The 102491-nt window shown below is 38.4% G+C and overlaps 4 protein-coding genes across 4 annotated transcripts; 1 reads left to right on the top strand and 3 right to left on the bottom strand.

Moving 5' to 3' along the window:
* Window positions 1–16627: 16627 nt before the first annotated feature.
* LOC144516301 (synaptotagmin-2-like) lies at window positions 16628–24203 on the top strand. Its single transcript, XM_078247505.1, has 8 exons — window positions 16628–16829; window positions 16924–17081; window positions 19733–19867; window positions 21008–21175; window positions 22232–22399; window positions 23032–23149; window positions 23686–23819; window positions 23988–24203. Exons 1-8 carry the CDS (start codon window positions 16628–16630, stop codon window positions 24201–24203), a joined length of 1299 nt encoding a protein of 432 aa, XP_078103631.1.
* Window positions 24204–29040: 4837 nt separating this feature from the next.
* LOC144516302 (protein phosphatase 1 regulatory subunit 12B-like) lies at window positions 29041–39737 on the bottom strand. The gene is made up of 7 exons (XM_078247506.1): window positions 39398–39737; window positions 36374–36390; window positions 36098–36227; window positions 32651–32752; window positions 32197–32247; window positions 32042–32092; window positions 29041–30023 (listed from the first exon to the last, which is right to left on the bottom strand). The coding sequence occupies exons 1-7, from the start codon at window positions 39491–39493 to the stop codon at window positions 29937–29939; spliced, it is 534 nt and encodes a 177-aa protein (XP_078103632.1). The 5' UTR covers window positions 39494–39737; the 3' UTR covers window positions 29041–29936.
* Window positions 39738–49450: 9713 nt separating this feature from the next.
* igfn1.2 (immunoglobulin like and fibronectin type III domain containing 1, tandem duplicate 2) lies at window positions 49451–66954 on the bottom strand. Its single transcript, XM_078247307.1, has 23 exons — window positions 66918–66954; window positions 61112–61234; window positions 60159–60298; window positions 59771–59870; window positions 59624–59650; window positions 59182–59230; window positions 58875–59070; window positions 57313–57426; window positions 57056–57218; window positions 56641–56913; window positions 55147–55503; window positions 54764–54888; window positions 54450–54591; window positions 54051–54344; window positions 53648–53947; window positions 52825–53001; window positions 52569–52697; window positions 52098–52406; window positions 51200–51285; window positions 50912–51104; window positions 50318–50614; window positions 49609–49928; window positions 49451–49483 (listed from the first exon to the last, which is right to left on the bottom strand). Exons 1-23 carry the CDS (start codon window positions 66952–66954, stop codon window positions 49451–49453), a joined length of 3984 nt encoding a protein of 1327 aa, XP_078103433.1.
* Window positions 66955–72504: 5550 nt separating this feature from the next.
* LOC144516104 (immunoglobulin-like and fibronectin type III domain-containing protein 1) lies at window positions 72505–97929 on the bottom strand. Its single transcript, XM_078247308.1, has 23 exons — window positions 97884–97929; window positions 96216–96242; window positions 93304–93426; window positions 92716–92855; window positions 90858–90957; window positions 90531–90612; window positions 90250–90442; window positions 89966–90079; window positions 89093–89261; window positions 88635–88907; window positions 88204–88437; window positions 81433–81495; window positions 80326–80441; window positions 79939–80080; window positions 79550–79843; window positions 79111–79413; window positions 78586–78765; window positions 78365–78493; window positions 78183–78262; window positions 77784–77976; window positions 76909–77205; window positions 75676–76002; window positions 72505–72641 (listed from the first exon to the last, which is right to left on the bottom strand). Exons 1-23 carry the CDS (start codon window positions 97927–97929, stop codon window positions 72505–72507), a joined length of 3762 nt encoding a protein of 1253 aa, XP_078103434.1.
* Window positions 97930–102491: the final 4562 nt, after the last annotated feature.

Raw genomic sequence — 102491 nt, forward strand, 5'->3', positions numbered from 1 at the left:
GCTCCCCTTAACTTTACAGAGCTTTATACTGAGTTTCAACTCATTGTTTAGCTGTGTGGCGCACAAATTTGCTGTTTTGGTTCACTTTCACCGCTCCCATAGTGTCGTTTTCAGGCTGCAGCAGGCATCTGGTTTCAGAGAAAAGCTCTAAATACCTTCTGTACACCACTGGTTCAGCACCAAACTGCACACAGACAAAGTTAGAGATTAGCTGGTGAACATAGTGGAGCATTTTGCAGCTAAGAGCCAGATATTTCTCTCAGGAGTTGGTAGAGACCAAAGCAGAGCTGAAAGAGAGTGGCTATTGGAGACCAGAAACACAACTCAAAATAAATGGTGACATAAATCATGTGATTGAAGATTCACGTGGTATAAAAGAAGAAGAAAAAATAAAGTTCTGACACAAATTAATATTCATATTTTGTATTTTTACACTAATCTTCTGCCTTCTGCTATCTCTTTAGGCCTCAAAGTTTAGAGGGGAAATGTTTCAACAACTCATAGACATCTGTCACATGACAAGGGGCTCCAATTAAATACTGTCTTTTGTAAGTAATTGTGCTTCAGTTAAATGTAGTGGAGTAAAACTGAGTAAAAAGTATACTATTTCCATCTGAAATGTAGTGGTAAAGCATTAAAGAGTATTTTAATACTCAAGTATCACTAAATTGCACTCCGTTGTTAACAGTGATACAGCAAGTGACACTTTTGATACCCACTGGTAAGCCAGAGGTGTATAAACTGTAGGGACGACCTTCTGACGTACATGCTGAAATGTGCATGAAGTCTCCTTTAAACATGCAGAGCCATTTTACTGACAGTGGTAACCTCTGTCAGAGAGACTGTATATATAGTGCCCTCAACTGGTCACTCTGAGTGCTTGACTCTTAGCTCATTTCATCCTGAGGCATGATAAACAGTAAAGAAATATTATTTCTATTTCTGAACTGAAAAACATATTTAAAACATCACATTAAATAAAGTGATCTGTTGGTTATAATAACAGAACAAAGAGGATATTTCTGCCTTTTTATCTGGGTTGGTGCAGCATTTTGTTGATGAAGGGCTTTCTTAATGATACCAATTTGTCTTCTCCTCTCCCAGCACCAAACCCCTGACAGATTTAGAAATTTGCTGGAGCAGAAAATGGAAGATGCCACGATTGACACATCTGGTTCTTGTATTCATTGCTTTGCCTTTGGCCTGGAGAGTTTAGTAATACACCCTTACAATGTTTTGCTTCCAAATGCATCCACATCACTTCATGTGCGTTTTAACAAGGCATAGAAGGTGGTAGGGAAATGACTGCTCACTGTTAATTAGCAAGCGTCTCGAATAAAATCTGATGTGAAATGGTTTCGAGGCCAGAGGAAAAGAAGTCGGTGCAGGAGGATCAGATAATTACTCACTGTACTCGTGTCCCTTCTTGCTTCTTGTTACTCAGTACTTCTCCGCCATATTGCCCCAGATCTGTGCAGTTGGGCGACACATCCTTCACTGATGGATATATGTATTCCCTCCTTCTCTTATTTCTCCCTCTCTGTCTCTAAATGTCACTTTCTCCCTCCCTAAATGCACCAATATCCAGATCTAGTCGTTCTGGCTATTTTCAGCACCAAGAAGAAGAAGAAAAAAGTGTGTATGTGTACATAATGATGTGTACAATTAATCTGTATCTGGCTTATTTGTGTTTACTAGTGCAGTGCCCGTTGAAAAATGGCCTGTTCAGACTGATTGCTTGACCTCCGGTGTTGCTGCTTGCAGCTTTCTTGAGAGCCGCTCATTCAAACAACTTCACACAATGCGCTTCCTTGGGTCCTGAGCAATACACCTGCCATGACATACTGGTAGTTATATCTTCTAGCATTGCTAGAGGATACACGTCATTTGCTAACAGCTAGCTATTTGGAAACAGGCTATTACCGGGAACAAAAGTGTTGATTTAGAATTTTTTTTACATCGCTGATGCTTGAAATGTTTTAGTTTGCTACAATGTAACATCCCCAGTCTCTCTTTCTTCATCTGTTTTTTAATGTACTGTAGCAAGCAAAGGAGAGCAAGCTGTACGCAGCATGCCGTTCAGTGTTGTAACAGGTAATAGGGGTCCCCTCTCAATACACTACACAGTGTTTACATAACAGACTACTATTAAATATGTCCTGTTGATATCAAGAGCTCACACTCAACTTCCTTGGGTCCTCAGCAATATATCCACCAAGTAAGTCGATGGAGAGACAGACAGACAGACAGAGACTCCTTCCTTTTAGTTAGATGGTGTGGAAAGAGGTTAAGAGAAAAGAAAAATGAGTAAAGTGTTAGATTGGTCCAATCTGATAAACCTTGAGAGGAAAGAAAACCCTTGCACAAAAACTCCAGAGAGACAAATATCATGTCTGTGCGCTGAATGCCTGTTATAGGTTAAAATTCTTACTATTATTTCCATGCAGTGCTATATGTTAGCTAAGTTACAAGGAAGTTGTCCTTTTTTTATATGTCAAGCTTTCAATTCCACTTTTTGAAGATGTTCTGGTCTCATTTTTCATTACCACAGGGAAATGTTTGTGGCCGTTATGGTTTGCCTTTAAGTGAATGTATGTGCACCAACTCACAGGGGAAATTTAGTAGAAAGACATTATGCAGTTAATTACTTTTGTTTGTTTTACCATTGTGATTAGAATTGTTTTCCGCTTCTTTCATGACGTAAGGAGATGGTAATATACTGTGGCATTTATGACTAATTCTCAGAGGACAAGCATTCATTTGGTTTTGGTGATGGTTTGATTGTTTGAAAGCATTTTATAAATGAGTATCTTCAAGAGCTACATTTGTATTCATGTTTTTATTTTGTTATTTTAAAGGTATCTCCCTCCGGTAGTGGACAGTCCTGGTTGAGTTCAGAAGGCAGCTGTTCTGTATCTCACCTGGTCAGCCTTGGCATCCGGACTGTTAGCTCACTCTGCATCTTCTCTTCTCACTTTGATAATATTCAGCACCTTCACAACTCATATATTTCACACATGCATGGATTGCTTTAATTGCTGACACTGATCATTTCCACGCCCTATCGTTAGGGGTAAGTTTAGTTGAAGCAATTTAGAATAGAAAAGTTTGGATTGAGATTGTCTGTCCTGTAATGAGTGCAGGACTAGTATTCACTGGCAGATCATAGAAAGCCCATATACCTGAATGACACATCAGGAGACATTTTTAAATGTAGAAAAAGCACAGGTGTAAATAATAAAAGCAATCATGGCTGAATCCATTTTCAGGGTCCTGGTATTGTGCATACTGGCTCACTGTCATGGTTTACTGATTTACTGACATAGTAGAGCAGGAATTAATAATTACTATATCCCATTTCATTTAACCAACTCCAGGGCCTTGGATGAGTGCATGATGCCTCACTGGCAGGGCCTCCTGAAACATCTTAAGACCTAGTACACACCTACACAGGTATTTTTTCAAAACGTAGCTTTTTCTATGAGGGAGCCCGGGGGGGCTTAGTGGGGCTTGGGAGGGAGACTGGGTGGCCTGGAGCCTTTTAACCCAGGCCTGGAGCTTGTTAGTAGGGAGACAACGTTTATGGTAACTGTAAACCGAGCTTTTGGAAAACTCCGGCCAGGGTGAAGACTTTTTAGAAATGCCATTTGTGTGTTGTCGTGTAGACAGGGAAAACAAAATTTTGGCCATGTAACATCAGTGTGTGGAAGTTATCTCCTTACGCCTTGTCTCCGATATTTGTAGTGCTGGTACTGTAACAGGCTTGCTAACAGGACTTTTGACATGTTTACACATAAATGTACAGTTACTCGTCCATTGTATTGTAGAACGGAGGCGTCAGAATGCACTATGGAGGTCACTGCTACATAATCCAACACTAACAAGACACAGACGCCACCTTTTTTTAGACTTCTGATTGGCCAACATCTTCTTCTTCATCTTCTTTACACGACTGGGTATATCACGGCTTGTTGGCTTGGCATGCTCTTGACTCTTCAATTGTGTTTTCATGTGGATGGAGATTATTCTAAACAGTGCATTTGTGGATGGGCTTCTTTTTACAAATGAAGAAACAACCCAATTTTTTTAAATACCCGTGTACGTGTGGACTAGGCCAAAGACACCCATAGTCCACCCACATAGGTATTTTTACTTAGGCTTTGTTTCCTGATTGGATGTCTTCTCCGGAATTTGAGGTGTGTACAAACAGAGCTTCATTTAAAGTAAATCACTTTACTGTCAGTTTTGTTGCACCTGTTAAAGAAAGAAAGAAAGAAAGACAGACAGACAGACAGACAGACAGACAGAAAGCTGTATGGTAAATTTGTTTCCACATTCTGTATACACATAAGAACCAAGGAACATCAATCTCAATAACATAGCCGCAAGGAACACAATACAGTCACAAGAACATGAGTCCACTGAGTATTATTGCTACAGTTTGTTGAGGGCAGTGATGGCAGAGGGCCATCTGTAGCATGCTTTTTTACAGATCAGAGATCTGTGTCAGCGGCCAGATGGGAGTAGAGTGAAGCATGAGTTCAGGGGGTGGGTAGAGTTGTCTGCTGTGGTGAGTGCTTTGCGTGTGATGGCCACTGTCCATGAGGGTTGGAGAAATAATTGAATGTGATTTTAGGGCGTTTGTTGCTGTTGGTGAAAGTGAGCATGGTGAAGTAACATGTACAGGAGGTCTAATCATTCAGAATATGTTAGGCAAGGCAATTTTAAATAACACATTTCAGATCCAAATGCAATTTAAAGTGCTTTACATAAAACATCAACATACAAAACAAAGACAATTTATAAAAGAAAGAATAATAATAATAATAAAAAAAATGAGCCCTTGCTAATATTATTGGTTCCACCTTTCCTGTTATTATGACAAGTAAAAATGTTTGTTATAAACCTTCTATTCCAGTTTTAGGGAAGCCATGTATAAAGGAATATAATTATGAATATAATGTTGCTTTGAGGTTTAAGGTGCTTACCAAGAACAGCAACAGGCCTATAGTTCGAGTCCAGCTCTGTTCTCTTATTTCCTGTCCTCTCTTCACCATCATTACATTACATCATTACATTCACACAATTATCACTGGAGGCCTAGGATGCCCTTAAACATACAGCTTTAAATGTAATTTTATATCTGTACAGTCTGACTAATTGTTTAGTTTTAGTCATCCTACTCACTTCCCCCTCAAATGATTTTTCTACACACCTTCAACATGTTTGGGCTTTTGATAGTCCATGCAGCTGTATTGTCTTTGTTTGCTTTGTTAATAAACTATGTTTTGAGGGCAAATTGTTTAATTTAGATCAGTTGATATTGCTAATGTTGATATTGATCACAGCTCTCCTATACTTCACTTACAGTAGGTGACTGACATTGTATAGTATCATCATGCCAGTACCTCAGTTAGAGTGAAAAGCTGCTTCGACAGCCGTCCTCCCACTCGACACACTCCATAAAAAAAGTACCCTCAGTGTTTGCGGACATGTACACAGAAACATAGAGGCAAACACAGACACGCTGTCACCTTGTTGACTAACTGCTACTTCCAAGGAAGACACCCAAACACTGCAACTGATGTACAGAGCCAACTAAGACCATATGGTGCTTTCTGTTTACTGTTGTCTATGCTGCAGTAATGACTGGCCAGAGTAGTGCCTTGTGTGTGTGTGTTTGTGTGTGTGTGTGTGTGTGTGTGTGTGTGTGTGTGTGTGTGTGTGTGTGTGTGTGTGTGTGTGTGAGAGAGATGGTCGGGAGGCTAGAATGATAAGGGTAAAAGATAAAAGCAATGACGAGAGGAAGAAGCGAGGCATGGCAGGAAATGGAGGAAGAGTGTGAGCAGCTGACAGTTGAACAAACTGCCTTCAAGCTTTGTGTTTCTCTCGTACACCCCTGCATTGCAGCACTCCCTGCAGGAGCTGAGAGGGTGCAGTCTTTTCTACATCCTCTCTGCTGCCTCAGAGGAGACGAATAATCTCGACCAAAACGTCCCAGCACACGTTGGCAGCAGCAGCTGTCCTTGGCTTATGTTGGTTATCTGGGGCTTTGATAGTGGTTGTGTTACTTTTATTCGCTGTCCCAGCGCAGCACAGTCCTCAGGCCTGACTCATCCTTTGTGGAGAGGACGACTAGTAGAGAGAGAGAGAGAGAGAGAGAGAGAGAGAGAGAGAGAGAGAGAGAGAGAGAGAGAGAGAGAGAGAGAGAGAGAGAGAGAGAGAGAGAGAGAGAGAGAGAGAGAGAGAGTTTACTCATTCGCAGATGCTCTGAGAAAATGAGAGAGTCAGGGAAGAGCTGGAGTATCCCACAATGCACTGGGAGTTCGAGTGAACCAATCCTACTGTACTATCACTACTTCGGATGATAATGCAGCTGAATTGTGACCTTGCACTAAACTCTGCCAGACACCAAACCTGCTGAGTCAAGAAGCAAGAAGTGATTTATCAAATCTGGTCGAGAACATTAGCTGATTACATTTGCATCTGCATACAGAGGAATGGAAAATCTGTAACATTACTTTGTTATCATTAGCAAATGTGTCATCTGGCTGCTATTGATAATAAGCAAATGATGAATGTTACATTTTTGTTGATATTGTTCATGCCTATGGATGTTCAGGGCTGCTGATATTATTGTTATTTAATATACTGTATATATAAAGGGTATTTGAAAAGAATTGCTGGCAATTATTTCATTAGAACATTTTAAATCTGATAAACACTTCAGCATTGCAGGAGTTACAGAGAATTTTTAGCTGGTGGCAAAACTCTTTTACTGATTAAATGCTGCTTTTTATTTATTATATATACTGTGTGTGTATATATATATATATGTATTGTTGTTGTTAAAAGTACTGTACAAGAGGTTTTTATCTATCATCTTTTCTGCTTTCCATAAATCTAAAATGCTTTGAAAATACTGAAGGTAAATGCAATGGAATCTCAATATTTACTAAAAAATGTCATTCAAACATTTTTTTTCTAATCACCCATAATGCAGCCTTAAAGGATTTTCTACAAAGCAAGGTAAAATTTGACTTCACTTTGAATAATATGAACGCTGCTTAGTTTGGCTCTCTGCCCTTCTAACATTTCCTCCATTCTTCCTGTTTGCAATTTATTTCACAATGGAGTCTGGGTAAACTGTGTCCTAAATCTACTTTCGAGTGAATTAAGTTATTGTTGATGCCAAGTTTCCTCCTCTGCCAATGCAGATTTACAGTGAATGCTGCCATTCTTAGTATTAAATGTCATTACTGACTGTAGGAACTTTCCATTGAGACAGCACAATGGATCAGTGAGCTAGGAGTGAGTGAGTCCTTACAGAAAATGCTCACTCTGCTGTCCTGTATAGCCTACCCTAACCTTTAAAGGGGGTCACTAAAGCTGTGTGTAATGGTCTGAGTCTGAATCTGTCTGACCAGTTATAACAATCGTATTTTGTCTGCGATTCATATTTTGTTCACTAGAAGTGCATTAAGAAAGAAAATCTGAGACAACTTCTGAATGTGTCTAAAGGTAACAACATCCACCTACCAGCGCCTCCTAATTTCACTTACATTTAGCTCCAGGAAATAACTTTAAGCTTGACGCTGCAGCCACGAAATAGTCTGACACATAACCCTTTGTAAAAACCACAATCAGGGTTTTCCCTCCCATTTTAAGGCTTAGGTGCAGCACCCAAGCCATTTTGGGCAGGACCTAAGCTAAATAAATGTAACTAAATTACTTTTTTCAGATCTAATGATTGTAGTCCACATTGGATTTATTCAGCAAGTTTTATCTTTAATCTTTTTGAGTGTTATTTATTTATTATCTGCTTTAACATTTCCAATGTTTTAGACACAGATATAGTGGTAATAATGGTCCAAAATGATGTGAAATTGCATTTTTTTAATGTAATATTTTCTTGAGGGAGGACCCCTAAACTCGTCCGCCAAATATGTGCACCTAGCTCTTCTACAAACCTAGGGAAAACAATCTTTCATTTTTACTTCTGTAACAAGCAAGATATTACATTACGTGTTTATTAGTGAGTTTTAGGGGTGCTTGTAGGTGGATTTTGTTACCTTCAGACAGCTGTTTCCCCTCACTTTACCTTTGTTTTCAGTCTTTATGCTAAGCTAAGCTAACTGCCACTAGGCTCCATTCATATCTGTCCGTTCAACATGAGAATGTTATTGAGCTTCTCATCTCCATCTATCTTATCCATCTGATTGAACTTTGACACACAAAATCGTGAAGTTTGACAATGTCCAGCTGGTTTAGAGAGGAGGTTGGAGTGACTGCTTATTCAGGACTTATTGTTATGTATTCTTATTGATATAACTGCCAGGCAGAATATTGCAAGCAGCAGAGCAAGGAGGGATGCTGCTTTTCTGCACTGAGTGCAAAGACAATGACAAAGGGTACTGTCAATGAAGCGTTTTTTAAGAAGCTGTATAATGTAACACATTGAGGGCAACTTCTGTTAGCCAGTTAGCCACGCTAGCGCCACACCACAGTTAATGTTTACAACCCTGTCCTACTTTATTTTCCATCCCACCTGCTTTTTGCCACATCACGCAAGTAATGTGTTGCCAGGCAGAATCCGCTCTGACTGCATTAAACTCTTGGCAAGAAAGAGAAAAGAAAGCATATTTCCCAAAATGTAGATCCAAGGTTTCCTGTTTACTTTTACAGATGTGACAGTGACAATGTTTTACTCCATCTCTCAAGCTTGTTTACCCTTACCCTTTTGTCCTTAAACCACAAAACAGCAACATCACCCTCCTAACTTCTTCTTGCTGCTTCAATTCTTCCTTATCCAACATCCTTTCACTTCCATGACATCCCCTCAGACCCACCTCAGTCTACCAAATTCACTCATTTGAGTTTTGTAGGCTATTGTAGCTCGCAAGTTGATGGCATTGTCACTCAACTCACTTCTGGAATGAAAAGGTTTAAAGAACCGGATGAAAGGAAAAATCAAACTGTAAGAAATTTAGACTTAAAGGGAAGTGAGACATCCACCCTTAATAAAGCAAGAGACCTTGGCGATCTTGAACAGAGTTGCAGCTAAATGTTTCATTTAAAAAGAGTAGTCTGTGTCACTTTAATTTTTGCTAGCAGATGAAAACTGAGTGAGTTCCTAAACTTAAAAATAAATACATTTTAGACTTAAAGGTGCAGTAGGTAAGACTTATAAAACTAACTTTCTGTCATATTTGCTGAAACTGACTCTATGTTCGAGTAGAACTACATGAAGCAGGTCATTAAAAAAAAAAAAATTCCAGCTCCTTATGGCACCACCGACAACCTGTAGTGCGATTTGCAAAAATCCACAGCTCCCTGTTCAGATGCACCAATCAGGGCCAAGTGTGTATGTGTGTGTGTGTGTGTGTGTGGGGGGGGTGTCTAACTGCGTGTCAATCACTGCTCATGCACACGCATTCATTATCCCTTGTGGGGGGAGGGGCTTAGGAGACAGTTTTGGGCTTTAGCAGAAAGGGGGGAGGGACTGAGAAGTTGTTGATGTTCACATTTTTTGGCTAAGTCGTGGATCTTCCTAATCCTACCTACAGCACCTTTAAAAAAATAAAAGAGAGAGAATTCAACTCAAATACGTTTTTTCACATGTGGCCCTAATCCTCTAACAATAAAAAAGGAATCTCTGTGATGCAGCAGTTTTGTGTGAGATCCCTGCCCCCCTCTGGCAGGAGAAGCTCCCTGCAGTGTAACCTGAAGTGAGAGGAGGCTCCTGACAGCTGCTAGCTGAACATGAGCACACGGAGAGGTATTTCCCCAAGGAGCGTGAGCAGGGACAGAGGGTTTGAGGAGAGTACAAGGACTAAATGCTGAAATTGAAAAGGGCTCAAATATGTACAGAAGTAACAACATGAGTGACGTGTTCATGCATTTGTTAATCTGAATCCAGTTTATCATGCAGAATGAACATAATGGCTATGAGGACTTCCAGTTTTTACCCTGATTTTCATGTTCAAGAATACTGTAATACTTTCATCTCTATGTATGCATGCATAGATTTCTTGGTCACATATCATTTGTTTCTTGATGGAATGATTTTACGTCAACGCTGTGGGCTGCTGCATGTTTTGTATTGTAACTCGAGAAGATGCTTTGCAATCTGCTCAATTTCAGTCATCATTGACGAGTCTCCTGAGGGATCAGTGTAATGCAGACAAATTTACCTAATCATTGTTGGTTTCAGTTGTTCGTTCTGAATGGGTTTATCAAGGAAAGGTCTCTCCAGAGGGTTATATCGCAATTCTGAGATCAATTGTATAGGGATCCAATTAATTATATGAGCTCATTGTGATACTATTTGGAGCTGATGTGGTAAAGTCAGCACACCCTTAAGAGTTCGTCAGCTGTCCTGCTGCCTTCCTTGTTTGTTCTCCAGCTCTGATCTGTGCAAACTGTGGCTTTATTCACTCACACAAACACACGCACACACACACACATGCACACACACACACACACACGCACGCACGCACGCACGCACGCACACACACACACACACACACACACACACACACACACACACACACACCAAAGCGTGTGCATATTGATCTTTACAACTGCCCTCCAATGCCAGACCCCAAAGAGTGGCATGCTGCAATCAGCTGTGTGAGCAGCATCACAAATGAGGTTGAGAGAGAGAGAGAGCAAGAGAGAGAGAGAGAGAGAGAGAGAGAGAGAGAGAGAGAGAGAGATAAATGGGGAGAAAGAGGTAAAGAGGCTGCATGCATGAGCATGAGGGAGAGAGACAGGAGAGGGAGTAAGGAGGTGTGTGATGGGAGGGTGGAAAATGGGGGAGATGTGTGCATTGGAAGAGAAGGAGGAGGAGGAGGAGGAGGCGGAGGAGGGGTGTAGTGCTGCAGTGGAGAGAAGTGAGAGGAGACTGCAGTCTCTGCTTATGGGAGAGATCAGACTATGTTACCACAGCTCTGAGGGACTGTAGCTATAGCTGTAGTCATTGATATTGGATGGGCCACCTCACGAAGGGGAATACCACATCTGACAGGTGAGTTTTGTTTTGGAGATTTTTTTTTTTTAAATTAAGGGGTGGTTATGGGACGTGAGTACAATCAAAACGTACAACTAGAAGATGGCTAGAGGATCTCCTCTGCATTTTCAAACTAAGTGAGTCATGACAAACTATTAACGATTACTGCACACTGTGATTGTATTCTCTGTACATGAATATCCTTGTGAATCAGGATGTGTCAGAGCCTTTTTCTTGTGTCTGAGTGATGCTGGCCAGTGTCAGCTGCAGAAATCAAAGGCAGATAAGGACTGAGTGCTGATGGCACAGAGGTAAACACCAAGCTAAAACAAGAAGCGGACCTATGGATGTGTTTTGGTGTATTTTGCATTCAGCCGATAACCTCATCCCTGAAACAGAAAGCATATGCTAAGTTATGGAAGTAAGAGTCTTGAGTTATTCCTAATTTAGATCTGGAATGCAGAAATTATCTTATATATGTTGTGTTTATTACAGCTGTAGAAATGTTTTCTTAGAGGTGATTAAAGGCGATGGTTACTTGAGTGATGATTTCTTGTACAGACATAAAGTAACTGTTATATTTTTTGGAGGGACCCCTGTTGCAGCTAAAACTTTAATAATCGTTATTTAAAGCAATGCAGTCGGCACTCGTATCATGACCATGACCATGCCCACCACTCAGGCAGTGACTTGACGCTGGCCTTGTGCCAATTGGTCACCTGGGCTATAGGCAGGTTGTGGGCAATTCTGAATAGCTGATAGACACTATCAGGATTGCTTAGCAACAATAATCTGCCAGCCCACAGCACACGGGCCTCTACTGTACCGTATGTGAACGGAACAGATTTGACCACAAATCCTACCTCACGATGAGAGAAAGGCTATAAGTCCACACGAAAAATACACATGTTGGAATGCAATACTCTCTGAGTCAATGGAGATGAGGTTACATCATGATTGTGTTTGCCAGACATTGACAGAGAAGCCTGCTGGTTCACTTTCATGTTGCGAAACAGAAATCCTCACATGCACTGTGAGCTTCTTTAGATAAAAATGTCTCCACAGCACAAGACTCACTGTATATCAATCTAGTTTGATACATAAACTCAATGTTTGTCTGTGTGTGTGTGTGTGTGTGTGTGTGTGTGTGTGTTTACGTCTGTGAAACCCTGCACTCAGCTGTTGTCCTTGCTCATTTAAACAGCAGATAGAAATAGTCCATCTTTTAAACGGAGACAGATCATTTCTTTTAGTGTTTTTAGATGGAGATAAAACAAAATATCGTCTGGATAGCGCTGAACATTTGAGAACTGTGATAATACACACACACGCACACACACACACACACACACACACACACACACACAAGACACATGCACCCAATTTGTTTTATCTTTTCTTCATGCTGAGTGTTTTCTTCATTTATTTTGTTTCTATGCTATACACTGTTTACTTCCTCATACAGTGGTACATGCTTAAGTCGTAGCAGTGATAGTAAACTACTATGGATTTTTTTTTAAGGAGTGAATTACATTATGCTTTCTCTACTTGCCTGAAAATGTATTACTAATTTTGTGACCTTTCTGTGAAAACCCTTTTCTCCTTCGTATTCTTCGCCCTCAAGCAAAAACAAACAAACATGGAGACGTTATAGCTGCAGAAAAAGAAAATGGTTTGCCAATTATTCTTTAGCATTATATTGAGCTGGTGGGGGGGTCATGAAAGCATTAAGGCAGCGTCCAAATCACAGTGTTCAGTACTGAAAATAATACCAGTTGGTCTCTCACACTAGTAGCTCCCAGAAATGTATCATTCTGCAGTAAAATTATTCTTACTGATAGAATCTAATCCACTTAACAGTTTTTGCCTGGCTTGTCCATACTAATGTAATATTCCTCTCTGCTTTAAGTAATCTAATAAGTGACCATAAAAAGAAGGATTTATTTTTCCCTGCATCAAAATTATAATGCACTGATAATCCAAAGTGAGTTGATGCTACAGTTGTCAGATGCGTCCAGTTATCTGCAGCATATGTTTTTCTCGGTTTTGTAAAAAAAAAAGGGAGCCTAATTTAGACCAGAGCATCAACACCTTCATAAATGCTAATAGGGTTCTGGTGTCGCTCTCAGTTATGCAAAGAGAAAAGAGAAAATAAATAATATAATGCTCACTTGAGGCTGGGAGGTAAATTGATTTTGTCAGCTGTTTTGCGATGGATTAAATTTCCAGAGGATAAAAAGGTGAACCATTGTGAAAAGACAATTGCTATTCTCAGAATGTGGTGAAACTGCTTTTTAATTACAGCCTCATTACTTGTTTATTACTCCTTAGGGCTCCAACTAGTGATTAATCCGCGACTAATTAATTAAATATTTGGTTTTTCAAATGTCAGAGAATTGCGAATGACGCCCAAGAGGACGTTGTTTTGAAAGTTTGAAATTTCTGCTTGAAAAAAGACTTAAGATTAATCAATTATAAAATTATAGGCGATTCTTGTTCTATCAATCAATTTATCGATTAGTCAGCTCATTATTTTAGCTCTGTTTCTTTTATTGCATTATATTAAGTATTCAAAAACATATTCCTTTATTGAGACATTTACATGTCAGCAATTAAATATAAAATTCAAATTCGAGTCATTTTTTATTTGCATACTTGCCATCTAAGTTTCATTTACAGACTCCATACCAGCTTTTTTTCATGAAGACGTTGTCTATCCCAGCATGCATTTGGTTAAACGCAGGAAATGGAACTATAACATACAAAAATAAAAAAGATTAAAAAAAAACCTGTTTTAAATCCAATCCATGTACAGTGTAAAGGGCTCACGTCGGGAAGCGACACTTCGCCCGCGCGAGTAAACGGCAGGTGATCAACGTGTGGTAACCATGGGGATTTTGTGCACTACTGTATCCCTGCCGTACAACTGAATGAGATTAGCTGACTGTGGGATCATATATCCCTATATCACAGGTCAATTTATAACAAACAGTGGCAATCCTAGTCTTTCCAAACCAAAGACTGTTATTGTTGATACCTAAAGTTAGCTAATCTAGCATAATCATAATTACGGATGTTACCCGATAAATCCAGTCCTATGCCGATGCTCTGACAAACAAAAGCCCCGCTGTCTATGTCCTGATAACTGTTTGGAAAAAAGTTTGATATTTTAGTGTACTCAGAATCAGTCTGTTGTTCATTGATTTGCATGTGGCTATAGACTACTCTCATATAAAGACTACTGTGTAGACAGGGGGAAACAGTGAGCCTGGCTCTCTTGAACACCTTTAATGGTGTGTTCGGTGTGTTCAGACTGTAGCTAAGAACATTTTCACTGTATGCCTGAATTTGACTGCTGGACTGTTTGTGCAGTTTGTGTTGATTCGCCCCAAACAGACAATGTGTTAACTGTACAGACATTAGCTGTAAGCTCCTTTGTACATGTAGGAGTGTACCTGTGTGTTTGTGTTCAGCTCAGACACTGACTCCCGTTCTTTCTGTTACTTCCCTCCAGTCTCTCTACTTTTTTCCTTTAATCTCTGTGTGCGGATAAAGTAGATTCATAAAGCCCAGGGGTTACCTGTATTTTGTGCTCAAGTTGAAACACTTTCAACTCAAGCGGCTGCATCTTCGCCTCAGTTTCCCATGGCAAATCATACCCACTCATGTCTTTGTATGCTATTGTGACGCCTCTAAAATTCTGGCTTGCATTCTGTCTGAACACACCTTAAGGCTCACAAAGTCTTCCTGGAGTCTTGTTGTCACTGTGAGGTTGCCAGGCAGCCAAGGGGTGTATGCTATCATCGTATCGTATCATCATGTGTAATGATGAAACTAAAAGATGCATTTCGTTATTTAGTGAGCTTTAGAGATGCTGGTGGGCCTATGTTTCATCTAAAGCATAACTCTCGCCGTAATGCAACCGAGGGTCTTTTTGTGAATATACCTGAGTCAAACCTTAGTTTAAAAGCATAATTAGGAAATGCCACTTTTAAGATTCAGTGTATTGTCGTTTTCGGTCAAATGGCCTTTTGAATGGGAGTTCTAGGGACACTACTAGGATCGCATCAAAATCGCTATTTTTAAAACACTAAGAAGGCTCGACACAACATGAAACTTTGCTCATGGTATCACCAGGGGCTCTACACATGAACTCGAGCATTGAGAACATTGTTTGTGTACACAGAAGTTTACTAAAAAGAAAGGTTTTGAACAACTCACTTTAGTAGTTGTTGTTTCGCAGTCATCTTGCCAGTCAAAAATTGTCGATTTCCAAATGCAACGTAACAGGGAGGAGGGTAAAGATGGAATGCTTCTAAAGCTTAGTTCCATATAAATGCACGGATAATTCGTTGTTTTGTCATTAGTGAAAAACAATATTGACCTTGTAGTTGAAAATGGAGCCTCATATAAGAATGACATTTCCTCCTGTTGCATTTGGAGATCGACTCTTTTTGACTGGCAAAATGGCGGCGACCGGAAACCGGAAAAACAAACTGCTAAAGTGAGTTGTTCAAAACCTTTCTTTTTAGTAAACTCTGGGTAGACAAACAATGTTCTCATTGCTCGAGTTCATGTAGAGTGTAGAGCCCCTGGTGATACCATGAGAAAAGTTTCATGTTGTGTTGAGCCTTCTTAGTGTTTTAAGAATCAGTCCTTCCAGAAAAATGCGGTTTCATCGTGGCTTCATCGCGGGGTTTGCAGCTTTTTGATGATGTTCACGTCGCGTAATTACGTCACTTCATAACGTTCCCATGGCAACGGGAAAATGGCTGCTCTAAACGCAACATTTTTCAACTTTCTGCTAAGATAAATGTGACTTTTTTGCAACAAAAATGCGGGAATTATGAAATCGTGCAAGCCCCGCATATTTTGCGCGGAAATGGTTAATTTATGTATATATAAAAATGCAGACTTTGGCTGATTATGCATTGAATTATGCGATCGCATAATCATGTTTTTCTGGAGGGACTGAAGAATAGCGATTTTGATGCGATCATAGTAGTGCTCCTAGCACTCGCATTCAAAAGGCCAATTTACCGAAAACGAAAATACGGGCAATCTTAAAAGTGCCGCTTACGTAACGGAAGTTTGACTCGGGTATATTCACAAAAAGACCCTAGGTTGCATTTTGGCAAGAGTTATGCTTTAAAAGAGAACCAGCCTGCTAGCTGTTAAAGACATGAGAGTAGTATCACATTTTGCATCTCTTAAAAAGAAAGGAAATAAGCGCCCATTTTCCCAATAATGTTGAACTAATTTAATAAAATAGATTCAAAGATAAATAAATCATCCAAAATTGTTGTTGGTTTTTCAGCAACGTTTAAGTTTTTTTTTTTCTCAGTTTGGTGTTTACCACTCAGCCAGAAGAAACTGTTCAATGATACAATATATTGTGTTTTAAGTACAGTAAAATTCAATAAACACCTGTAACAATGAGCCTCAGGAGTAAGTATGTCATGAAAGTCTTTTAATACAAATGAAGATAAAATACTTGGTATCTTTCATGTTTGTTCCAAATGTCACCGCTGAGGTCATGGCACTACAGTTTTATCTTATCTTCCCTTTCTGTCTGATCTGTGTGTGCCTCAGGGACGCTGCGCCTAGTCTTTGACAATGAAGTTCAACTTGTTCAGGTCACAAGCCGTGGCGGCCGCTGAGCCCACCGGTGTCACCACCGTAACCATGGCTCCCACTCCGGCTGTCATCTCCACCTCGGTGCCGGACACCTCTGGCTCCAACAACACAGAGATCAGCAAGAACGACATGTTTGAGGAGATCAAGAGCAAATTCTTGAATGAAATTGATAAAATCCCGTGTAAGTAATGCTTTTGACAAAACGTTACAATTTCTTTGTGAGAAACACAAAAGTCACAAGTCAATCATTGCTCTGTTGTTTTTTAAACTGACAGTGCCGCCTTGGGCTTTGATCGCCATCGCTGTGGTGGCCGCGTTGCTCATCCTCACCTGCTGCTTCTGCATAATCAAAAAATGCTGCTGCAAGAAGAAGAAGAACAAGAAAGGGAAGAAGGGCAAGGATGGCTTCAACATGAAGAACATGCAGGGCGAGGTATGACGCCTTGTGCCTTCTACATGCTGAAAAAGTCAGGGTAACAGGATGTTTTGGGTGATGTTGTGCCTCTTCTTTTCTACAACAATTGATCATTCCAGTTTTAATTGTTATTTATGCAATTTGTGCTGAGTTTTTATCCATTAAAATATGTCTCTAGCTAACCAAATTTGATCTTTTACCAGCAGCTTTTGTATCCCAGGCTGTAGAGGACACAAGGAGAGCTCTCTTCCCCTCCATTTATTCGCTGTTATTGTTGTTGTGGTCATTTAAACGTGTGACGTATTCCATTGTGGGCCCCAATGGTGAAAAATGACACACTTTGTTAGGGCTGGCAAAAAAATAATTATGCACTATGAAGTGAGTTTGGTCTGACGACTTCAAAAAGCTGCATTTTTATAATCAAAGATGATGGATGAAGGCATGACTCCTGAGGAAATATTGTAAGATTTTGGAAGCAAAATACATCATCAATCAGAGGATAAATGTTAGAAAAGCCAGTGATTCATTTGAGAACTAATCAACTAACCACCCTAAATTGCCCTGAGCTCAACTGACAGTTAATTAAAGCACAATGTCAGCTCCCCCACCGAAAACAAGTGTCATTTCTCATCATAATTGTGGTGTTGGTGGTGGTGTTGACTGCCTCTCTTTTTGTAGTGTGTTTGGTGTCTTGTGAGTTGAATCTCTTCCTCTCTCTGCTCTCCTCTTCTTTCCCCCCTGCGTTGTGTCTGTCTTGTGTGTGCCTCCTGTTTCTTGACTGTGGTGGACTCCCGCTCTACGGTAGGTGGATAGCTCATGTTGACGCTCTCTGGCCACCCGGGGCTGAGGGGGTTTCATGGAATGAAAGTCGTAGCTTCCTTTGCAACTCTTTTTTGGCTTTTTATTTTGTTATGACAGCTTGAGAATGTAACAATGGAAAGCTATGATGTGCTCCATAAACCCCTAGAGAGGAGAGTCTAACCATCTAACGCATTGTTCTGGGGACAATGTTACTGTAACTCACACCAATATGGAAAGTATTGGACGAAGAGATGATATGCAAGACACTTTTAACACTATTAATCTATGCATGTGAGAAAGGGCATGGTTGGTTGTTTGGGAGACATGGAAACGGTGATGATAAAACTGCATGAAGAGCCAATTACTCGCAAATCTGTCCTTTTCATTGTAGCGCTCAAGGAGGAGGTAGGATGTGGAGACACTGGATGGCCTGAAAAAAAAGAGTCAAAACTGTTCAAAGTCAAGGTGAACTTGGCAATGAGGCTTTAATTGAACTACAATAATAAACTGCAGCAATAAGACTCTACATTATTGAAATAGCTGGCTGTGCCCTTTAATGATGAAACATGTATTGTAATAACGGTGAGCTGAAAAGAGAGGCCTTTTTTTTTGGTGACACATAAATTTAAAGGTGAAACGAGGCATGCAGCAGTGGTGGAAGACGTATTCAGATCCTTTACTTAACTTAAAATAGGCCTACTAATATCACACTGTAAAAATACTCTTTTACAAGTAAAAGTCCTGCATTGAAAATTATGCTTACGTATGTAAGTATCATAAGAAAAATGTACTTAAAGTATTAAAAGTACTCAATGCAGAAAAATCCTCACATTTTAGAAACTGGAAACGATCAAAACAGTTCTGTCAATCAACTAAGTTGTAATCGGCTAATCATTTCAGCTAGACTTGTAGGCTATTATATTGTTGGGTAGTTTAATTTATAATAAAACATCGTATTTTATAAACTACATGTGTTTTGCGTGCAAACATCTTAATTTGTAAAGTTACTGGTAACTGAAGCTGTCAGATTATGTAATGGAGTAAAAAGTGCAGTATTTCCCTCTGAAATGTAGCGGAGTAGAAGTAGAAAGTGGCATGGAAAGAAGAGACTCAAGTAAAGTACAAGTACCTCAAGTTTTATTTAAGTACAGTACTTTAGTAAATGCACAGTTACATTCCACCACTGGCATGCAGGTTAAAAAAAGTTTGGGATTTTATCTTGAAATATGAAAGTTGTGAATGAAAGGGTTTTAAAAAAAAAAGAGCCGTATATTTGAAAGCCAGCTCCCTGCACTGAATATTTGGCTATGTCTTATTTGCCTTTTATCATTTTAGTATGCATTGGCATTCGCTGTTGTGAGCTAGTTCCTTAGGGGTTTTTATATTAACACTTATCTCCTTGTTCACTCAGTAAAAAAACAAAGCCCTTTGACAAAAGAGTGAATACCTTATTTCATTGGAAAACTGTTGAATTTATCATCCCTCTTGATGCAACTAGCATGCAAAGCCTCCACTGACTCTGGCTGTCACTGTACTACGCAAGCATGTTGAAGGAATTGCTCAATGTTAAAAAAAGAAAACACTGAGAGGACAAGCTGTGCCCAATTATAAAATATATATATATATATATATAAACATGTATTTATGTGTTACTAATAAAGATTTGTGACCTTGTAAATGATAAATCACTGGTTATTATCATCAGGTGCTGTGCAGGTAAGCAGTAACCAAAACATGTATCTCCCACGTAAAAACACCTGGAGCTCCAGTGTCTGTGGCATGCTGGCTGTCATGGGGAGCCCTGTAGTCTGATCCCTAATGCCCTGGCCTTTAACACCCTGTTTTGTCTTGTTACCTTAACACCACAGATACACCAGGACGACGAGGATGATGACGAGGGAGAGACCGGACTGACGGAGGAGGAGAAAGAGGAAGAGGAGAAAGAAGAAGAGAAACTGGGGAAGCTGCAATATTCTATAGATTATGACTTTGAAAATGCAAAGGTCTGTGATTCTAAATTCACACATTGGCAGTTGTGTTTTTGAAGCATTGTGAACAATTTCAGATGGATTCTTAGGGAGTGTTTCACATTTTGATATTTTTTTGTTTCTTATTGAAATGATATTTTCCAGTATTTAAAGAAATAGTTCAACATTTTGGGAAGTACACTGATCAGATTTCTTGCTGAGTGAAAAACAATTGATCATGTCTGCAGGCTGAATATACAGGTACAGCTAGCAGCCGGTTAGCTTAGCACACAGACTGAAAGCAGGGAAACAACCTAGCTCTGTCCAAGAACAACAAAATCCATCTGCCAGCAACCACTTACTCTCAAAATATAATATGTTAATAAGTGAGCTCTACAGGAGTCGGTAGTCAGATGTTCTCACCCTCAGACAAAGCCAGGCTAGCTGTTTCTCCCTGTCTTTTTACTAAGCTAACTGGCTGGCATGTTGAACGGAGAGATATGAGACTGTTATCGATCTTCCCCTCTATCTCTCGGCAAGAAAGTGAAAAAAAAGCGTATTTCCCAAAATGTCAAACTATTCCTTTATGGTCCGAACCTTGAAACTTTCTAGAAAGCTTCTTTGTAAAACCTTTGCAGAGCAACATAATGATCAATTTTGAATAACAACATATGAAAGAAATAGTTTTGCAATAATTCTGGCTTAGAGAAAGGGAACACATTTGTCAAAGATTCTGTAGCTTTATCATCATTACTGTAATGCTCTCAGCGGCATATGGAGTGGTATGACAATATTTAATGAGGCTCTGAGTGCCGAATCAAAGAGGAAATCCCTTAAATCAAGTCAACATAAAACAGAGCAGCAAAGACTAAAATAAAATGTATACTTGAAATATGTCTGTTCTTCTTGTCCCTAATGTACTTGCTCAAACATATACACACCTCTATGGTACAGAAAATTCACAATGTGACAGTTGTGTGACACTGAAGAATCTGAAACGGCTCCAGTCGGGCAAAACGTTTGTGTGAGATTGATTACGTAGTTAAGTTGTCAGATTATGTTATATAACCAATCTCTGCAGCAGTGACCCTGACACAAATGAAAATTTTTTTTTTTTTTTGCCTGATCAAATTCTTGTTTTTGTCCCTTACACCCTGCCCACACCTCTGCACACAGCTCACAGTTGGCATCCTTCAAGCTGCGGATCTCATATCCATGGACTCCGGTGGAACCTCCGATCCTTACGTGAAAGTCCAGCTTCTGCCTGAGAAGAAGAAGAAGTATGACACCAAAGTCCACAAGAAAACACTGAACCCTGTCTTCAATGAGACATTTGTATTCAAGGTCAGTCTTGCCAATATGTCCGGTGATAAAATACTTCTACTGTTGGAGAATTTGGTGCAGAAGAGTTGTGCATCCTGATTTCCAGTCTGCACTGCTTCAATATGAATCGATGCAGCTGTAGAAAGAGAGGCATATATATCGAAGATGTATGGAAGATAGTGAGGAAGTTTGTGTTTTTATATAAAATGAGGTACACAAATAAACCTTCTTACCCACTGCCAGCGTGACCCTTTCTCACAATGTGTGTACTCACTGGGCTGTGCAGCCTACAGTACATGCTGCTCTGTCCTGGCTAATAAAGCCCGCAGAGACTTTACAAGTCTCGCTGGAACCTCTGCCTGCCTGCAAATTTGCAGCAACAACAGAAAACATTCTATTTTTCCAAACAGAGCTGAGATGTTCATTGCCACATTTAGTGTTTCACTGTGAAGGTTTATTTGAGTTGCTTCTTACTTTCTGAATTGAAAGGTTTTTATATAACTAGATGGTGTCTGCAAAGGATTGTAGCGTATAGAATTATCTTCATTTTCATTTAAGAAAAGTTTCAGTCAGCTGGAACATGTCATCTTTTCTTATATCTTTCTTAGATGTTTAAATCAGAGATAATATTCAATTTAATGGAATTTATTTAAATGCTATTTGTCCTTCCCCTGTATCATTCCAGACAATTTGTATTTAATTTTAACGTTGTTTAGTTTTGGCAGCTTTCAAGTCTTTAATAATTTTACTGATTTTCCATAGTAGTGAAAAATAAACCATAAACATGTATTAATAATGTAATTTCCAGTCAACCTGGATAACCTGTTGTTGCATTTTTAAGAAAACTGGACCAGCTAGAAAAAATCCATGTGAACATGTGGTGAATTTTCAAATTCCCCTTGAGCATATTAGAGAACCATTTAGAGTCATCTCTGAAACTTATTTCTTCTACTGTACCTTTTTTCATTGACTCATTATTTGAGGATTTAAGTTGCTTTTATAGTCATATAATCACTAATGGAAAAACATACAAGGTATCAAGGTATAAAACGACATACCGTTGTGTCTCTGGATCAGGTGCCCTACGAGGAGCTCGGTGGGAAGACTCTGTCGATGTCTGTTTATGACTACGATCGATTTTCCAAACATGACGTCATTGGAGAGGTGAAGATTCCCATGAACACTATCGACCTCGGAAGGCCGATTGAGGAGTGGAAGGATCTGGAAAGCGCAGATCAAGAAGAGGTGCTGTTAAGAACCAGAACTTTGGAAATTATGCATAGAAGACTGAGATAATTGATTGATATACAATACAGTCATTTTCAGGGATTGTGACTTGATAACCTTGTAATTCTAGGCTGAGATATCTGACATTTTTTTATACAGAATGCAATTTTCATGCGATTTTAGGGGTACCAAATATACCCCACTGCAGCTCCGCCTATTCAAATTTGTAAAGTTTAGAGTGTATAAGGGTTTAAAACATTAAGATAGTTGTTGCAGCAATTTTTGGGTGTGACATGGATGGTACCATGAGTTAAGTCGTATAGTTTCATATGATACCAATATCTTCCCAATAGTTTTAAAGCGGAGCCTGCTACAGCCTCTTAAAGACAGTCTAGTTAGGGAGGCCAGAGGGGGAGTCCCCCTTGCCCTCCTTAAGAACTGCAATTGAAATAAACCCCTGTAAGCAAAAACCACCACGACAAAAATACCTTAATTTAAGCCCAAGATTAAAAAAGTGCAAGGCATACAGCAGACAGCAGCTGAGCACATTCTGCTTTAGCCCATCATCATTTTCTAAAACGAGTCGTTTGCTGTTGTCGGCTGATGAGCATGTGTCATTTCTGTCTCTTCTCTCCGTGCTGACGGCTCAGCCTGAGAAACTCGGAGACATCTGCATCTCCCTCCGTTACGTCCCCACCGCCGGGAAACTCACCGTCTGCATCCTGGAGGCAAAGAACCTGAAGAAGATGGACGCCTGTGGATTATCTGGTAGAGAAACATTACAATGTTGTAAACTGAATCTACAGAAGTATTACTACAGTTTAGGCTTCAATTTGTGTTTGAATGATGTTTCAAAATGCATGATATAACAATAAAAAGAAGACCTGAAAGAAGGCCTGAAATATATGGAGATAATAACATGGAGAAAAAAAGCTTAGGCTCTGCATACTTCAGCTTAATGCAAGTATTTAATGATAAAGACTTTTGGTCCCTAGAACCTAAAACATTTTTTTGACAAAAGGGAATCTCAGAGTTTGACTGTGCTTTGTCATGCAAGTACACTTGAGAAATTCAGTTCACTATTAAAATTCAACATAATCAAAAACATAGGACATATATCACATAAACTGAGCATAAATCAATACAGGAAGTAATTTGAAGTAATCAGGAGATTAAATAATTGAAATGCATATTAGAAGTGACAAAAGGGAAGTAAATATTGCCGAAACATCAGGAACTACTACTGTATTGCAATAATCTGCCTTGAAGTTCTCTATTGCTGATCATAATGACACCCTTTGCAGATCCATATGTGAAGATCCAGCTGCTGCAGGGGGGTAAGCGTCTGAAGAAAAAGAAGACTACAGTGAAGAAGAACACCCTCAACCCATACTATAATGAATCCTTCAGCTTTGAAATCCCCCTGGAACAGATGCAGGTACAGTACAAGTCAAACTAAAATACGTATCCTTTATCAGTAAGGTAATTATATACAGCTGTGGGTAAAGCAAAGTGTTGTTTCTCCACGATGAAAGTAATCTGCATGCATATTTTGATGACTTATTAACTGTAAGAAATTACACATACTCTCTTGTTTTCTTCTTAGAAAATCTTGGTGGCAGTCACAGTGTTTGATTATGACAAGATCGGTAAGAATGACGCCATCGGAAAGATCTTCGTGGGCAGTAAGGCGAGTGGCCTAGGTCTGAAGCACTGGTCCGACATGCTGGCTAATCCCCGCCGCCCCATTGCCCAGTGGCATCCATTGCAGCCAGAGGAGGATATCGATGGTCAGCTAGCATCATTGAATGCAAAGAAGTAACGTGCTCCCCAACCAGCTAATGTACTAACTCAGAGTTCCAACCCCCACCCCTACTTTGCATGAAACCCATGACTTAACACGTGACGACTCGTCATGTAACCTGCTCAGCAAAAAAGACACATCTTAGAATATTCGCTCATTCATGATTAAGTCGAAAAAAACTCTTTTTAAGCATCACATTTCACACATTAGTGTATGCTGAGAAGAGTGGCGTTGAGTTATCGGGTGACTGGTTCATGAACGATCGACTGTTGGTCCTTCTTTCATTTGAAGAAACTTAGAAACTGATTCTTAGGGTGCTGACACTGAACGAAAGTCTTGGTGAAGACAATGCTGGAAATAAAGCTTTAGTTTAGTTAATAGAGCATGCTTGACTTACCTCCCCACTGCTCTGCATACACCACGCCCAGTATTGTATCTTGCTAATAAGTGTGCTTTAACTTCCAATAGAAAGTATTGTAGTATTGGGTTATTTCCTGCATAGTCTGTTTTAGTCTATTAATGCCAATATTTAATTGAGAATGAATGAGGTCAAGATCACTGAATGCAGAGATCCATGTTGCAATATATTTTTAAGATAAATCTGCATGAATGATTGTCTTCATTTTATCAGCTCACATTTGAGAGGGATATACAAACATAACACAGTATGGAGCAGCTGTCTGATCTGAGTTGCTTGATTTGTGTTGCCATGAAGGCGCGTCTATGCATTTAGGTCCAACACACATCTCTGTGTCTTCAGACAGATCTAATGTAGGACAGGAATACAAGGGTGCCTTTCCTGATATGACACTTTGAGAAATAAAGTAAGCTTCATTGTTTTATTTCAAAGGGAAACTTTTGAAAATCATTCAGAAGTAGTCTGGGACACTGTGAATGTGCCATCTGGAGTCTGTCTTGAGCTGGGTTGACCACTTGGATGTAAAACCTTACTTATCTGTGGACAAAGTAAGGATACGAAAAGGCTTATCAATGATGTTCAGACCAATTATGACTATGTTTCTTTTAAATTCTGCTCTTGCTTGCGATAAACAGTGCCATCTAACTCATTTTTCTGTTGATAGCCACTAAACGGATTATATGTCTTTCTTTGATGGATGTTGTAGCTTACCAAACATACTGCAGTACACTTCAATACACCAATAGTTTTTTGGTGGAGCAACATGAGGATTTCTGTCAAGGACAAGATGTTTTTATAAAGAACTGAAATTTGAAATGTAGAAGATGTAGCCGCACCTTTTAAGAGAGTGTGATTTCAAGTACAAAATGCAAGATTGTAGAATCTCAACAGGGCAAGTGTTTCATCAAAACATATAATACAATAAACATATGTTGGACCATTTTGCTGCAGAATCTAGCATGTATCATGCCTCGCAGTATTTCACGTTGTTTAGATTGCTCACTCAACGGCCAAAAGCTTTGTAAACCTTGGGCCAAAGTCCTACAACATAGTGGTGTTACAACATCATCCCAGACATACGGTGTGACTGATGTGCAGAGGTACGGAGGCAAAAAAGCCCATAAGGATTTGAATCTTATATGCAACTAATCGTAAAGTTTCATTACTACTAAATACCTAATGTTGACATTTTAATACGATATAATTTATAGCATTGAAATATTTAACTTGGAGAACTATTTATTTGAATTCATGTGGTTTGAATTCCCCTCCTTGAAATCTCAAAGAATTATTTTAAAGGAATTCACATTAGAAACTATTAACAAGTTGCTCACATTCAATTGGTCATTTTTGTATCTGAAAAGAGTTGAGTTCATTTAGACACCAAAATTCAGGATGAAAACTTAAATCTTGAAAATCTTGGCTATCAAAGCAAAACTGATTGAGAAATATTATGATTTGATGAAAAGAAAAAATCCCCATATTAGCTTCTAGGAGTAAAGTATAGACACAGATAGTTCTTTATGCCACAATAACCAATAGTTGGAAAACTATATTGTAACAGTATCTATATTTCTATAATTAATACTGTAAAATAACATGCTGTTTCATATAATCGACTAAAGAGAAGCTCAGATGAGAGATGGGACATTTAGTGCACTTACATTGTCAATCAGAATTTGCGAAAATGAAACGGTTTTCAAAATGAAGTCAAAGAGGGGAATTCAAACATTTTGAAATCAGAAAGTTGGTTTTCAAAATAAAAATTGAAATTCCGTAATTTCAGTGGTATTTGAATTTCAACATTAAGTATTCAGTGTCCAAAGGTTCAAATTATTACTGCCTTTCTTTGCTTTCAAAGGAGGCCATATTGTCACCAGAAGTAAAAAGAATTCTGCAGGAGGCTAAACAGCAGCACACTGATTGCTCCATGCACAGTACTACGTCCTCCTATTGTTAACATTATGCATCGCGCAAATTTGTTAATAAGCTTTAGCATGTATTCACAAGATGATGTAAATAGTAGCATGTTTTAAAGAGGAACCATAATTATATTGTGTATGTGTGTTTGTGTTCTGTGTCATTTTTGATAATAAAATGGAGTAAAAAAGAGTATGCACTGACTGCAAAGTCTATGTATTTTTGCTGAATGGGACCGAAGGTATGTCCGAATATTCCATGTGTATGATTAAAGCAGGGTTGCTTTGTGTATCATATGTAAAAAACAAAACAAAAATCCACAATTTCCATAATCTTGCATGGTTGTCTGGTTTTTCTGTCATCGTTTGTATGTGGCCTCTAAACCAAAACTAAACTCAATCCAGTGTTACGATATACCTGGGCTACAAGTCATGTAATTATTGTTCATTTCGGCTTGCACATGTTATACAGTATGTGTTGGTCTCTGACCGGTAAACTGTACATATTTAAAAAAAAGGAGAATATTTGCCGGCTCCGTGATTTTCTATCTCAGTGTACCGTAAGTGTTGCCTTCATTTACTCCTGCCAGATGTAGTCACAGTGGGCGACTTAATCATTTTCCTTCATTAAATTGTATCTTCTCATCTTATTGCTATTCAAATAAACCTGCTCCCATATGTCTGATTATACTTTTTAACATAAGAAATAATTCAGTAACTTGCATATAAACTAAACTAAACTAAACTTTTAGTGTCATTATACAGTATTTCTTTATTACTATTTCTTTGCCAGATTAGTTCTGTGAAATATTATTACTGCATATTATTGATGCAGTCCTCTTAAGGAGCTCCAGTCAAGTTAATTAAGCAATCAATAATTGTTTCATTCCAAATGTCTCTTCATGAATGAACACACAGTTTGACTAATGGACTGCAATGGGATGATCTGGTGTTTTGTCACTTGTGCATGCTCTGAGATATCGATGATGTGTCCACTATGACATTTCTAATGTGGGGATTTGTTAACCCTGTGTGCTTTTGTTTTGAGTCACTGTCATTTACTGTCAGATAAACCTTTATTTACAACCTACAGTGCATGAAGATGAGCAATCTTTATGACAGTCCATCTTTTAGATTATAATGCAGCTATCTCTCTATGTATGAGGGGCTGAGAGGAATACATACCAGACACATTTTTCATTTTCAATGTCAGGTCTATTCTGAAGATTAAATTCTACAATGTGGTGTTAAATTTAAGTTCAGATCATGGAGGACCGCCAATTTACATCCTTTTCTACAATGTGTGTCAGGTCATCCTTTCCTGGAGGTCATTTAATATACTCACTCTCATCTACGCATTTGTATATACATATATATGTATATATGTATATATGTATATATGTGTATATATATATATATGTATATATATATATATATATATGTTTTTTGTGTATTTGCAATAGGACCAATAGAGCCTGTATTTGTTTTATGGTGTTGTGTAAATGGGCTGTATGAGTCTTTCATGTTTCTGCAATGCAGGCAACAAAATCCCCGTCTTCCTGGGTCTTACAAGCTATCTTGAGCACAGAGTAGACCCAAACAGTGCAGAGCAACATTCGCAATGCAATACTGCCAAACTGCTGCTTCAATAATGGTTCCTCTTTAGTCCTCTTATGTGAACATAGCCATAATACAGAACATCCAAAGGCCTGATCCTCGTCCAACCTACTCCATCAGGCATTCACTTTCCGAGCAACATAGACGAGGGAAATGCTTGAACAGCTTTCTTGACTCTTGTTTTGGTCTTGTTGTAGAGGTGTGTCAATAGTTGTGCCTTTTTGTGAACTGCATGATTTATTTCCGTACAAAATCCATGTTTTCCAGGAAAAAATAAAAAGGGAACAAAAAGACCACACAACTTGTGCTCATATATCACTCTATGTAGAACTGAAATACTCAAGGGAACCAAAATATGGGATGTGGTCAGGACATATCTGTGTGTTGTCTAAATGTAATCTTAGGAAAATAAAGGCATTTTAAGTAGACTCGTCCTGTGTGGTGTGTAAATGGAATCAGACGGTGCTTTTCCACTTTTGGTCAGTGGGTGGCATCATATTATAGAGCATGAGAAAAATACTAGGAAGAGTGTTGTTGTTGTCACATGTTGTCAAACCAAACAAAATGCAACACATCAGCAGAATGATGAACAAGGATGCTGGACTGAAGTTTGTGTTAATCGGAGTTTATGCGTAATATGCGTGTAATTGTATGTGTTTCTAAAATACATGCAAACACACTGTGGAGACTAATTTGATTATATAATAATCCAAAGTAAATATGAACAGAATAGAAAATGAAATCTCAGTCTGGCAGGGATCCCGTGAATGTAAGATTATAAATGGGACTCATTAAATCTTGCAGTGCAGCGCTTCTAAAGCTAACATAATAACATAAACACAACAGGTCTTTGTGTTGAGTCGTGATGATCATGAAATGAAAGTGATATACAGTACATAAATAAAATAGAATTCCCTTTATTTCATTGGGATGTTTTTGTTGTTGTACTTTAGCTTCAAAGTTCCTTCTTGCATTTAAAACGGCAGTTGACAGAACAGTCTCACCTCAGGGTTCATTGAGTGGCTGTTCTGGAGCTTTGGGTCATGTAACACGATCTTCATCAGAACCGTAAATTCATGTTGAGTTTAAAGTTGGGGTTTTAAAGTTAAGTTTTAAACTTCAAAACAGCAGCTGCAAAACAACCTCACTTTTGCCACCCCACCATCTGCTGATAAATATTATGATCTTTGTATGATCTTTAAGCTCATTAAGAAGAAAAGCCTGTCATTTGTGACATCATACTTCAAGGTTAAAGCTCTTAAATCAGAGATGATGCTTCCACGTTCCTAAAAAAATGTAGCTCATCCATCATCCACTTTCCCTGATACATAAAAGCTGACTTTCAAGGTCTGCAAATGGAATGGACAAAAGAAATATTGCAGTTTCCATGGTAATACCTCCGTGGAAATACCTGCAATATTTTGTCCATATATGTATCTAGAGATATTCTTGATGTGATCACGCAGTTTTATAAATGCCTCACTCCTGGACAATTTGTTCATGTAAGAAAAACACATGAAGTGGTTGTGTTGGCATTTGCCTTTTTTTGTAGAAATATTTTATGAATATGTATAATATTTATTTTTTCTGTCAGGGAAGGGGCTACTACTTTGTATACAGTACAGTAACATGAAGCTTTCACATCTGATGTAAAATGTGTCTTTATCCCTGCAAATGTTAGTTACTCAACAGGTAAAGTTAAGACTTAGAATGACAGGATGAATGTAGGAGGAATGCAGGTATAGGTATGGCTTCAGGTATCCCTCACTCTTCTTCTCATCCTTCCTGCTTCTTATCTCACTTGGACAGTTTAGTGATGACCCGGATTAAAGCTCCATTCTCATCCTTCAGTCTCTGGTTCTCCATATTCAGCTCTGCTTTAACCTGAAGAAAAGAGCATGAGACAACTAAAGTGGGCACAGATGTAAAATGACATGTTGCTTATAACCTGGAGGGTTAGGATGTGGGGAGGACGTCAGGGTAGATGGATGGGTCAAACAAACACAGGAAACAAAAAGTCAATGTTGACTTATTTTACCTTGTTTTACCTTACCGTAACTTACTTGACTAACATCATGTAGGCTATGTTAGTTATGTAACAAACATACTTCCTAAACAAGCAGTGTTGTTGCCTATACAGGTCGTGCGCTGTAAGGGTTGCGCAGGCGCTCTGATCACTCGTGTTGCTGGACATTCTTAGGATAACACAAATAATATTTTGCATAACTTTTCATAAGATATCATTAGAACCGTTGTATGAGAATATGTTAAACTGGTCACTGAACTTATCTAGTCATTACCCGATGGAGCTGTATGTGAGAATGCAAATATCCAAATCAGTGAAGATAAAGGATGAATTACACAAAGACGCCAAGGAAAATGTCTAACTGGAGAGGCGATGGAGCTTCTGTCTGTAAGGATCAAAATTATCAGACAAAATCAAGGACTGGCAAAAGACTCAGTTGTTCATGACCTAATTACGAAGCGGTTTGTACTCAACTAAACCAAACAGAGTATTTCCAGTAAGTGTGAATGTAGTCTTGCTTTCCACAGCGCTGCGGAGGAAGGTCTGGCTAGTTCACACAACGTTCCTGGATAGGAGAAAAACGTGCTCTGGTTCATTAGCATTTCTATCAACGGTGCCTCTGCAAAATAGCCTCGGGAAGGAACTTGTTTTGGTGGAATGTGCACATTCAAAATTTGTTTTAGTAGTGCAACAGAAAACTCAGATTGGACAGATAGTCTAGCTAGCTGTCTGGATTTACCCTGCAGAGATCTGAGGAGCAGTTAACCATAGTCCTCATAAATGAGTTTAGAATGCCAACACAATAAAAGCGGAAGGTGACGGACATCCGGCAGAAAATGAGGGACATCCGGCGGAACTTCTGGTGGCACTGGAACAATCCCGTTAATGAAATGTTGTCAATATAGACTAGTGATAATGTGACTGAAACAGACAACCTCCTGTTGTACTTCATGTGTGATAGAGAAACACCGGACAATGTAAAAACAGCTCAACCTTTTATGGTCTTCTTTTTAATTTATTTATTATTTGAAGATTTTTGAAAGCTGGATAGCATAACAAAATACTTTTTATGGACAACTTTACTCCTTTAAACATCCTTTATTTATTTTGAGGCCTTGTCCAAAATCTCATCACTCTGTGAGTCACTGTAATAGCTATACGTAGGCTCTAGTCCAACTGTTTTACATTTCTCACTTTTGTTCCTGCTGCTGACTAATCCAGAAAGGAAATTAGCTTCACAATAAAAGAGTCATCTAATTTGGATAAATCCGGGCATTTCATTATGATAAAACAAATGCAATTACACAAACACACATACTCTTTTACACTTGACACACAGACACAAATGGACCAGACTTGCTAATTTAAATACACACAATAACAGTGCTTCTCTGTTGTGAATATCTATTTTCAAACCAGCATCCCATGTTTGTTTAGCTCTCATTCACAGATAACAAGAGGTTGTTGTTTGCATCCTCTTGGGCATAACACAGCAGACATTTGTGAACGTTAGGCCACAGATGAATACAGATGGCTCGGTTGCTGCAGTGTCAAAGTGCTCACACATTCCACAGCAAGGCAGAGCATAATGGTGACAAATGATGTCAGCTAAAACCACCATAGACAGAGCTGCTAACGCCACGGCTCCAAGTCCTACAGACCCTTTACACTGTTTGGATTTGATTGTTCATTGTTTTTCTCATGTCAAATTATCTTAACTTTCTCCTGGATAAGAGATCTTGCTATATTATTATCTATTGTACAACTACTACTACTACTACTACTACTACTACTTCTACTATATATTTTTAAAGAGACAGAATATGAAAATAATCAAGTGCATATTAAGGTGAATAACAATAGAACTACGAATTACCTTTAACTGTTCTTCCATATCTGATATCCTCTTTTTTAGACTCCAACTTTCCTATGAAAAAGAACATTCAATAAAAATAATAAAAATATGAACTCAAGATAAACACTTTGAATTAAAACATGGTTATAAGTATTTGTCTAATGCTGAGTTGTTACCTTTTTTTCTGTCTCAAGCATGTTGGAGCCACAATCTCCCACTCTTCCCCTCTGCAACAATGACAGGTTATTATCAAAAGATTATATTAGAAATCCTTGAAACTGTATGATTATGGGTGCTACATTTTCAGAACAGTGAGCCCAAGTGTTGATGTAAAAATATCCAATATGAACACAGCAACTCTAAAGCGGCTCACTGTTATTATTCCATAATTCAGACCTGCAATCTGACAGTAATGACATTGCAGCTTCCTTGTATAACTGCTATCTTTCATGTCACATTTCTCTTACATTACCTGATGAGAACATAGAATATATGGAATACATTTCTGTGTGACAAGAAAAACCTGAATTGCAGAAACTTTTGGGTACTTAAATGGCCTCTTCAGCAATCATTTTCCTAGTTCTTTCACACTTCAAATTAGGTACTGTACATTAACTGTGTGTATCGTACCTGTGCTCTCTGCAGCTGGTCCTGAATCATGGCCAGTTCCTGTTTACTTGTTTCCAGCCTGGACTTGAGTCTTTGATTGGTAGCCAGTGCCTTTTCATACATCTACATCATAAAATATGCACTTGTCAGCATTTAAAATGAGTGTTTGATTGTTTTCACAGCACACAGGCATTGACATCAACAGCCACAGTTTGTGTGGTAGTTTTAACCATTTAGTATGCAACTAATACTTTGTTTCATCATCCCATTGACGACTATGTAATCTGTATTTTAATGGTGCCCAGATCATGAATCCTAATGACTTTAGTTGTTTCACAACATTGTATCTATAGACCTTTTTCAGGGCAGACATGTTGACATGTCATAGTAGGAAAAGCACAGGTGTATTCAAAACCAGTAATGATGGCTGCATTCCACTTAGGAGAGGCCCTGGTATTGTGCATGCTGACTCACTGAAATAGCTTACTGGGACACTTGATGGAATTGAGCCATTGTTAAGGTTATCAATTTCAGCCGTGCTTTTCCTACTATGATAAGTCAAAATGTCTGCTGTGAAAAAGGTCCATTACAATGAACAGGTCAAAATTTACACTTATCCAGTGAAATATCTCAACATCTACTGACTGGATTGGCACAAATGTGTGTATCTTTGTTTGCAAAACTAATGACATTCTCATCGGTCTTAGCTATACTTTGTGTTTGGCTTTATTTGGTGCTAAATAGCCAATGTTAGCATGTTAACGGCTAAACTAAGATGTTGAGCAGGGTAAACATGGTACCTGCTAAATATCAGTATGTTAGCATTATCATGGAGAGCATGTCAACATGCTGATGTTAGCATTTAGCTCAAAGCACCGCTGTGCCCAAGTAGCTTCACATGTCTTTAGACTGCTTGTTTTGATTTATACACCAATCATTTAGACTATAAAGCATCAGAAAATAGAGAAAAATACCTATCATAATTTTCATATAGATTTATTTGGTTGACCGCCAGTCAGAAAACCCAAAGATATTGAATTTACAATGATATATCAGAAAAAAAACAGAAAAAAATGTATCCAGAACCTTGTGTTATCCACAGGTCAAATTTGACCCGCTTTCAAAGTTTTTTTATATCAGAAATATGGGTTTCTTTCAACCAAATTTCCCCAAAATAACATGGATGTATGTTGTATGGAACCCATGCAACATTCTTCGCAGGTAAAATTGATTACTTTCATTGAATTGTGGTGTTTTATTTAATTCATTTTTTAATGGTTTCAAAACAGTATCCTGACTTATATTTGACTTAAACCAGTCTGTGATCCCCTCAACATCCTCTGATCTTAACTATTTGTCAAAATAATTCATAATGTCTGCTTTTTTTTTTACTCAAAAATGATGTACAATGTCATATAAATTAGGTTCATTGACCATGATTTTTAAGAAGCATTAAAAAAAAAAAGAAACAAAACATTGGGGGGCACCCAACAGCACCCAAAGAAAGTTCATTTTCAATTTTGACCCGGAAGAAACAACAAGTTCAAGGTCAACGGAAGGACAACACAAGGGTTAATAAATGACATTAACAGATTATCACTTAGCAACATTTTTGCCTTTTTTTTTTCTTTTTTTTCTGTGCACCAGCTAATGGGACTAGTCTTTTCTGTTCTACTATTTATGTAACATTTTGTTGTGTACTTTTATTTTGAAATTTCTGTGTTGGTGGTGCAACATTCTTTGGCGGCTGGATATTTGTGTCTAATTTTCATTGGATAATTGTTAAAGGATCAGCCATCTTGTGGTGTGTGTGTGTGTATGTATGTATGTATGTATGTATGTATGTATGTCCACTCTGTAAAGCACCATGATGAAGTCCCTGTGCTGAAAATCATTGGTTGAATAAAATGCAGACTCTTTAAAGGCAGGGTTGGTAGTGTTAAAAAGCTAGCAACATTTGAAAGTAGCATCTCCTCGCGGCTCTGTCTAACCCCACCCCCTGCCCTCAGGGCTCTGACCCACACACAGAAGTGCATGAGCACCGCTGTGTCGCTGCTTCAGAGTGGAGAAAGGAACGCAATTTTACTTCATGTCTCATTCAACGATAAGCAAACATCATACCGAATGTTTAAAACAAACATGACTACTGTTAGCAGTGTTGGGAAGGATACTTTCAAAACGTATTCCGTTACAGAGTACAGAATACATGCCCAAAAATGTAATTTGTAACGTATTCTGTTACGTTACTCAATCTGAGTAACGTATTCTGAATACTTGGATTACTTCCACATTGAATTGCATTTTATAAGTAGGAATGCGGCTAAACACGACTATTCTGGTGTGTTCTTCTGTTCCAACTGGCTGAATGTGTACCAAAACAAGCAGATCGATTTTTGTATTTGTAGTCCCGAACTGCATACTACAAAAATCTAACCGCAGTCTAAGCTACCATGAGCTAATTTTAGCTAACGTTAGCTAACATGTCAAATGGGGCTAGTCTTTCAACAGCTCTGGGGCTAGTAAATCAGCATGTAGGAGAATGTAAAGTCGCACGTCAACTATAAAATAGCAAGGTGACCAGTAAAACTACAGCAGACGACTACCCTTAGCTAAAAATAACTTACTTTAAGATGCTTCTTCAGGTTGGAGGTGGAGTAATTTGGACACTGAAAGGAAGTTGGTTGCTGGCAAGCAGAAGTTGCACTGCAGTGCACAGTTATATTTTGTTCTCCCTTCTCTTTCTTTAATGTGAAATGCTGTTTGAATTTCCAAGATAGAAACGCATTCCTTCCCTGGCTCTGTTGTGCCGGTTCCAGCTCCATCTTTACCTCTATCAGTGATCACGCAAATAGCTAATTTTTTTGTTTTCATATTGGGGCTTCTGGGAAATGCATGGAGTTGCGAGAGTGAATAAATCCGTGAAACAGAGAAGTATCATCATGTAATCCATTGTTTTCAACAATGTAACTGTATTCTAAATACCAACTATTTAAATTGTAACTGTAATGGAATACAGTTACTCATAATTTGTATTCTGAATACGTAACGCCGGTACATGTATTCCGTTACTCCCCAACACTGACTGTTAGCAATGCAGCGATGACGCGCATTGAGCTCAGGCTCGTACAGGGGAGGGGTAGAGTACCTCAGCGGGGCAAGGAGGCTTTTCATTGGTTCTTTCCAAACTGACTGCTAGACAGTGATTGGGTGTTTTTAAAGGATTACAGCAGCTACAGATGACGGGTCTTTTTTGCTCCTTTTTCAGAGCCCATATGTTATTTATTGCTGTCGGGGTGTAAAGACCATTTCAAACAATATATAAAAAAGTGTATACTGGAAATAGTTACCAACCCTGCCTTTAAGTGAGTTTATTAATTGTCAAGTGATCACATTTAGTTCCTTTTGTTAGTTTGGCACCAAAACAACAGTCACTTGAAATATTATCAACACGCAAAGTGCATCACCTGCCTTTTTATAGTCATTGTTCGCTGTCTCTTCTTCTGCCTTTTTCCTTGCAGATAGCCTGTTCTCCCGCCGCAAGAAGTAGGACTCAGCGTGGTTTGTTGATGTGTCGTTGGAGATATCAGACGAGCTCAATCTGAAAACACAAGACAGGTATTAACCATTCAACACTCAGCTTCTCTGTTACTGTCAGAGTTTAATGTCACAGAGACACTGATTGATTCTCTCAGGCAATAGAATATTCTTTTGTATGTATTGATGGTGTGAATTAGATTTGCTTACCTCGACAGTCTCTCGTGCTAAAAGAGAGGAGAAATGTTTTAGAACTGGCTATCTGACCGAAATGAAAAATGCAACAAGCACTCTAACTTTTTTTAGGATAATCTTGATTATCTTACCCAAGGTACTTAGGCCTACCTAAAACCTTACTTGGCCTAAACAAGTCATTCAACCCCATCATGACCCATCCTCTACGTCAGTAGATGCTCATTAGTGCACAAATAATGACATCACACAGCTTGACTTCATCATTTGTTTGACAGGCTGTTTGGTCGTGATGTGAGATTTATAAGGTACCATGTGGAATCAAATCCACAAACGAGGTTGTAGTTTGTACCATGTTGACCATTTCCTCTGCATAATATTGTAAACATGCAGTCGCAATGCACACAGGACATATTTTAATATTTCACAATCAGCAAGTACATTCATTATCAATAGATCTAGAAAGCAAAGTGCAGTGATTGTTTGAAGTGACATAACCAGGAATTCCTCATGAAAGACTTACTTATTTTTAATTTATGTTTTGGTACAGTTTTCCAAGAAAGGTTTTTATGGTAGTCTGAAATATCAAGCCAAGTTAAAGAAGGAGAGAGGAAGTGATCGCTTAAGTAAACTGACAAGCAGAGATAACTAAACACATCCAAAAAAGGTAATAGCTCTGGCAGTGGCTTTCACAATGTGTTCATTATTGTCTGCTGAAGTTGGAAGGGTTATATGCTAGCATAGATTGAACACTATTCTTCCAAATAAATTCTCTTATTTAGTGTTTTTGATGATGATGACAGAGAGTGCTCTCTAACACATTGGTGCAAAATCTCCCATAGGTGTTCCATTTGGTTTTCATCTGGTGACTGCGAAGCTCATAGTGTATGATTACATACACTATTTTAAGGAGGGGGGCTTAAAGAGGCAGGCGCTAAAACAGAAAAGAATAATGTGTTTTTTGAACATTAAAGCATGTAAACATTTTCTAGTAGAACCGCAAAATACAAGTATAAACCTGAAATGAGCATGCTATGGGACCTTTAAGATATAAAACAGTACTCAGCGGGGATAAATCAGTATTGCCATATCCTCTCTGAACATGCTGAACCCATCCTCTTTATCTATAAGCTCTCTTTCATCATATTATTCATAGAAAAAGCTTATATGACGTGCTCTTTTAGTTTTTATTATATTCACTAATGGTATCCATCAATCAAAACAGTTTGTATTAACTAAGAAGAGGTAATTATCTTGCTGCACTGAATATTGCTGCAGACATAACTTTTTAAGACAGTACATGCAGTTCCATGTTGCATTGTACTCTGTTGTTTTAGACATAGACTTATTCTGACAGTCACATAAACTAAAGCAAAAATCAGACTGGTGAACACTGCTTAAACACTTACATGTCTAACTACATCATAGAGATGGCAAGTGGATATCAATAAAGAAGTAACAGGGCTTTAAGTTGCAGACACTATGTGTAAACACAGTGATATGCCTCTGCTCAGACATTTACAAGACCTCTGGATCGTCCCCAGAATCTGATGTCAGCTCCTTTTTAAGACTCTCTGGACACTTGGATATGCTCGGTAAACGGTATTAATGATATACAGTGTGCAGACTTGGAAAAAACTCTGTTTTAGATTAAGCAACAGCACATATAAACAGATGCTGATGGAAACATAGGCTTTTGTGTCCCATGCATGTGAAGGACTCTGTCACTAAGCTGTCCTCCAGCCTTTCTAGATCCTGTGAGGAACTTCTTGCCTGCTGACCAGCTATTCCCATGTGGAAAATGTGAGTTTCCCATAGGACTAGCAGAGAGATAAACATCCAGAAATACTGCCTCTGAGTTCCCACAAGCCAGTCCTAAGCACTCTACCCCTCCTCCTCTCTGTTCCCTGTCATCCTTTCTGTCTTTCACCCCCTGCTTGCTTTCTTTCTTTCTTTCTCTCTCTCGCTCTCTCTTCCTGTATCTCTCTCTCTGTGTCTCTCCATCAAGCTTTCCCAAGTGGATTCTTAGTTAACATAAACAAATAAGACTAACTGATCGTTACAACTTTTCCCTGGTTTCAACTTGCAAGTTTTGTTCCTCCATGCTCATTCACATCAACATGCAATTTTGTGTCCCACTTAATGGGAGTTATTATGAACCTTTAGAAGCATGTCAAAGTGTTATAAGAGATAAAAAAAATTAAAAAAAACTATTATCTGGGGTGACATAGGGGTCTAAGATGCGTACCATGTAACCACAATTTAACACTAATAGGGATAGAGGCAAATGCCCAAACAAAATCTAAAAAAAAACCCAAACAAACTTTTATAATCTAAACCATTAACATGTTTCTAAAGTTTAAAGTTGTACAAAGATTCAAAATCCATTCAAATCGGCATGCTTTGATAAATAATACACTGATAGAATTGGCAAATGGAAAAAACCACCATATGTAATCGTTTGCATATGATTAATTGTCAATTTAAAGTATAAAAATAAATGCCTACAATGATATCATAGCTTTAGGGAAACACTTTAAGAGTCACCGAGTAAATCATCTTTTGAGAAATTCCGCTTGTATACACTTTGTCTTTATTGCACCACAATATAAAGAACGTATTGCAATAGCGATAGTGCCATAGACAGTGTAAAGTGGATTAGAGGACATTAGATACAATCTTTAGTTGCATTCCAACAGCTGTCATGTGTAAACAGTGTTTTCCAAAAAAGGACTTTGTTTCAAATGAGGCAGTAAGAGGTCATTTATGGCTACACATAATTTTTTCCATTGATCATGTAGGCTAGTAAAATTATCTGCCAATGTATAGACACACACACACACACACACACACACACACACACACACACACACACACACACACACACACACACACACACACAGAGGAATACCTCTGTGGCTTGTTGCAGACAAATTTGTTTGACAATGTCTGAGCTTTGATGTTACTGTTTGCATTATTTCAACCATGGCATTTCCTCTAACTAAACAGACACTGAAAAGATTAAACACACTGTGGCCTTACCCTCAGGCTCTTGGTGGTAGATGAAGTTGGAGAGGAGTCAGAGAGCGACTTTCTGATGCGTGGCTGATCATTGTTGTGAGAAAGTAGAGATGACATTGCTCCCGAGCTGCTGGCCTCCGCATGCAGCTCTAATGTGGTCCAAAGTATTTCCAAAAAAGTTTTTTTTTTTTTAATAAAAGTTCTTAAACAAAAAAGCAGCAAAGATGGAGAAACCTACTTATAATCCACTGATTTGAATTTATGTGGCTGTTTCCTTGATCTTCCCTGATCTTCATGTGATGGTGAGACATTGAATATCTGATGAGCGTGAAAGAACTGCACAAATGTGAGAGCTGTGGAGGAAGTGGTGGGACTGGGGAGTAGGCGGGCTGTAGTGTGTATGTGTAGACACAAGGATCTGACAGCAGTATTGTTCACACGGGTTCTCCAGGGACTCTGGGTCATTCAGCCAAAAATGGAAAAAGAAAAGCATAATTAGTCTTTGTGTTTAGATGTAGCCTAAATGTGAAATTTGCTTACATAGTGTGTATTTCATTTTCATGAATTTCATTTTTGTACTGTATTTAGGAAAGTGTGCTTATCACTGTACTTCCCTTTGCATTAAAACTAAGTATGAAACAACCGGAGGAAGAAGTAGACATTTTACTTAAATACAAGTAGACCTAAAGTAAAATGGTATTTAAGTTAAAGTACAGAAGTATCAGCATCAAAGTGTACTTAAGGTAACACAAGTAAAAGTACTCATGTATATTATATTATTAATTATATGCATGATGCATTGTGCATATCACTTTGATGTTGCAGCTGGTAAAGTTTTAACTACTTTATATAATGCTGGATAGCTTATAGTAATCTATAATAATACATAATTATTTATTAGTTAGTTGATCATATTTTGTATTAATAATCTTAACTGTAAGTATAGTGTTGTCAAATAAATGTAGTGAAGTAAAAAGTAAAATATTTCCCTCTGAATAGTGGAGTAGACATATAAAGTAGCTTAACAGGGAAATACTTGATGTATACTAAATGTACAAGTACCTCAAAAATGTAGTTATGTACAGTACTAATGTAAGTGTACTTAGTTACATCCCACACCTGAAAACACATGTTAACATATGGTAACTCCTCAATTAAAACAACTGGTAGAAGGTACATCAGAAAGTAGAAGTAAAATGTAAATGCATGCAGTAGATGGCCAAGCGCACATGGGTTTGTGTTTAGAGTGAGATAAGAGTGTATAAAAAACAACAGGTTGGTCAGATGCACAAATATACTGTGCTTAGGGTTAGATCTGTTGTTTTAATTTAATCAAGCTGAGGCTGCATGTGTTGACAGTTAAGGCGCGTTTACATACCTTTGGAGTACATTCCGTGACATAGTTGCTTTCATTACGTTAGCACAGGTCATTTGTTTGCAATTTATTCTCCTAAAAAGAGAATCCTAAGGGACTCATGTTGTAAATGCTTATGCAATGTGACAAATACATTTCATATAGCAAGTACACCGAAAGGTTTCACACAAAATATTCTATAAGGGTTAAAAATACATCTTAAACGATCTGGTTGTTGTTTTATGTCTCTTTAATCAATTTCAACCTGAGTCAGAGTAGGCTGGCAGTGCAAGCCTTGCCCTGCGCCTGCTGTAATCTAATGACAGAATTAAATAAGACAAATCATTTCACACATTTCTATTCTTGCCCATATTTTGAGCTTTTTTTTTTTTTTACGTTTTTGACGCCTTTTTTTCACAGTTTGTTTTTGCTTTTTCCAACGTTTTAAATTGTAAAATTTTTCTTCTACACATATTCAGCGCTTATTTCTACGTCCCATATTTTCTGATATAAAACAAAAATTGAAAACGGGTCAATGTGACCTGAAGTCAACACAAGGGTCATCATTTTAAAGATATAAACATTATGCATTTAACATTCAACTGTTAAACCTCCCATTAGGTTTTGCCTTACAACACCTGATAACTGTTCTCCATTGAATATACCTGTCAGCTTGTTTCCACCTGGCTATCATGCCCCCCTTTTTGATGTTTGGTCCTGAGAAAGTAATGTAATTACTCCCATTAATACAAATTTAAAAAAGACCAACTGTCAAATGGTGTCTGGGCAGAGTTGCCACATTTACGTAAGTGTTTAAGTCTTTAAAATGCAACCTCATGGCAACCCAAGAGTCATTTCAAATGAAAGACATGTGGTTGCTGTTTCTTCACAATCAAGGGTAACTGTAGTCTACACAACATGAGAAGGCTAATGTATGAAGCCAGATGTACACTAGCTAGGTGTTGGATTTCCCCTTTTAGTAATCTTACAACAAAGATAAAAATCATGATCAGATCTCCTCTTTAGAAAAAACGGTTTTTGGTTCCTCTTTCACATTTGTTGATTATTCTTCATCATTATAGTAGTGATCAGGCACCACCTGCTGGAAGAACATAGAACTTTAACCTTTTCACAAAAGAGCTTCATGATAAGGGAACAGTATGTACCAATGGAATCATATGTACTCACATGTACACTTGTACCATAAATAACTTCAGGGAGAGAGGCTCTACATACAGTACGTACGTATGTATGTGTGTTAAATTACAAGCTGTAAGTATAGTCGCATTCATGTTCTCTTTCATATTGCAAAAAAGTATTAACATTTCATACTCTCATCTTGTCATGTGTAATTTAATAAAATACAGTTCATTTAATTTAAAAAAAAAAAGTCAAATGTTTTTGTGACATGCCAAATCTACAACAGAGTGATAGGAAGTTTGTTAAAATTACAACCCTTTACTTTCGGTAACCTGTTGCTCTTTATGTGACTTTTATTTTTTACTTTCAACCCTTCCCATGTTTCTGCTGACTAAAATATGTATTTCTTATTGAACTAACAACAGCAATCATACTGTATATCAATACCTATTGTCAAGACATTAATACAATTTAAGCAATTTTTATTGAGACCATATTTATGTTGAAGAGAAAGAAAAAATTATTATTCATTTATCAAAGTTATACACAATTCTTCGTGTTTTTCAGTAATCGACACCTGACACACAAAATGAATGCTGTCACAATCGCACTCAAGTAGAATAAAACAAATACTATAAGAGTGTGCGGCGTGTAAAAAATGTCCCTATTAATCTCAATAAGACACATTCTTGTGAACTAAATATTAACTGGAGCATTTCAAGTAACACTACCTGTTCCCCTCATTTTCGTCCCTGACATTACCCGTACTGATAATGATGTACAACATCATTAACATTATTAATATTTCATACAATAGCCGGGCTGTCAATGTCACTGAAACGTGACCATGCAGTTACTCGGTCAAGTCGTGCCAAAAATACAAACAGGTGTTATTTTGAAATGCCTTAGTAAGGCATTTTATTTTGAAAAGATAAGGTTGTAAGACAGTCTTCAAAATAAAACCACGACCAACATTTTCCATCATACTATCCTCTAAATAGCACACACTACAAGTGACTGAAAGAATTGTGTCATACCGTATGACAATTATTTCATAGGCATACTTATTTATTTGTTCATTGGATCATATAAACTCATTCGTTCAAAAATGGCTTTTGAACTTTGAAGGCAATTCACCAATGTCCGGTATCTTATGTTGTCTTCTTTAGCTAGCGAGCTAAACGTCTCGCATTGACCGTTCATATACTGTCTATGGCATTGACAGACCTCTCCACAGCGCTCCCAAGCGAACTTAAGGGGCTTTCCGACTGGAGGGATTTTTGCAGTTCTTAGAACTAAACGTTCCTAGAACACTTTCGCTCATCACTTTCGTCGTGTTCCGACAGGAAAAATTTGGGGATTTTTAAGTTCCTCTGGCCTCAGTAGCGTACTTTTTTTAGCTCCTACTTCAGAGCAGGGTCTTTTCCCTTTTCCTAGGTGTACTTGATTGGTCGAACTTATAAGTCACGCCCACTGCCAACTCGGAAACTTGCAGACAGAGCAACAACCATTGACATATATAGAATGGACCAACAGATCCCGTTGCTCTGGACGGAGACCAGTGATGGCCATTAGAAGCACTTTTCCGGTGATGGCTAGCGTTACTGCGCAGCCTCCAACTGAGAGAAACAACGTGAATGTGCCGTGAGCAACGTGTCTTAAAGTTGTAAGTCTTCTGGTAGCTGTGCCAAGAGAAATCTCAATCATTCCGAATATTGCAGAGACGGAGAGCGTAGGTATATTAGGGTGACCAGACGTCCCGGTTTGACTGGGACAGTCCCGATTTTGAATTGCGTGTCCTGAGTCTCGACAAAAGCCTGTCGGGACGCTAAAATGTCCCCGTTTACACCAGGAGCGGCGTGAGCCGATTTTGCTGGTGCTTCAGCCTCAAATGTTTTGAGTGTAGCCCCGAATGTAACTTTGTCCAGTTTATTTTCCGAGGCGAATAGAACGGGCAGCTACGTGCGGGGTCCGACCATGCTGTATTTGTTGCCATCACCTAGCAACCGGCTCTAAGTGAGGAAAGGTGAAGTTTTCGGAGGAATCATAGCCAAATCAGTCTAATACATTGATGCCATCAACACAAAGTTTAGGATTATTTTCTGAAATATAGTGACTTTATTCTTGTAATACCCTATTATCACTTTATTTTTCTCAAAATATCACGACTCCTCCAATTCTCAGAGAGCACAGATACTGTATTTTGAATGTGCACAAAGTTTTGAACATGAGCAGAAATCTTGCTCAAACATCTGAAATATTACAGTCCAGGGTCTTTATAAATAAATTAAAATGAATTAATGTATCATTGAGGTGAATAATTGTCATATGCACATTAAAGGAGGTTAATTCCCCAACAAAAGATGCCAAACAGCAGGGAAGAGTAAATGATGCTAGGCTACATGTGTGCTGACTCAGATATAATTAGAAAAGTCAATCTACAGGAGAATAAATAGTTGAAAGCAATACAGAATGCCTGAGAGCCTTACTGCAATATATTCCATTATGTTTTTTATATTTGGATTGTAATCTATGTTTCTATGTGTTATTGGAATAAATAACGCTCAAAAAATCTTTTTTAGAAAAAATCTCAACATAAATCTCACACTAAACTGAAAAAGGCTGTTGCTGCAATTTTGATAATTTTACAGTAAAAAGCACTGTTAGTATTAGATGAGGAGCCTACGATCAAAATAATGAAGTTACTGTCTGTGTCTATGTCTGACCTGCGCTGGCACATGTTCACGTTAAAAAGCGTGTGCGTGCATGAGCACTACGGTCACGCGCAAAGTCTCCCGGTTTTAGTTCCGGGAAATCTGGTCACCCTAAGGTATATGTAAGGAGATAACATAGACACAGGCTAATTATTGCTAACTAAAATGCTAGTTAACATTAGTAATTACCATTGACATATATATATATATATATATATATATATATATATATATATATAATGGACCAACAGATCCCGTTGCTCTGGACGGAGACCAGTGATGGCCATTAGAAGCACTTTTTCCGGTGATGGCTAGCGTTACTGCGCAGCCTCCAACTGAGAGAAACAACGTAAATGTGCTGTGAGCAACGTGTCTTAAAGTTGTAAGTCTTCTGGTAGCTGTGCCAAGAGAAATCTCAATCATTCCGAATATTGCAGAGACGGAGAGCGTAGGTATATTAGGGTGACCAGACGTCCCGGTTTGACTGGGACAGTCCCGATTTTGAATTGCGTGTCCCGAGTCCCGACAAAAGCCTGTCGGGACGCTAAAATGTCCCCCGTTTACACCAGGAGCGGCGTGAGCCGATTTTGCTGGTGCTTCAGCCTCAAATGTTTTGAGTGTAGCCCCGAATGTAACTTTGTCCAGTTTATTTTCCGAGGCGAATAGAACGGGCAGCTACGTGCGGGGGTCCGACCATGCTGTATTTGTTGCCATCACCTAGCAACCGGCTCTAAGTGAGGAAAGGTGAAGTTTTCGGAGGAATCATAGCCAAATCAGTCTAATACATTGATGCCATCAACACAAAGTTTAGGATTATTTTCTGAAATATAGTGACTTTATTCTTGTAATACCCTATTATCACTTTATTTTTCTCAAAATATCACGACTCCTCCAATTCTCAGAGAGCACAGATACTGTATTTTTGAATGTGCACAAAGTTTTGAACATGAGCAGAAATCTTGCTCAAACATCTGAAATATTACAGTCCAGGGTCTTTATAAATAAATTAAAATGAATTAATGTATCATTGAGGTGAATAATTGTCATATGCACATTAAAGGAGGTTAATTCCCCAACAAAAGATGCCAAACAGCAGGGAAGAGTAAATGATGCTAGGCTACATGTGTGCTGACTCAGATATAATTAGAAAAGTCAATCTACAGGAGAATAAATAGTTGAAAGCAATACAGAATGCCTGAGAGCCTTACTGCAATATATTCCATTATGTTTTTTATATTTGGATTGTAATCTATGTTTCTATGTGTTATTGGAATAAATAACGCTTCAAAAAATCTTTTTTAGAAAAAATCTCAACATAAATCTCACACTAAACTGAAAAAGGCTGTTGCTGCAATTTTGATAATTTTACAGTAAAAAGCACTGTTAGTATTAGATGAGGAGCCTACGATCAAAATAATGAAGTTACTGTCTGTGTCTATGTCTGACCTGCGCTGGCACATGTTCACGTTAAAAAGCGTGTGCGTGCATGAGCACTACGGTCACGCGCAAAGTCTCCCGGTTTTAGTTCCGGGAAATCTGGTCACCCTAAGGTATATGTAAGGAGATAACATAGACACAGGCTAATTATTGCTAACTAAAATGCTAGTTAACATTAGTAATTACCATTGACATATATATATATATATATATATATATATATATATATATATATAATGGACCAACAGATCCCGTTGCTCTGGACGGAGACCAGTGATGGCCATTAGAAGCACTTTTTCCGGTGATGGCTAGCATTACTGCGCAGCCTCCAACTGAGAGAGACGACGTAAATGTGCTGTGAGCAACGTGTCTGAAAGTTGTAAGTCTTCTGGTAGCTGTGCCAAGAGAAATCTCAATCATTCCGAATATTGCAGAGACGGAGAGCGTAGGTATATGTAAGGAGATAACATAGACACAGGCTAATTATTGCTAACTAAAATGCTAGTTAACATTAGTAATTACACTTAAACAGCTAATGTGAGACGAAACTGCCTGCGCGCTTCTCCTGTACTATACGGTAATTCCTCTACTATGCAACAGTAAATCCCGTGGTTATGACACAATCGTTAGCCTATTTTTACAAAAACGTCTGCTACGGAGCCATAACGTGAGGTACAAGGTAATGGAGCCTTTTATACATTGTCGTGTTTCTTTAGAAATAAACAATGGACAAATAGAGTCTTTAAACGCTTCAGATGTAAAGTTATTCGCTGTCAAAGTGGCGCCAAAATGAATGGCAGTCATTGGAATGCTAATGGGAGGTGATGGCTTATTAGCATCAAAATGGCGCCATAGGAGGAGGTTCGCCAAGGAGAAGCTTACCCCCTTGGCAACAACCAACAACAGGACATTTTTAACAATTTTCACTATCTTATTCATCATTAAATTCACTTCTGACAACGTTTTAGGCGAGAAATGAACTGTTTAGATTTCGAAAAAAAAACACGTGTGAAAGTTGGCTAACTTAATTGTGCGTCCGCCATCTTTATCACCTGCTGGAGGTTTGTGATTCTCTTTTGCGTTGTTGTAAAAGACTCTGACAGACGGTCGAGACTGTGCTGCTGATGTAAAAAAAAACACCCCATCAGTGAGTAAGTAATAAATGTAGTGGACTAACAATTACAGCATCATCTTTCCTGGAATGTTGTGGCGTAGATAATTAAGACACTCAAGCAAATTCCAAGTAATGTTACCTCAAAACTATGTATGTGAAGCATTTGAGTATATTTACTTATTTACTTTCCCACTCCTGGTGGCACTTATCATACCAGCCACCTTCATGGAGCTGAAATTGAAACTCACTTACAAATGTACTCAAGTTTAGTCATTTTTAATCAAGTTTGTGGCCACAGATAATTTTTTGGTGCCACCCAAAGAAGTTTAAGCCATCAGCAAAAAAAAATCACCAGCGCCAAAACGTCTTTACTTCCAGCAGTCAACTCCCCTCTCATCCACAGCAGCTGTATTTTTTTTTTTGGCTAGTGCTGATAAGGGTGGCTTGACTGGACCTGAACGCTCTGTGGATCGTGTTCACACACTTATCAAACAAACTAGACTTTGGGGTCAAGTGCACTCTGATCCGGGCCCAGTTTCCTGATGTTAAAGCCCCCTTACTGCATTATATTCCAATATATTTGTATATTTTGAATTGTAACCTGCCTCTTGAAATTTGTGTTTTCCTTCACATAAAGTGTCATGACACACACCTAAACCAAGGCCGTAGCTGCCAGTAGCTTCCCACAAAGTGCAGATTGATCAGAACCATGGTGGTTTGGACACTACACTTCATTACTTGAAGCTGCATTATCTTGTAATATCAAGAGAATCCAGCTGCCGTGCAAGGCAATATTTGTTGAGTACCTGCGGCAAACGCTGCCTCTTACTGTATTGGCGTTGCTGTCATAAAAAAAGGTGATCTCTCCTCACCCCCTTATCGTTGAAAGCACCACTTTTTGGTAAATTCACACTTCACGGGGCTGATCTACTTTGGCAATGTGCCACCACATGCAGACTCTCTTTGCGTTTGCACAAAATTCTCCTCTGTGGTACCTGGCCAGTACCAGTGGTAATTGAGCTGAGTAGCAGGCTAGATAAAGCAAGCGCAACCGTAGTCTTGGTGGACAGCGAGGGTCAATCAAAGAATTACAACATAATTATAGATAACTATTGACGGTCATATGTTGCATTCCGTCACACAGTGTGCAGAGTCGATGCAAAATCAAACATGATCAAGTGGTATGTGTGACGTATGTGTTGTAGTGATGAGAGTTTGTTGTGAAGTAGGCTCATTTTAGCAACTTGGCTGCTGACCTAATTTATTTTATTCGCCAACGTATACATTTTTTACATAACAAGGTGTGCGTTAATTGTCAATCTGCACCTTTCAAAGTAAGTCTTTTATTGGTGAAATAACTTACATAGCCAAGTGGAGAACAGAACATACAGACATCAAGATGAAACCGTGCAGTCGGTCTAATCATGTAAGACTTTTACATGAATTTACAAAGCCCTGTACTCAATCTAGTCCAACATTAAGCTGCTTAAACCGCTTTATGTGTTACATGTGTGTAGTATACTTATGCACGAGATAAAAACAACACATTGCCCAATAGGGCTGCTAGTGGTCAATCATTCCTCAGTGTTAAATCATTGTAACTTTGAAACAAATGAGACAAATATGAGACAAATAAAATAGAAGTGTTTTAAGTTGGTTTATTTTATGTAATTTAAATTAAATCAATGAGCATAGTGGAACTCAAACATTTGAAAACAATGTGTGTATTTGACCTCATCTTCAGTAAATAGAAGCAGGATGATGAAATATCTCCAAAGTTTAATAGTACAGCATATACCATTTTACCAAAAGACACAATTCATGTTTTCTGGAGCTTTCTAAAGTTAAGTGTTTAAATAGTGGTGCATCACACTAGCGGGAAATGAAGTAACTTAAAATGAATATGATTTGTCAACAAAATATAGGGCAATTAATAGGGCTGGGCGAGAAAATCAGATATTACGATATTCTTGACCAAATACTTCAATATCGATATTGCGGTGATATTCTAGGGTTGACAATTGGTGCTTTAACAAAATATCTTATTTTAGATAAATAATCATTAGTAATGTGGACATAAAGTCTAAGTGGGGAAAAGGCAAATAATAGACAAACAGTCTGGTAAGTTCAGGAAAGTACATCACTTTACTGTGATGCAGCCTTTAAAACCAGTAAAAGACAACACTTATGTCATATCACGATATTACGATATCCAAAATCTAATACGATATTTAGTCTCATATCACAATATCGATATATCGATATATTGCCCAGCCCTAGTAATTAATTTAAAACACAGTAGGAAATCTGTTGGTTCAGCTTCTGTCCAGCAGCTGCAGCTCTTCACTCTGTGAAGAAACATATTGATACTGTCAGTGTGTTTTATTTACATACTGTAGTGTACACTTAAATATTTCTCTTTATGGAAAAATGTGCAATTCTTAAACCTTATACAAGTGTTAATACCTCTGACATTCAGTATCATTGAGGATTCGGATGTCCCCAGTTTGTTCTCAATGACGACTTTGTATTCCCCATCATCTGTGGGTCCCACTCTTAGTATGAGCAAGGAGCAGACTCCACATACATTGGTGATGTGGTAATTGGTGTTTGTGTTCAGGCTGATTTTGTTACGGTACCATGTCACACGTGGAGCTGGATCACCCTTTACTGCGCAGCTTATGTAGCACTCGTAACCTTGTGGAGCTGTGCGCCTCTTCAGAGGAACGATAAATGATGGAGGTGACTGAAAATCAAAGGATTTTGTCTCTGGCATGTTTACTTTGAACTTTCCTGAAACACAAAGAAATGCTTAAAGTTAGGGTTTAACAGCGTTGTAATAGTTCAGCTCTACGCTTGTACCAGTGTCCTTGCCAAGTATCGGTTCAGGCACCATTTAGGCACTGGCACCGTTTTAAAAGTATCGTTTTAGCACCACTGTCAGGAAAAAAACAAAACCATACCCAACCCTAGAATTAACCTAAGGGGTAACTAGAGTTAAACTGTTCTGAGATCTGGTTTGGTGAGAAGTGGTTTTAAATTTCAGAATAGAAGTGGTATACTGAGGCATTTTTTGATGGTAAATAAACATGTACTTCAGCATACGAGTCAGGTTTTAGTGTTATGTACAGGAAAGTGAGAACTGATTCAGATGTCTTTGTGATCAACCCACAGGCACAAACCTTTTTCCTTTTTGGTTCCAAACACAGGTGATTCAGAAGGTGGTGAAGGACCAATGTCATTTTTAGCAAATACCCTAAAGTTATACTCCCGTCCGGGCAAAATATTGATAACGGTGAACTTATTGTTGAAGAGGTTGTCTGCCACTGTCCTCCAAGTATGTTTGAAAGAGTCCCGCTTGGATACCATGTAGTGTAGTCTGTCATCCCTCTTCTCATCTGGAGAGGGAGTCCAGGACAGAGTCACTGTTCCTGGGATGTTCTGTTCCAGCTCCACTGGACCTGGAGGCTTGGGATCATCTACAACCAGATTTAGAGGCACAGAGGTACAGAGGTCTGAGTTGCAAAAGTGTATCTGTCTATTCATCAAACGGTACCATATACAGTATCTGCATACAGCTCAGTGTCTCTTTGCTGTAAGTATGTATTTTACAGTTTAACACTTGCATTCCATAAATCCAATTGGGATTTATTCTGTCAAGTGCGGTCATAAAAGAGTATGCATTCAGTCTCTGTAACCTCACTGTGTTTGTGATATGTTTTTATATATCAAGTCATGAACAGTAGTACTTCATGGCCACGCACACTGAGATTCACCTGTAACTCTGATTTCAACATTGATGCTCGCCTGGCCGACAATGTTCTTGACAGTAATGGTGTAGATGCCACTGTCGAACCGCTCAGATGTGGGGATTAACAGTTGAGAGCCTTTATCAGAGTTGGTAATAGTTACATGTTTGGGCACTGGAATACCATCTTTTATCCAAGAGATTTGTGGCACTGGGGAGGCCTGTAGACAATAAGAAAGATATCACATTAATTTGTAAATTAAATAAAATACATTCTCCAATGAACCCATTAGGAGGAAAACGTCTGGCACAATACCTCAAAGTTAATGTTCAGACGGACTGTGTTTCCAGATCTTACCACCACAAAGGTCTTCATTTTGCGGTCTTTAAACTTTGGCTTTACTGTGAGGGGGACATTTAAAATACAATGTTTAGATTTTTGTAATTATATAATTTAGCAAACTGGAAGTTTTTCATTCTGCTTAATATTTTCAGTCTCTGATTATTTTTTAAATAATGTCTACTGTATTGTATAGATTATTAAGAAATCAAAGCCTTTGTTTGAATTCTTGAATATTTTCTATTCTTGTAGACATAGATAGGGTACACCAGCTGTTAAAAATACCACATTGCAATCTGTTACTGGAACCTATTTCAGTGTTGCAAATGATCCACAACCACAAGGTGGTTAAGTAAACCAAGAAACAAACAAGCAGTTTCAATACGTACATATCCACATGCACGAAACTCTTTTGGTTAAAAACAACAAAACCTTTACTGCAGTGCTGTTTTATTGTTGTTTCCATGCCTTTAAATTGCTACGGTTGATTGAAAGCCCAACCTGCATTTTAACTTCAGTATTTTGTTCATGCTGGGCTATCCAGTTAAGACCTTTCCTGTGTGAAATGTCTTGTCAAAACAATTTTACCCTTTACCTGCAATATCCACGGATATGAAAAAATATATAGTGTAACTACACTATAGAAAAAAGAAAAAAAGGTAAGCTGTTATGCAGGCTAACCTATATTTTCTTGTGCTTGAGCTATGCCGTACCTTTGACAGGCATAGGGTTATTATAGGCAAAGGGTGCACTGTGCACATGTATTAAGGAAGAAAAACTGAGATTATTTGCTATTCATGCGGATACTAAATGAAACTTGATCAGGACATTATATAGAAACAGTCAGGTTCTTGATTTAAATTTCAAATCTTACCAGGAGGAGGCATGGCAATTATGTAATTGTCAAAGCCATGAGGTTCTCCATCACCTCCATAATTAGTGGCAATTACTCTCGCCCAGTAGCTGGCCATTGCCTTTAAGCCATGCACGTTGTAGGATGTTAGAGTAATTGGGATGGCATTACAACGGATCCATTCAAGGTTTTCTATTGGTCTGATCTCTACGTAGTAGCCTTGGGCTTCATCCTCTACTCCTTTCATTTCTTTCGGTTTCGTCCAAGCCAGTGAAAATGTGGTGTAATTGGAGGATGTTAACTTTAGGTCTGTGACTTTGCCTGGGGGTTCTGAAATTACAGTAATTAGAGGTTATTGGCTCAATGTTGCAGTGTTTTACATACCAAAGAGATAGAAACAGCATTTTGTCCAACAGCATGTCAGCATGAGTTGAATAATCTTCAGTGAAGACAACTGCTGTAGAATGTAAGAATTCAGTGTGACGGGCTTACTCATTGGATCTCTTGCGATTACTGTGTCACATGGAAGACTAGGATGTCCAGCACCAGATAGGTTGATAGCAGACACCCTAAATTCATACGCTGCACCTTCAATAACATCTTTCACTGCAAACTTTGTATCTGTGGAAAAGGAAGAAATGGTTATCATATCACTAAGAATGCTCATTATGTGGGCAGATGCATAACAGGCATTCATTTTCACACTTTATTTGGTAATTTCCTGCAGCTCGACATAGTAGTCGGATACCTGTAATAGGCCCTCCTTGGTTTACAAGGCTCCAGTAATTTGTGCCTTTCTTGTTCTTTTCTAAATTGTATCCCACTATTTTGGTTCCTCCAGTGTCACATGGAGGACACCATGTCAGATTGATGCAGTCTTTAAAGGCACTGACCACTTTTGGTGCTGTTGGGGATCCAGGATAACCTGTTGGGGAAACATGACGTTAACTATTCTGTGGTATTATGTTGTGCTGCTCTATTTATTTTTTTTGTTACTTCCAAAATTAAAACATGCTGCACTACTCCAGTACTCCATGCTTTATTAACCAAATCACTCAATTTGATAGATAGCTGAAACCAGTAAGAGAGCTAAAACATGTTTGGTGAAAAAAGTATTATGTACTGGAGAAGATAGTTTTAAATTTGATGGACACACAATGGTCTGCACCTCACTGTGTGTTCTCAAAGTCAAAACTTTTATCCCCTCAACCGAAGGAGTTGGATGATGTTATGTTTTTCTCTAATTAATGCAAAATGTTTACTGTTGTACATTGTGGAAAAGTTGGTCATCAGGCCAGGTAGATCTGATTAAAGCACCGAGGTGTAGGATTTGAACATTGCTGATTCCTGGCAACTCTTAGTGGAAGTATCAAAAATGACATCCTACAATAATAATAATCCTCCTCTTTTAAATATTCAAAGGCCATATGCAAATGATTGTGTATCTAGAAAGAATTATCAAATCCTGAAATATTGCATCTTCTTAAAATATTATTTTACCTGCTTCCCTAGAATTTTTTTTAGAGGTTTTCATCAGACAACAGCAAAAATGGCCCTAACTAAAGACTTACGTAATACACCAGCTGGTATGTCCTCTGACTGCAGGTAGTCACTGATGCCTTCTGAGTTTTTGGCTCTGATCCTGTAGCAGTATCTCCTTCCAGGGTTCACATCTGAATCTTTGTAACTAGGGTTGCTACCAGGGATCTCACCGAGATTTGACCATTTATTGCGCCCAACTTGTTGGCGGTCTATAATATAGTTTGTGACCGGGCATCCACCATCGTCTTTTGGTGGTTTCCATTTGAACTCAACAGATGTTACAGCACTTTCTATTATGTCCACAGGTCCTTGTGGCGGTGTGGGTTTGTCTGTTGAGGAAATGAAAATAAGTCATACTAACAGCAAAAAGCATTGCTCTCCTCTTTACATACAGAACAATGGTGAACATTAAGTCTCTTATTGTCAACTCACCCAGTACGATAAGTTTGGAAATTGCCTCAGTTGTACCAAATTCATTTTTTATTTTTATTTTGACCTCTCCACCATCTTTCCTTTGACACTTAACAAGGCGTAGTTTGCTTTCAGTAGCTGATGTTTCAATCTTCACATTGAGAGCGGGCAAAAGCTCGTCATCATCCTTGTACCACTGTATAGTCATCGGTGCCCCACCTGAGAATGGCAGCTTCCATTCGGCATTTTCAGCTGCCTTTATAATGACTGGCTTTGTGAATTTTCCTAGTGCAGCAGCGTCAATTTTTGGTGGATCTTCAACGTTAGAGAAAAAAGTTTTAGTCAAAAACCTAAACTGTTTTAACCCATGGGAAAATGTATCAATTGATACTAAACCTTCTTACTCATTTTTATTCTGACCTTGAATATGAAGTGTTGCTTCTGATTTACGGCCTTCAGCTTCAAAGCGGTACACAGCTACATCATCTTTTTTACAGCAATCAATTATCAACCTGTGACAGGCTCCATCTTTGATAATTGTTACACCATCATCATTGGTTAGCTTGTCAGATAGAAATATGTAATATTCATCAGACAATCATTTTCATAAATTGAGTTTTAATTGAGTGTCTATTTTTGGCTATGATGGATTGTTACGGTTTTGCAAGCTAGGAAACAGAGAGATGCATGGCAATAATCCTATACTCATAATTCTCCCAAAATAGTTGACTTACCAGCTTCCCATCTTTATACCAACGTCCCTCAGAGGTCTCACTGCTTAGTTTGCAAGACAGCTCTGCCCGTTCACCAACATTAGCAACAGTATCTGACAGCCCACTGACAAACTGAACACCACAATCTGCAACAGTAAGAACAAAGTAAAAAAAATGTAATTAGCAAAATGTGTGCATTGTATTTGGCGATATGTAACCACTGTTATATTTACTATTTTATTATAATTGACTATTTTAGTGTGCAAGTCCATACAAATTAATAGTGCAGACTGCAGAGCAAACAAAGGTAGAGACAATACAGTTTTCTATTTTACGGCATAAGCAAATGAAGGATAGCAATGACCAGAGCATTATTCAGTCTTCACATAATGCAAGGATTTTACCTATAACTGTGTCAGGAACCAAAGGGCCAGTTCGTACTCGCTTATTTTTCTTATCATCTGCATCATCTCCTTTATTTCCATCATCTCCATCTGTCAGGAGGTTCTTATGCGTGCCGTCTCCATCACCCTCGTCTCCACCAGTCTTGCCACCAGTCTTGCCACCAGTCCCATCACCAGAACCATCTCTTCCATCTCTTCCATCACTTCCATCTCTTCCATCTCTTCCATCTCTTCCATCTCTTCCATCTCCCGCATCTGCAGCATCCTTTTCAGACTGTGTTCGTCTGGCTGCCTCCAAGTCGTCTTTCTGTTTTTGTAGCTTGGCCTGCTGTGCCAGTGCTAGTTTAATCAGGTCATCTTGATTCCCAGTTTGGGTGCCCTTGCGGCCTTTACCATTTGGATCAGCTGAATTACCGTGAACACACAAGTAGGGAAAATGAATCTTCTACTTTTGTTGAAACATTTTTTAAATAAACAAAGACTCAAGGGGCCCTATTTTAACGATCTGAAACGCAAGTATCAAACGCCAAATGCAAGTAGCTTTGTGGGCGGATCTCGGGCACTGTTGCTATTATACCGGCGGGATAAATGACTCTTGCGCCCAACGCAAATCTAAAATGGGTTGGTCTGAAGTAGCTACATTACTCATGGATGTGGTTTGGGCGTAATGTGCAATAAACCAATCAGAGCGTTATCTCACATTCCCTTTAAAAGCAGGCGCGCTTGTTCCATGGCAGATTGCCCCCCCTGTCCTCCAAAATAGCATTTAAAGCTACAGACACAGAAATGGCACATACTAAGGAAAGCTCATTGTGGGTCTGGCTCTAGTGGCTGTAATTCTGCACCAAAGCTGAATTTCGGGAAAGAGACTTCAGATACAGTATTAGGGGACCACTAAGGCCTATATAAAAGCATCCAAAAAGCAGCATGTCATAGGACCTTTAAGTCCTCTATTTCCTCATTTATGGGTTAGGGTCATCAACACATCCATGATTCATGGAAACGTTGTGTAAAACAAGGTCATATTTTTCCTTGTATTTATGTATGGTTTGCAAAAATGGGAACTGCTGGGTCCGTGAGATGAGAGAAGCAAAGTGTATGCGCAGTGTGCACACTCTACATTACGGCCAAACATGCGCCCTTAAAATAGCATCTGAATAACGCGCCACTGACTTTAGACTAGGTTTTTCCTGGTCTCTGGCGGAATTGTTTTCTGAAACTGCAAAATAGCACTAGGGAACGTTTGCGCCGGAACACGCCTCCTCTTTTTGCTGAACCGCCCCTGGGAGTGCAAGTTCATTCCCTAATTTACTGACGTGAGTCTGTGGAGGGAAAAGTCCGCTGTGCGTCGGGTGCAAAATAGGAATGATACATGCGTCAGTGTACAAAGTCAATTGCGCTGGGTGCAAGATAGGGCCCAAGGAGTCTTTGGCTATCACACTATCAAGTTTTTTTTATTTTTCTTAATGTATATAAAAAGAGAAGATATCCTACCTTCCACTTTGAGAGAGGCACAGCTAGTTGTTATTCCAACAATGGCATAATATGCCCCAACATCTGCCATTTTACAGTCTTTAACTCTCAATGTGTGAATTAGCTTGTCCTCTGAGACAGTGATCTCATATTTGTCCCCATGTTCAAGTGAAGAATCCTCTTTTGACCAGGTAATTCTGTTGAGAGGTGATGATAAGACGCACTGAAAGATGGCGTCCTCACTTTCAAAGACCTTCACATCCTTAATCTTGGCTATGAACTCCACATCAGGCACTGAGGAGGGAGGAAGGGTGGATTTGAATTTCACTGGTGGATTAATTGAGTGACTTCTCATTCCTAAACGTGCCTAGAGTTGTCTCACCAAATGCCAGTACAATCATCTTGTTTTATTACAGTAGCAATAATTGCACTTTACCTTGGAAGTCAGTTGCGAGGACATTTGCTTCTTCAACATCAAGCTGGTAAAATCCAGCATCTTCTGGCTGAGGATCTTTGATGCTGAAAACATACTTTGTCCCTGTTTTCTTAAGGCTATGCTTTGAATTTTCATCATCACCATAAGGAACAGGTTCCCCATCCTTTTTAGAGAAACTGATTAGATTGTTTGATTTCTTTTATATTTGAGCAGTGATTGATTTTAAATAGTTTATTTTTAAATACATATTAACTCACCTTGTATAGGTTAATGGCACTGTTGGGATCCTGTAGTTTCATGTCAAGGCTAAATTCAGCTCTCCCATTGGGTTTTACTTCTATTTGTTTCACATTTTCCAGTTGCTCTACAACCTACAATACAAAGAAAAGAATTCCTATGTATGTATCTGTAAATATTGCTCTGAATTTCACTGCTGAAGCCACAATTAACTAACTAAAGCGGGCCTTGAACAGTGGATGTTAAGGCTGGTTTAGCCTCGGGCAAAACTAATCATATCAAAACTTGAGAGATATGCTTTTAAAGAGTAAATTAAAGCTTTAGTGCGTAACTTTTTGATATTATTGAGCGTCCGTTACATTCAAACCATTGCCAAATGAGTTGCTACAAAGCTAATTAAGACTATCAGCTCCACACAACTCTCTCTGTATTTCTCAGTATGGCTGTGTTCAGAAGATTGTCGTCCGGCAAAATTTTGCGCGCAATAACTTGAGTGCAGATAATTACCTCTTCTGAAGAGTCCATCATGTTTTTTTAATCCTCCGTGTCCTCCTTGGCCACTAGCAACTGCGTGGAGGAGGGGTGGGGGCTGTGCACAATCACGGAAGGGTTGTATCATGTGGACGCGCCAACAATGTTGTTGTCATTACTTACAATTCCTCATGGGGGAGACAGAAACTACGCACTATAGCTTTAACACCCCCTTAAAATTTTGTTTTTCAGACATCCAGTGGTTAAACTTCTTACCTTGCTGCAGTTATGTACATGTGTACTCCAGGATCCTGTGACATCACTACTTGGTGTGGTTACAAGTGCACACTTCTGACTAGGCCTGCACGATTCGGGGAAAAATATGAATCACGATTTTTTTAGCTTAGAATTGATATCACAATTCTCTGCCACGATTTTTTTCTCACAAAGTGTAATGTTTATTGCACACATGAACCATGACAAAACAAAACAAATTGGCAGTACCAAACATCGATTTTTTTTTGGCACCTATAGCACATTGCGCATCACCACAAGCCTGTAAATATAGAGGCTTCAATGAAGAGAAGGGAGAGCATTGCAGCGCTTTAAAACCTTTTTTATACAGTCTATGTTTAAAACTCACAGAAGAAAGTAATAGCGTTTGTGATGCAGTCGGCTCATAAAATTAAATGAGAACTGAAGTCATAAAAAAATAAAAAAAATTAATTAAATTTATTTATATTTATTTATATATAAAGTTATTTAAAAATTAAATCGTGAACTGGGTGAATCGAGATCGCGATTTTATAACGATTAATCGTGCAGGCCTACTTCTGACTACACCCAGAGGTGAAACGGGCTTTAAACTTTCAACCAGACCGTGGAACATTTACAGAGACTTTACAGAGTGGTGTTGAGTTACTCTGTGAAGTCAGCACCAGGTTTTCTATTCCCACTTTAAAACACTATAAGCAAATGTTATAAACTCTCACAGCTCAAAATACAATTTAGTTTTCGACCTTATTTAAAACCTCACCAACATTTTGCAAACTTCAAAATACATGATACAGAATTCATGTGCAGTTGTTACAAACTGCAAACAGGACAGCACCTTTGCCTGCTCATCTGCCCTTTCCTTTTTCAACTGGTTGAGTCTCTTCAGCAACCAGCGAAAGTCAAAAACACCAAAGTCTGCACAGATTTTTTCATAGTCCTTCTTTGGTGCATTGATAAGCAGTTCCAAGAGCTTAGGATCAATTTCTCCATCTTTTTTTGGTGGCAGTTTTTTTTTTCTGGTGACAACAACACTGAAAAGAGAAGAACAGAGTAACATGTATTTTGGGGTTCTACAGGAGTACATATTTAAAAAGAATACAGTAGCAGTGCATACAAAAAATTATAATTTGACTTAAACTTACGTTTTCTTAAGCATTTTTCTGAAATCTTGTGGTGGTTCATTTGCATTTGCTGAAAGAAAATGAGATGTACCGTAAATTGGAAAAAAGAAAAATGGGATTGTTCTTTTTAAAAGCAAATGATGATTCACAAACATATTTGTTGAAACTCTTTATGGTTTTATCAAATCCTTAAAATGTAAAAACAAACAAAAGACACTGTATACAATAATTTGTTTATCTTTAAATCCACAGGGTCTTGCTCAGCACTTTTTTTTTAATTACAGCATAGATATTAGTATTTTATTACCATGTTCAACACACATTATTGGTATTTTTTTATGAGGTCCAATTTCAAGAAGAAAAAAACCAATCAGGAACTCTCTGTAATTCTATAAAATAAATTTGTGGATTGATAAATGATAGAAAGAGAAAACTTAAGCTACTTCTAATTCTAGTTTCATACCTGCCTGGGCTTTCTTCTTAAGGCCAACTGGAAGAGAAAAAAATACAAACAAGAAATAATTAGTGAATAGTCAAAGCTCCAGTATATTTTACTTTAATTTGATTTATTTACAGTGAACATATGTCATAGTAATAATTTGTCTTTTACCTTCAATAACCTTAAGAGCTGCAGTGCAGACAGCCATTCCATACTCATTGGTGGCGAAGCATTTGTAGGTGTCGGCTTGATCTGGTTTTATCTTGAGTATCTGATGAAGCAATTTTTATGTAGTTGGATTGCATCTTTAGTTGCTAGATATTAGTTTCTGAGCTTTTCTAATTAATCAAGTACTGTGAAGTACTTTGATTAAGAGCAAATCAAAGCACTTCACTTTAGTGTACTTTTAAACAATTGTATGGACATTACATATTGTATAGAAATCAGGAAGGATGGAAGTACAGGAGAGTGGATTGTGATACATTGGTTAAATACATTATTAAGTTTGTGTTTTTTTTACGAGATGTTAAGCATTTTTATATGCATACTGTTTTCTCACCTCAAGAATGTGCTCTTGAGCTCTTTCATCGTATCTGGTCTTGTATATTTGTGGATCATCAACCTCGCCCATATTACGCCCCCATGTTACAGTTGGTGCAGGTTCTCCACTAACCATAGCTTTGAAAAATCCTTTTTTACCTGAAAAATCAAAATACCGAGAGCCATACAACAGTAGCTGCCGTTACACGGTCAATATTTTTTCAACCCAATTGAAATCATTTCATTAGAAATTCCAAATCAACTCTTTACATGGACAATAAATAAAGCGATCCGATAAGATGTATGTATCCCCAAAGCATTTAATCCGAATATAACTTTTTTTGACTAGCGCAAAGTGGTTCCAGCCGCTGTGAAGCGCCGGAAAGAAGAATACTTTATTGAGATGGTTTGGTGGATTCCGGCTTCGTTCATTTTAAAAAAAATGTTTTGACCATCATTCAACAATTAATAATAATAATAATTACAAATTGTTATTATTATAATATATATATATATATATATATATATATATATATATTTCTTTGTCTCTAACAAAAAAGTTGTATCAGCAACAGAGCAGTTTTGTTTTGCTACGGCCATGTTTCTGTCCCTCCTGAAGCAATGTCACCTAATGTTACCCCCCACATGGGGCAAACATGCGCAGAAAGAATACATTTACCAACCAGGCTTGGATATCAGGCACTAATATTTTCCTATTGAATGCATTATGAAACATTACATTTACATCACCCCTCTCAACCTGATTAAAAAAATCCTACCGATCAGGCTGGATCGGGCCAGTCTCTTCCATTGGAGGGGGTTACATGAGGCATTTTTATTCTGATTGGGCCATCGTTCTGATTATTATTGAAATATTAGGGTCCATGTAAATGCAGCTAGTGATACAGTTATAGATAATGTTTGATTATGTTGTTGTAACCAAAGTTCTACTTTGTGGGTTTTGTTATTTACCCTCTTGAGCAGTCACAGACATTGGTTTCCGAGTGAAGTCAGGTGTTGTCTTTCCTGCAGGCAGTTCCTCAACATACTGAGTGATCATTACCCCTGGAACTCTGGACCTTTTCTTGATAGCCACTGTTAAGACCAGAACATACCAATAAGACTCTGCTGTGTGAGGTTCTTAAGCAAACATAGGCAAAAGAAACCAAACCAAAAATGTTAGTTTGGGAATGGTATTCATTATTCACACTGTTAAAATATGCCTGAGCAAAACCATGGGATTGGATATGCTTACACATATTTGTTGAGCTGCAGTTTGTCTTGCCATATATCTCAAAAGTGATAACATTATTTAAACCTCCAAAGCTTTAAGTTTTAAAAACTGTAATATTATATTTAATAACAATTAAATCCAAGATTTGTGAAAAAAGCACCATGGTAAACAGTCATGGTGACTTTAAATGGGCATTACACACATTGCTAGTGCTTTTACTTTTGGTTGCAGTTATGCTAGAATTTCACAAGAGGTCAGTATTTACTTTCGCTTACATTGGTTAAATTACATTGTAGCAGTCCATATGCACCTGTACAATGAACAGTTCCTGAGGATAAACTAATAAAGAAAAAAGAAGGAAAAAAGACAGGTGTACAGGCGCATATGGACTGCTACAATGTAATTTAACCAGTATAATGATCCACTTTTGAATGGACTGTGTCCTCTCTGATTAAGTGTAGAAAAATATTGGGCTAATGACAATGCATTGATTATGAGCTTATAACAAAACTGGTCTGATTATCCATTGTTTTTAAATGTACTGAGTGGCATTTTTTCTGCCTTTTCCTGTTCACAGTCCGTGATGGGAGTGCCACTTTGTGAATGAATGATGTCATTCAAGAGCCGGACCTGATTGGTCCTGGTCAGTCAACCAAAGTATTTAAGGCTATGGTTAAGGTGAATGTGTGAATTTACCTGATGAAGGTCTAAGACCAAAACATTGTATTTTTCTAAATAAATTATTGCTTGCGTAATGGTCAATATCAATTTCTAAAAACTAATATTCTTCTATTATAGTAAAGTACATTTAATGTAAAACAAAAGACATGAATGATGACGAAGTGGAGGTGCCTCAATCAGTATGTTTACATGCACACCAATATTCTACTATTATTCCGAATATGACAATATTCCAAAGATGATACAAGTCATGTAAATAGCATATTCCGGTTGTATATTCCGAATAAGGCCTTTTTCCGAAAATAGTATTTTCTGATTAAGACGTGGGATATACCGGTATTATTCAGGTTTTAGAGGCATTCTTTGGACATGTATACAGCGCATTCGGAATATGTGTCTCAATCAGGGTTTTTACCGCAGCCTTATGGTCAGCTCTGTGCGTTTCTATGGTTGCTGTACACAAACCAACCAGCCAACAGTTTGCAAGGCTGCAGACCTGATAAGAAGGAGAAACACAGCTACTTTTAAACATTATCAAAGACTTGGATATCAACAGGTTTTTGGATTTGCGCACACATCGCTACACTGACCTTTTCAAGAAGCTGGTTGAAGGAATGAAAGAGGGATGCTGTGTTCGCACGGTCCAAAAAGTCTGCCGTTGCTGGTAAACTTTGAAAAAATCCTGTTTTGCACGGCTACATGTAAACGGGAATATCACATTACATGTCATTTAGCTGACGCTGATATTATATGTCAGAGGTTGCACGCAGCTGGAGCAACTAGGGGTTAAGTGTCTTGTTCAGGGACACATTGGTTGATGTATCACAGTGGGAATCGAACCCAGATCTCCCTCACCAAAGGCATGTGTCATATCCGCTGCGCTATCACCACCACAAATGCAGTAAAAGGCCGCAATCAAACCTGCGGCCCCTGACATCAAGGACAGAGCCTCTACAACTAGGCCACCCAAGCCTAGAGGAATATTAGTGGAATACTCACTTTCATTAGCCATGTAAACAGCTTAGTCGGAATATCGTCTTTTTCGGAATTAGGGCAAAAACCGGAATATTATGTGCATGTAAATATAGGCAATGTCAACAGCACTATCACCCTTGGAACCCTTAAGAGTTTCCTCCTGTAGTGTTGGAGACAGCAAAAGAGAGATGGGTGACACTTTTTGTCAGCCTTATTTCTCTCTAGGATTTTAGCTGTAGGATGACTCAGCACACAACAGAAAGTTCATCCACTGTCTGTTAATCCTTTTTCTGCACCAGCATCACACCTCGTTATGACTCATAGCGGCTTAATTCACCTTGGGGCTTGAACCTTTGACATGAATTTACTGCTGCATAATACAGATAGGCCAAACAGCTAATTACCATGTGCAAAATTGAATGTGTCCCACAATTATTGTAGTAAAATATGTTCTTAAGCGATATGGAACTATTGTAGTCTTATGACTCATTGTATGCTTCTAAACTGTGCCAGTGTTAACTAGGATGTGTAGATACCATACCAAATCTTAAATCACATTCCGATTTATTAAATCAAAACACCAGCTACAAATTGGTTTTCAAAGGGATGCTGCAAAATCTGGTGAGTCAGGGGCCACTAATGTAACCTAATGTAACCTGCCGAGCAAATCCATCTGGGAATTTTCCGTTGGATATCTTTTGGGAAGGGGTGAAAATACTGGTTAGCTGATTGGATAAACCATCTGTCTATCACCACCTATGTTGTTGATAGATGGGCCAAATCAACCAATCAGATCAATAATATATCAAACTCGGGAGAAGAGCAAAAACATCTTTTCCTCCAAGAAAAGCCTCCAGTGCCGTTTTTTGCTCTTCTTTCAATGAAGGAATACTTTCTAATTTGAATAAAACTTGCACAATAGCTACGCTCATCTCATCTGTGGAAGCCGCCATGTAGTTTAGACTGAACAATCGCTTCTCGTTGCGTCACACCTAAACCAGCCTCAAAACCAACGCTGATTAGTTGGTCGTTTGGCAAACGGCTCCAAATTTTCTCTGTCTCAAGATGCCAGACTGATCTGCGAGTGGAAAACTGGAGCTCGCGAGATCAATACGGTCTCACGAGGCTACCACTAATGAGCCATTTTTAGACAAAATACCAGCAATGACACAACTTAAAGGGATACTTTGCTGATCTAAATCCAGCTCTGTGTCATGGCAGTGTGGTCAGTGTGTGCAGATGAACGGTGTTTGGCTTCCCTCTGTGGCAGAAGTGCATGGAGCTGGATAGCCGGACGTACTACTATACGTACTACTACTCTAGTGGTGTTTTTTTTTTGCGACGATTTTTTTTAAATCGTTTTTTTCCCCCCTAGAATCGAGATATATATATATATTAACCAATCATTCACCTAAATATTTTCCATTAATACTGTACCACAGACGGCACAGTATCCATCATATCTGTTTCCAGCAAAACACTGAGCAAAAAAAAGGCCGAAAGCAGAAAATGCAGAAAATCCATGTTATGTACTTCTTTACAATTTAAATAAATGTCAGACTGCCTGACTGACACGTGATGTGCATCCTTTTTTAGAAAACAGTTAGTTTTTAGAACAGTCTCATGATAAATTATGTCTAGAGGTGTATTATTCCACTGTTGTTTCCGGTAAAGAAGCAAAAGAAAATCGCAATACTCAATACAATCGAATCCCAATACTTCTAGAATCGCAATAAATGAAAATTGCAATACAAAGTATGAGTATGGTCATATGATGCGTACGTTGTACCTTTTTAATTGGTTCACATCCTTTTTGGAGCTTTGATTTAAACATAACAAAGGAAAACTACAAACGAAACAAAACATGACAATGACAATCTTAAATGCCAGGAGAGAGACCCGGGGCCTGTTGCACAAAAATAGAATGAAGAAATCCAGGATAACTGAAAAAGCGCAGCTTGACTTAGTGTGGTCCGCTCATCGCGGCTTAATCGGTTGCACGTTTGCCGAGCCAGGATGAGAAGGTGAAGCTATGTCAAGCCAGGTGTAGATAGATGGGGTAAGTGCACATTCACGGCTTTCTTAAATGGACCATGGTATCGATCACAGATTTCCTGATGCAGAAATGGAGAAGACGCGTGCGGCAAATCTTTAACCCGCTGAGCAGCAGCTTCTAATGGAAAATTACGAGGAGGTGAAACATATAATATGCAAAAAGGACAGAGAAAAAACGCCCAACAGACAATAGTGGACCGACTGAATGCGTAAGGATTTAAAAAGATCTACTTAGGGCGTACTAGTCACTCCACATTTTTACAAAGTTGTACACTCTGTTTTAATTGCTATTAATATGCTTGTTTTATGTGTTGGTTTTATTGCTGTATCTGTTTGTATGTGCTAAATGTGATGGTTTTACTGTAAAGTGTCTTTGAGTAGCCTGTAAAGCCCTATATAAATAAAACTATTATTTAGCCTACTTTGCCTTAAAAGTGAGCAGAGGGAATTAATGTTCCTCGGGAAATTTACCCTAAGGACTAGGCTTAATTTCAAACCCGTTTTCACAATGCGAGAATATGTTTTACAACCATATGCACAAATCTCTATAAGCTATGTCTAATTCTAAATATCTTTCTACAAAAAATGTTCATGACTGGACAAAAACTAGAAAAATAAGTAAGTGACTTCAAAACACACTGTAAGCATATCTGTAAAACAATTTAGCCTATTATTCAGGGTTTTTTTTTCACTCCCAGATGCGTGACAGCACCAAAATAAAAAGATTAAGAAGCTTTGTGGCATTCTAACACTCCCACCATCTCGTAAAATACGGACGTTTGGTCAGGTGCCATTGTCGTCGTTATTGACGCTAAAAGTCTCCTTTAGAGTCCGCTGCACGGTGTGGGAGGATCCCCCTGCCCCCCCCCCCCCCTCTCCACGTTGCACGGGGTAAATTTCACGGGGAGAGCAGCGGAGGAAAAGCCCATTTCCTCCGCATTGTCCCACTTTATCTCCGGTGCCAGTGCAACCATTTCTTACCATGTAAAGAACTGCAATAGTAGGATTTAAATCAAACTTGTGACAAGTAATGCATGTTAATAAAAATAAAGCAGAACACATTCAGAAGACAACAGAATAACTGTTAAATACGTTTATTTCGGATCTGATTTAACACATAAGACTCCAGGATTAATCTTAGCCTGGCTGTTAGCCTGCTCTGGAGCAGGCTAGCTGCAAAGAATAAATCTCCATGGTTACTTGGCTGAGTGTAATTCAACCTGCTTCTGTGCAACCAAGTCAAAGCTAAATTCATCCAGGATAACTTGAATATCCCGGCTTAATCCCTTATCCTGGTTTTGTGCAACAGGCCCCTGGCTGGCACCCCTAAGCCTAATATGTCTTCAATTTTTTCACTGTTTAAGTTTTGGAGGAACTTTTCCTTATCTAAAGTGAGTGTCAAAGGTCACAGAGGGTGTCATAAAGATTGTAAAGCCCCTTGAGGAAAATGTGTTATTTGTGGTATTATACTGTATAGTTCTAGGTAAAATTGACTTGTCTTAGTTTTTCTTTCTTCACTTTTTTTTTTCTTTCTTTCTCTTCTGCAGTCATATCTCAAGTATTTTCTCTTAGTGGATAATAATTTAAAAAGAAATGCATAAGGCTTTGGAAAATCAAAGAAAAGCTTATGCCATTCAGATGGATTTGTCCATATATATCTATTTCAACATTTGTGAAGGGCTTTAAACTACTAAACAGAACTTTGTTTGGTATAATTCATGCTAAATTTCTCAAAATTATAACTTAATAATACAGCATGGTAGTCTATTAACAACAATTCAATATTTTCAAACAGAACACACACTAGAAAGTCCCTCACATTTGCCAACTTACCAAAGGCTTTTGTGTCCTGGTTTGTTTTAGAAGTCATTGCAGCGTTGGTCGATTGTTGTGTTGATAGTTGATTGTTGATAGTGTCAACTCAGAGCTTTGATCGCTTTATGGCTAAAACAAAAAGAAAAAACTGTTAAAATTGATAGCTAGATCGGTAGCTACATCAGTATTTATTGTATTCGTCAGTATTCAGAACCAAGCATAGCGTTCCAAGAGTTTTCATAAGGCTGACATTGATTTGTAATTGAGAACAGTTTCATGTTGATATGACTCAACTGAACTTTATATGATACACTGTTCAAGACAAGTACTTTTTTGAATTTGTGGTTTTCTAGATTAATGTGTTTTTCCGCTGTATAGTTGTCGATCAAATACTATTAAATGTTAGATCTTTCACATGATGTTACTAACTTTAAGACATTATGTTGTGCTATATGGTCAACTGTTTAATTAATGTGTTGTATGACTTTTTTTACTCAAATCGAACAAAAACACAAGGAGGGCAGTATGGGAAAACCAACTAGACTTTGTTTATTTGCAGTTATGCATAGAAGATATTGCAATGGTAAAAAGGTTCCTGCAAGATATTTAAGATTTATAATCTACACAAAATGTACAAAATAACTGTTAAATAAAAGTTAAAGAGATTTGATGACGGAATCGTGGAGGAATGATCACTTCATTATAGATATTCTTTTTACTATAAACTTGGTTTAAATAGCACTTTCCTAAACAAAGTTATAGTGCTTACAGTAAAACAACGAGGGTAAAACGGAAACTGAAAAGTATAGTACCATAATGAGATAAGACAAAACAACTTGAAAAAAAACCCAGAATAATGCAACTGGTGAATTGTATGCATTTTTACTTGTGACTTAGGTGATTAATTATGAAAATAGTTGCCAAAAAAAGGTTCTGTCTTAATAATTAATTTACTAATTGTTTCAGCTCTAATTTAGTAACTTTTATATAATTAATTTGGAGCTCCCTCCATCGTCCTAAGTATGCTCAAAGTCACGTGATTTAACTTGACCATTCTGTAACTGCTACAGTCATGAGAACACGGCAGATCTAAAAATGGGGCTATGGCCCGAAAAGGTTGAGGAACCATCCCTTGGAGGTTCTCTTCCTGCGTCATCTATGTTATCGTATGACATCAGCCTCTCAAAGTGGGGGATACCTTGACGCCTGCGTGACTCGTGCAGACAGTTGGAGACATGCTGGGACACAGTAAATGGGGAATGTGAAATCCCACCTAGAGGCTGACTCTGCCCTGTGGAGTCAAGTTGCTGTGCCAGCAATTTAACTGCTCAGGATCCAAACATAGAAAGGAGCAGAACGTCTTTGGAACAAACTGTTAAGCCAACGCACGTATCTGTAAATCTCTTTTATGCCCCTAACTCTGAAACATTATTCATTGTTTTGTACAAGCAAAAGACTGAAAGTAAACTTTAAACTCAAACTGCTTGTCCTAAGCAATCATGTGGATTAGGTTTTTTTTTTCATTTGGAAGGTAGAAAGTACTAACTTTGTACTACTAATTTGAAAAAAACAAAACCTCTGCAGAGTTAATATGAGATACAGAATTTGTGTTAACCAAGTCCTCAGCATATAGGCAGTAAACTCGAGATGACTGCTTTGACTGTCGCCCACGAGACCTTTAGGTCACGTACCAGTGGATGGCATTGACCAACACACTTAGTGTATGGTTTTTTGATTTTTCTTTTAGCATCTTCAGTGACGAGAAGATTTTAATTAGAACTAAAGTTGGTTTTATGTCAAGATAATGGCCAAAAGGCTTTTCACATGGCCCTTCATTTTCAAGGACCATAAGAGAAATACTGAAAAATGTAAAAAAGGATATCCGACCTTGATCATATAAGCCAGTATATATATATGTTTTAATGTGGAACACATCCTGCAAACTGATTATAGTCTGCTCAGTACTTTGTTATTCATGGGGAGCAATTTGGTAAGGTCACATTCTTTAATGAAATATGGCATACAGTTGAGATCTTTACTATCAGTATTACAGGACAATCTCAAGAGGTCCATTATTTTTTCTCATTTTACAGGGTATCAAAATCCTGCAGATTGCATTGCATTAGTTCTTGAAATATGGTTTAAAAAAGTTTTAGGGTTTGCTTTTGTAGATACATACTACATACTATAAACAAATGCTTATCAATTATAAATATTCCTAGTGCTTAACTTTATAATATGATGTACAGAAAATGATTACATTTATAAACCTACCTAATCACTTATAGTAATATTTGTCTTAAAATAAACCGGGGTCAAAGATTAAACATTTATTGAACTGAAGAAAGTATTCAGTTCTACATAGCTACCCTGTTTACTGTTTGTCAGTCCTAATATCGGCCTCTCTCAACAAATAATGCCTTTCTGTTGTCCCTTATTGAAATAATTGTACAGTTGCCCTGACTTGTACCTCTTGTTGACTGAAACTGCCCTGCACAAGGGTTTCAATCACACCGTGTAAAATCCTGCTGTTGCTTTTGCTCAGTAAATTATTTCGATACAAAATATCGAGACAGGTTTTCCAAATTTGCCGTTAAAAAATATAAATCTGACTTACTTTTAGTTCTTCGCCGTCTACAATCGGCTATCCGTCTTCAGCTTGAACTCTTTTGACTGTCCAATTTTTCAAAGGAGACACCCCTTTTTGTTCGGTGATAAAAGTTTGGAGCGCATAGAAATCCATACATGGGTGAAATGTAGTTGCTAAAAACCCATATTACAGCAGTGGTAAAGGGTGGAGGTTCGTCTTACCCATCCCTATGAAAGCGATCACTTTGCAGTTCGCACTGGAAATACATTATGACTGTTCATTCAATCTGGTATTGGACACATCTCAGTCAACAGTTTTCCACCATTAATGACAATATGAAAACACCAAGTGCATTATATAATTATAACGAGATTCGCATTCTTTCACATTTAAACTTTGACAAATTATTGATTAATATTACTTAGTTGTTGATGGTTGAGGCTTTATGATTCATGTATCCACAATAGCCATGTACAGTGATTTCCCACATGCATCTAACCAAAAGCTTTTGACTGGCAGCTTCACAAGGTCTCTAGTAATAGTATCACTGCACTATGGATTTCATTGGCCAATAAACATTAACATGAGACATTTTATTTGGTAAAATAATCTCAGGTTGATATGAATGAATTGGCTGTTCCAATTAGCCTCCAAAAGTATCAACGGAAATTCTCACAGCATACCTGTGGTATTCAGTGAGTCACACTGGACCTGTGGTAGCATTATAAAAAGATGGTTGCTTATGGTTTGACGGTGTGATGGATTTGTCGCGCTGAGGTTTTTGGGTTTACATTGTCAGAGGTCAAACAAGCATGTCTTATCCAGACAGTTTGAATAGTCACCCTGACCTCGTAAAAGACACTGTGACATAACTGCATGAAAATGACACGAGGGGAGAATAAACACAAATGTCACCTCTGACCTGACAGAGGAAATGAGGTAAGCACTCTCTATATTAAGCAAGTAAATAAAAAAACTGCACTAAATATATGAAAAGGAAAATGCTGCAATATTTCATTCTCATCAGTGAGTATAATGCCATCAGATAAAATAGACATCCTGGCTCTACACTGAAAAAAAATGATTCTGAGCATTTGTAGATATAAATTAAATCTGTGAAATTAACAATACAAATCTCAGTTTGTATCTTTACATGAAAATGTATCGTTTGAAATTCATCTAGATTTGTTCATAATACAATAAAATTGTCTTACATGCGTTATTTAGTTATCCCAGTCGATTTTCTCAAGTACAAACACTCAACAAACAATAAGCATGTTTCATTTACGCTGTTCCGTAATACCGCGAACTGTCACGCAGTCACGCACACCCGTTCCCTCCTGATTGAACGGCAGACCGCATTTCCAGAGGCTGAGTTGATGGCTGAGTCGGCTGAACGTTAAGGTAAGAGTAAAGTTTGCCAAGTACTTGGTTAGATTCTAATCCAGGTACTTGACAGTAGGCCTGATATCTATATCAGGTCTACTGTCATCGTCTTTTTAATTTGAAGATTAGCAAGTGGCTTTCCTCGAGGCCTGCTAGCGTATTAGCAGCTAGCCAACTAGCTGCTAATACACGTCAAAATCGTAATTTTTAAAATAGTAAGTAGGCTCGACACAACATGACACGTTGCTTGTAGTATTATTAAGGTCCCTACACATGAACTTGTGTTGTATGTGTACCCTAGATTTATTTAAAATGATGTAAAGATAACGTATCTGTTTGACGGCAAACAAACCATGTAGCTAAACAGGCTAGAAAAGTTAGCCTATCGTTATCAGCTAACTCACGTCCGCGTAGCCATTTGCTGTTATTGAGACAGCAAACAATTAAAACGAAACATTAATATCAAGTTTTATGTCTTATCTAAGACTACATGCTATTAATAAGTTTGTTGTACTTGGAAGTAGCCTACCACAGCAACAGCTAGTTTGAGAAGCTAAGAGCAGGAAAAATATTCAGTGCAACTTTTGAGATAATAAAATCTCAAAACCCACTCTTCAGATCATAATGGTTTGGAGGTATTATGCAGAATGTGACCCATAATGTATAAATTACTCACTAATGTTTATATAAATTTCCTGAAGTTGTTTAATAAGATAAGGAAAGTCCAGAAATGTACATGTAAGTCTATGAAAGGTAACGTCTTTCTGGAACCAGTTCTGCAACCAGCAGACTAATTTATTCTAACAACAGAGTAAATGTACAATGTGCTTCAGAAAAGATGTGAATGCATGCAAAAACAAATAATCTGCAAAGAAATAAAATTAACATAAGATAAATGATAAATGTGGAAGACGTAAAATAAAGAAGTTATTTTGGCCTTTTTATATTATAGTGTAGTTTTGGTTAATTGCAGTGGTTAGTAACGAACTATGATGTATCTTTACCAGCTGTCTCTACAACCACACTGGATGATGGTATCCTTACCAGGTGACTCTACAAGTTTGTTTTTATCTCTTACACTCTTACAAGGTGAAACTGATGCAACGCTTGAAAAGGAGAGAGTGGAGCTTCTCTGAGTACCAGAAGAGAGACAATGACAAACTCATTAATGAGAAGATGGGAAAACCCTTCTCGCTGCGTCGAAATTATGTAATCCTTTAACCACCTGTGATCAACCTTAAAGCTCGATGGCCTGCCTTGTTTGAGTGTTCCCAGGTATGTTGAACATTTTGATCACATCTTCTCCAATACAGGGTGTTTTTTTGGCAAAGTTTCAAAGTGAATACGGCTATTTTGAATTAATCATTATTTCATTGTTTGAAAGTATCACTGCCATTATCCTGTAACCTATGTGACACTTTCTGAAGTGAAAGATAGATATATTTACTTGATGAGTTTGCCAGAATGAAAGCTATTCTTACCTGATTACCTGTGGAAAAAATGATTCAGTGTTCTTACACTTCTAATTTCATATTTTTGTAGGACAGCAACATTGAGTCCCGAGAACAAAGAGTTATGCATCCTTCACATTACTATACCACAAATATGTTTTATTCTCTCTGATGTATTTCACAGGTTTTCAATGATGACGATGCTGCTGCCGTCCAAGAAGCTCTTACTACATTTGTCCTCGGCATCTTTGTTGTCAGCAATCCCAGGGATGGTCTCCCCAAGCAGGCTGGAATAGCCGTTGAGGGAGCAGAAGTCTTTTTGGTATCCCAGATGTGGAACATGCTTGCACCTGTCTGATGGGCCTTATCTATGCCTTGGAACTAAGGTACCCTAATAAACTGAAATACACATTTGAGGTCTTTCAGAAGATCTTCCTAGAGCTGGAGGATGCGAACAAAAAAATGTCCTCAAGTCCTTGATTTCGAGGTCTGTTTGCATGCTTAAAAGCTATACAGGTGGTGCTGAAGGTGTAGGATTTGAGTGAGCTGACTCTTATCAATTATTAAGTTTTACACAGTTCTTCTGAGGTTCTCCCAATGCACTCTCTCAGGTTACACTGCTCGTTTTTTTATTCTATGATGTTGGGAAATAATTAAATAGTTTAATGTGCTGGCGCATGCTTTATTATGTTAGTGATGCTCATAAGGTTATAAACCCATGCTAAAGTTGACTAAAAAGAGGAATAAAAAAAAATCATCTTTTGGAAATTGATCTTAATGCCTTAATTTAAAAAAATAGGGAAAATTCAACTTTTAAGGACACAAATTTTCTTTTGAATGAATGTGTCTAAATAAATTAAATAAATGTTCTTCCTTAAAATACAGGGGGCAAAAGTAAGTACACCCCTATGTTAAATTCCCATAGAGGCAGGCAGATGTTTATTTTTAAAGGCCAGTTATTTCATGGATCCAGGATACTATGCATCCTGATAAAGTTCCCTTGGCCTTTGCAATTAAAATAGCCCCACATCATCACATGGCCTTCACCATAACTAGAGATTGGCATGGGGTACTTTCCATAAGATCATCTCTCAATGCAAATCAAACCAGCTATTAGGCTAACTGAAATAAAACCATGCCACTCTCTAGGTATGGTGAAGTGTATCTTCAAAGTCAACTTTAGCATGGGTTCATAAAGTTATGAGCACAACTGTATATGTATTGTGAATTTGATGTTCTTTGCACTTTAAATGGCACACATAACTCAGCTCCAGCTGGAGTAAAGCATTTAAAGTAACCTGAACTCTATTTTTCAGTTTTTCATGTACTGCCACAAGAGGCAGAGAAACCATGTAGAACTGTACATTTCTTCACTACAGTTTTGAATTTTGTAAGCTGCTGGATTTTGGTGTGTTTTTTTGCTTCATCAATGTGTCTGAATGTAGCTGTGGATTTGAATGTAGCTGTTTTAAAAGCTAGGATTTAATTTTGTTATGGTGTTCTAACCTCTAGGAAAGATATTGTCAAATACATTTGTTTATTTGAGCTAAACGACTTCCAAGTCTTGTTTTGGGTTAAGATGCATAATTATACCTGAGATTGTTTGACTCATGTGGGTGTTGTTCATAGTATCCAGTTTGGGGCTGCAACCCATGATTTAATCTGTCGATTTTCTTGATAAATTGATTTGTAGTTTGGTCCATACAATGTAAGACTGGTTAAAAATCAATCGCTCTTTCCCAAAGCCCAAGACGCAACCTGAAATGTCTTGTTTTGTCCTGATCATCAAATTATCCTAATTGTTGATGATTAATTTAGTTGTTAGCACCTAATTGATCAATCAACTAATCGTTGCAGCTCCTGTCTTTTTATCAGTATGGTAGACACTTGGCTCCATGGCAGCATATCTTGACATGTCATAAGAGGATTGTGATTTCTAACACATAGATGACACATACTAAACTTTTAAGTAGACCAAGCATGATACAAAATATTGTGCCTGATCTACTTTAAAAAGGTAAGGCAACTTTTTGCACCAGATTATTATGTAGATAAAGCAGGGCTAGTCTTTGCATAGGCTACTTAATTTCTTGAATATAAGAAATTAGTTTTTGAAGTATAGTCTACTTAATTTAGTAAGTAAAGTCAACTTAATTTAGTAAGTAAAGTCTACTTAACTTTGCAAGTTCAGTCATTTGCAAAACTGAGTTGATTTTACTTGAAAAAGTAAGTTGACATTACTTGATAAATTAATGTTGACTTTACTTCCAAAACTCATTTTCTATATACAAGAAATTAAGTAGCCTATAAAAAAATTAGCCTTGCTTTATTTACATAATAATCTGATGCAAAAAGTTGCCTTACTTTTTTTAAGTAGATCAGGCTCAATATTTTTATCAGTGTATGTGTTTAGTCTAAACGTTATATCCAGCAGTAAGCTTATGTTTTTATAGATGTCACATTATGTAGAGTATAGACTTAATTCGTATTGGCCTTGTCAGAATGGCCTTGTAAAATATAGTAAGCAATGTGATTGCATGTACAGTAAGTATGTTTCTTTTCAGTTATGCATACGAACAGTTAAACATAGTTGTCTCTCTGAAAGCTTTTCCTTTAATGGTTATTTGTCTGTAGATATAAAAAGGACTAGTTTAAGTTTTGCAGCTAAGGATCTTGTAATGGCAATTTACTAGGGAGTTTAGGTGGATATGGAAATACTATGAAAATGTGTACTCTGTTCATATAGGCTTAATGTGGTACTGTGATGAGCATGATGTTGTGGGCTCAGATATTTGAGCCATGTGCTTTTGGACACACATGCTGGAAACATCTGTTGCTTTAACAACGGCCACTGAGTTTGTTTCTGTCAGTGAAGTTAGTGAAGAATATTTGCAAAGTTATTGATGAAAGCATAATTCAGTGACAAAACAAGACCAAAAAAACCCGCTACACACAATTATCAATTTGTCAATTTATTGCAGTTGCTAGAATAGTAAGTTTGACAAATTACTTTGTACTCTGGTTTTTCACTTCACTCGTGCTAAATAGTTATTTCTGATGACAGGGTAACAATTGGAAATCAGTCACATTTCAAATAAATTTAATTAGTTAGTATTTAGACCATTTTAGACTGTTTTTACCAGCACTTTACACTTTATTGCACTTATATGCAGTAAAACAAAACATTCCACCTCCTTATTGTTCAGAATATCTCAGTAAGAGGAAAAGCTGCGTAAAGCCTCCATGCCGTTTCAGTCTGTGGAGAAAAAGCGATGAGAAAAATAATCAGTAAACAAATAAACTAAAACGGGTTATTCTGAAACTATTCCAACTCCAAGTTGAACCTTACCTCTAACAATAAGTTTAGTAGAACACTCTGCCTTTCCCAGAGGGTTGACTGCAACAACTTTGTAGTCACCGCTGTCTTTTGATCTGACTCTAAGAATGAACATGGAGCACACACCAAATGAGTTGGTGATATAATAGTTTTTGTCGGAGTTGATGCAGATGTCGTTCAGGTACCAGGATACAGTGGGCGTAGGGCATCCTCGGACAGCACATGTCATATAGAGTTGGTAACCTTTAGGCGGTGTGTGGACTTTCAGAGGGACCAAGATGGATGGAGGCCTCTCAAAGCAGATATTTGATGAATTAACTCCATGTGAAGATATTGGAACTTAATGGGAAAAATCAAAGAGAGAAAAGATTTAAATCACATGATAATCATATCAAATTTGAGATGTCAAAGATTCATTTTTATAATTGCACTTTGGAGTTGGAGAAAAAGATGTAAATCAAGACTAATGTTAACCTAACAATATGTATACAGTGACTATACTAACGTGTGTATGTTAAGCAGGCATAATGTTTTCATTATGGTCATGTAGTCACAAGTCAAAAGTAAAGGTGAGGCTGATGGGAATGTCAATATTTTTTAAGGTATTTGGTCATAAGTCAAACTATTGGACAAATACAAATGTTGACCTGATGATGGTGCAAGAATAAAATGTGTGTACAGCCAAAGTCATCAGGATACAATGTCTAGGAACCATTAATGTCTGTACCAAATGTTGCACCAATCTAATATAGTATGGTAGATGTGGGGATATTTCACCTTGACTTGCATGAAAAGGGTTATTCTTCTGGGGACCAGAAGACTCAACTTGACGATCAATATCTGTACAAAATTCATGGCAATCTATCCATTCAATATTTGTAATGACATTTCACTCTGGTCCACAGTGGCGAACCCACAGATCGATCGACCAACCGACATGGCCATCCTTAGAGCTTAGAATAAATAAATGTGGAATTATGAAATAAAAGTCACCTGAAATAAAATAATGTAGATTTAGGAAATACAAGTAGGGCCTATTCATTTGAGAAACATTTTTTAAAATAAAAACCTATTTATTTAACTATATTGCCTCATTTATATATTTTTTATATATCTTAATTTATTTAGTTCAGGATGTATTTCATAGGCATCTTTATTTATGTATATATTTATTTATTTAGGTTTGGTTTACTGTAATGGCATAATCAAAAATATAACTGAACTGGGAAAACTATAATCACCCACCTCTGTTATTGTTGATGCCCCATGTAGGTGACTGAGATGGATCTGAGAGGCCCATATCATTCTTGGCGTAGATCCGGAAAAGGTACTGTCTTCCAGGAAGGATGTTGTTGGCTGTGTATGTGTTAGTGAAGAGGCGGTCCGCTACAGTCTTCCACACTCTGGTGTTGGAGTCATGTTGAGACACCACATAGTACAGGCGATCGTCGAGCTCCTGGTCCGGAGAAGGAGCCCATGATATCGCCACTTTGCCATGGACTGTTTGCTCAATCTCCACTGGCCCTGGGGTCTTGGGTTCATCTAGCAACAAATATATGATAAGATGCAGAGTATGTTACTAGGAGAGGAAAAAAATCATTGCTCGACAATTGTCCCGTTTTCCCCCTTTTTTTGGGAGCATACATTTCTGTAGTGTAGCTGCTTTGAAACCTATAATCTTACCACACTTGAGAGACATTTCATTTCTCTGTGGGTTTTTGTCAGGATTACATTTGCATTTGACAGCTGTTATACATTAATCATATCCTATTACTGCATGTTACACAGTAAGAATTATGTTTCTCATTCCATTTAGAAGTTGTTCACTGTTTAATTAGGGTTTGACATTTGTGTGTGTGTGTGTGTGTCTGTGTGTCATTGGCGTTTACTTGGCCAAATAATGTTGTCGAGTATCTATATTAATGATGTTCTTCTCTGGCCAGAGGAAAACAATGCAAGCAATTAAATTAATTCCTCAATTCCAACAAATACATTTTTCATTTAAAGACCCTAGGATTGTTAAACTAACATGCAGGTAATATCAGCACAACATAATTGGCAAGAGTAGTTTCAGTACCAAAATATCACAACTTTTCTGTGTTTTCATAATTTGGCCTTACCTGTGACTCTAACCTCAATGTCAAAAGAGGCCTCACCCACAGAGTTTTTGGCTTTGATAGTGTAAATGGCAGAATCTGAGCGTTTTGATGAGGGAATAACGAGCTGAGACATTCCCTCTGTGTTGATGACATTAACCCATGGGGATATTGGCTCATCATCCTTCAGCCAAGTGATCTGAGGTGGAGGTTCAGCCTAGAGATATCAATATCAGATAAATGTGATAAAGTGTGAGTCCTATGCAGTCATGTCACATTGTAGTAAACTCATCACTCAAGAATATGACATGGCTGGAATGGGGGGGGAAAAATCTGAAATGCGGGACTGACTTGAAAAGATTTAGGAATCGCACCATGGAAGAAGGGCTCAATATACATACCAGATGTTAGACTTAGTCATACCTCATAGCAAATTTTGACACGTACAGAATTTCCTGCTCTGACAACAATGAAGTCCTCTGGGTCTTTAAAACAAGGTCTCACTTGAAGAAAACACAACATGAAAAACAGACAGGGAACAAACATTGCTCGGGATAACAAATTGAAATAATTAATATGCACCACGAAGGAAGTAAACTACTTACTGTTGGGATTCTTTGCACACACCATTTCAGAGGGAGCGCTTGGGTCTCCTGATCCTGACTCATTGATTGCTGAAACCCTGAACTGATACTCTGCTCCCTCAGTGACATCTTTAACTGCATAGTTCACATCTGAAAATAATATGCATTACATTGTAACAAATAATACAACGATGCAAATTACCTTACATCAGAACAATAGTGTTTGTGTGTTTTTGACAAACCCTCAATAGGTTCATTCACTGCATTCAGGGCAATCCACTGATTTGTGTCCTTCTTTCGTTTCTCCAATTGGTAACCAATGATCGGTACTCCTCTGTCATTCTCTGGGGGGGTCCAGGTCAGCTTGATGCAGGTCTTAGAGGCACTTACCAATGTGGGTGCACCAGGTGGACCGGAGAGTACTAAGGAATGACGAGCAAAGTTATTGATAAAAGCATGATGACAATAAATCAAGTAATCTCATTATTAATAATTGAGAAGTAATTACTGTAAAGACATGGACTAAATCAAGGACGTCAACACGTTATCACTGCAGGATATTGCAAACTATTCCTCTTGGAGATAGAGCAATTATTACAGCAATGATAAAAGGTGGACTTTCTACAGTGACTAAATGGTTCCGGTGACAAACGATTTGAAGCAATCACAAAACTATCCAGAGGCATTTTCATTTATCACAACCTGAGGGAAGTTAACATGGGATTTGCTGAGGAATGCTAAATGAGACTTATTTTTTCTACACTCACTCATTATGCCAGCCATAATGCTATCAGCTGTCTCCAGGGTGTTGCTGAGGCCCTCAGGGTTTTCTGCGTAGATGCGGTAGTTGTATTTCTTTCCATGAGTCACATTCCTGTCTCTGAAGGAGTTCTTGTCAGCTGAGACATCCCCAAGTTTTGTCCACAGACTCTGTCCTACCTGCTGCCGTTCTATAATATAGTTGGTGACAGCGGAGCCGCCGTCGTCTTTAGGAGGGTTCCATTTAATCTCAATTATAGATGAGGTGGTTTCAACAGTCTCCACTGGACCCTCCGGTGGACCTGGCCGATCTGTTTCAAAAACGTGTTCAATTACAAATGTAATATAAATGTGATGCTTAGTAAGGTGAAAGTTGTGTTTATGTTTGAACATGGCTGTGAATGTAGGGGTAAACTTATTCTAGAAAGTTCATCTCATTTTTCGTACCAAGCACTATAAGCTTAGATGTAGCCTCCACAACTCCGAATGGGTTTTTGAGTTGGATCTTTATTTCCCCCGTGTCTGTCCGCAGGCAGTCTCTGAGCAGCAGCCGGCTGTGACTGGGCTCCGTCACGATTTTAACTCCTCCACCGTCTTTGATCTCAGTGCCGTCCTTGAACCAACTGACCACCAAAGACTCCTGAGGAGGAAAGGGCATCTTAAAAGCAGCGTTCTGGCCCACTCTTACGATCACAGGTTTGGAGAACTTGTGAAGATCGTCTGGGTTAAATTCAGGTACGCCTATGAAACACAAAGTGTAAGTGTAATTTAGTTTATTGCACAGAGACTGTTGTGGCATTTGACATATGTTCTACAAAGAGGGGAGTACATTTTACCTCCAACAGTGACTTTTCCTTGTGTACTATTATCCCCCGATACAAAACGATAAAGCCCAGAGTTGTCATCTCCGCAGCTTTGAATAGTCAGCTTGTGAGAGGTTCCATCTTTGGTTATGGGGATTCTAGCACCCGAGGTTAACTAGCAAATGTGAAAGGGAGAACGTTAAACCGTTTGTGTTATGTTAAAAAAAAAATCCCATCCAAATACACAAGACATTGACATGAATTTGCTACTTCATTACGTAATTTCTAATGCTGAAAATGTAGGAATGAACCCTTTTCTTACCCTTTCTTTACACACAATTGACTCTAAATGAGAATTCCCAATTTGTAAAATGTCCATATTGTAAGTATGTAGTATGTATGTTAATTCATGGGCCTTACCTGCTCTCCATCTTTGAACCAGGTACCATCGCATTCCATGCTCATCTTCACCACTAATTCAGCCGGATTTCCACGAAGAGCATAAACATCAGAGAGTCCACAGGTAATTCCAGGCTCTGGGAAACGTACACCAATATTACTTTTCACTTTGCAAATTTATGTGCAGCAGCTTTCTGTTTAGGACTATGTGTGCTTGATAAAAGTACACAAGAATAAATCAATTACCTACACATATAATTCTAATCTCTACTCATTAATGTGCTTGTTGAGATGAAGTAGGTAAATGGTTCATCAATATCAATGTTTTCTTATGTATGTGTTACGGTGGCCGACATTAGCAAACGCCCTGCAACTTAAGAAAACACACGCAAATAGACAAAACACAAGCAAATTAAGAAAACCACTTCATTAATTTGACAACACGTGCAGCATTCAGCAAACGCACTGCAAATACACACAACACAACCAAATAAACGCACTGCAAATACACACAACACAACCAAATAAACGCACTGCAAATACACACAACACAACCAAATAAACGCACTGCAAATACACACAACACAACCAAATACATAAACGCACTGCAAATGCACACAACACAACCAGATACATAAACGCACTGCAAATACATTCCAACAACTAATATAGTGCACGGTTCAACAATCAGATAAGTCTGATCTGGTTAAAAAGTTTATGATAAACACACATTACAAAGCACAGTGACGACATCAAAAGCAAACACAATGACAAGCAGCAAACATAAATATTTCCAAACCTTGTTAGCAGAAACCCAGTGAGCTCACAAGACTTTCTAAGAAGATGTTAGCAAGTTAGAACAGTATGGGTTTTTGTATCAGTATTATATTAAAAATGGTGTGTCCACATGCAAGTCATTATTTCACATCTCATTTATGAATTAGCATTTTACTTTTGGGAAGCTATGGTCAATTTACATTTTAATTTTTAGTGAATAAGTAATTTGATTAGATATTGATTCGTTCATTTTAAAACTATTGTGTTACTAATGCAATTTTCTTTCATTATTATTAGTCTTTTAATATGTGTTACTATTGTACTTTCAATATTCAGTAGGTGGCATACCGCCTCCTGCATCGGCAAGTGGTGGATCAAGCCTTTCATCGCCAGCGGCTTGCTCAGCTGAGTGGCCTAACAGCAATAACAACAGTAAGTCATTTAAACTTCATTTAGTAAATTACTTCCTCAATTTAATATGCTCCGCCGTTGTCTCTCTTACTGCTTTCTGAGTCTCCAGCTGGTGCTGTTGATGTTTTGTCTGAATGACCTATCAGCGATCACCGACCGTATGAAAACATTTTAATAAAACATTTTAGATTTGTACCTGTTAATCAGCGTTAATGAATTTGATGACTTGTGAAACTTTTTCTTATAAAGGCTTATAGTCTTTGGAATGCGTTACTGCATTTTCTGTAAATCAGGTACACTAACTTTACTCCTGACCATTTTCCAAAGCAAGCGGAAAGCCATAGTGTTTTGAGTGTGTTTTTTCCTACTTCCATATGGCCATAGAGTTGTGAAGTGGGTGGAGCCTATGTTTTCTCCATTGTAAATTTGCATTTGAAAGTTTTCTTTTAATGAAAACTTAAATACTTCTCATGCTCTCCTAGGTGTTTTGGCTGCCAACTGCTAACGTTCAAGCCTTTATCGCTACTGTAATTGCTTCCAGAATCATGCAACTTTGAAGTCCAATAATTTTGTCAGTTTTAAACATACAGCGATGAATGAAAATTAAGTAGAATCAGCTCCACTTATTATTTAAAATGATGAGTGTTGTGTGTGTGTGTGAAGCTGCGTTGGCTAGTTATATTTTTGAAAACGGCAGTGATGGAGGATGGAATACAGTTCGAGGCACCTCCATATTATCATATTCATATATTCTCAAATGCTCAGTGAGGGAGAAGGGGTAAATGTGCTAATGCATTTTCAGTAGTTTAAACTTTTTTGTTGAAAAAGCATACTGCATTTTTTATGCCATTATTTGACAGGACAGCTTAGACATGAAAGGGGAGAGAGAGGGGGAGTGACATGCAGCAAAGGGCCACTGTGCGAGTACTGAGCCTCTGTACATGGGGCGCTCTACCAGGTGAACGTTTTATGTAGGGATGCACCGGTACCACTTTTTTTTTTAAGAACAAGTACTTACATTTGGGTACATGCCGATACCGAGTACTGATACGAGTACTTAATGATCCCTCTGGGGTCCGAGGGTGTGTTCAGACACAGATGATTTTGGCCTTCTCTGATATTGTTGTCAATTAGAACAAAGCAGTATTTTCAAAGTACCATGCCTTTTTTCTATTCAAAGCTCAGTGCCTGGGACTGGACATTTCCCCCGGCTAGTGTCAATAAAATAAATCATATAATTCCTAATATCAAAATACTAAGTGAAGTTTAGAAAGAATAAAGAATGCAAAGTATGATGACGTCATTCACGTGCATATTAAGTACCCATGTGGATTTACTGATCCAGCGGAGAGGATGGTTTGTTTACGCCAGCTCAAATTCACAAGATTTTGTCCAAATTGAAAGACTTGTGGCAAACTATAACAGTTAAAACAGACTACACAACGAAAGCTTTCGTTTCAGCCTGTTTGTGAAAAAAAAAATTGGTCTTTACAGAGTAGCACTGTGGATGTTAAAACAGCGCTGTGTAGAAACCGTATGCAGACAGAGCAGATTGAAATATCGCTTTCTTCATTTTTATGCCCGTTAAGCTGATGAGAGACATTGGGCTAACACCGCTACTCCAATTATCAGTGGTGAAGTTTACAGGCAACAGGCTGCTGATGTGCTTTTTCACAAAGCAGCTTTGGAAACATAGTTTCTGTGATGTGGTGACGGCTGGGAATCTCTCGGCTCCAGTACACTGAGAAGATGTCGAAACCCAGTATTATTAACGACTGACAATGGCTGGTCGTCAAGTGCAATCATGCATTGGGCAAGAGTGTAGTTATTTTTTTACAGCTAAAAATCTCCAAACTGCTGGCATTGCTCCTCTTCCGTCCCCTATACCTGCTTGACGGAGAAGTTATTGTCACATTGCTATGAGGTGGTATCGGGTGTGGTAGTATCAGAGTATTTTTATGACTACAAATACGAGTACATGCGCACGGCATCGCACCGATACCCGATAATGGCATCGGACCGATACCCAATACTGGCATCGGTGCATCCCTAGTTTTATGTGTAGCAGAGAACTTAATTTAGAAAGTTAATACATGTAAAGATCATGTCTGTATTATTAACTGTGCCAACCAACCAGTCTGCACATACAGTACAAAGACACTAAAGCTATACTAGTATTAACATAATACTGAGACGGATCAGCTAACACAGGCATGTTTCAAATCTCTGCACGATGATTTCCATATGGCAGTGAAATTAATGTGTCTGCTTTTTTAAAGGTAGGAACACAATCGTACAAATCTTTAAAGCTACAGCGTGCTTTGAAAAATAGTTTGATGTGTATAAAATGGGCTAAGACATGCAGAGGTACTGGTATGGTGCCTAGATTTATTTGAACAGTGGTGGAATGTAACTAAGTACATTTATTTAAGTACTGTACTTAAGTACAAATGTGAGGTACTTGTACTTTACTTGAGTCTTTTCTTTTCATGCCACTTTCTACTTCGACTCCACTACATTTTAGAGATAAATATTGTACTTTTTACTCCACTACATTAATCTGACAGCTTTATTTACTTTACAAATTAAGATTTTTGCACACAGAACACATGTAGTTCATAAAATATGTTTTATTATGATTTACACTACCCAAAATATATAGGCCTACAATAACAGCTGACATTGGTAGTCAATTAAACACTTAGTTGATTGATAGAACTGTTTTGATCGTTTCAAGTTTCTAAAATGTGAGGATTTTTCTGCATTGAGTACTTTTACTTTTAATATTTTAAGTACATTTTCCTGATGATACTTACATACTTTGACTTAAATAACAATTTAATACAGGACTTTTATTTGTAACAATGCATTTTTACAGTGTGGTATTTGTACTTTTACTTAAACGTACAATATGTAACTTTCTGTCACTAGGGGTCTCTCAACCAAAACAATGGATTGTAAACACAGACGTTTGAAGACGTTGGGAAGTTGCGTGGAATTATGGGAGTTGTAGTTTTTATTGTTAAACACATCGCTGGTTAGAATGCATCTGTTCACGGGCGAGTGCACTAAGGCATGGATACCCGACCCGAGCCCGACGGGTGGGGCCGGGTTCGGACAGATATTTAGAAATTATGGTCGAGTTCGGGTCGGGCTCAGTCACATCAGCGCGATAAGGCATTTGTTGTAAAATGGTGCTGAGGCTCCTTTTAAGAGAGCTCAGTGTGTGTGTAAAGTGGGCAGAAGAGAGAGAGAGAAAGAGGAAGCAGACGTGTAGATGCGACCGGAGCAGAATTGGTGGTAAATAAGTTTACGTTTTGTACACGGTGTGTGCGGTGTCCGAGATAAACCCCAGACTGAAAGCCAAGTTCATTCATCTGCTCACCAGAAACGGGATTTTAACCCCGGCGTTATATAACGTCGGCCCTGGAGGTAACGAGTCTCCCCTGGTTTTCTGATCACGGTCGGAATCGAAGCACTCAGGAAAGGTTAACACATTTAACATTTTAAATTAAACAGCTTATTAACGTGCGCTTGTTCCCCCGTGTGCGTTGATGCGCTCGTCTATTGACATTTCCGAATGCCTTCCTATAGTTGCTTAATAAAAGTGGGCTTTCCACACAAACAAACGTACATGTGTCATTAGTATGAGGAAAAAAAAAGAGATTTTAACTGTGTCGGGCTCGGGCCGGGCTCGGACATAAATATCTTAATGCCTGTTGGGCTCGGGCCGGGTTCGGTCACGGCTATGTCGGACGCGGGCCGGGTTCGGACGGAAGAATTCGGCCCGATCAGACCTCTAGAGTGCACCCATTCAAGTTTATTCACGTTACGTTTAGTAACGTTTATTCATCTCATTCTACGTTAATGTTACTGGTGAACTTATTCGTGGGTTAGCCCGGTGCTGCTTTTATCCGTGGTCAAAACAAGCATACTAAAAATAACTATGAGCACATTGAACGATGTTGTAAGCCTATAATGTTATCCACCAAGCATTAGCATTAACGTTAGCTACTTGTCAACCAACACATTGTAGTAACGTTAAGCTTGATCGATATTGATATGTATCAATAAATAAGGTTTCTGTTGTATTACTGTGTTGCAAAATGGCATGTAATTAATCACAAAATAATGCCTTGTCATTTTGAAGTATTTTCTACTGTGACATTGTATGATTTACAATTACTCCTGAACATATCATCTGGGTGCCGTGTTTTGACGGAAGTTACGAGTAACTAGAGGGTGAAAGGTTATATGACGCCACTGACGGGCGACTGAAACATGACGTGTCTGAAAATAAAATAACAGATTTCTCTGGGTTTGCCGTTTGGTGGAAACATTTGGGATAGTGTAAGAACACAACTCAAGAAAATATATAACATAGGTATGGTCGTTTTTAATGCAGAAATGTTACATATTGTACCTTTAAGTAAAGGATCTGAATACTTTTTCCACCACTGGTACCTAACCAGCTGATGCTCCTTAATTAGTAAATATGATGAAGTTTTAGAAAGTACGTTGTGGACAGGTGTAAATAAATAATTTATTAATTTCCATGTTGCAGTACTCAATTAACGATGAGCATTTTTCAGGACAAGATATCAAGTACTAAAACACAAAAGTGACATTTACAAGGTGCAGACCACAGTACATGGCTGTGTAGAAGCATGGTAACCTGTCTGCTTAGCCATCCTAAGAATATTGATTGTATCAGTAAGTCTAAATACTATTAAGCAAAACCTGACCAAAAAGAGGCAGACAATCACATAATGAGCTGACAACATAAAATAAAACATTACAGTGACCCCAGCAGAGGGACAAACAACATTTTTGATCCACATGTTTTTATGTTTCTTACCAGTGCTTACTACCTCCACAGCGGGTTGATCCGCCACTGCTGCAGGTTCGTTTTCGATTTCTATCAACCATAAAACTAGTTAGGGGTTGCCATATCAACAAATGATCACAGCAACTATGATATGCAAATGCATACAACAAATGTTCCCATTATTGAAATTGTGAACTTTCCCCCAAACCATTGCAGTTTCTGAAATTATTTGGATTTAAAGGAGAACTCCGGCCAATTTTTACGTTACTCTTGATTGCTAGCAGGCCCGACCGGCATCCTTGCTTTTCCCCGCCTTCGTCGCCTGCCGCGGCCGACAACAATCCACCAAGCGTCCGCTGTTCTGGCTATGTCCTCCAGAGGACAGGTGGACATGATTGGCTAAGGCAGAGTCATGTTTCATGGTAGCCAATCAGAGCCAGTGTTTTTACACACATGCCAGCACACGCGCCACACACAACAGCTAAACAGAGATTCGATGAAGCAGCAGAGATGGCGAGTCAGGAGCAATCCGATGAAAAGTTGGCATTTTCAAGGCGGAGTTATAAACACTACTTAAAATTCATTGTGGTCAAAGGCAAGAACGTGCATGTAATGTGTACATTATGTCCAGGAGCGAAGACTTTGTCGACATCCGTTGTAAGCAACTCTAATTTAATGAAGCATCTCACAACGACGCACGCATCTACAAAGCTAGTGGCCAAAAACACTGATACCTCCACCACAGATGATAGCTCGCCATCCACTAGCAGAGAAGGTCTCGGAGCAAAGTCCTCCAAGCAACAAAAGCTAGATCTTTCTGCCTCACAACAAAAAAACTGCTAAAGAAAATCCAAATTCTTTGACATATAGCAACTTTTTTTTTTTAACAGTAACGCAAATAGTTACTTTTATTATAGAGTAATTCAGTTACTAACTCAGTTACTTTTTGGAACAAGTAGTGAGTAACTATAAGTAATTACTTTTTTAAAGTAACGTTCCCAACACTTGTGGTTATTACCATATCAGTCATAGGCGTCGATTTTGGTGGGGACGGTGGGTACGCGTACCTACCAGATTTCGTCATGAGTCATTTTGTACCCACCACTTTTTTTGAAAACCTCGAGCTCAATTTAGTCCATAAGACATGTAATTCTTGAGCGACAGATGCCAACAATCTCAACAATCTCTATCCCCTCAGAGCAGACACAGCCGCTCTGCTGTTGCGCTGGCTGCACGCTTCTCTGTTCACAACACTGCCTGTCGGGACATTCTGCTTAAAGTGAAAAAAAGCTTAACGTGGTTTAATGTACCTAAACAACGAGTAATCATCACCAAATCATGGCCATATCTTGTAATGAACACTTAAGCCTGTCAAAAGAACTAAACCGAAGTCCAACGATTATAGAAGTTATCTCACATTAGCGTTGTCTTCTTCATTGGCGCCTATGGCGAGGAAAAAGCTTGTACCTAAACAATGATCAATGATTACCAAATTTCTCTCTCATATTGCTCCTCATAACCACTGAAAACTGTCAAAAAAATCGAACCAGAAATGTGGTGATGATTGATCGTTGTTGGTACATTAAACCACGTTAAGCTTTTTCACGTTATGACTTAAAAACCCTATGAGAACCGACAGTATTGGCATATTTATATTGATCAAGATTAACGTAAAAATTAGCAGGAGTTCTCCTTTAATGAAATCCAACTATATTGTTGCTGCCCATGGTTTCATAAGATGTTGAAAAAAGTATTGCCATAACCACATAGATAAATATTAATGTCAAAAATTACAATTTTAATGATCACATTAGTATTAGCCTAAACTAAAATTCAAGAGTTTTCAATATAGCTTCCTTGTTGTGTGTGCTCGGCATTCTTACTTGGCTCAGGGTCTTTCGGTGCCTTAGGTTCAGCCTTCGTGGATGCAGGAGCAGGAGGGGTTTCAGGTGGAGGTGCAGCTGCTGCTGCAGCTTTAATCTGTTCTTTTCTTTCCTCTCTCTGTTTCTCTAATTTTCCTTGCTGCTCTTGGGCAACCTTCTGCAGATCCATCCCAGAGCCTCCTGCCCTTGTTGTTTTTCTTACAGATTTTTTTCCCTTGCCTGCATCTTTATCAGCTGAATTGGAGAAAAAGAAAATAGATTTGCCTTGAGCGTGCACCTAAAAATGCTGTATTGTGACATGAAAGCAATAATTGGTAATATGTATCTGGCATCTTGTTCTTTTTGTTATTATTCCATTACAAACTATCTAAAAATACTATCTTAACTATTACTGAATCTGATCATGTTTTGTGTGAAATGTAAAATCTTACCTTCAACGACAAGCCATGCATTGCAAGATTTTATTCCTGCGCAGCAGGAATAAATTCCTTTGTCTACTATCATGCAGTCTTTGACCACCAGCCTGTGAATGAGCTTGTCTTCTGAAACCTCAATGTCATATTTATCGTTTTGTTCCAGTGGCAAATTCTTGCCAAACCACAAAATCTTGGAGAAGGGATTTGACAGGACACACTCAAAAACAGCATCTTCTCTCTCTACTGCATTCACTTCCTGAATTTTCACCAGGAAATCCACCATAGGGACTGAAACATAACAGGCAATGCATTTTAGATTAAAAGTGTTTGTTACATCTGTATAAATGATCATTATAAAAAACAAAGTTGTTTTATTTTAATTAGCGCTATTTTGTGTTGAGCACCAAAAACATTGTCTTCCATTGCTTTAATTAGGGATACTACTTTGGTTTGTGTGCAAGTGTAAAACTTACTTTTAAATTCAGTGGAAAAGATATTCACATCCTCGACATCCAACTGGTACAGTCCAGCATCATCAGGCATGAGGTCCTTCAAACTGAAAATATACTTTTTCCCCACTCGGTTGAGGCTATGCTTCATGTTTTCTCCCAATTCCTTTGTATATGGAACCATTACACCATCCTGTGGGGGAATATACAATGTAATTTCCTTTTGGGATACTTCAAATTGTGCCTGCAAAACATAGCTGCAAGAAAATGGCACAACACTAATTTGAAGGTGCTCTAAGCGATGTTGGGTGACGTCACTTCTTGTTGACGTTCAAAGTATTGTCAAACAAAACAGAGGCTAGCTCTCCCCTCCCTCCTACTCCTCCTCATACTGTCCCCTCCCCCTCCCTCCGTGCACTAACGCCCCCACCCCTACCCCCAAATCCTTCTTGTCGGGTATTGGCTGAAACACTGTTTATGTTTCGTGGTGCAGGTTAGCGCAGTTTGTTTTGGTTGCCGTTTGTGGAGCCTGGGCTGTCTACAGAGACCGCGTTTTTTTTACAGTGTGTTCAGGGGACAGGCAGCTTGCGGATAGTGAGGAGATGTTTGCTCTATGTGACAAAAAATATTGTAGCCTAAAAAACACTTAGATTACTGTATACTAATAATAGATGGGCCCAATAATGTTGGTCCATCTCTCCGTCCATCCAGCCCTGACTCCAGTGCAAGATATAGTGACGCATCTTTAAAGTAATAAAAAAAAAAAACAACTAACAAATTAATGAACAATCAATCAGGGTCCCTCGAAAATGACTCCTGTTTATTTCTTTGGTAACTTCCTTTACCTATTATGTCGTAGGGCTGCTAGGCGAGTTATCATTTTGTTTTTACACTAACCTTGTATATGAATATGGAGCTGCTTGGTTCAATAAGGTCCATTTCAATCTCAAAGGAAGCAGTACCATCTGCTTTGACCTCAATAGGTTTCAGGTTAGACAGGTTTTTGATGAACTGGGAGAAACACAGAATGAGAAATAAATATCAAGCAGAATGCAGCTTTAGCTTATTTTGTAATTAGTAGTTAATTAATAATTACAGAATTGCCATTTTTTTTAAATGTCTCTAAGTAGCTTCAAACCTCAATATTATTTTTATATTTATTTACATCACAAATGACAAACCTGAGCTTGTTCTTCTTCTCTTTCTTTCTTCATTTCATTAAGTTTCTTTAACATCCAGCGAAAGTCAGTCACTCCAAACTCTGTACAGATTCTCTCATAGTCTTTCTTGTCAGCACTAAGTAAGAGCTCCCAGAATTTAGGATCAATCTCACCATCTTTTCTTACAGGTTCCTCAGATTTCGGACGGATCTTACTGTAATTTAATATAGGGATCATTTAGTGGAAGAACCACAGCAATCTCTGGAACACAGAAGATTGCAACACATGTAGGACAATCCCACCTTTTTCTTTTTAGTACAGTCTTAAAATTCCCATCGGTGGCTTCAGCTGCTTGGTTCTGGGCTTTGTTCTTTTTAAAACCAACTGAAAGCAGAAAAGAGGGTACTCACATTATTAGTACAATCACATAATTAATCAACATACAAGAGGGACTGCAGAGTGATATGTACTGGAATAAGTGTAAATGCACTTGGGGATATGAAGTAGTAAAATGTCAAATTTGTATCCAAGTGTACTCAATTTGAAGTACATTTAGGAGAATGCTTAATAAATTAAATATACCTGCATGATATTATGTGTCATATCCATAGAAAGCAGACAGTTCTTACCTTCAATCACATTCAGAACAACTGTCACAATGGCTTTTCCATATTCATTTGTGGCAAAGCATTTATAGGTATCAGCTTGATCTGACTTAACATTTGGCATCTGGAAGATATAAGACATACTAAATAAATATAATGGGTGAAGTAGTTTGCTTGTCAATAAGTTTTATATTGTATAGCAGTGGTTTCCAACCTTTTTTGTCTTGTGTGTTATGAGGTTGTCACAATATCAGAATTTCAAACGTTGATAGAATACTAGAATCATTTTTTTTTAACCCAATACCTCTTTCAATACCACGGCAAAAAGGGTAAAAAAGTCAGACAAAATGTATAAACAAACCTGCACACAGTGCTAGTACAGAAAAAGTCACTTTTAGATGGCAGAAGGGTACTTTACAACAACAGTTTGAGTTTCTAGAGTTTACAAGGTGCACCTGAATGCACAATGAGTTTATAACGTGCCCCTGAATGCACCATAAAGTCCCCTTTACTGTTCGTTGTTTACATAACTCTTGGGTAAGGCAAAAGGTTTCCACACAGGTGACTTCAGCGACGCAGGATTAAGTTCTGTTGTTTCTTCGTCACCGTTTAAAACGTGATATCGAAAAAGTACTAGTATTAGTAAGTTAGGGCTGCACAATATATTGTTTTTTAAACAAACACATGGCCAAAGGCTGCGACATATTGCGAAAAACTAGGATTGTGTTAGTTGAAAGAAAATATAGGTAGAAAACTGCACTTTAAAATGGAACTGTTATGTTTTTTTAAGTGGTGCCTTTTATATTTAATTCAATGTTCAATTTGTTCAATACATTTTTTTGAAAATTATTTCCTTTTGTTTTAAATTCAACAAGCAATTTGTTGTATTTTAGCAAAATAATGAAAGCAGCAGACATGCAGAACTGAGCACACTTTAATATTTCGCAAGTAATATTGTTATTGCGTTATTCAAAAATGTTATCGCATATCATATTTTCCCTGATATTGTGCAGCCCTAATTGAAGTATTGATCCTTTTGATAACCTCAGTGTTTTATATACTCACTCAGCTCCATCTGATTAGCTCAAGTAACATTACCTGTTAATTCCTCACATTCAATCCTAAGTCGTTTTTATGCATTTGCTATGGGTTATCAGGTGAACTCACTCAGGTTGATGGGCTGCCTATGTAGTTGGCTTTATATAGCTAGTTTATTGGTTATTTCAAATAGGAAAGCCTAACACCAATCCTATTCATGTGTTTATTTTTCTCCTAAATGCAAAAGTGTGAATATAGTTTTTTTACCAAATCATAATTTCTATTTTCTTTTTTTTTTTTCAAATTAGCTGAGCTACTCTACAATCTTTCCCTGTACCCCCTGGCAACTGCTCCCACTATGGTCGTAATCATGGTTGTGAATTACTGCTATACAGTATGCAATGAATAGGGATATAAAGATATATATCCCTTTGTGACATCTTGCACATGACAGACCAATTTGATTGAACTACTCTAGAACAGTTACAGGCTTTTCTTACTGCTTGATTGGTAGATGGCCTCCTGAGGTGTAACCACATGCCTTTTTATTTGACATTTTCAATTTCTAACAGCTGTGAGTTGACAGGATATGTGGGTGGAAGTAACCAGTCCATTTTATGAAACTGACTGGAGTGTTGAGCATGCTCCTCTCAGGATGAGTGAAATCCCCTTATTGTAGAAAACTTAAGTGGCTGAGCAAACTGATGGGTCAGAAGACTGGATGGCATTGATGCCATCAAATAGCTTCTCCTTTTTCTATTTTCCCTGTGCTATTTTTACCGCTCCTTTACACATCAGCATGTTGCTATAGTATCACTGCGATTTGGTAGCTTGTATCACTTGCCTCAAATGTATGCTCATTGGAATTGGGATCATATTTGGTCTGATATCTTGACGTATCAGACACATCGCCATTATTTCTGCTCCATGTTACAGTTGGCTGTGGGTCTCCAGTGACAATTGCTTTGAAAAAAGCAAATTTGCCTGTAAAAAAACCCCCCAAAAGACAGTCAAGGTCACCTCATATTCTTTTTATTGGAAACAGAAGAAACAGATGCAAATATATTTATTAAAATATTTATATTTTTGGTATGATTATTGAATGTAATGTTTACTCTATTGACATACTGTAAAATGCATGATGCTTGCATAACAGTTATGTACATTGCTAATGCAAACCGTGGAAAATTTGTCTTTTACAAAATGATACCAACATTGATTTTTGATAATCTTATGACTTTTCCTGGTTTTAAATTAAAGTGTTTAATTTGATCTGATTGTCACAGGAGTCTGGGTGTTGAATGGCAGGACTCTGCTCCTACTGACTTATTGCACAAAAGTCATGGATCCATTATGCAGAATCATGGAAATTCCATCTTGGAATATTTAGTGATATTAACGTTTAAAATGATTCTTATGCTATCAATCTTACCCTCTTGGATGGTCAAAGCAATTGGCTTGCGGGTGAAGTCCGGATGGCTCTTTCCCTCTGGCAGCGTCTCGATGAACTGTGTAATCATCACCCCGGGGACCCTGGATTTTTTCTTGATCCCCGCTGTCGGCATTGGAAAATGAAATGTCAGTGACAACACATTTGACATTTCAAAAGAGAACCATGATCATATCAAACCCTTCAAAATCTGTTTTGTGATCAAATCACCCTTGTAAACCATGCCAAAACACATTCTAATAAACAATGTATTAGAATGTTTAATGTTACTTTATAAGTTCTATTTCGTATAGGCTTCGACCTCTAAGCCACGCTATGGGTTTATCCCTTCGCGCATGCGCAGTCGTGAAGATTTTCTTTCCCGCCCTTGCGTACCGCTCTGGCTTCAACTACGTCCGCAAATACTGTATATAAACAGAGCGGACCCGTTGCTCTGCTCCCACTTTTTCTTCAAGCTAGCAGTATGAAGACAAGCTCGACTTCCAGTGGTGTTCGCCTCTGCCCCACCTGCCGGACTGGCTGCATTCTGCCGCCGGACCTCCATCCCCACTGTGAGACCGGCTACGCCAGCGGGATGAGGATGACCCGCCACCCTTTTGACAGGGCCCTACTATGGGCTGGGCGACACAATCTACTCATGTCTCGCCCAGCGGCGGGAAGGGCTCTGCGCTTCTTGCTAGCTATGTCTGTGAACAACACACAGACATGCGCGCGCCCTCCCTCAGAGCACAGCGCGGCATGGATCAGGCTGACACACATGGACTCATGGATGTTAAAACTGATATCGCGGGGCTACACACTCCAGTTCGCCTCCCCCCCCACCTCGCTTTGCGGGCATATTGGAGACAATTGTGTCATCCCAGGCAGAATCAGACGTCATGACGTCAGAACTACGGGAACTGCTGTCAACAGGAGCAATTTCCCGCGTTCCTCCGGGGGAGGGCAAGACGCGCTGATCTCTCTCCAGTCGCGCGCCACGCGCAAAGGTGTCAGCGCTGTCCGTCATGCGCCTTCTGGGCATGATGTCCGCCGGCTACATGGTAGTACCCCTGGGGCTTCTCCACATGAGAAAAATCCAGAGGTGGTTTCTCCGTCAGCGCGTCGACCACATACGCCACAAGTGGCGAATACTGACCATCCCTCCTTCTCTGCAGTCAGACCTGTCATATTGGGGGAACCACCGGACCTTGTCAGCTGGGGTTCCCCTGGGCAAGGTCATACGTGACAGTGTACATGGATGCGTCCCTCACTGGCTGGGGAGGGATGTGCGAATCACAGGTGGTGGGAGGGGAATGGCCACCTCCCCCTCTCCCACACATAAACTGCCTGGAGCTGTCCACGGTGCTGAAGGTTTTAAAGTACTTCGCCCCAGTGGTAGCGGGGAGGCATGTTGTTGTACAAACAGACAATGTTACAGCAGCAGCGTTCATAAATCGCCAGGGCGGCTTACGTTCGGCCCGGCTATTGGAAATAGCCAGGAGCCTTCTGCTGTGGGCACACAATCATCTGCTGTCCCTCAAGGCTGTTTACATCCCCGGGATACTAAACCGGGCGGCAGACCTAATGTTGAGGGGAGGGCCCTCTCACAACGAGTGGAAATTGAATCCCACTATCGTTCAGAAGCTGTGGAGCAGGTTCGGGGAAGCGGAGGTGGATCTGTTCGCCTCACGAGAAAACACACAGTGCGCTCTGTGGTTTTCCTTGAGCACACGGGACAATCCACCCCTCTCAGGTTGCTGTCTCTAAAAACGGCGCTTCTCCTTGCCCTGCCAAGCGAGTGAGCGACTTATGCGCGCTGTCAGTTTTGCCGTCCTGCCTCTCCATTAGAGGGGATGGGAGCGCAGCCACTCTACAGCCTATCCCTTCTTTCACACCGAAAATTTTAACAAATTCCTTTCGGTCGAGGGTTTTTTTTCCCCTCGCCTCATAACAACGACATGGAAGAGGTTTCCCACCGATTGTGCCCGGTGCGTGCGTTATCGCAGTACGTTTTATACACGGCGGACATAAGGCGGACACAGCAGCTGTTTGTTCACTATAGGGAAGCGGCCCTGTCAAAACAGCGTCTGTCTCACTGGCTGTGCGAGGCTATCACCCAGGCCTATAACACGGAGGGGGCAGAGCCCCCCCAGGGCATCCGGGCACATTCTACAAGGGCATTATCGGCATCAACAGCTCTGTTCAGAGGCATGTCAGTAGCCAACATCTGCGCAGCGGCCTCTTGGGCATCCCCATGCCCTTTCATCCGTTTCTATTTGCGGGATATGTCCGAGCCCTCTCTGACCCACTCGGTCCTATCCTCACTCAACGACGAATGATGCCCCGTCGTATGTATGTTCTGTCTGCTGCCGGGTGCCGGGAGGAGAGCGGCGTCCCACATATATGTGTAGCCTATGTATGTATATATGTATATATATATATATATATATATCTCTCTCTCTCTCTCTCTCTCTCTCTCTCTCTCTCTCTCTCTCTCTCTCTCTCACACACTCTCACACACACACACACACACACACACACAAAATCTTCACGACTGCACATGCGTGAAGGGATAAACCCATAGCGTGGCTTAGAGGGCTACGCCTATACTCATAGAATCTGGAGTTACAATAACGTAACTGTCGTTACTTATAATTGTAGAAGGCTCTCTTGTTCAATACATTTACATTTCAATTACTTTATCCTGTTAACCTTTCTTCTTCGGAATCCATGCCTAAAATTTAACCTGAGATCAGATATGTAGTGATGCACCTACATATCTACGCACAAAATATGTGTACGCTCATACAGTATATTAATACACCCATTGCATATCAGTTCTCCATGCCTTTGTGAGCAGTCACTGGGGGGAAAATGTAGCTGATGACGGCTTCTCTGCTGTCTGCTAAGCCTACCTTCTTTACCATTCTCTGCATCAGGATCTGATAAGGAACACACATGTCAGCATGGTATAAACATTTGAATTATGGATTAGACTTAAAGGTTCAATATGTAATATATTTACTGAAATGAATCTTATCATAATTTATCACAGCTACAAGGGATGGGCATTTTATGTCATTTCAACATTCGTGTACTCACATTGAATTATTTAGCTAGAGTACCCGAGTTGGTTACTCGCAAAAACAAATTGAGACACAGTCAGCCATGCAAACCTTGCTAACGTTACCGGAGGACCAGGCAAGAGGGCCATGGCTGTTTACAATGTGTAGCCTGTTCAGGGGCCGTAGCGACAACTGTGAGTTATTTTAAGCCAAGAGAAGGGGCTGTAAATCGGGAAGAGAGGGCCATGAGTTTGCAGTGTGTTTAGCGATTGTTGCCGTAATTCTAAGCCAATAAAGTGTGTTCAGTCGGGTGGAGAGGACGGCAAGGTAGTGTTATTTTTAGCGGTTTCTACCGTAATTTTAAGCCTAGGAAGTGTGTATGTCCATCAGGTGGAGAGGACAGCGAGGTTGTTGTGTTTTTAGTGGTTCTTACCGTAATTCTAAGCGAAAATAGTGTGTCTATCAGTTTGGGTACAGAGCTCTGCGTGAGCACAGGCTTCTATGTCTGTCAATATAGCCAGCATCTAACGTTAGCTACTCCGCTGTGCTGTGAAGTAATGTCTGGCTATGTGAGACAAGCGTCTTGCAACATTGTTGTGGATGCTCCTTCAGCGCGCTTTGGAGGAGGGTCTGGCAAAATGAGACTATGGATGCTGCGGTCTCAGCCTGGCAACCTCCGTGAACTTCGAGTCTGGGGAGGAGGGGGCGGGGAGACGACTCTCTCCAGTATTTTGAGTTTGTACTGCAGTAACTATTTTAAACACTAGCTGTCAGTATTACATACTTTGCACCTTTTAATAATAAAAATGAGGGACAGGAAATAGAAGAAAAAAAACTACTGTAGAGTAGCATTTGGTGCAGTACAGGTACTGTAATGTTTTAAGCATCTGTCCATGTCAGGTTGCAGCAGTATGCAATGAGATAAGTGTACTGTAACTTATCAATGCAAAACGACACATAAGTATGGAAAATATCAGATTCTCATTTTCAGGTGCACTGGAGCGTTAACCCTGTTAAGTTCCTCAGTGTACAGTGTTATAATCACTCTGCAATGTACCTACTTTATGTGCTCCTGTTGGCCTTTAGTAGCCCATGTACCTTGTAAAGTCTAAACATGGTTGCTAATGGACAAATTGCAGCCTTGAACTTTCTGAAAAAGGTCAGCCTGATTTAAGTAGTATCACAAGGGAAGGCAGCTGAAGTCTGAATACCAAGTAATACTTGTATTTGAAATACACACATAATTCAAACAGTTCATAGATAGAGTCACAATTTGCTTAAAATGTATCCACAAATAGATATTCTTGCCAACCTCATTCTATCAATTCTGTTTTAATTCAAGACTCTGATCTGAAAATGTGTCATCTTGTCAGTCTGTCAAGAGATCAAACTTATTGAAACTGCTTTGTCACCTCTTTGTCTCTAATTTATCTTCAGAGTTTGGAGGGAAATGAGCAAAAGTAAACTTGATATTGGACATTCCTCCTGTAGAAAATGAGATCACCCTTCAGTGCGTACCTTGGCCAATGGCTGTCCCCTCCGTCACTTTTGATTTTCTAAACATCTTGAGTCCTTTGATTCCTGGATGGATTCAGCAAGATTTCCCGAACTGCAATAGATAATGGAAGGCATTTCAGTTCAGTATTTATGGCTCTGCAGAATTATTTGCTTATTTTTTTCTGAAAACAATGAATGATTCACTGGTAGTGTCCAAGTGTTTTTTTTGCCATAGTATCATTGAAAGAAACTTTATTTGTTTAAAGATTCAGTTAAGGGAGAAGAAGCCCTGGCTGAAAGCCTCAACTGATGGCAAGAAAGTTCCTTTGACATTGAACAACTTAAGACTTTGTGAGGTGTGATTGGATTTGACCTACACTGATTCTTTATTGGATCATTTAATGCAGAAATGTGCAGTTTGGCTGAATTTGCAAATGTACTCTCCTCCATGTATGTTGAGATGTTGTGAAGATAATAGAAGAATGGTAAACCACCTTGGGTAAAGCTAGGATTAGTTAAAATGGTGTTAATTGTTGTGATTTGAATAATCACACATTCCTGGAGGGATTCTATAAGAATAAGAAAGATATAAGAAAGGTACAGCTTCTCCAAAAACAGGCACGTACATTACAAAATGAAACACAAGTAAAATCTATTTGGCTAGCAACCGTCAAATGTTTTTTGTTTGAAAACAACTTTGGCAAACATTACTTTTGGCCATGATTCAACTGGAGACTCAGCATACAGTAAAAGATTGCAAACATGATCATCTGTGGCTGCACGCCATGCAGCTGCTTGTTGTATGCTGAGTCTTCTCACAGTCCACAAAATTAAAATCCTTAACATTAGAACTGGAGTGTAGAATTTCATCAACTTCATGATGTAATTTCTTACGAGGCATTAACTTGTATTATTCAAGGGTTTATGTTCACTTTAAGCTGCAGCATGCAGGCGTGATGTTCAAATGATTTCATGCTAATTAAAATAACATTTTTATTTTATGATCTGTCAGATCCAGTCACAGCAGGGATCTCTACTAGTACATACATAGCAAGCTTTGATTACCCACATGGTTGCTAAACTTAGGATGACATATGTCACTTTGCAAAAATAGCCTGATGGAACATCAATTGTAATAGAGTCAGTGTTGCTGGAGCTTAAGGAGATTTCCAGACATGTTAATATTTGTTTAGAAAGGCAACTATATCATAGGCATATAACATATATCTCAAAGCAGCTACAAGGGGTATTTACTGGTTATGGAAGTCTCAATTTAATACTGATGCCTCTACTGTATATGACCTACATTAGCAAAGAAGGCCATCAGTGAGAACATTGGCTAGGGCACGCCAACCGAACAGCCTTTGTTTACATTTCCCAGACAAACTTTCGCAGTAAGTAATATGTTATTCAGAGCAGGAGGAGCTTTTTCCTTCGAGAATTGTATTTTTGATGTTTAATTTTGGGGTTATGGCTGATTCTGGGATAGCAAAGAGCGAAAAAAAAAAAGAATTGACCGAATAACAACAACAAAAAAAGCTCAAAGGGACAGTGATAGACTACAGGCTAAAACATGAGTCAACCTTGGCCTTGGTCATTCAACACATTGAGGAAAAAATGCAGGATTTAAAGGGTTCAAAACCAATCCTGAATTGGCCCTCTTCCTTCTAGACAGGTATTTTATTTATGAAATACATTGGAAGAGGTGGTTTTACATCACATTACCATTGTGGCTAAAACAAAGTTGACTTTGTTTCACCTCTGTCATATTACTGTTACTAATCTTACATAACCACAAATAGCTGCATAACCTAATCACTAATCATCCTGCAACAGGTGTTAAAAATAGTATTAAAAATAAATTGTTTTTTATTTACTTGCTCCCAAAAAATGCATACGCAAGCCACATCAACATGAGGCAGAAGTGCTCATGAAAACACTAGCACTATTGTCCACAGGGGCCACCAAAATCAACACAAAATGAAAGTTCCTTGTAGTTGCTTTAACTTCACATGACTGAGGTGCATAATTGTACTGACTTCCAAAAAAAACCATTTCGCTCTAAAATGTTGCTTCTTGCACTATGAATTTAGGAGTTTTTAAATTAACTGTGTAAGACACAATTACACCAATGCAAGTAACATCTGTTATTGTCATCAATATCTAATAAAGATTTATAAAGTTACAGTACAATATTTGACTTAAAGTTAGTAGTTATGTATGTATTTCATCACTTAGAGAGATCATAATATGTTGCCTTCATGAGCTCATTCCAATACTTTGACTTCATAATCCACTTCACCGTAATCCTGTAATATTTACTGATATGAGAGTAAATATTAGTCAACAAAATGATACATTTGTTATGCTGCTCTTACATGTATCATTTCCAAGTTTGCCAACATTGCATAGCCATTTGTGTAACTTATAAGGCAATTATGTTAAGTTAGTCAATCAAATTTAGTAGACCCCCAAAACCAGGTAATGGAGAGAGAAAAACAGTGGGTGAATTTAGCAGCATTACATTTCTTGAAATCTCATCTTTTCCAAGCCATATTCCATTGCATGACTCATCTTAATCACAGTGTGTAAAATGTTCGTTTTGTAATAAAGGTGACTGTGACAACAGGCAGATCATTACCTGGAGCTACAATATGTTTTTGGTACAGCTGCAAACCTTTCCTGGTGTTCCCTGTGACCTTTGTTTGGTCTTTGGTATATAGCTTTGGTGGAGAAATGCTCATGTTCCCAAATATTGATTGTAATCTGCACCCACCGTTAACATAAGCACCACACACAGACATACTGTATATTTGTAACTATTTGATTGAAAGTTGATTAAAACAATACCATTACAGACTGAGTCCAGGTGCATTGCTGAGAGTTAATGTGAGACATTGATTGGGGAAATTAGTTTCCTAAAACTAAATATTGCTGATGCTGTCTGAACTTTGTCGCTCTTAGCTGTCATTTCCCTTGTCTCAAGACCAGTTAGACTAACAGCCCTTCTGATCACACACACTATCACAGGCTGAGTAGCTATATGACCAACTGACCTACTGACTACACTGCCTTTAGAGCCATGAGGTACCTGCAAGTGTTATTTCCGAACTTAATACTGAATAATTAAGTTCAGCCAAAATAAGGTCAGTTAATTGAATAAGGAGCAACAGGTTTATGATAAATGGGCCTTTTATTGACTAATACCAATAAAATAAACCTGAAAAAAACAATCACGTGACCTTTTTTTTGCATGAATTCATGTTCTAGAAAACTGTTGACACTGTTGCCACAGTGTTAATAAGTAGACACATTGAACTTTTATTCCTGACATGTTTGACCTCTCATGTTTAGTATTTGTACACATCTAACACCACCCAGTATAGGCGCGTGATATTCTTGGGTGTCGATGAACCACGGCTGTTGGAAGATGAGAAAACTGGATTGTCATATGATATGTCACATGCCACATAAAACTGTGAACATCCCATCTCAAACACCTTAATATGCTTGTAAATCACTGTTGACATTACGAGTGAGTCGTAATGTGGTTAAAACTGCTCAGTAAAGCAATTTTGAACACTGTAGAGCACCTTATTCTGTATGTGTGTATGTATATATGTGTGTATATATATATATATATATATATATATATATATATATATATATATAAATTGATCTTTATTACAACCCAACTCTTGACATGTCATAGTATTCAATTAGCACCTAACTTTGTCAATACAGCGACTTAATCAGTGTCTAAATAATTTCACTTTTTAAAGTGTTACTGTACATGGTAACAGAAAAAGTGTTTAATGCTAAAAATGCTGTAACTGGGTGTCACGATTTCGATTCTAAATCGAAAATGAAAAGCAGGATTGGCGATTCTCTCAGTATTTTTTATTATTATAACAATTTAAATGGACTTAGTGTAATACAGTACATTCCCAAAAAAAATATGGCAGTTGTATCACACCTGATACCATGTAGCTTATCTTTTTAAAGAAGAATTTCAAAATGTAAATGACAGTTGTCAGGACATTAAACCAGTGATCTGTTGATCTTTACGTATCAAGACTCCATAGTCTAACAATGGCATACCCGTCATTTCCAAAAAAAAGAAAAATGTTTCAATTGAAAATCGAATCAAATCTCGAGTTTAAAATCGAAAGTCAAATTGAATCATGACGCCCCTAGTAAATATGATAAGCACTTCACATGACTACAATTTGCATGCTATTGAACTCGATTTTTGTTTAACAAACATTGCACTCTTAAATGCTGATTGTGAGAAGTTGAAAATGATTTTTTTTTTTTTGCGCTCAACAAACATTTTGAGCTGCTCTTTAGTTTTAAGACTTAGGCTTCGGACATGGTCCTCAAAGATAAGCCTCCCTCGTGTAAGGGTTTGTTTTTATGGGTTACATGTGGCACGTGTTGCTTTTAACCTACCAGCTGCTTTTGTAACCAGTGCTGAAATACAGCACGGGACTCATGAGAGCATCATAAAAATGATTAAAAGCTAAACACTACTAAGGGCATGTTAAAAAAGCCTGTGGCTATCTACGGGGTTGACGTTGATGCTAAGCATTTGCAGCTGAGAGTGGCAGGTTTACTTAATTTGGGATA

The sequence above is a fragment of the Sander vitreus genome, chromosome 4 (genome assembly GCF_031162955.1).
Source record: "Sander vitreus isolate 19-12246 chromosome 4, sanVit1, whole genome shotgun sequence".
NCBI classification, from domain to species: domain Eukaryota; kingdom Metazoa; phylum Chordata; class Actinopteri; order Perciformes; family Percidae; genus Sander; species Sander vitreus.

What these genes read in the sequence shown, in the direction of transcription:
- LOC144516301 (XM_078247505.1), top strand. Translation starts at nt 16,628, where the DNA reads ATGAAGTTCAACTTGTTCAGGTCACAAGCCGTGGCGGCCGCTGAGCCC. An exon ending in TGAAATTGATAAAATCCCGT is followed by an intron (nt 16,830 to 16,923) that starts GTAAGTAATGCT and finishes TTAAACTGACAG; the next exon opens with TGCCGCCTTGGGCTTTGATC. An exon ending in ATGACTTTGAAAATGCAAAG is followed by an intron (nt 19,868 to 21,007) that starts GTCTGTGATTCT and finishes CTCTGCACACAG; the next exon opens with CTCACAGTTGGCATCCTTCA.
- igfn1.2 (XM_078247307.1), bottom strand. Translation starts at nt 66,954, where the DNA reads ATGACTTCTAAAACAAACCAGGACACAAAAGCCTTTG. An exon ending in CCAGGACACAAAAGCCTTTG is followed by an intron (nt 61,235 to 66,917) that starts GTAAGTTGGCAA and finishes TGGTCTTAACAG; the next exon opens with TGGCTATCAAGAAAAGGTCC. An exon ending in CTCAAGAGCACATTCTTGAG is followed by an intron (nt 59,871 to 60,158) that starts GTGAGAAAACAG and finishes TTGCTTCATCAG; the next exon opens with ATACTCAAGATAAAACCAGA.
- LOC144516104 (XM_078247308.1), bottom strand. Translation starts at nt 97,929, where the DNA reads ATGTTTAGAAAATCAAAAGTGACGGAGGGGACAGCCATTGGCCAAG. An exon ending in AGGAAAAGTCACTGTTGGAG is followed by an intron (nt 79,844 to 79,938) that starts GTAAAATGTACT and finishes TGTGTTTCATAG; the next exon opens with GCGTACCTGAATTTAACCCA. An exon ending in GGGCATCAACAATAACAGAG is followed by an intron (nt 76,003 to 76,908) that starts GTGGGTGATTAT and finishes TTTCCCATTAAG; the next exon opens with TTCCAATATCTTCACATGGA.
- LOC144516302 (XM_078247506.1), bottom strand. Translation starts at nt 39,493, where the DNA reads ATGTCATCTCTACTTTCTCACAACAATGATCAGCCACGCATCAGAAAG. An exon ending in ACCAGCTGCAGAGAGCACAG is followed by an intron (nt 32,248 to 32,650) that starts GTACGATACACA and finishes TCATTGTTGCAG; the next exon opens with AGGGGAAGAGTGGGAGATTG. An exon ending in TGCTTGAGACAGAAAAAAAG is followed by an intron (nt 32,093 to 32,196) that starts GTAACAACTCAG and finishes TCTTTTTCATAG; the next exon opens with GAAAGTTGGAGTCTAAAAAA.